Source organism: Gopherus evgoodei, chromosome 7 (assembly GCF_007399415.2).
Source record: "Gopherus evgoodei ecotype Sinaloan lineage chromosome 7, rGopEvg1_v1.p, whole genome shotgun sequence".
NCBI classification, from domain to species: domain Eukaryota; kingdom Metazoa; phylum Chordata; order Testudines; family Testudinidae; genus Gopherus; species Gopherus evgoodei.
The window spans coordinates 41589348-41712615 of record NC_044328.1 but is presented as its reverse complement, the minus strand read 5'-3'; the positions used below and the strand labels follow the sequence as shown (position 1 = coordinate 41712615).

The 123268-nt window shown below is 42.9% G+C and overlaps 3 protein-coding genes across 5 annotated transcripts; 2 read left to right on the top strand and 1 right to left on the bottom strand.

Moving 5' to 3' along the window:
* Positions 1-1943: 1943 nt before the first annotated feature.
* Positions 1944-56543, bottom strand: ASCC1 (activating signal cointegrator 1 complex subunit 1). The gene is given in 11 exon segments (XM_030570835.1): positions 1944-3931; positions 27646-27725; positions 29186-29310; positions 33286-33341; positions 33343-33406; positions 38065-38201; positions 47106-47284; positions 50337-50434; positions 51629-51728; positions 52927-53062; positions 56476-56543. Coding segments are annotated over 10 exon segments (1065 nt in total). The 5' UTR covers positions 53036-53062; positions 56476-56543; the 3' UTR covers positions 1944-3814.
* Positions 56521-70900, top strand: ANAPC16 (anaphase promoting complex subunit 16). Of its 2 annotated transcripts, XM_030570836.1 has the most exons (5): positions 56521-56607; positions 57419-57497; positions 59704-59858; positions 68646-68720; positions 70075-70900. In XM_030570836.1, the coding sequence occupies exons 3-5, from the start codon at positions 59717-59719 to the stop codon at positions 70188-70190; spliced, it is 333 nt and encodes a 110-aa protein (XP_030426696.1). In that variant the 5' UTR covers positions 56521-56607; positions 57419-57497; positions 59704-59716; the 3' UTR covers positions 70191-70900. The 2 variants fall into 2 exon arrangements, with proteins under 2 accessions (XP_030426696.1, XP_030426697.1); XM_030570837.1 differs by lacking the exon at positions 57419-57497 and having other exon boundaries at positions 56523-56607.
* Positions 70901-95073: 24173 nt separating this feature from the next.
* DDIT4 (DNA damage inducible transcript 4) lies at positions 95074-97590 on the top strand. Of its 2 annotated transcripts, none has more exons than XM_030570526.1 (3): positions 95074-95283; positions 95536-95733; positions 96216-97590. In XM_030570526.1, the coding sequence occupies exons 2-3, from the start codon at positions 95553-95555 to the stop codon at positions 96704-96706; spliced, it is 672 nt and encodes a 223-aa protein (XP_030426386.1). In that variant the 5' UTR covers positions 95074-95283; positions 95536-95552; the 3' UTR covers positions 96707-97590. The 2 variants fall into 2 exon arrangements, with proteins under 2 accessions (XP_030426386.1, XP_030426384.1); XM_030570524.1 differs by having other exon boundaries at positions 95075-95283; positions 95489-95733.
* The last annotated feature ends 25678 nt before the right edge of the window (positions 97591-123268 follow it).

The following is a 123268-nucleotide window of genomic DNA, read 5'->3' as shown; positions in this document are numbered from 1 at the left end:
TTCAGTCCTAGAAATTAACAATACTAAAGACAATCTGCAGAAGAGGAAACAGACTAACATTCTTTTAACTCTCCATTGAATGTAAACCGGAACAGAACTAAAGGACCTATACAGACACATCCATTAATGCCCCTTCTACAGTTGTGCTCACTCACTTGATACAGTATTTGTGCACAAAGGACTATATCCTGCCACCCTTGCTCATGGGAAGTACAGTCAAACCTCACAATAATGCGCCCCGCCATAACGCGAAATCGCATATAACGTGATCATAAGTTGGCTCCCCTTTGAGGCTTAATACCAGTGGTCCCCAATGCCATGGGGCCCGCTGGGACATTGATGTGCCCCTAGTCCCCAGCAGGGGAGAGAAGCCGTGGCCCCGCACCTGCCAGGGTCAGAGAACGCAGAGGCTGCAGGCACCGGTGCTCACTGTCCCCAGCAGGCACGGGGCCGCGGCTTCTCTCCCCTGCTGGGCACTAAGCGGTGCACATCAATGCACCGCATTGGGGACCACTCACTTAAACTGACTGGCCTGAAACTCTGCTATACTGCGACCCCGCATTTATCACGATGGAATTTTTTGGACCCCAAACATTGCATTATAGTGGGGTTTCACTGTAGTATCTTACTATGCGCTAGTCACACTGATTTCAGTGGGATTTACTCATGGAGCAAGAATTAAACTCAGCATTAGTCAGGGTGGCAGGATCTGGCCCAACGAATCAAAACCCAGCTATATTAATTACTGCGGGGGGAATTCTGCACCACTGTGCCTGTGCAGAATTCATGGCCCCCACAGATTTTTTTGCTTCCCCACAGAAAAATAACTTGGACAGAGAAGCAAAGGGAAGCTGCAGGAGCAGTCATGCACCACTCCTTAGCAGCACAGGTACATCATTTCAGGTACCTGGAGGAGTGATAAATCACTGCAGGGCTGGTGACATCCCAGCCAATGGCTCCTACCCTGAGCTGGGATCAGCTGCTAGTCCTGGCTGGGCTAGAGACAGAAGAGAACGGGATTTTCTCTTCCCCTGCAAGGAGTGGTTGGGGCTGTGTCAAACCCATCCTCCCAAACCTCCCCCAGCTGCAGGAAGCTCAGCATCCTCCCCTACTTCCTGCCCGCATCACTCCTCAACAGTGGGGGGAGGGGTCCCTGTATAGGGAGCTGCTCCCCCATCTGCCCAACCCCCATGCATCCCGACTTCTCAGACCCAGACACCACCACCAAGCTTCACCCCATACACACAGAACCCCCTAGCCCTCCCAAACCCCACCCCACTGAACCTCAACTCCTGCATCTGGAGCCCCCTGCACCCAGACCACCCCCACTGAGATCCCTGCACTCACCCTGATGAGTCCCACACCCTTGAACCATCCTGAACCCCCACATCCAAACCCCCACCCCCAACAAGCTGCACCCCCACCCCAGCAAGCCCCCCCTTCCATGAGCACCCTGTGCATTCAGATCTCCCCACACCAATCCCCTACACTGAGCTGCCTGCACCCAGTTTGTCCCACACAGAATCCTCTCACCCCACACCTGGATCCCCCCCACAATGAGCCCCTCCACATTTGGATCCTGCCTGGCTGAGCCTGTCTGCCCCACACCTGGTGCGCCTGGCACAAAAGTAAGGGGCCTAGTATTTCTGGGGCAGACCCAGGCCTTGTGCTGTGTCAGTCGGGTGCAGCCTCACCATTGAATCCATGTCCCATGGGTGGGGAGTCTGCAGGGTTATCTCTCACCTTCGTGCAGCCAGGGACCTGTGCTCCCCACTGCCATACTGGAGCCTCTGCATTTATTTGACAAATAAAACTTGCAGAATTTTTAAATATTGTGCGCAGAATTTAATTTTTTGGCACAGAATGCCCCCAGGAGTAATTAATGATGACCTCAATGAGAAAAAACAGCAAGAAAAAAATCAATATTAAACAAAAGGCAAAACTAGTTGGAAAGGAAATTTTATAGCTAAGCTTCTAAGACAGAACTGCTTACAAAGAGGAATAAAAATAGTACTCAGTGTCCTTTAGAGCTTGAATATTTAGTCTGAAGTATATTGCTAAGTGCATAAACAGCTTCTTGGTTACAGATATTAAAAATAAAACATGCTGAGAAGCTTTTATATGTATATCTTTCTATCGCAAAAAGAAAATCTAGTCTGTACTTTTGGTTGGAAGACTAACAGCCTGATCCTGAGAGATGCTTCTTGCTGAAAGCTGAAACCACCAGGAGTTGAGAGCTTTCAGCATCTCACAGGATTAGGTCCCAAGTGTGAGTACACATGCTTTACTAGCTAAGCAGCATTAAGGGTGGTTTTAGAAGAGGCTGCAGGAGCAGTCATGCACCACTCCTTAGCAGCACAGGTACATCATTTCAGGTACCTGGAGGAGTGATAAATCACTGCAGGGCTGGTGACATCCCAGAGGATAAGTATGCAGTGGCATTGGGCAGCATGGGAAGAGAGCTGGAGAAAAAATATTAAAATAGAGTACAGAATAGCTTCAGACTAACGGGTGAATATTAAAACTTATTTTCTGAGCAAAATAAATGTTTTCAATACAAAAACGAAGAAACCAGGATCATCCATTTTTAAACTTTCCTAGTGAAAGAAAGAAGAAAAAAAAAGACTATGTTGCCACTATTATTGAATTTGGAAAGATGATCCCCAGATAACATGAAACAACAGATCAGCATTGTTTAAGCAAACTGTCTTAAGATGCTGTCTCAAAGTGTCACCAACTGTAATAATTTTGCTCCTTTATCAGAAAACCATTTACAATAAATAGATTTTTGACAGCCTCAGGAATGACTGCTTAAAACAGTTCTCATTGCACTTATTGCAAATGATTTATTAATACAAGTGCAAAAAGTTTACAAAAATAATTTGATAGCTTTATTAATGCAACAGGAGTTAAACACTTTTTTTTGGAAAGGAATTAGTGATGTTAAAATAACCAAATAAATTAATGTTACAGAAACACTGTCAAACTGTTTGGGCCCCATGTAATGACTTGCCTTAACATTGTTATATTACAGTCTGGGGATCTCTTCTGGATTTTCAACATTTATTTTGAGAGTTACAGTTGCTCATTTAAAAACAAAATTCTCAAGACCTGATGCAACACACAGAAAGCTGGTGCGCACACTCTGCTGTCTACAACAAGCAGTTTAGTGACAAATGTAAACAGGCACATGCAACATTCCTGTTCATATAAGTCATGATCCAAAGTCCACTGATTTCAATGGGAGTCTTTCCACTGACTTCATTGGGCTTTGAAATAGCGAAGTAAACAAAATGAAGATGTCTTCTGCTCCATTACAAAGAAGGCTGAGGAGGGAGGCTGGGAGAGACAAATATTTGACAGAGGGAAAGAAACTGTAGAGAAATAAATGTTATTTTTGTAAACTTGTACGATGGCATCAAACGACTGATAAAAACGAGAAAAACTGCATATAAAAGGTTAGCTGACGATGACCCTTTATCCTAAAGATGCCAGCTAGCTTCCAAGTGGAAGAAACCTGTAAACTAGAAGTGTTAAGGGAAATGAAAAAGCAGTGCCAGGTGGAGGTAGGAGACCAGAGCTTTTTGAAAAGACAGGGAGATGAGATATTTGTAGGAAAGACTGCAGGAGACTTCCACCAAGAAAGTGCAACGTCGCAGATTGTGCATGGTTCTTTGAAGAAATAACATGGCATCACAGTCTTTGTAGAATCCGTAGAAGAGATCTCTCTTCATGTTTGAGGCTCCAAAGTTAATGTTACCCCTTTACAATTCTGGGTGCACAGCAGATCTGTTGGAGTACCTGAGTTGTTATTTCAGGAGAAAGTGAGCTGTCCAGATGTAGCGTAGTAACCAGAACTGTCTGTGGAGAATCTCTGAGAAAGATGGACTGAATTCAGCTGTAGTTCTCCAAAGTAGAAGTTCTCAAAGATCTGAAAAAGAGAGGAGTTAGAACCCATGAGGAATGTCCAAACAAAACAAATGTAAGTATGTTTGCAGACCTGCCTGTAAAAATCAACCTTGGAAAGTCTCTTCTGATATTCAGTTCTACTTCTGTATTCGTTTTCCATTTAGAATGATTCTTCAGAAGAGTGTTTTGTTTTTAACAGAAAATGAGATTAGCCTTTGTTGAGGATGCCAGATGAAGTTTAGGAACTGAGTTCCTGTAGTACATACAGCACAGTTGCAATGCCAGCTTTCACCACCCAATCTCATCCATTTGTCTCAGCCATGAACTAGACGCGTAGTGGTATTTTTTTATATATTTAACACCATTATAAATGCTGGAAGCAAAGCGGGGTTTGGGATGGAGGCTGACAGCTTGCAAACCACCCCCCCTCCATGTAATAACCTCACAACCCCCTGAGGGTTCCCAACCACGAGTTTGAGAATCCCTGAACTAGAGGGACCACACCACTAGATATGAGAAATTAATTCAATCCCCAGGCCTATTCCAGTCCTCAGTGGAGATCACCAACAAAGGGGCCAGTCTGGGCTAAATATAATTGGTTTTGCAATGTCCATAAGAGACTGGATTGAGAACAGATCATTCACAAGTCAAACGCTGGCAATGTTTGTGGCCAGTCTGGTCCAAATTCAGATTTGTACACAAGGTGAAAGGCTCTTTATCCTAACATTAAACCCCAAACCACTGAGTCCCTCTTTATTCAAAGACTTTCAAGAGCAAAACACAGTTCATCAGGGAGCCACTCTAGTAGTTAATGCCATTTATGAGCCACACACAAAAGTGACATCAGAATTCATTATAGAAAAGTTCAATACTGCTTGGAAATGCATCATGTTGAAGTATAAAGTGCTTTTCCCATTCCATTAAGATGCAGGAAATTACTCTACCTTAAAATACCAGTGATGCCTTAGGAAAGCTTTCCAATAAAAATACTATTTTCAAACTCAGTTTAATGTTCCAATGCTGAGGGTCATCAAGGGCCTGAATGGTATGGTCTCCCTACCCCGGGGAACTTAGAAACCCTCATTCAGTCTGTCCCCTCCTGAATTTTATATCTGTCCCTGTAAACACTGGCGCAAGACAGTCACACACAAAGCTCTTCCTGCCATTATGGAACAATGCAAACATTAATGGCTAGGAAACACTCAGTTCATTAAAGCCTGCCCTTCTAGGGCCAATGATGCATTGATTTTTCCATATATCATCTTAAACCAAAGATCTAGCGCATGTACACAAGGATGCACTTTCTCCTTTCCAAAATGCATGCAGGTCTCCCCAGCACTGATTTATACAATTTGCTTCTATTGCTGGCTTTGACAAATTGGTTCGACACTACGAATACCCCTTTCTGTAAAAAAACAAACCCCACCCCTGTACTGGATATGCTCATGGAATAATTCTTGATTTTATTTTAAAGTGAATTCAGCTCTGGTGAAAGCTGCTTAATAGCTTTGGAGATGGAAATTCCCTATTTATCCACAGGAGAACTAATGAAAGCTCCCTCGCCCCCCAATGCTGCACCAGCAGGGTACTTCAGCTGTGGCCTGGATGCACCAACTCCAGCAGCAGGAGGGTAGTTGAGTCATCCTGGCTAATACAAACCTCTGCACCTCTGTATGAAACTACCAGTTTGTCTGGACACTTGTTCACTGGGAACTGGGCTAAGAAAAGCAATTTATTCATAAAAAGAACAGGAGTACTTGTGGCACCTTAGAGACTAACAAATTTATTTCAGCATAAGCTTTCGTGGGCTACAGCTCACTTCTTTGGATAGTCACCAAACTATTACATAGTAACTTTTTGCTTACTCTCGCTACCAGCATAGGATAGATTCAAAACAGTGACCAACACGACAAAGGCTGTGTCCCCCAACACCAATCAGCCAGTTCATGGTGATCTTCATAAGATGTGCCCATGACCTATTTTTTTAATCAGTATCTACTAAAACATTTTATCTCCATTTATTAATTCTGTTCTCTTCTTTTAGAATCTAGTACACATCTAACTGTCAACTCACTTCTAACAGGGCTTTAGAGGTGGAATTAGCAAATTCATCATTCATAATCCTATTAAGTTAGAGAAACTGGCTGTAAGTCACCAAAAGCTATTACCAGAATGCACTTGGCATTGACAGAAGCCAGCTGCCCTGCTAATGGGGATCTCTCAGATTTATTTCATGGCAGGAGGCTCTCCCACAGTAGTGGTCACTGCATTCTTGTAAACATGAGTAAGGAAGACGACAGATTTTGCTTCCAAGGCAGAAATTCAAGTCTGTATAAGGAGATGGACTTTACGATTGTCACCCACTTCTTCATATCTAGGTACTCTTTTTTTCTAATGAGTTCTGCCCTCCCCTCACTGCCCAATCCATTTGCATGGAAGAGAGCTGCTTTTCTAAGCAGTACGTTAGTCAAGTTCTTCCATTATCTAGAAGGTTCACTCCTGTAATGCTTCTAGCCCCCCGAAACTGGAATGAGAAGTCACTCCCAGTGATGAGCTGCCAAAATCTTAACAACCAGTTCCCTATAAAAAGTTCTGATTTAAGGAATGTTCCACAGTATATATTTTTGGTACCTTTCTCCATAAGATATGGCAATGCATTGAGTCATTGAAAGTCATACTTAACAATAAAAAAACCATTCTTACATGTTTATTACAATAACCCCTCGCCTCCCCCCCCCCCCCAGTGAAGTAGCTGCTGATGTTTTTCTTACACCTGACATAGTGTTGCTGCGCTCCTGCCGCTCGGCCTACCGGCTCTGAGCGGGAGGAGCTCAGCTCCGGAGACATCTTTGTGGAGCCAGAAGCCCCTGCAGGGCCCAAGGCAAATTGTCCCCCCCACCCCCCGGAGCTCGCAGGCCCCCCCACTTACCTTGCCGGCAGCCGCTCAAAGCAGCAGGACTCGGGATCTGAGCTGCCTCCCCAGCTAGAACTCCTGGGAGCTCAGGTAGGGGACAGGACAGTCCCGCAGGCTGAGTTGTTTGCCCACCTGCCCGCCCCTTAACAGCAGGTTCTACACTAGCATCTAATTTTAACAACCAGCTCTTGCAACCCGGTAGAAACCAGCACCAGCTCACCACTAGTCACTCCTAAACCCCAATTTCCCAAGTGCTAAGCACTCTTCCTGTCTAGATCCTGGGCAAGCTCAATTTCAGCTCCTTCACCTATGTATCCACCTCAGTGGAGGAATCTGCTGTGGTCTATTACTTGAGTTCAGGAGAAACGCTTTTCCTGTTCAGAATTTTTGTCATCTCCTCTTGTGCTGTGCGGAGTTTTGAGGATTGGATGGATACAGCTCAGCTAGCAGGAATTTAATTGAAATGCAGCTACAGCTCTAATGGAGCACACACCATTTAAAATGAGATATTTTAATAAGGTATCTAAACAGTAGGAGACATGAAAGATGAGAAATGACTAAGAAAGCCCAAACTCCATTCTATACAATTATAAAGATTAAGCATGTTCCCAGAAGCTTCTGAAGTTCATATTAGAGCACAGAGGACCACAGTGTCATTAGTGAAAGTAAAATTATTTCTTCTCTCTCTCTTTTTTTTTTATTTTTATTTTTTTGCTGTGATTGCTCTGAAGATCAGTTTTTGTTACATCTCCAGACCAGGCTTAGTGTCAATGGCCTGAAATCTACAAACCATAAAAAAACTTTAAAACTCAACTCTGTCAAGACGTTCATATAGTTTATTCCCAGCCCACTCCCCACTGGTCCTTATAACCCTCTCCCTTGGAAAAAGAGAACACAAATCTGCTTCCTCAACAAAAATGATCACCCCATCAATGCTTACACAATAGAGATTGCTGTAAAATTCTTGTGAATCTGGACATATTGGCATTTTAAGTTATTTTAAAGAGAAAACGGAAGAATTTATTTTTGTAGGGAAAATAATATACTCAGAATTCCATGAACTTTGCAAATAAATAATAGTTACATGTTGGCGTGGTCCAGTCCCAACAGCAACTCACTGAAATCAAATCCATATACAAGAATTTATAATAGCAATCCTTTCAAAATAATTACTTCTGCAATCTTTCAATATAACAGCTTGGTTTTGTTTATAAGTAATGGACGTCTCAAAATAATAAGTGGCAGCATTAATTAAAAAAAATCTCCTTAGTAGTGTCAGTCATTTTGTCAATAAGATCAGAGGCTTTCCATTCATATGATGCAAGAAGTGAAGTGCCTTTTTTTTTTTTTTAAAGAAGAGACAGAGGTGTGTGATGTGTGTGTGTTTTCCCTAGGGATAAAACTGCTGAAATGCCTGAGTTTTAGGCCATGTCTGCGCTAGAGACCTTTCAGCAACATAGCTGCACCACCGTACGATATCCTGCGTAGCTGTTTTATGCTGGCAGGAGAGAGCTCTCCCATTGACATAATTAAACCACTCCCAACGAGTGGTGGTAGATCTGTCAGAAGGAAAGTGTCTCCCACCAACATAGTGCAGTCCACACCAGCACTTCCGTCGGTGAAACTTATGTTGCTCAAGGGAGTGGTTTTTTTCACACAAGTTATACTGACAAAAGTGCTAGGGTAGACAGTGTTCGTAATAAAGCTGTACATTCTCAAAGTAAACATGCCGCAAGGACAACCATAGCCATTTTTCCCGCCTTTATTTCAAGACTTCTACACTTTTACTGACACTTCCTCACTCCCTCAGGGTCCCAATAACAAAAGCAATCAGAGTCCACAAATACTGATCCTGGGTAGGACTGCCACCTATCTAGGTTTTCCCAGCATCATCCCTTTTTTGAAGTAGCTGTTCTGGGAAATCTGAAGGGCCATTGCCAGCTGTCCAGTTTTACGGGCTCAGGATCATCCCTGATGTCCTGTACCACAGGGGTGGCAATGCTATGGATAAAAACAAGAGTGTAACTGGAAGGCCCTGAATATTTTATATCTTTGTTCAACCAGCAAATCTCAATTCCTCAAATACAATTAGGAAAGGGGCCTTTCAGCTCCTAGAGTGGAATCATCCTTCCATTTTTATGTTTTTGAGACTTTGGATTTCCTGGTTGAACAAAGTTATAAAACATTCAGGGACCTCAGCTACCAGAAACAGTTTCTAGGATCACTCTCCCCCTATGAGAGCGTGAGAGTGTCTTGGTAAGAACCAAGGCAGAAGTGGAAAAGAAAATTCCCTTTGGCTTCCTCACCCTGGAGGAAACTTGCTCATAGAGAGCTGCAGCACAGCCAATGAAATGCTTTGTGTAACATACTTCAGTGGGACAGAAAAATGATATGTAGAGGACATTACGTTCTAAGTTGGTAATGTGCTAACTCTAAAAACTGACCAAGCCTCATTTTCTTCCCACTTGCTCAGTTCTCATTCACACACCTTGCTAAAAGACTGGGGGGAAATAGTCACAGATCAATACTTGGTATCTAGCAGAAGAGATCAACATGGTTACCAAAAGCTGAGCCATTTGACAGGACTGGGATATGAGGCTGTAGCTGGGGCCGTCACCCCGCTTCTGTCTGAAGGGGATAAAGCAGCCCTGGAGAGGGTTGCAGCAGAGAAAGCTAGGCTGATTGGGAAAACAGCCACAGCTGTGGTCAGTTTAATTAGGGCCCAGCTGGCCCTTATAAGAGGACTGTGGGCCAGAAGCTGAGGAGACTCTCTCTCTCCAGCTTCTGAGAGAGAAGGACCTGGCTGCCTAGGAGCTGAGAAGGGTACCTGAGGTAGAGCAGTGCTGGGGAAGGGCAGAGGGAGCTGGGGAGCTCCAGTCTAGTAAAACACCAGGCTGCAAACTTACCAAGGGGCTGCAGAGGGGCAGCCCAGAAATAGGTAGTGGCAGCTGGTCCAACCCCCCGCCAGTGATGAGTGGTTTATAGATTAAAGTCAGCCCCAGTAAGCAGGGACTAGATGGTGACTGGCAGTAGCCACTGAAGCAAGGTGGGGATAGAGGGTTGGGGGTTCCCCTGGGTGGGGAGACCCAAACTGTGGGTTACTGCTGGGGGCAGAACCGGGGTCCGGGAGGGACACAGGAACCAGCAGCAGGCGAGCCACCGGCCTGCAGAGGGTGCTCTGGGCTTAAAGAGCTAATTCCAAGGACAACCTGCAGGAGGCGCCCCACCACAGAGGTTCAGCAAAAGAACATTAATTCTATAAATCCTACACACGCAGAAAGATTGACTGTCTTGCTTCCTTAAGAACAAACAAGAGCTTTTTTTTATTACTGCACATGAAGGTGAATTTGATGGGTGCAGAAGTAAGTTCACATAGTCAACACCATACTTGCCTTTGCTTTTCTTGGAATTACACTACTAAAAGTATGTTGAGTGAATCTACTCATTAGCCCAAGTGCCTTCCTGTCATAACATATTCCCAGATTTGGACCTTAGCGTCCAAAATATGGGTGTTAGCATGAAAACCTCCAAGCTTAGTTACCAGCTTGGACCTGGTAAAGCTGCCACCACCCAAAAAATTAGAGTGTTTTGGGGCACTCTGGTCCCCCCAAAAACCTTCCCTGGGGACCCCAAGACCCAAATTCCTTGAGTCTCACAACAAAGGGGAATAAACCACTTCCCTTCCCCCTCCTCCTTCCAGGTGTTCCCTCCCTGGGTTCCTGGAGAGATACACAGAAGCAAGCTCCGTGAATCTAAACAGAGGGATTCCACCCTCCCTATTTCCAGTCCTGGAAATAGGTACCGAGAGAGAGAGCCAAGCTCCCCCCCCCCCCCCCCCCTCCTTCACCCAGAGGGAATGCAAAGTCAGGCTAGTAAATCTAACACACACAGATTTCCCCCTGACTTCTTCCTCCCACCAATTCCCTGGTGAGCTACAGACTCAATTCCCTGGAGTTCCCCACTAAAGAAAAACTCCAACAGGTCTTAAAAAGAAAGCTTTATATAAAAAGAAAGAAAAAAATACATAAAAATGGTCTCTCTGTATTAAGGTGACAAATACAGGGTCAATTGCTTAAAAGAAATATGAATAAACAGCCTTATTTAAAAAGAATACAATTCAAAACACTCCAGCACTACACACATGTAAATACAAAAAAGCCAAACCTATCTTTGTACTTACAACTTGGAAACAGAAGATTAGAAAAGCAGGAGACAGAAATCCTCTCATAGCCGAGAGAGAATACAGGCAGAACACTAGAACAAAGAACTCACACACAAACTTCCCTCCACCCGGATTTGAAAAAGTCTTGTTTCCTGATTGGTCCTCTGGTCAGGTGTTTCAGGTTACCCCTTTCCAGGTAAAAGAACATTAACCCTTAGCTATCTGTTTATGACACTTCCCCCTAAAAATATTGACTTGGAGCTGGAGAATATGTTGTACACTTTTTAAAGTGGGTCCCGAGTGTCCTTAAGCAAACAAATGCAGGCAGAGATAGGTGGTGTCACCCAAAATGCCACTAATAAGCACAGTATGAATGCCTAAACAGATGTCCGAGCCTTCCAAAAGAGATCCTCTGAAAGGAATATACTAAACAGAGGAAGCTTCCAAGGGAAGTGAGATGACACACTCATCCCTTTACTTTTAATCCTGCAGTCTGGGAGATCTATTGTGCCAATCCAAATCTGTGGGGTGTGCATAAATGCAGGGTGTTGCAAATTCTTTATGTTGTGACTCCTTCCTGCTAAAGCAGGCACACAGTGACAGTGAATAGGGAATAAACAACCTCCACCTCGCCTTACACAAACTACTTAATGATGGGGAGGGGCGCACAGTAATGGCACCTTTGGGAGAATGCAGGAGCTATTACTTAGTTGTTTCTCATGGGAGCAACTAGCCAAAAAGGGGACAGAGAATACACAGTCATGTCTACCCTTCCTCCCACATCAGCCAGCAGAATTCCTCCTGCACCTTCTGAAAACGGGCAGTGTCTTAAAGACACACACTAGTAGGCACTTATCAAGGGCCCAGTGCCCCTCAGCAGATTTATATAAAAAATCCACTTCTAAATTTCTCCCCATAGCACACCGTGTGGACAGTCATTTATTTTGAGCCAAAGAGATCTAGAATAAAAGTGACTGTCATTTTTATAGTCCTGGTCCCTCTCATGTTAGACCAGTGATCAAAATCACTTTATGCCCAAGATCACTTTTTGAATCTAAGGGCAACCCAGGATATACCCCTCCCCTTCCCCAAGGCCCCGCCCTTTCCCCAAAGTCCCACCCCACTCACTCCATCCCCCGGTCTCTCTGTTGCTTGCTCTTCCCCACCCTCACTCACTTTCACTGGGCTGGGGCAGGGTGTTGGAGTTCTGGAAGTGGTGCAGGCTCTGGGATGGGGGCAAGGCATTCGCTGTGTGGGAGGAGGCTCTGAGCCTGGGGCAGGGGGTTGGGGTGGAGGATGCAGACTCTAGGAGGGAGTTTGGGTGCAGGAAGGGGCTTTGGGCTGGGTCAGTGTTTGGGAAGATAGGAGGGGGTATGGGGTGCTGGCTCTGGAAGGGGGGGCAGAGTGTGGGGATGCAGGAGAGGATACAGGGTGCTGGCTCTGGGAGAGGGCTCAGGGTGCAGGAGGAGGTATGGGGTTCAGGCTCCAGGAGGGGACTCGGATGGGGGTTGGGGTGCAGCCTCCCACTGGGCAGCACTTACCTCCAGTGGCTACCAGTCAGTGGTGGGTACAGCAAGGCTAAGGCAGGGTCCCTGCCTACTCTGGCCCCATACCACTCCCAGAAGGGGCCAACGCGCCCCTGCAGCCTTTGAGGGCGTGCAGGGGGCACATGGCTCCGCACACTGCCCCTCTCTGCAAGCACCACCCCTGCAGCTCTCACAGCCAATGGAAGCTGAGGGGGCAGTGCTTGCAGGCAAGCAGCCGCACGCAGAGGGAGACTCCTGTCCCCCTTCCCCCAGGGCTGCACTGGCCGCTTCCAGGAGCAGTGTGGGGCCGGGGCAGGCAGGGACTCTGCCTTAGCGGCAGCCACATTACACTGCCACCGGAGATCACAATCAACTGGGAGATTCTCCAGGAGATCGACTGGTTGGTGATCACTGTGTTAGACACTCCTGTTGGAAGTTTAAAAATAAACTATGCACAGATTACACTGCAGGGTGCCCTAGGTGTGCTGCCAGTCATTTTATAACAAAAAAGATGGAACACTGAAGAATTTGTTTTGGTAACCACACACACAATTAAACATTGCAAATGTAAGCAAAAATGTGATCACAAACTTCAGTCCAAACCTCAACAGTTTCCTTTTTAAAGAGTCTGTAAACTGAAGCAGGCCATCAAAAATAGGTGCATTTTTTCTGCGTTTTTAAAAACACACTTACTTATTGCAAAAATACATTAAACAAGTAACATTTCAAGATGAACTATAACGGTGCCCACATTACTTTTCAGCATCTTTTATCTTACGCATTTGTAAAGCACTCATCACCATACTACTTATGTCCTGTGGTTTCCTGTAGACAACCTTCCCAGAATAAGTTGGTACCTCTGTTTTCAAGCCTTGGAACAGCAGTGGTAAATCACAGAGCTAAACCACAAAGACAGCAGCAAAGCACTTCAGCTCCATTTATTCAGAGGAGGAATGCCAGCACAAACTGGTGCTTTTAAATCATCTACATTGGTGCAACAAATATGAGAAATAGTAATGGATTTGTCTGAAGAGGCAATGGGCAGCAGAAGGACAAAAGGCAAGAGGAGGGAAGGAAGCAATGGTATTTAAAACTTCCTTCACATACTCTTTTAAGATTGCACTTTCAGCTGCTTGGCCTGGATTTTGCTGCTGTTGTTAGGATTAATGATAAATCTCCTCACGTGCCATGGCCAAAATCAGTGTGTCCAAGCAGTTCTCTTGAGAGTCTCAATACTTAAAATGCCAAAAGGAACAACTCACTGCAATTAAAAACTACCATCAAAGAGCTGCATTATCATTGGATGAATGCGCACGCACACACACACACACCCCATAGTCTGCAGGGAGATCAGTCTGCTGCAAACTGCAGCCACATAAATACTGCCTTAGGGTAGGGCTATTGTAGATTAACCGCACAAAACTGTCCCTGGTGAATCAGCACTGTAGCGTAGCTGAGGCATATTAGGTGACTAGCCTGTGACCGATTAACCTAAAAAATCAGCTTCCTTTTTCATGGTTATGATAGGCCCAAGTATTTCAACCTGAAACAAGTATCAAAAATATGAATTCTCTTTTGGGAAGCAGAGGAGTAAGGGGCAGTGGCTAGTACACCTCTGCTTCGATATAACGCTGTCCTCAAGAGCCAAAAATATCTTACCGCGTTATAGGTGACATTGTGTTATATTGAACTTGCTTTGATCCATCAGAGTGCGCAGTCCCACCCCCACAGAGCACTGCTTTACCACGTTATATCCAAATTCGGGTTATATCGGGTAGCGTTATATTGAGGTAGACGTGTATATAAAAAAAACTAATCAAATGCCTATCGTGGTAAATGGTAGGATAATAGAGCAATCTCTTTTCTCTCCAGTATGAAGGTGCTGCACATTTGCTAAAATTGCTTAGTGGAATCTACACGTATGCAGTGTGCTAGGATGACTTTGCTCTATCCCTGCTGGTGTGCATCTCTTACAAAAATGAAATTCTGAAATGCACCATGCGGTTAGCAAACTAGCACTTTGCACACACAAGGCACAGTGCTGGGAATCCGTGGACAGAAATGTCAAGCAATGGAGACGTGCAGAGACTGCTTATGCTAGGATATCAAATTCAGGCTCAAAAGGGGGGTTTACAGATAGAAAGGGTCAGCTGTTTTACGTACTGTGATAGCAGCCACCCACTTCCCCAACCACATCCACTACTTAGCTGGTCCTGATCAGAAGCTGCATTCAAGTATATGAAAGAATCATTGAAAACCAAAGTAGAATTAAAAAGACAAGTTCCAAGGCACCAGCAGGTGTGATGCTGGAAAGCAGCACGACAGACATTCACCTGCATGTTTCAGAGTAGCAGCCATATTAGTCTGTATCCGCAAAAAGAACAGGAGTACTTGTGGCACCTTAGAGACTAACAAATTTATTTGAGCATAAGCTTTCGTGGGCTACAGCCCACTTCTTTGGATGCATGTTAATCTGCTCGCCTGATTATGAACACACAACAAGCCAAGCAGAATCCTGTGCAGGGCCGGTGCAAGGATATTTTGCGCCCTAGGCGAAACTTCCATCTTGCGTTCCCCCCCCCACACCAAATCACATATATTATACACAATACACGGTCACAGAGTAACATGTTATAATTTAGAATTTATGTTTCCGCGCTTTAAGTTTAGCAAATTTAGAAACAAGTTCCTCCAAGTCAATGCTGTGAGCAATGTCATGTTCTAGTGACAAGGTAGATAGCCCAACAAGTCTTTGTAGCAACACTGATGTTCGCATGTATGTTTTTATCAACTTGAGCTTCGCTCACCACTGGCCACAGAAACTGGGAGAGTCAAGAGGATGCGAAGAACAATAACTGTGTTAGGGACACTATCTGTCAGCTGGGGGTCAGGGCTGTGGAGAGGATGGGGTCAGCGGGTTTCCAGCTCAGAGAGACTGGGCTCGGAGCTGGGGGTCAGGGCTGTGGGGAGGATGAGGTCAGGGGGTTTCCAGCTCAGAGGGGCTGGGCTCGGAGCCAGGGCTGTAGGGGGGGATGGGGTCAGGGGGGTTCCTGGGGGCACTGGGGCAGCTCAGCTCTGCAGGCTGCTGTTCTCTCCAGCAATCCAGGCACAAGGGGAGCAGCAGCAGGGACTAGCCAAGGACCAAGAGGGCAGGAGCACAGGCACCTGAGGCCAAGCTGTGGGGAAGCACTTGCTTACCTTGCCCAACGCATGAGCATGGGGTCCTCTTTCTTCCTCCACTCCACCAGACCACTGCTGAGGCTCTTTTCTTCTCCATGCCCCTCGCTGGGGCTGACGTGGAGGCTGAGCCAGGGGGCAGCCCCCGCTTTCCTCCAGAAGCCCTGGTGTCGCACTGCCCTCGCAGGGCTCCTGCCACGTGCCCTAAGCAGAGCTGCACAGCTCTGCCCAGCCGCTGGCGCCCCCACCGGCAGTGAGAAAAATGGCATAGGCTGGAGCCCCTGCTCTGGGAGGGAGAGGGATTCTGAGCCTCTGCCTGCAGCCCAGGGATTCCCCTGGGTCAGCGCACCGCGGGCAGCCCAAACCTCTGGGCTGCCGCGGCAGCGCCTTGACCCGGGGGGGCCCTGGGCTGCCGGCTGCCGTAGCGGTGCACTGACCCACAGGGGCCCCTGGGCTGCCGGCTACCACGGCGGCGCCCTGACCCAGGGGGGGGGCCCTCGGCTGCTGGCTGCGCTGACCCACAGGGGCCCCTGGGCTGCCGGCTGCCGCGGCGGCGCCCTGACCCGGGGGGGGGGGCCTGGGCTACCAGCTGCCACGGTGGCACGCTGACCCAGGGGACTCCCTGGGCTGCCGGCGGCCACTGCAGCTCAGACTCCCTCTCTGTCCCAGCAGCAGCGCCTGCTCAACCATTTAAAAAAAATTGGGGGGCGCCGCTTTTTGGCACCCCCATATCTTGGCGCCCTAGGCAACCGCCTAGTCTGCCTAAATGGTTGCACCAGCCCTGATCCTGTGTGGAAGTTCACCATCCTCAAGAGCATGCGGGGGTTGTGTGTGCATGTTTGGAGTGGGGTTGGGGGGCAGGGCAGGGCAAGATGTTTACCAATCCCAGATTTCACAAAGCTTCTGGCTGGTCAGTGCAGAAGGTTCGGTCCCATATTAATTTTCAGAGAAGCTGTGAGAACAGAAATTCTGTTTAGAACTATATACCCACCAGACCTTCCCCTCTCTAGGGACACCTCAAGCAGTGCCAGGTTAGAGAGGTACAGGAGCCCAGTGATAGGGGTAGCCTTTAAAACTAGAAAAATCTAAACTTAGATGAAATTAAAACTCTCCTATCTCTGAAAAGTAGCAGGAGGTTAGGGACGCATTTCCCTTTAAATAACACCAATACATTAGCCAGCTCACTAAATTGCAGAGAAGATCCAGTGGCATTTCTTAAAACGAATACAACCCCTCTAAAATCTGAACAGCATAAAGCAATCTATTCATTAATTTTTAATCCACCCACAGCTTTTTCAAAGTCCACTCCAGGGCAGAGGTCTACACAAAAGGATGAATGGTTTCCTAGACGAAAAAGGATGCTCTGCAAGTTAATCCAAGTCAAGAGATCAGAAGGCACTTTCTGGGGGTCTTTGGGCAAATCAAAATCTCTCCATACTTCAGACTATCAGTCTGCCAAATGAAGATTATGCTTCTTATCTGTCTGACAGGAGTACTGTAAAATGTAATTTATGTGTGTATAGTATTTTCATAGCTTATGATGGAATATACTATAGAAGAGCAAAGTATAATTATGATTTATCACTCTGAAAAATTTGACTAAACCAGAAGCCTGATACCAATATAGACTAGAGAGGACAGGGCAAATAGCTAAGTATGTCTCCCCACCAACCAAAGGATAAAACTCAGCAAAGGTAGTGAGGATACAATCTTTCCCTTGAGACAACTGATATAGGTACTAAGGAAGAGTGGAAGAACTAGTAGAGCGAAGTGACTGATGGCAAAAATCACTCAGGACAAAAATGATTTATAAAAATGGAGGTGAATTTTAGAGTTCATGAATGTGCGCAACAGACAGCTCTAAATACAGTACAGCTTTGCGAAGCACCTAGCTTGCACTTTGCCATCTGTCCCCACACAGCTCTGCAAGTGAACCTCAAGTGTTTCATGTAAACACCCTGCTATTCCAGTTCTGGGCCCTCACTGAGCTGCCTAATGCACCTCAATCCTAATTTACATCACTCACCTTTTCCACTTGGAACACCCAAACAGATCTGCAACTTCTTCTTAGCTCTGTTTTGCGCCCCTGCTGTTCCTAGCAAGCCTGTCTAGAGAAGAATTTGTCAGTAGTAGTAAATTTGGGGCAAATGCCCTTACAGACTATGCGGAGAGAAAGCCAAACTCATTTCATTTGTGACCAAACCTAAACTTCAACTTAATCCTCTAGAACAGGTGTAGCCAAACTGTGGCTTGTGAGCCACATGTGGCTCTTTTACAGTTAAGCGCAGCTCGCTGAGACCACCACCTACCCCCCACACACACACTCTCCACCTACCAGACTGTGGGGGAAGGGGGGACTTGGGGCTTCTGCCCTGCAGGGGGTGGTGGGACTAGGGGATTCTTCCCTGGGGGGGGGGGGGAGAGATATCATCTAAGGGCTTTAGCCCCATATCCCAGTAACACTGCTTCACGGGGGCAGGTTGTGCATGTCTTGAGGCTCTTGAATTTCTGAAGATTATTGAATGTAGCTCAGAGCATCAGTAAATTTGGCCACTCCTGCTCTAGAAAAATTCTCTATTAGCACATGGAAGAAAATATACAAACTTGCAATCAAACATACAACCTGGCAACATGTCAAATTCTGGGAAGTTTGTTCAATTAACAGCTTTCTATTTTCACATTCAAAATGTTTTCTGAAGCATTTCAGTGCCAAAAATGATTTTACTCTAGTTATTATTCACTCCAGGCTCTGTTACCCCAATGATAATCTGACAGAGGTTTAATGATGTTTGGAAGCTTTCCAGCAATAACGTAGGACTGCAGAAAGAGCAGGCAGACAGGTGCTGATCCAGAGAGGCAACTCTTATAATGCACACCACCTTCTGTCAAAACTAGAAAGCTGCTCCCTTTTAATGGCTTTTAAAGGCATGCTAGCCAGATGATGAACAAAACGTTTAATTACTGCACAGGTGTTCTATGATTAAGAGTGCTTCAGAGGAGTTCCACAGCAAGCACAGAAAAAAAATTACTGGGAGTGGAAGAGAGGGAAGGCATTTTACCTTCACAAGCACATCTCACACCAGGGCTTCAAAATCAGAAAGACAAAGAACAAACATGTCAGATAGAGATTTGGATCATTTGTTTTGTTCTGCAAGCACACATCTGGCTCTGACCCACTCCCTCTTCCCCAGTGACATGCAATGTAATCCTTATGCTCTTGATAAGGTGATGAACAACCCTTAAATGTTATTTAAATTCTAGATTTCTGAAGGGGCCATAGAAGATATGCATGTACATATTTTACCACAGATACAATGAAGCAATACGGACTTCAGTGTGGTAGAGAGTCTAGAGTCATAAAAATTCAAATGATCCATTTACTATTTTCTCAATTTTTATAGAATGCAAAATACAAATACCAGAATTTATCACAAATTCATTAATTTCTCTCTCAATTCTATTAAGTGGTTTTGCAACAAAGCAAATAAACATGAAATTATTACAACTGAGCTTTTAAAAAAGTCTCAGTGTAAACCACAGCACAAAACTACTTATATATTTTCTTAAATAAAACAAAATTAAAATCAACCTCTTATTAAATCAGCTATACTTTGGCTTTTAAAGCACTATACATGTAATCAGTTTTTACTGGAAAGTTATAATTACTTATTAAGAATGGAGGGGGTAGAATTTGTGGACTGCATGTCTTTTTAAAAAAGTTTTCTTTTACTGAATCAAAGTAAAGCGCATACAAAAGCAAAGAAATAAGTATTTGCTATAAAAATAAGAAAGCACTATATAACATTGGGTGTTTTGCACAAATTTCATGCAATAATTCCAAAATATATAAACATACCATCAGTATAGCTAATATAGTAGCCAACATTTTAAACACAGGTGCAAAGCCAACATTTGAATGAATGAATGAATGTTCAAAAACATTCAGCACCAACAGCATCCAGCAAAGTCTATGGGGAGCTGCAGCATGCTCCACACTTTTGAAAAATAAACCATTTATTTAGGTGTCTAAATACAGCTTTAAGATTGAGATTTTTTCAAAGCTATGCAGGGCATCTGCCACATAACTTACATTTAAATTAATGCCACCTCTCTTCCTGCCCCAGCTTCAGGAGGATGTGGTTGTAGTACTCCAGGACTTCAGTGATCCCCACCTTGCATGCTGGACTTTTAGGGCTGTTACAGGGGTTCATATAGCTTAAAGCAGTTGGCATAGAACCATCTCCAGAATTGGGGGCCTGCAAACAACTCTTTTGCTGCTTCTACCACAGCGATTACTAGAACAGCTGAAGACTGAGTCTGGTTCACAGAGAGGCCAAAGATTACTGACAGCGATTTAGGACCTTCTTCTTGCCATTGCCATCTTTTGTTATTTGTTTGTTTTTGTTTTTTTAAAGGAAGAAGAAAAAACTACTTCAGGCTCTATTTATCTCCCAGTTATGTTTTAGTATCTGGTAGATGTGAAAAATTCACAGGCTGGTTGGAAATATAACAGATGGTTCCTTCTCCTCAACTGTTGTTCTATGAAATCACAGTTCATTGTGAAATTGTGGGATCACTGCATCAACAACGAGCGTGTGATACATAAACTAAGGGCAATGGGAAGGTAGTCAGTCAGACATACTCCATCATGACAATAAATTAATCTGAGAGGTGCTTGCTGTTGTTTCTTAAGGCAAGACTCTTTGGGGCCAGCTGAGGGGCTCTCTCAGTGGAGGCCTTTCTCATTGAAATTCACTCTCCTTCACAAGCACAAATCTTGCAATGTTCAGGGCACAATGCAAGACATTTGTTTTAGGTTCCGATTCTCTCTCTTCTCCATCAGTTTATAAAACAAATGCACTTCAACTATATAAATAAGGCCTAGCTGCTATGGTGAAAAGCACTTTGCAAACCAACAAATAAATACAAGTGTGTCTCAGAATTAACTGAATTATTAGTTGTATTTGAAAACACCAGCACATTTACAAGTTGCTAACTTTCTAAAGTCTACCATAAATAAAACTGGTGAATACAGGGTTGAACATGTCTTTGAAAAAGTTTCACAACTCCTGAATTAACTTATTAATTTCCAAAGCATGGCCCACCTCTTACCTCTTACTTGCAGCCCACCTCTCCTCCTAATCAAGAACAACCGTGCAACATCCTTGTGGCCCCATGCAGTACATACTACAGCAAATGCTTATATGCAGCTAGGCTGACCCATTTCCAGCGGCTTCCATCATTGTTTATGCTAATTTTTGCAATGAAGAGGTTGGATGTCCGTAGAAGCAACTGGAAACAAGGAGCAGCTGCCACCAGCATACAATCAGCCAACTCTACTCAGACCATGAGTGGTCCATAGAGTACAGCTTAGGAACCACTGAGTTAATTCATACAGACTCAGGAAATTATAATACAAATAGACCCAGATGCCTTTTGGATAAACCACGTCCCTTTCCTAATTAACTTGTTCTTTCTCATGTACTTTAACACTATGTCTCTGTATTCTATTAAGGAACCATTGTAATTCAACTCTTGACAGTTACTGGTGAAAACCATCTTCGGAACACCAAAGTAGTGAAGCTGGTGATTGCTGTCTATGGCAGAATAGTGATTTCAGGGAAACTAAGAGATGGGATGTCCACTGGGGTAACAAGGAGGAGATGGGCAAGGAGAAGAAGAAACAGGAAGGAGAGCTACTGAATTCCTAGAGCTTGATTTTCAGAATTGTGGAGCACTCTCAACTCCAACTAAAGTCAACAGAAGTAGAGGGTGCTCAGCAACTCTGAAAGTCAGGTACCCGGTCTACTGACACATGGTCATCAAGTCACATAGCAAAGCTAAAGACCAGTCAGGCTAGCTAGTACAACCTTCATCCATTATATTTTCCCCTCACGTGACTTGTCTCAGCTTTTCTGAATACTTCCAGTGACCTCCTCTTTAGTCTACTTTAATGACTGACAACTCTAGCAAATGACATTTTTTCTCAATGCCTAGTATGAATTCTCATTTTCCACTTCAGATCAGTGCTCCTTGTTTTGCCATACTCAGATGACGTGTATAAGCCTTTTTCATCATGGATGTTATTTCAATGAAAGTATTTATACAGTGACCTACATTTAACTCTTTTCCCAGATTGCTGATCAACTTTTATACTGTCTCATATTAAAAACTGTCCTCCAAGCATAGTGTCATTCTAATTGCCCTTTTTAAATCCAGTATAGCATTTCAGTATCCTTTAAATAATGCAAGGATTAGAACTGAATGCAATATTCTGTACTCTGCAAAGTGGCATTACCATCTTGGAAATTTTGCTTCTGAGTCTCTTTAATCAAAGAAAAACAGATCAGGGAGGGGGAGAGGGATAGCTCAGTGGTTTGAGCATTGGCCTGCTAAACCCAGGGTTTGAGTTCAATCCTTGAGGGGGCCACTTAGGAATCTGGGGCAAAAATTGGTTCTGCTAGTGAAGGCAGGGGGCTGGACTCAATGACCTTTCAAGATCTCTTCCAGTTCTAGGAGATTTGTATATCTCCTATTATTATAAATATACTTGAGAAAGCACTAGCTCCACTCCTCCCCTCCCACACCCCAATATAATAATGCTGCATTATAGGTTTCTGTTCACTTTCTCTCTTACCCTGTCTTTTTCTGATTCAAAACTTTCTAAATAGTTCTCTCTCATTTTATACTGGTTACCATTTATCCCCAAATGTATTACTTTGGATTTATTTATAGTGTATCACCTAGCTGACTGCAACGAAAAATCTCTAATCTTTTCTGACTGTTCCGCAGTTTTGATGACTCCTTATGTATATTTCCTATCCTTTTGATTTTGTATTGTCTGTAAATTTAACTTGAAACACAGTCTGTTTCCTCAAGATCATTAATAAAACAACTAAACAGTATAAGTCCGAACACTGATTGCTGTGGAACACCATGAAAAACATTTCCTATCTGGAGGTGGTACTATTATTATTCTATTCACAGGCAGGCAGGCAGGCAGCTGTTAAATCCATGTTATTGTATTTTTACCTAGACAGTTATTTTTCCTATCTCATAATACATTTTTTTAATGTGGTACTATATTCAATGTCTTAATGAAATCCAAATACTGCATATTATGTCCACTGCACATTCTTGGCCACCAACATAAAATTATAGCAGAGAATACTATCACATTCACTTGGCAAGATCTGTTTTTCATTAGTTCTTGTTTATCAATCAAATATATTTTTTTCCCCTCAAATGTAGGCAGATGCAGTCCCTTAACATACTATTTCATCATCTGTATTAAAGCAGAACCTACAGCCTCAACTGAGATCAGGGCTTCACCACATTTGATACTATTCATACAATAAGAGGAAGTCCTTGCTCAGAAGACCTTACAATTAGAGCTGTCGATTAATCACATTTAACTCACACGATTAACTCAAAAAAACCCCTAACTGTGATTAAAAAAATTAATCGTGATTAATCACACTGTAAACAGTAGAATACCAATTGAAATGTATTCAATATTTTGGATGTTTTTCTACATTTTCAAATATTTTGATTTCTATTACAACACAGAATACAAAGTGTACAGTGCTCACTATATTATTTTTATTACAAATATTTGCACTGTAAAAATGATAAAAAGTACTATTTTTCAATTCACCTTATATGAGTACTGTAGTGCAATCTCTACGGTGAAAGTGTAACTTACAAATGTAGATTTTTTTTTTGGTTACATAACTGCACTCAAAAAACAAAACAATATAAATTAAAACTTTAGAGCCTACAAGTCCATTCAGTCCTACTTCTTGTTCAGACAATCATTAAGAAAAACAAGTTTGTTTACATTTATGGGAGATACTGCTGCCTGCTTCTTATTTGCAATGTCACCTGAAAGTGAGAACAGGGGTTTGCATGGCACTTTTGTAGCCGGCGTTGCAAGGTATTTATTTACACGTTACATATGCTAAACATTTGTATGCCCCTTTATGCTTTGGCCACCATTCCAGAGGACATGCTTCCATGCTGATGATGCTCGTTAAAAAAATGTGTCAATTAAAATTTGTGACTGAACTCGTTGAAGGAGAATAGTACGTCTCCTTCTCTGTTTTACCCACATTCTGCCATATATTTCATGTTATGGCAGCCTTGGATGATGACCCAGCACGTTTGTTTTAAGAACACTTTCACAGCAGATTTGAAAAACGCAAAGAAGGTACCAGTGTGAGATTTCTAGAAATACCTACAGCTCTCAACCCAAGATTTAAGAATCTGAAGTGACTTCCAAAATTTGAGAGAGTCAAGGTGTGGAACATGCTTTCAGAAGTCTTTAAAGAGCACAAGGCTAACCTTCTCTATAGTAACTTCAGATATGTTGCCCATGACAGAGATTAGCCATTAAATGAATTGGTTAGTAGTTTCCATTATCTTTTTATTTTCTTTTACTCTGTTTAGAGATTAATTTTTCTGATAAGATTCAGTTGATTTTTCACAGCTGCATCCCATCAACTGTCCCCTTTGATTTTTTGCCTATGTACCTATTAATACGCAACAGAAATATAATTTGTGTGTCAAGGTTAATCTATTTATTTACCCAAAGTTAGTTACCATCTTCTTTAAAGATAACTTCAATTACTCCTTTATTACCACTACCCCAACCAACAAAACAAAAAAACACTCAATTTACATCCAACAAGAATCTAGATGCTTTTCCATCCTATCTTGGACCTTTTTTTATTTCAGATGTACTAGCAAATTATACCCATTATATATTTATAAAATAATAACTGGAGATATACCTATCTCTTAGAACTAGAAGGGACTTGAAAGGTCATTGAGTCCAGACTCCTGCCTCCACTAGCAGGACCAAGTACTGATTTTTGCCCCAGATCCCTAAGTGGCCCCGTCAAGGATTGAACTCACAACCCTGGGTTTAGCAGGCCAATGCTCAAACCACTGAGCTATCCCGTCCAGACAAATGTTTATCAAACTGGGCTCTTGGCATCAATTAGAGTGGGGTCCTTTTTCATTAAAATGCTTTTCAAAATGTAAGTAACTATTTTCCAAATGCACTCATTCTAAGAGATCTATTCTCTGTTTAGGGTAGGATGGTACTGACTCTGATAATCCTTATTAATGCTAATAAGAATGATATGTTTAACTCTCCAAAAACTGGTGGGAAAACAATGTTTAAATTATTAATATTGTGACATGCCCAGAGTACAATCTAGACTGATGAACACCTTTAACATGGTGTGCCCTTTACGCTGCTTTGCTGCTGTAGTCACCACTCCTGGACTGCTCTCACACAGCGTCCCGCATGTACGTCACTCCCAGCTATATTGTACGAGTGCTGCAGCCAGACACTCTTGAATTACACTGCAGTGTGACACCAGCACCTTCCCAGTCCTTAACAGGTGATAGCCCATTTGACCTTGTTTACACATGGCTGAGGCGTCAGCTTGCCCTCTGTCTCAGAGAAACTGGTTTGAATACTCCCCAGGCTTGAAACAAGTCTTAGTAACACCCTACAGCGGAATCTTATAACTTTACATACGCTACTACACATTTTATCAGGACACTACCGACCAGCACATCCTGAGTTTTCAAAAGACACCTTGCAAGGCATACTTTGTACAAAGATTATTACAATAGTGCACCAGGGCTGAATACAGGACTGTCAAATATTTCCTCAGGAAATAAGATTAAATACACTGTCTAGAGGTAAGCAAGTTCTTTGCAAGCACACACATCCACCTTGACTTGCATTACCCCTGCCTTTCATGTCCTGAGTCTCCATATGACTGTGACAATGAACCACAATCTAGACCTGCAGTGTCCCTTAATACTCCAGTCTTTGCCTTCTACCGAACAAAGTCTGTTATTTATGATGAACAGTGCTGTGGTATTGTTTGCACAATGAGAACTAGGATGGGTAGAATAAAACTAAGTTTTCCAATGTGATGATTTAGCTCATTTCTATAGTATTATTTCCCCACTCTGCTTACCAACTTCCTTTATGAAAACAATGCTATCAAACCAAATAATTTCAGAGAATGCTTGAGGATCAAGTTTGGGGAGTATGGAAAAGAGAAAGTTTGTATAGCACACTGCACTTGGACAACAGAATAGCCCTGGAATACCAGCATGAGTAGTGGCAGTATATTAATTATCAGCCTGTCAATCAGATCCTATTTCAGAAGTTAATGAAGCCGCTTTGCAAAAGGGTAACCTCCTGAGGAGAAGCGTGTAAATAATGTATATGAAATGAGGGAAGTGGGGATGTGGGAAGAGAATCAGCACATCCCTGCAAGGTCGAGTTGGAATGCATCACTAGATCGATGGCTCGTTCTGGCAGGACTCTACTATTGACAAGCCTGCAGCCCACTATGAGTCATATAATGAATTAGTGCCAACAGATGTTGCTACAGGCACGTGGCTGACAAATGGGAAATACTGAGTGACCAGGTTCAGGAATGTGATGGGGATAGAGGAGAATGACAACATTTCTTACAACAAACTTGCTTTGAAGTAGTTATCAACAATCTTTTCATGCTCCAACAGCCAGTAGCTCTTCTTGCTAAAACAGTACAAATCAGTTGGGAGTTTTAAAAAGACACTGTCTCATATTTCAGAGTGCAGCAGGATGAGAAATAGACATTTGTGATAGACCGGATATGTTTCCCTGCTTTTACATACCATACATCACTGGAGCAGACAGTCCCTAAGACACAGTAGTGCAGCAATCTATAAATTGTGGGGCCAGCAGAGGGAGCATCTTTTATTCCTTAAAAAGCATTCAGGTTTTTTGGATAAAATGTAAAGAAAAACAGGATAGTTGGATTCTCTCTCTCATTAAAATCTGAGGACAAGTTTAATCTTCATGTAATGAAGGACTGGGAGTGTGGTTTAAACTAGGCATAATGTGGCCTGGTACCTTGGAAGCTTCCCCGTTGGACATGCCAGTACACCTCACTTCTGACATGCAGTAGCCTCTGTTTGTAGAGCCAGCTTTAGTATTTTGGGAGCCCATCACAATCTTAGATCACATCAAGAGCAATGCAATGGTTGTGTTCTTATTGCCTCAATGTCACTTCAATACACAGCAATGCTGAGTCATGATGCAATGTTCACAACAACATTTTGGGATGGATAGTAGCTTTACTCCATTTACTGTCCCTTTATCCTCTGCCATCTGGGATGCAGATACATGAGAGCGCAACTCCCCTCCTGGTCTTTAAGCCACCATTCATTAAACTACCCATTTAACACCAACATCTATGAAATTATACATTGATCCTGCAAAATAAAAACTCTGCTATGATTTCCCAGTAGCTCTTCCTTCTCACATACCTGCAAGTCCCTTGATGTGTCTTGATTCCTACCTAAAACCTAATGCCACAGCATCCTTCCACTCTTGGGGGTTTCATTGGCTAAAACCTGCATTGTCTGGTATGCCAGTCCTGGACTCTGTCGGATTACTGTCAATGCTCTCAATCCTGACTTGAGACCTTCCCCCCCGCTATTCCAATCCTGGATGTTTTTATTTTTTTAAGCAAAAATTCATGATAAAAATGTATGCTGTGACAACTGGTTTAATTGATGGGAGTATTAACTAGTGACTACAAGAGCAACAAAGTAAATTTTTATTCTGACCTATGGAAAAATATGGGTGCAAGTCTCCAACGGTAAGCACTGTTACCATAAACCACAACATATATGCCTGTTAAGTATCTTTTCCACATGCATCCTTCTTTGTTCTAAAATCTCACTGGCCTTAAGAAGGCATGTATAACTACCACAATACTTCCAATTATTAGTTATCTAGATCTGTTTATTTTTAAACTGATTTTCCCCTGGAGATCAGTACACAACACACATACATTTTTTAAGTGAAGTTTCACCTTATTTTGTACATACAGTACCACAACCCAGCTAAGTCACAATGTCCAGTTAGCACTGACCTTCAGTATATTTCGGCCATCAAACGTCTCCCGTTCCTTGAAAGATGATTTGCCTGTAGTTGCATTATTTTGCTGTTCAACTGTGAAAAAGTCATGAGAAAGCACTTCAGATGGGATGATACTTTGCACTCTCTCCCCCCCCAAGTCTATGTATCCAGTTAATAAAATATTTTGTACGCAAGTCTCACTTCATTTTTATGAGCGCAAAATTTGCAATTTAATTTAAAAAGGAAACACCCTAAATCACAAATATTGTTGTGAGGATTTTGTAAGGCTGACAGCACAATGTAATAGAATCAGTCAGGGAAAGCAGATTCCAATTTCTCTGGCCTGTCAGAAATTTAGCAATGACAAGCTCATGCATCTCCTGGGATACCACAAAGTACCTTACTGAGTATATGATTGTAATGCAAAGCACATTCTTGACAGCATCTAGAAAATCTGGACTGGCCTCTGAGAAATGTCCCTGCACTTTTTTTTTAATTTTATTTATTATATATATACACACACATACACACACACACAGAGATATAAAAATAAAAACACACAAACAAAATAAACACATTAAACAAACATTAACGTTGCAGTCATGTCCAGAAATGTTAGGAACTGCAACCTTGTGTGTATGCACAAAACACAGTCTTTAAGTATGTGATCACATGCTATTTTTTCCATAAGACACCTCTTCCTCATTCAGTGAAGGATAGTTATTCAATATTTCTTTTTATCAACATTTAATGTATGGTCCAAGACCTCACTTAACACAGACCATCCAAACCCTGCTGCATTGAATACAAAAAGTTATTCATTTCCTCATAGACATTTATATGGTGCTTCTATCACAGTATCTGAGTGCTTCACAAACATCAATGAATTTATCATCAGAACACCTTTCTGAGAACAGGTGGTATTACTATCCTCATTTTACAGCTGGTGAACTCAGGCACTGGAAGATTAAGGCCAAAACAGTCAAAAAAATTCCACTAATTTTCAATGCCCAATTGATACCCCTATGGTCTGATTTACTACATAGCATCTTCCATATGCAAGCCATCTTAGAGTGCTTTATAAAGTAATGAGTTAGATAAGAAATAAGTTACAGCCTGCCAGTGCAAATACTATTTTGGCAGAAATAGCAGACATTAGGCACTCAGCAACAGCTCATATTCAGCCTTGGACAGCAGAACCTCATTTAACAAGAAAGGGAATATTGATGAAAACAATGGAACTATTTTCAAAAGTCATATGGAATCTTTAACTTCTCCCCCAGAGATGATTATATAGGGCCATGGTTTAGCTTCTCATCAAAGGTCAAATAATAATGCAGCACACCTGCTACTACTGCACTTGAATGCAATGGCAGTGTATATGAGTGTACTAGTGTAGGACTTGAACCTACTATCTTTTGGCCCAGAGCCAATGAATGCTATGAGGTGCACTGCAGCAATACCTAGACATACAATACCAGGGAACACAGCACTTCCTGTTCAGTGGTACTACTGTAGTTCAGATTTTCCAGAAGGGTTCTAAAGATACTCACCATTTGTGTCTTTCCTGAAGAGAGTATTCATGATAGTAGCATGGAGTTTCACCCTATCCCACTCCTTCATCATCAGCCCAGAGGTCACAAACTGCTCCATGAGTCTATCAGCTATTAGCTGTAATCTAAGAAAGTGGGAGGGTGAGGGAGGGGAGAAATAGGACTTTACAAAGCCAAGAGAAAAATACTTGTTTTGCCCACTTTTACTCTCTTGTCCAAAAGAGGGTAGTGTATGTGTAAAATTAAGTCTCAATATGTGAAGAGGAAATATGGACTGAAACTCTATTGGAAAGATAACAGACTAATCAAAATCCTGCCTGGCAAGACCACCTCCTTCTTTTTGTTTTTACTCAATTGCTTTTGTATTTAGAGGCAGGAGAGTTTGTTGTTTCTTTTTTGGTAATGTCTGAGGGGACTGGGAAAAAGGAAAGCTCATGCAAATAAGAAAACAAATAAAAAAGTTCTGGCTGTTTGCAAAGGCTCCTGGATAATAAATTCTGTTACAAATCTTTCATTGGAAGACGATACTGGCACATAAGGACATTTATACGATCTGATGTGGTAGATTATATTGGAATTTGAAGGATGTATTTTTCCAAATAGCTGCAGGTTTTTCATACTGTTCTCCCTTCACAATGTAAGTAATGCCTCACCACATACAGGCAATGAGCATTCAGTACAACCCAAAGTTCCTATCCATTAAACAAGTTATAAGCATATTAAATGGTCACCATCCATGTCCATGAATACAGTTCACTCGATAGTTCCCCATTTCACAACTAGATGCCACAACTGGGGGTCTCAATTCCAATCAGGAAGACAGACATAGAGCAGTATTAGGACCAACTCCAAATATCACTTGAGCCCTCAGAATTTAACCATACAGCCTACTTACTGGCTTTGTGCTGCCTCTTATATGCTTTCACTGGCCATACGATACTTTCAACACACTCAAACTGATTGTCATGGTTTTTAGTCACTTACTTTCTGGCTTTACATCAGTGATTTTTACAATTAGCAATGACAAAGATTAAATGAATATCATTACATACAATACTAAAACAAATTAACAAGGAATAGCTTGAGTAAAACTGGTGCTTTATTATGTTATAAAGTTAATCAAGGAAATATAACAAATTAGAATGAATTATAATGGGAGTATTTGCCATGTAGGAAGCATCAGAGCATGATCTTTCTTAGGCTGAGCCAGTATATATGCAGTATCTAATACCACCTATGGTTACGCAAGCTAAGACAGGGAAATCAAATCTGCTTTATAGCATAAGCTGATCAAGAACATGCAGAGATCAGGCAGGAACTCCACCCTTGACATTGCCATGTACAGCATAGTACAGTTAGCTAGGTGCCTTCTGTGGAATGGGAGGAAATAGGAAGGTAAACTTTCCTCTATGTTCACTTACTGGCTATTGTGAGAAGCAAGATACCAAACTTGGACCAAGGATCTGATTTGGCATAGCAAACCATGTGGATACCCTTATCCTCGTTAAATCCCTCTTCCAGCACTAGCCTTGTAACTGAGAAGCAATACTCTGTACTGCCACATATTTCTCAGGGCAGAAAGTACCACCACTTGAATCAGCATTATCAGCTCTTAGTGGAGAAGAGGCACTTGGCATTATTCAACAGAAGTCTCTCTAATCAGAGCAAAATTGAGGGATTTGGATAGTTCCATTTACTACTACTTAGAGATCACCAAGTGGCCAAAAAACCCATCCTTTGACATTTCCAGATGAAAAAGGAAGTGTGGGTAATTTCAGGGATCTCCATGAAAATAAATGTCTTCCCTTCCTTTTCTATCTGCAGAACAGACTTCAAATCTGAAGGGGGAGCGTTGTGTGTAAAAGCCAAGTGCCACTGTATCAGGCCAGCTCGTTCCTTTCCCTCAGGGCTAGCTGTCTGGCTTCCTCCATAACAGCTAATTTCTGCTGATAAGTCAGGCTTCCTATGTCCTCTCCTCCCAGTGCTGTACTGCACATTGTGGCAGCTGCAAGAGGTGCTGCCATGACTGCAATATCCACTTTCACTGCAGCCTTAGTGTCTGTCCCCTTCTCCCGAAAACTAATACAACCCTGCATTCTCTGGGCTTCCCATATTTTGGTCAAATTTCCCAGCAACCAACTGTTGCTTTATTTCCTCCCTCAGCTCAATCACATTAGGGGTTCCTGTGACTATCACAGCCCCACTTCATTCCCTCACCTCAAGCACCCAGCGCTGACATACTTCTGTGAACATACAAACTGTTCCCACCCGCCCACCCTTTGTCTCCTGCTCTTTCACTCTCCCTCAGGTGTGGTTCCTACAGCCCCTAAACAGTGAACCACCCTGTTACAGCCTCCCTGTAACTCTCAATTCCCAGCTCTGAGCTTTCCTCTCACCCTACACTCAGGGCCAGATAACCAGACTTCCCAGAGACCCACTCCACCATGCCCTGCTTCACGGCTGCACTCACTGGCCCTGCTGGGAGGTGACTGTGTCTGCTAGGCTGAGCCAGTAGCACAGCCAGGGCAGGTCCCAGGGCCAGGAATTGCTCTGTCCCTTCAGGAGTGGTGCATTCAGCCAGGCCAATGCCTGCCCCAGCTGGGCTCCTCCCAGATGCACTTGCCTGGTGGGGCCCAGCCAAGCCCCTCATACTGAGACTGGCCAGGCATCTGCACCAGTCCCAGGTGGCTCAGCTCTGGAGAGACAGGCAGGGCCCCACAGGCCTGGAGCCAGAGGTGCACAAGGGTCCTGCCAGGGGGCAGAGAGGAGCAGGGGTGTGGGGCTGGGGGTGTAGAGGAGTCCTTGGCCAGCCGGCAGGCAGGCTTGCTGAGAGGAACAAGTGGTGGGCAGGTGGAGGAGCGAGGTCTCGGGGCACAGTGCAAGTGGAGTAGGCAGTGGCCCCTTCTGAGCATAGGCCCGGCTCCACGGAGCCACTGGCACCATTGTAAACGTGGCACTGCCTATACTCCATACCAGCTCCTTCCTCAATCCAGCTTTCTTAGACATTTTAGCAGGCCCTCTTCATCTCCTCGGGGAAGGGAGTTTACAAGAACAGATCCTCTTCTCTGGCCCAAGATCCTTCTCAGCACCAACTTCCTTCCTCCTCTCCCTAACTGCTAATTGTGCTTCCTTTCCAGCTCCCTTCTTTGGCTCTCCATTGTACTGCAGTGAGGAGGAAAGCCGCTTACAAAAGGAAGGATGACAAAAGGTGATGCCTCAAGGAAATGGAAAGCTAAAGCAACTTGTCTCCCTACCCCTCTCACGAGCACGGAAAGCACAGGAACTCATGCATCTCCTACCCCCTTTCAACAGGGCTCTAAGGAAAAGGATGGTGCAACAATGCACTTTTCAAAAATAAGGAGAAAGGTTGTCCTCAACATTACCTTACCTGCCATTACATCAGGTATTTTCTACGAATGTGATCAGCAAACGATGGTTAAAAAATATTAAAATTCAAACTGACCTTGTTCGGATTCAGCATTTAACACTTATAAGTATAAGGACAGTTCATACTCCGCTAAGAGTTAAAGTTTCAGTTTGCCTGCAGACACAGAGAAACAACCAATCTGGTTCCAGGTCACACTTGGCATGTTTTCTTCACAACCATAAGAACTGAAAACATACTTGTGGTTTTAGGAATATTTTAATTTGCAGAGTCTGTCAGTGTGATCAGATCAATACACTTCATTGGGACTTGCCTGCAGTGGGAGAGCTGGGTATTGGGAACGAGTCATCTTGCGCACTGTACTATCCCATGAGCATCATCTCCTCCCTGCTTATCATCGTTTCCCTATCCAGCACAGGGGAGCATGAGCTCAGCCTTGCTTGACTCCATTATTCAACTATTAACACTGCTAAAAACAAATGACATCTGTCTGGCAACACTACAACAATCAATCTAAGACCAAACACATCACAGCTTAACGCCACTAGGCTAGAAGCAGTACCATTATCTTTGGAATTGCTAGTGTGATGCTCTCCAGCACTGCCCATCAGCTCAGAGACAATAAATTTGATTTCATTACATTATTTCTGCCTCTCCAGGTACTGTCTGACATACCCCTGTGGAATGAAAGAGACAGAGAGCACAGGAAACTCACTTGTCTGATCCATCCTTCATGTGAACTTTTGCATAAAGAACGTCGATCATGGCAGGGTTCATCATTCATGTATTCTAACCCTGCCACCTCCACAGTCGGGATTGGCCTCCAACAGTTTTTGCTAAAAACAAAAAGTTCAAGATATTTAAAAACAAACAAACAAAAAAAAACTTACCCATTTTGAATACAAAAAGTAGGTGAAATGCATGTTTTACTGTTTAAGCTACATTTACCCTCATTCAAGTTTACTAGCAGCTCCCACAACTACTACAGAAGTCAAGCAGCAATGCTTGTAAAAATGTTAGCCAGAGTCAAATCACTATACCATTACAGGTCAAATCACTAATACAGTTTCCTCTTTGTTAGCTAAGAGGAACACAGCAGTTCCAAGAACATAACATCCAACTTCCATTCCGGAACCTAGCCAGTGCTGGTGAGCAAGCCAGTTGCTTTCACAGCTGTGCCTGCTGTATCCAGAATGAAAGCCTTGCCCCTGACTCTGCAGGCCCCATGCATGGACTTTCCTCTCTCATGACGACAATTCAGCATGGCTCAGTTGCTAAGTGCTCACTTCTGCGACAGAAAGTAATGGACTAAAGCATCAATAGGTCTTTGATATATATCCCATTATATTCGGTCCAGTATAAAATGGTAGGTTGCTTCGTTACAAGCCTGCTGTCATTTCAAGGATGCCATTGAACTGTGGTCTCTTCCAAATTTATCTTGAAGTATTTTGGAGAAAGTAGGTGCTAACAGGGCCCTGACCAACATTCTCTCTTATATCAAGCCAGGTTCTAGAGTGTCCCTGGCTATGTGTAGATTATTGCTGAGTGCAGAATGGTGGCTCCATTTGCTTTCATGCTAACAGATATACTCAGAGGAAAAGTTTACATAGCATTGAGAACCCTCAGAAGATGTTAAAATGCCATTGGAGAGCTGAAATGGAGACCTATATTGTACACTGGATATCTGATGTTATAATTAAAAGAGATCAACAAACAGACTAACTCATACTCTATCATCAACGCACAAACAAACAGAACTCTAAGTTGGGGAAGTTTCGCATATGTACTGATGCTATTATATAATACCCATAAGATTCATAAAAATGCCTGTTAAGAATAATCATCATCAATTCCCTCAAAATATTAAGGTCCCCTTTGAAATCGTGTGTCAGAAACAGCTATAAATATTTTCTGAATTAAAAAAAGAAAGGACCTTGCTTGAAATAAACCTATAAAATTCTTCCCTTCAGTGAGTGAATTTGGGACTTTTTGGGGATTGAAAGTGTATTAGATATTTAAACAAAAATGCTATCCTTTTATTTACATTGCCCATGTGTTGAGTGTTCATATAGTGGAGACAACCTAAAATAGAGAAAACATATAAAGGGAGTGACCCTCTTCACTATTATATAAGGATTATATATATTCAAGTTTACTAAAAAATTCTTTTATCCAAATAAGGAAATTCCCCCTTCAGAGAACATTATGTTTTTAGCCACTTCAAACCACCTGGCTTTACATTTTACCCCAAAACAGCTATTCATCATATTCTAATTATTTGAGTTTTCTTAAAGGGTTCTATATAAATGACTAACTTCTCAGCTCTTTTCACATAAGCCCTTGCTATAGTTAAAAAATCCTGAACCCTAAAGGGAACTTAAGCCATGTGCAGACCTTGTGGCTGGTCCTCTCTACAGGGTGACCGTCATACAGAACTTTAAGAAACAATTGTGCTTATCTTTAAAGGTATGTGTTTAGAGAGAGTTTTTGTATTTTAAAACAATATTTACTGTGTGAAAAGCAGCAACTGATATCTTACCATGTCAAGAACTACTACAACAGTGGTCTCCAACCTTTTTATCCCAAGATCACTTTGTAAATTTAAGGGCAACCCAGGATCTATCTTGCCTCTTCCCCGAGACCCTGCCCCTACCCCAAAGACCAGCCCACTGCATCCCCCACTCCCTCTATCACTTGTTCTCCTCCACCCTCACTTACTTTCACCAGGCTGGGGTTTGGGAGTGGGTGTGAGGTCTGGCTGGGGCCAAGGGGTTCGCCATGTTGGATGAGGCTCTGGGCTGAGCCTGGGGCAGGGGGCTGGGGTGCAGGAGCGGGTGAGGGGTGCAACCTCTGGGAGGGGGCTCAGAGCTAGGGCCTGGGGTGTGGCCTCCCGAGGGAGGAACTTACAGGCTAAGGCAGGCTCCCTGCCTGCCACGCCCCACGCTGCTCCCAAAAGGGGACAACGCTCCTCTGTGGCCCCTGGGAAGGAGGGCAGGGGGCATGTGGCTCTATTCACTGCCCCTCTATTCAGGCACTTCCCCCAAAGCTCCAATTGGTCACAGTTCCCCATTCCTGACCAATGGGAGATGTGGCAGTGTTGCTTGCAGGCAGGAGCAGCGCGGGGCTCCTAGCCCCCCCTCCCCCCAGGATCATGGGGGCCATGGCAGGCAGGGAGCCTGCCTCAGCAGCAGCCCTGCTATACCAGCAGAGATCGCAAATCGACTAGAAGACTCCCCAGGATCGACCAGTCAACCACTGTACTACAAAAACATTTCAATCTGCACTTTATTTATTCATCACATGCTCTAAACCATGCACTAAGTAATTTTTCAACATTTATGACCTATACAAATAAAAACCAAAAAAAAAAAAAGGAACTGGCTTTTTACAAATTTTACAATAAAAATAATTAAACTTACTTGTTTCACAGAGGCTGTTCTTTTCCCTGTGAAGAGCATAACTGTGAAGGATTTTCATTGGGAAAAGCACTTGACATTGAGTGTAGTTTTTAAGTACTTTCAACATGCATTTAAAAATAATGAAAGTAAATACCATTTTGTTTGAAACCGTCTTTAGTTACTTCACAGGCAGACAGTCTATAATTTGTTCTCCCCAAGCACTTATGTTCCTATGAAGTGTATCCCCTTTCCTTATGGGTACATATGTGCATGCCTCTCATCCCCCTTCACAAACCAGAGAAGTGGTGGGAGAGGTGGAGTATGATTTCTCTGTTGGTAAGCTCCATTCTCTACACTGGAAAGTCTCCTAGAATATAAAGGGAGTGTCTCAAGCAGGGAGAAGTAATATAAAAAAGCTAATAAGATGCATGTATGACTTTGTACTAATCTTGTTAGCTTATCTTCAGTGCACCTGCTAGCGAAACCCCCTTTGTGATGATCTTCTGAACTAGAATAAAGAGAGAGTGAAACACTCCGGTAAGTAAGCCTCTCTCTTCCAGCACACCACACCCCATTCCAAAAGTTAGGGAAAGAGGAGCAGGAGTGTATGCACACACAGGTAATAGGAAAACACGTCTTAGGAGTACTCATTCTAAGAAGATGTGCAAGAGTGTTGTTTATCTTCATGTAGTGTACAAATCCATAATCTGCATATAGATGTAAATAAATGGAAGTGAATTAAAAACAAAACTATCAACATATATTTAATTTTGGGGGTATGGGAAGTAACTTAAGGAATTAAATTACTCAAATGACAGTGTTTTTTCCCATGACAATCTATGAGAAAGATTCTATCAGAGTTTATTTGTTTACAAGGAAGATGGTAGCCTTCACAATATAAAGGCAGACCCCTCCTGATAAGAGGGATGCTGAAATTTTCATGGGTGTTTAATCATATTTAACTTTTATTCTGCATAATGCTGTAAAAGTCTGAAGTCTTCATTTTAAAGCAGTAATGAGAATTTTAGCCATGTGTGATTCCCATGGATGGTTCATGGCAGCTGCATGTACAATTCCTCATGCACAGCTGTCAGAAATCAAGGAATAGTCTTGTATACTAAAAAATTTTTGCAAAATTTTGGTAGAAAGAAAAAACTCTCTCAGGCGGTCTAATATTTCTGGGTTGTAGTCAAATTATCTCAGTACAACACCCCTTAGACCAAGTTTTCAGCTAGTTCTAAACCTCAAATATTATGGTTTTAACATGGAAATTATGACAACCTTAGTGCCATAGCAGCAATGAGCTAATATTTCAGACTGATTACTTATACAGTTCATCCTGTCTTTAAGGTTTTCTGCACAGGGCTACTTGCCTCAGGAAAAGCAGCAAAGAATCCTGCGGCACCTTATAGACTAACAGATGTTTTGGAGCATGAGCTTTCGTGGGTGAATACCCACTTCCTCAGATGCATGTAGCATATACATGCCTGCCCCTGGAAATTTCCACTACATGCATCTGAGGAAGTGGGTATTCACCCACGAAAGCTCATGCTCCAAAACGTCTGTTAGTCTATAAGGTGCCGCAGGATTCTTTGCTGCTTTTACAGATCCAGACTAACACGGCTACCCCTCTGATACTTGCCTCAGGAAATGCATTCCATGGGTATATTAGCATCTGTTCTTAGGCAGAAGGGAGGTAACATGCCTGAGACTGTTGCAGACAAAAAGCATTAATACATTGAATTCCTCCTGCTCTTGTGGCCGGCAGAGGAAAAAATAATCTGTGTCCAGAGTAAAACAATGAGGACTACTGGGTATAAAGAAATAACTGCTGAAGGTTTCTGGCACACAGAGAAAGTCCTCAGTTATAGAGGCAAAATACAACTATGTCCTTGTCTTTCTTCTGGGTGGTTTTGTTTGAAATGTTTCAGCATTTTACAAATTTTCAAACAATGATTCAAAACTGCTGAATTACAACAAATAGGTGAACCAATCTCTCCTGCATTAGTTACCCATGTTCTAAAATTAGTTTGGTTCTTCAAAAATCTGCACTCAGTGACCATGCCCCTCCCCCATCATGCCTTTATTTCACTTACTCAATAAAGTCCTCTTTACTTCTCTGCAGGAGTTCGCATGCCTTCCGGGTCTCCTGCTCACTCAGGAGCACTAGTGTCCCAATAGTAAGATGGAGCTTTGCTGGGTTCTGGAACAGACTGCTATTGACTCCATGATCCTATTGAAAAGGTAACAAAAACAGATTTAGTGGGTAACTATATGACACAGTTTATTTCAAAATTATTTCTACTTAAGTCACAATTTCTAGCACCAAAACTTAAAAAGCCCATCCTATTAGCCCCAAGAGAACACGAAACGATACTTACCACACCGCTGGAAAGGCACATGTATTTCCCTGGCTCAAAATAAAGTTCATTATCTGAGACGAAGCCTTTAAAATTTCTACACAAGATTCAGAGCTATATTTCAAAACTCCTCTTTGACCTGTTTAAATGGTATCCTGTCTCACGTTGTCAGGGTGTTACGGCCTGGGATGTGCGCAGCTGTGCCTATTGGTCAGAGCAAGAGTCAGGAACCAGGAGCTGGAGCCCAGGGTCAGAGGCTAGCTGTCAGAGCCAGAGCCCAGGGTCTGAGTCAGGTTACCTGGAGTGAGGCGAGGCAAGGCAGGAGCAGGGCTGTGTCCAAGGTAGGAGTAGGACTGGAACAGGGTGGGAGCAAGGTTGGGAATAAGCAAGCACAGGAGCTATCGCAGCCATGGGCGAATGCTGTGAGAAGCCCATACCCTACTGCTGCTGATGATCTTAGGAGTAGATCTGCAAATCTCACAGCCAATCAGGCAGCTCAGCCAATCAGGTGGCTCAATTTGGGCCCAGCTTTTCTGATTAGGCTGCCTGGGGTTAAAATCAGTAGGTAAGCAGGCTAGTAGCAGGTCCTTACTCCTGACACAGGATTAAAACCTCACATTTCACCCAGCATTTTTCATACTTAACGGCAACATCCACAGTTTTTTTTATATTTGTACTTATAGACCAGTCCAGCGACCTGTGAGACCACAAGATCCCATGCAGGAGCTTGCTCTCAGTCACAAGTTGGCAAAGCCTGGCAGCACTTTAGAGGCAGCACTCTCAGGTCCTGGGGGAGGAAAGAGCACTTTGCGTGGCGTTAATTAATTCACTGCTGAATTAATGCCAAAATCCTGACACAGTGGTGTCAAAACCATCTGCATATTTCAACCCAATGCAGTAGCTTTTCAACAAAAGAAAATTACCTTGAGAAGCAACCTCAAAAGCACAGGTAAGGATGGATTTCCTGTTTGAGAGTACACTTGGTTTCAATTCTCTAGCTTTTCTATATTCTGCATGGCCCCAAAATGAAACTGAAAAACACTCTGTGCTCCCTCTGCTTTAAGACATATTTAGGATGCAGTGCAAGAGATTTGTTTCTTTGGTTTTTAACTCAGGTCTGTAGCCGGAGGATATTTAGCCCATCAGTGGATGGAGAAGGAGATAGAATCTGGAGGTAGGATGGATTTATTCCATTTGTTGGCAACAATTCATTTTAATTTCTGTAATGCATACAGATGACAATGAACAGAATACAAATTAACACAATAAATAAGTAACTTGCAAGAGAGAAGAACTACCCTAATCTCATGAAGCAGATGGTGAAGGGTGAAAAGATAATGCATATTGTGCTGTCTAACCTATTATCGGCCTGAGGAGCTGTCCCTTCTGCAGTTTTCAAACACCAGTTGAAGGTATCTGAATAAGGATTGGTGAGTGCAGAGCCAGTGGCTGCACATCACCTGGGTATGCTACGTCTTCTGTACTGGGAAGAAGGAGGACCCCAATGAACAGCCCGAGATCCACAGTATCTTCCCTGTGTAGTCCCAAGGATCTCAGGCCTACCCCAGAAATCCTTGTCTCACCCTTCCTGTGTTGCAGAACCACAGATGCTAAATCTTCCAAGAAAAGATGCTGTATCTGAGCTGAGTCTTCTCGAAAAACAAAAGTTTCAAAATCTGCCTCCAAATGTCATAGGACTGAGTGGCCAGAAGCTGTATACTTAGATGCAGATAGATTTTAACCCTCTTGTTCATATCCCCAGCTTATGATTGATCATTAGCAGCCACTACCATACCACTGTACTTCATTGATTTTTCTTTTAAAACTGCACTCAGTAACGGCATCAATCATATCTGAGTACCAGTTGGCCAGCAGAGACAATTAACAGGAAACCAGCACACATTCAGTACAAGGGTTAAGGAAAGTCAAATGGACATCAAGGGAGAAAGTGTCCACAAGATATGGGCCAAATCAACATTCACCACTATGGTGCCCTATGGACATCATCCAAATATCCACGAAAACTTCATAGCTCAAATGCCCACTATGTATATATAGAAGGGAGTGTGGTGTAGCGTTCAGAACAAGGGATAGGGATCCAGAAGCCCTGAGTTCTATTTCCAACACTCACGATTAATCAAACTGGACAACTCATTTAATTTGACTGACTGTTTCTCCACCTGCAAAATGAATATAGCAGTTCCCTATGTTACAGGCATGGGCTAAAGTGAGAGGCAAGCAGAAGGAAGTGCAGCTCCCTCTCTTCCTCTTAGCCTGGTTTTGGATAAATTCAGTACAACAGAGCTTTCCTCTTCTTGCCCAGGTTAAGTATGTTTCATAAAGTGCAGACTCACTAGGCATGGGAATCTGAAATCAGAAGAGCTAGTGCATGGCTGAGGTTCCTGAGCAGCAGGTGGAGAAGCTACATCAGCATCTGATAGTGCAAGAAAAGGTGTCCTAGCTAAGAATAAATCTCCTATTTGCCTTCTCTCCTCTGAAGGAGCATCTGTCCCAAGCGTCCCACATCCCACTGGGAAGAGAGAATAGGGGACAAATCTTTTTTGCCTTCTCTGCCCTACAAAGGGAGCAAGAAAAGGGAGAAAACCACCACTGCTGCTTCTCCTCCCTAAAAGAGGAAGAAGGGAAGGAAGAAATAACAGTTTCCTGCCAGCTACCTCTCCCTTCCATGGGAAGGCACATTATGCATAAAATCTATTTTGCAAGGGTTATCTTCTAAAACACAGGAATTTTCTTAAGTGTCACATTTTGTTTGTTTTACATCAATATGGAGACTTCATTCTGGTAGAAATGCAGACACCAGCAGCTCCACACATTGCAGACACAAGAGCATTATTTTTGTTTAGGTGATTACGATACTGCCTGGGAATATGAACCTCTTTTACATACATTTCTTCTTATCCTCTCTCTTCCCTTTGCTGCATCAATTACCACAATGGATGCAGCAAAGGGAAGAGATAGGATAAGAAGAAATGTATCTAAAAGAGGTTCATATCTAATGTATCTAAAACCACTTCACTCAACATAAATATCTCTGATGACAAGGGAAAATAATAGATGAATACTCCCTCCTATTGTGATCGACTTTGACCACTGCTCACATGGATGCAATGAGGCATAATAAAATTTGTGAAACGATTCAAGATCCTTGCACATAAGGTGCTAAGTAAGTGCAAAGTGGTAGCTGTTAACCAATTAAAAAAAAAACCTTCCATCTATGCCTACTGTTCCTTAAAATGCACTGGCATTCAAACAAAAATAAAGGAAATCACTGCTTCTCTAAAAAAATCCACTGCTCACGAACTTGGAATCCTAAAAAACATACTGAAGTTTCTATTTAAAATATTCCCTTTAAGAAACACTACATAACATCACTAAGATTTTGGCATATTCCTGCCTTCTAAACACTGCCCTCTACTGGACGGCAAGTCACTGTCAGACGTGCCAAAGTGTTCTACCTCTTGTTAGCAGCTTCAGTGTACAGGGAACATAATAAGCGCTAAGGAAGGGAAGGAGAACAGATTACAGGATTGTGATTTTCCCCAACCTGTGGAGGAAAGAACCACTTTTGTTTGAAAGAAGTAGTAAGCCAAGTAATATATGAAGGTTTTATGAAATGAAACAAAACACACTGAATACTAACTAACTTTATACACATTTATTCCCCGAAGAGTCACATATGTTGTCCATACTGAAAAGCTATTGCAATTCTATACAGGGAACAAAATAATTGTGTTCCCAATCTAGGCCTACCACTTTTTTTGCATCTATATTTAAACACACACACACACACACACACACACACACACACACACACACACACACACACACACACACACACACACACACACACACACACACACACACACACACAACTCAGTTGATGCAGAGCTGGCCTAAAAGGAAAGCAGATCTTTCATAAAAATTGATAAAATTCTGAATTCAATTTTCCTACCTTCCATGACTGTGATACAACAAAAATATTACAATCTCATTCACAAATATATATTTAGGGTAGAAGGGAAATGACTAACCATTTCTACTTCCAGAGAGTGAGGGGGACAATTAACTACCCCATGGTAACTTTTAGGATCCAACTTCTTCCCCATTAAATATTTGACTCCTTCCTCACTGCTGAGGCCTTCTATCCTGGATATCATAATTTTGATAGAATGCCAGACAAAATTTTATTTGAAGCACTCGCTTTCTCTTCCCAGAGCCCAAGCACTGTGTGTCTGCAGTACTCCCAACCCATTAGATCAGGGACTGAGAGACCAAGTTCCAGAACAAAATCCTTTTTGGCAAGGTGCATGAATAAACTATTTGATACTGAGCTTCCTCCTTCCCAGTTTTATCTTTTCTGCTACCCAAGGATCTAATATTTACATGAGAGTTTAAGAGCATTTTTATTTCTTACCCCCAATTATATGCCTTTCCAATACTGATGTATGCACCTACAAGGAATGAGCAGGGTAATTCACAATTCCTCAGAACAACCTAAGGAATCACAGATACACTAGAAACTGGAGTGGAGGTTGAAAAGCTCTCTCTCTCACACCCACACACCCACCCTTTGGATACCTTCCTTTCATCTCATGTAATTATCTACATTTGATATTTATAGACTGCCAAACACCATAGTAATTGTATTTTCCCTCCCACATTACAGCTGCAGCCTGCTATACATATAAAGGCAGCACTTGTATGGTTCTTTCAATCTTTGCACGTTTTTCTTGGCAATGTTGCTCCATAACCAGCCATTGAAGGATGGTGGAGACTGCCATGCATGGATACTTTTCCACCCCCAGAATCAGCTATAAACATTTCAGTCCTTCCCTCCCCTTGATGGTCCATGATGCAAGCCTTTCAAGATCACCCAGAAACCTGTCTCCCAAATGGTACCATCCCCCTAGTCAGAGACAGATGGCATACATTTAAATATTGGCCCTAGTATTCTATTTTTGCCACTTCATTGTCTGGCTGCCTAACCAACGTAAGTGGCTCTGATAATGCTTAAGATTTTTGGCATTTTAATGCAACTGTGAACTTATAAAATCTTGTGAAGCCAAAAAACTAATACAAAGTATATACTGACATGCAAGACTACATCATTACAAAATATAGATGAATGGTTGTCATGGTAACAATTTTAGAGAAGAAAGAATCCTGCACAAATGCTCAACAATCAGAAGAAATGCTAACTTACACACCTGGACTTTTCCTTATTTACTACCACTAGAAAGCTTCTTTTGAGTACTGGAGTCATTAACTGACTCTGCACTATTTTGAATCTGCAGCACAAACAAAGATACAGTTTCTATACCTAAAATCTATTCAAGTTTCTCTAAGCATCCTGAGAAATCCCCTATTACTGTATTGTGGACAGCTCCATAAGCTCTCTTCTGGCACTGTGAAGCATAGTTTTGAATTACTGGTTTTCATTACTGATGTGCTTTCTAGCAGACCCTGCTGTGCGATACAGTGCCATTACTGGCTGTGGAATGATTGAAAGACATATGGAGTTGCAATATATTCTGTGTATCTATGAACACTCATGAAAAACTCAAAGGAAGGTGGCTGAAAAGTGAAAGCACCACAATCCCCAAATCTTACATACATAAAACATAAATCTTTGCCGGTGACTAAATTCAATATAGAAAAGTTAATAATAATAAAAATTGAGGATCTGAATCCTGATAAAGAGTGGCAAAAAATATTTTTAGACCTGAAGCCAAAATGTCAAGTAAGCTATTTACAAGAATCTGAAGGGGCAATGCTGAGAGAAAAATCAGTATTTCTATTCACTGATGGAACAGGAGCAACATTAGCAGAGAAAGAAATGGAGGAGGAGGAAAGAGAGAGAACTTATTTTAAGGATTTTATAATCTAAAACAAAACATACAGAGGTATTGAAAAGTGATACTGCAAAACAACTTCTACTTTAAAGAGTATAGTTTATCATCAAATTTTTGGCATACTTAAAATTATCAAGAAAGATGTGTACAATATACATTAAATTAATCCAAATACATTCACTAAGGAAGCAAAGTAAAACACCAATCCCCATCATTTTAGGAAAGCCCTAAAAATGCCTAACATTTCTACCTGTTGATTATGCAGTTAATGAACATATCTCACTGATAAGTTTTATACATTCGCAGCTACATCATCCATACTACTGATGAGGGCTTTTATTTCTGGGTGCCTGGTCTGAAAGCAACCTGAGTCTGTAGTGACCAAAAGCCATAACTAATTGACAGACGATGAAATAAGTTGTGTATTTGTATTACCATGGTATTTAAAAGCGCTAATCCTGGACCAGGACCGCCATTGCGCTAGGTACCATGCAAACAGATGGTGCCTGCCTCAAAGGGCATACAGTCTTAGCATAGGGCAAGAGACAACAGATCGGGGAATATAAGCAAACAATAAGGCAACATGAGAGAAAGCATAAAGATGCTTGTTTGAAAATTTAACTAGTGGGAAATGAAAGCTAGTGTCATGGGCCACTCAAGAGGTGAGAACTAAAATTTCATTAGCAAATGAGCAATGATAGGTAGGTTTGGGGTAGGCTGTGAAGGGCCTTGAAAGCAAAGACAAGTGGCTTACGTGTTTGATGTAATAGAGAACAGGGAGCCAAGGCGAAGAAAATGATCTTTGCAGCAGCATTCTGAATGGATACAAGAGGGGCAAAATTGCATTTGTCAATGACAGAGAAAAGGACTGAGACACGAGATGATGCGTAGATGAAAAGTAGGCATTTTAGAGATGTTACACAGAAATAAATGGCATGATTCAGACATATCCTGGATGTGAGGACAGAGGTGTGAGTTGAAAATGATATCCAGGTCACACAGGCCTGAGTGACAGGAAAGAAGGTGGTGTTGTCAACTGTGATCAATAAAGGAAGGGGCGGAGGGAGATTAAGAGTTTTGTTTTAGCTATATTAAACTTGAGCTAATGGCTAAACATCCACAAAAAGATGTCAGAAAGACAGGCAGAGATTTTATATTGGACAGAAAGAGACAAGTCTGGAGAAGAGAGATAGATATGTGAGCCATCAGGATAGACATAGTAACTGAACTTTTGTTTGTGAATGCGATAACCCAGAGATAAAGTGTAAAGGAAAAAGAAACAATAATCCTCCAAAGGACACACTGAAGAAGCAAATAGCAATGAAGAAATCCCCTATTACCAAGCAAGGACAGAGTCACAGAAGCCAAGGAGGATGAGATTTCAAGAAGAAGAAGAAGAAGGTTGACTTTGTAAAAGGTAGCTGACAGGTCAAGGAGGAGGAGAATGGAGTACTGCTTCTGAGCTTTGGCTATGAAGAGGTCAAGACTTTGATGAAAACAGTTCCAATGATATGCAAGAGGTGGAAGGCAGCCTGGAGAGGATTTTGAAGGAACTGGAGAAGAGGAACTCCAGACAGCTAACAGTGATCTTGGTATATATGGTGCTTACGGCACAAAACTGGCAAGAAGAGCTCTGCTTAGAAAGTGCCCATGACATGAAGGACCATCTCTTTCCATAACAGCTTGTTCCACTGGAAAAACGGAACTGTAAACCAACAGAGGAAGCCAGGCCAAGATTATGGTACTCACTGCTAGATAAAATGAGCACTAATCTTGCTGCACTGAGATGAATGCAAAACCTACCTCTCTGTCTAGACTTCCTTCAATGGCACTCTTACACCAACACTCCTGATCTTCTATATGCGGTTTTAAAAAACTACGCCTGCCTCTTGCTCACAGCGAAAGAGTTATCGTTCTTATTCTTTGGAAGTGCTTGGGTACTATGATGAGCACCAGTATCAGACCCTAGATAAATGAAATGACTATCATATGCACACAATCTAGCACTCTCATTGTCAGCCTCAGCAAAGAAGCCAATGAATGAATGGGCATGAACACTCAATTAGCCCCTCCTTCCTAAAAGGTAAATCTCCCATCTTAGTGTTGGAATACATCAGCGGATGGCAGCGTAACACTGCTCTCTCTTCTGAACCTGTTCTGAGAAGACTCCATGGTTATCAAGTTGCAATGGAATTTAGTGCTGGTGAAAGCTAATCTTTTTTTTTTTTTTTAAAGGAAGATTATACAGCATTCACTGAATTCTGTTCTCAGTTCTGTGCCTAATTATTTCCTGCTGCTATCAGTTTAAGATTTGAAAACAAGCAAGAGGTAATATCAGCACAGTCTTGGTGGACTAAAGAAAATGTTGTGAAGTGATAATGTTTGCACTGTGTCAAATGCTACCGAGTCATTTCTGGCTAAGTTAAGGTAACGATTCCCACATTTGTTCAATGTCGGGGCCAAAGGGACAGTGAAAAGGCAGCAGCAAACTTATTAAACTCCCTTGTCACATGCTGGATATTTATAGTAGAAACCATGTAAAATGCAGCCAAGGGTTATGTACATTAATGGTTTTCAAATTTTAAAAACCAAAACTTCTGAATCGCAGTTTCCTTCACATCTCTGGAAAATATTTTACTATCAATTTATTACAAAAATAATTCCATGTTCCAAAAGCCTCCATTAGAGTGCTCTCAGCATCTTCAATATAACTAGTTTTCATTGTCTACTTTTTAAGGCCTCATAATTTATTATTGTATCTATGCATTCCACAAACACAAGTGACATTTTCTCCCCTATCAGCATATATTTTAATTTGCCTTTAACGTCAATAAAATAAAGCAGCATCTTGGGGAAGAGCATCCATTTTTATGTCAGTTACTTCCAAGTATCATGGTTCCCTACCTTGGAGCATTTCTCCAATACTTCCTCCTTGAACTGTAGAAATTTTTCCTGAATCGCAGGCTGGTTGAGAGCAAAGGACAGGAAGTGTGTGAATGGCTGCTTCTTGCGGAAACTCTCAACAAGAACATCAATCCGGGTTCGGGCTGAAATGACACCACTACGCTGTTGTCCAGTAATCACTAAAAGCAAACAAAGTAACACCAATTTTAGCTATATGAAATCCACACAAGATTAGTCACATTTTGCTATGATGTCCACAAGAGCTAAGAACTAATTTAAAAGATACTGATTTTCCACTGTACTTATTAATGCATTTAACAATCCATATTCTTCTAGTATATTGACAAGTTAAGTAAGAATATAAATTAAATTCTAGAAGACTCAGGACAGAAGACAATCAAACAGAACTTCAATACTTATTTAAATTCACTATAGTCAATATTATTATTAAGCATTTGTATTGCAGTAGCACCTAGAGACCTCAAGTAGTTTGGGCACATTGTGCCAGACACTGTAAAAAAGTCACTACCCCAAACTAAGTGCAAGCTAAAAAATAAACTTAGATCCCTATTGGATAGTTATTTATCTATAGTACTATTAGCCTTGTTTATCTGCATCACTATTTCCCTTTCTTACTTGATATATAGCAGTATTAACGACTGAGAAATGTATGGTTTCAGAGTAGCAGCCATGTTAGTCTGTATCCGCAAAAAGAACGGGAGTACTTTTGTGGCATGTTAGTCTCTAAGCTGCCACAAGTACTCCTGTTCTTTTTGAGAAATGTATGGGGCTGCAATATTCTTTTTTAATTACCTGGCAGCACTGTATCTTCATAGCCTCATTCCAGGTCTTAAAGGAGGAAAGGTAGAAAAATAAGATATTCTAAACCCCTTCAACATAGCCAGAGAAGTCTTGCTAGACTATTAATTTTCCTTCAATGCCTTACATTTTTGCTTCTCTTTAAAATTAGGATGACTTCATTCAAAAGGTTGCTTCTCCTCCTCAGCAGCCTAAAGAAAAGTAGTCCCTAAAGTGTTTATAGAGCTGTGATGCCAAACAAAGTGACAAGATTCTCTCAGTTCAATTGCTCTTGAAATGTCTGCATAACTGTCTCAAGTTTTCAGGTAGGCAACCCCTTATTTGAAGTTAAACATTTGCATAACCCCTTTACATTTATTACAAAAGAAAGAGTAAAAGATGTATCTATAACAACAATGGTAATAATACACCATTGTCTGTGCTTTGAGAGGCTAACAGAGAATATGTGACCTTGAAAGAAAAGGCTTGTGGAGACTGGGGATTGCTTTAAATTAATTTTTCAAGGCCTCACAATCCTCCTAATTGCCTTTCATGACCCTCAGAAGGTCACAATCCACTGATTCTGAACGGTATTGACAGGCAGGAAATTTTAAAGACTACAGATAGTGATCAATGGCTCCATGTCTAGTTGGCAGCCGGTATCAAGCGGAGTGCCCCAAGGGTCGGTCCAGGGGCCGGTTTTGTTCAATATCTTCATTAATGATCTATAGGATGGTGTGGACTGCATCCTCAGCAAGTTTGCAGATGAAATTAAACTGGGAGGAGTGGTAGATACGCTGGAAGGTAGGATAGAATACAGAGGGACCTAGACAAATTAGAGGATTGGACCAAAAGAAATCTGATGAGGTTCAACAAGGACATGTGCAGGACTCCTGCACTTAGGACGGAAGAATCCCATGCACTGCTACAGACCAGGGACTGAATGACTAGGCAACAGTTCTGCAGAAAAGGACGTAGGGGTTACAGTGGACGAGAAGCTGAATACGAGTCAACAGTGTGCCCTTGTTGCCAGGAAGGCTAACGGCATTTGGGACTGTATAAGTAGAGGCATTGCCAGCAGATCGAGGGATGTGATCGTTCCCCTCTATTTGACATTGGTGAGGCCTCATCTGGAGTACTGTGTCCAGTTTTGGGCCCCACACTACAGGAAGGATGTGGAAAAATTGGAAACAGTTCAGCGGAGGGCACCAAAAGTTATTAGGGGGCTGAAGCACATGACTTATGAGGAGAGGCTGAAGGAACTGGGGTTGTTTAATCTGCAGAAGAGAAGAATGAGGGGGGATTTGATAGCTGCTTTCAACTACCTGAAAGGCGGTTCCAAAAACAATGGATTTAGACTGTTCTCAGTGGTATCAGATGACAGAACAAGGAGTAATGGTCTCAAGTTGCAGTGGTGGACATTTAGGTTGGATAGCAGGAAATACTTTTTCACTAGGAGGATGGTGAAGCACTGGAAAGGGTTACCTAGGGAGGTGGTGGAATCTCCTTCCTTAGAGGTTTTTAAGGTCAAGCTTGACAAAACCCTGTCTGGGATGATTTAGTTGGGGATTGGTCCTGCTTTGAGCAGGGAGTTGGACTAGATGACCTCCTGAGGTCCCTTCCAACCCTGATATTCTATGATTCTATGAAAGACTTTTTTTTTTTTGGACATTTATGTATATAATTACTGGGACATGTGACACTAATATTATCATAATGCCCATAACATGCTGCAGTGTGTGTCTGCTTCAGACATTCCATTCCTTTTGTAAAAGCCACAAAGTACAGTATATTATGGGCATTATGATGCTCTTTTGTTATTATAAAACTAAGTGTAACAGGTGCATACAATACAAACCCACTCATTTTCATTGTGAAGTTCTAGTAACAAGAACAAAAGATGCAAGTATTATTAGAATACCTCTTTTTTTAAAAAAAGACAGCATTATAATGACCTATGGTGCATTTAAAGAAAGTTTATTCCACATGTACATACATAGCAAGGCATCTTCTCTCAACGTGTATGTATAACTCCCCATTAGTACTGCTGCTGTTAATAGAAAAATTATTCAAGAACTTATGCCCTAAATCCTGCAGAAACTTACACATACGCTTAACTTTAGACTACTGCTAGGTTTGACTTCAGTGGAACAACCTGGAGGCTTAAAGTAATGAATATGTTTGTGTTAGGAGGATTAGGGTCTTAAATAATACTTTTCATCTACAGATATTAAAGCACTTTACAAAGTTAAAACAGAAAATAGGGTAAAAAAAGAAAAGTTAAGTGACTTGCACAAGGTCACAGAGTCAGTGATGTGTCAGAGCTGAGACTAGAAGACCAGTCTCCTGATTCTCAGTCCTGTGCACAAAATACACACCAAAGGTGGAGCGGACAAGAGAGCATTCATTCATCTTGTGCACATTAAAGCTCACCAATTTGTCCTTCCATTCCAGGCTTGGGAATGCTGATAGAAGTTCGAGTCTCTGTTTCCAGTCTCTTCCTGGTTTCTCCTTTTTTTCCAATGATATACCTACAGACATACAAATGCTATACTGTCATGCACAAAATGTCACTATTTTATTTTTCTAGGCAGGGTTTGGTTGCTTTATTCTTTTCTTCCTTGGGGGGTAAAAGGGGGAGGATTCCCCCAAGGGAGTCCTCTGAAACTACCATATCATTCAGTACCAAAGAGAACATGTAGCAGAGACCTAGAAAATGTGTAGCAAAGGAACACAATTCAGCACAGTCATTTTAACCATCCATCCATACTGAAATAAATTGTGTATATAATTGTAATATAATCATTCTTAAAAAACTGGCAAATATCACTAGACAAAGCTGTCATATCAGCTAGATACTTCCAAGTGTATTTCTGTACTTCTAGCAGGGGTACAGTTCCCAAGTTGAGGAGGCATATCTGCACTAACTCTGAGCAAGCTAGCGGACTAAAAATGGAGTGCAGCCACAGCAGTGTGAACCCCTCCTACTGTTCACGCTATTGTGCCTACACTCCATTTTGAGGTTGCTAGCTCTAATGGAGCTAGTATGGGGACATCTCCTCCAGCTGGGAATCACACCTCCAGTTCAAAGTACAGACATACCCTAAGTGAACATTAAATTACACCTCTACCCTGATATAACGTTGTCTTCGGGAGCCAAAAAAATCTTACTGTGTTATAGGTGAAACCACGTTATATCGAACTTGCTTTGATCTGCCAGAGTTTGCAGCCTCCGCCTCCCCCTTCCCCCCCCGGAGCACTGCTTTACCACGTTACATCCAAATTCATGTTATACCGGGTCGCGTTATATCAGGGTAGAGGTGTATTTCACTTCAAATATTCAATTAGCAAAACACTGCAATCTTGAGTGTGCCTTCTCACAAAGTGTTCACAGCTTCCCCTGCCTTGGCTGCTTACCTCAGTCTTTCCCCACATTCTTCCATCTTCCTGGCTTGCTTTCATGTCTGAAGAGCAGATGCCCAAAAAACTGCTATCAGCAAGAAAGCACAAGATGCAGTTGCCACCATGGTGAGAGCTAAGTGCCAAATGTGAAACAGATACATTGGAGGGGGATTCACACCCCTTTCCCCAACACAAATACAGAGCTCTCCACAAAATGGAAATTATTTGAGAAGTCTGGATTCTTAGAGGCAGCTGTAGATTCTAACCTCCCTGACAGATTCTTCTGTAAAAGAGGATTTAAATAAAACAACATGTAGGCTCACTTGTATAGCAGGCTGGGAACCTCCACTGTACACTGGAAACCTCTCTCAGTCTCTTCCACCATGAAGGCATCACAAGGCTCATCTGTAGGATCCCCAGGGCCTATAAAGTAGAAAATCAAACTGTTCTATAAAGGCTGATAGTGTTCTATGTGATGCAACATTCTCACTGGCTTTCTTCTCCCAAGGTTAAATAAAAGAACAAAGTGGCTCCTTCTGTCACAGACACAGCTTTTATTTCACCTTACTACTTGCTCAGAAAAACGTGACACTACTTTTAAATCTTCCATTCTTGGAGGGTTAAAAAAGTAGCAGTTTCAGCCCGCTACAGAACAGTTTTTCTCTTGGTTGCAATTGCATAATAGCCCAGTGGTCCAACAGGGTTTTTTTAAAGAATTGTTCTGCCTGTTGAGCAGTAGCCCACTGGCCTTTTGCCCTTTTCAGAGAACTAAGTATCAGAGGATCTAAAGACCCACCTCTCACCCATGGACCACTTAGTCATATTTGTTTTTCAACCAAACCTGGTAAGCTCAGTGTGAGCAGGGGTGGGTTCGGGTGGCAAGAAGCATATTAGAGTTTGCCCAGTTCTTTCAATCTTTTCTAGTTGAAACAAATGGTGGATGTTTACCAGATATTCTTGGGCTTTTCTATATTTACAAGGACCCACACAAACATTACTTAATATGGTACACATACAGATGAGTACACCAAGATAGAAAAGGAACAGTTAGCCATCTAAAGAGGTGATATCTTTCAAAATCCACATTAGATGGCCACAAGAAGACACCCATTTAAGGGCCGATATCGAAGGGTCCTGAGCACTTCCAAGGAGGTGCTAAATGACCTCAACTCTTATTAACTCTAAAATTAAACTCATTGTGGAAAATATCAAGAAGAATGCAAGGAGAGGGAAAAAATATTCGCTACAAAGTCTTAACATTTTTACTGATCATCTTAAATAAAAGATTTTTTTTAAACACATAACATTGTTTTGCTGAATTTTTCAATCAACAAATTAACTGATAGCCAGCAACCCACATCAAATTCACAATCACCTAAGCCAACATTTTGTAACCAGAATGTATTCTGCTCCTCCGCCAGGACTGCTAGAGAACCATGCAAAGTATTCCTTCACTCATGTCCCCAGTCCTGCAATAAGGGCAGACCCCTGTGCCCACCACGAGCTCATCATAGGCTCAGACCCTGAGTTTGCCAACTCACTGTAAGTCTTGAATGCTGATTCCTCACTTTGCAATATATTATATTAATACTAGTTTGGGCCCCCGCATGTTAGGTTTTACCTGCACAGAAATCATCCTCTTCTTCATTTGGATAGGTCTGCTGTCGAATATTATTTTTCCTATAAATGCGCCCTCCAATCCTTATAAGGGTTGGACGCAGAACTTCCATTGTGCTCTTCCTGCCAATGATGGCACCCTACCGAAATAAAAATAATTCTGCTGACATCTCCCTAGAAATTGTAAATTCCCAGGTTTCCTATATGTACTTTCTAAGAGTTTATCATGGAGGCATTAGTAGAGACTCTGTAGTTAAGGCTGAGTTTCACACTTAAAACAAGAGATTCATCCTTTTTGTTACATATGAATAATACAGCAACAATGTTTCTTCCCCAATATTATAGCACTTATATTTCTTAAAGTTTGCTTAAATTTCTCAGTTTCTAATTAAGACTACTTGTAAAATCTCAGAAAATAGTCTTTCAGTAAGAAATTAAAGTTTAAGAGATTTAGCTCCCAGCACTAGCCTTTTTTTTTTTTTGGTCCCTAATGATCAACCACAAACTCTTTGAAATTCCCATGTTATAATTAAAAACTCACAGAAATGTTGTGCCTATACTACACATTTTACATTTTTTAGGATTAGCGGTCAATTTTCCGACATTATTTTTCATAACTGAAATTTTCTCCTTCAGCAGAGGCTGAAAAATACCATGGTCTACTACAGAGAATTCCGCACAGAACTGCCTTTTTTCCAAAGCACTGCCATTTCCCATTGTTCTCAAAAGGACCAAAGTCACAGAAATTTCTCTCCTGCTGTTATCAATGGGCCTGTCTCTGCCTCCTCACAGCACAGGAAGCCTCCATCTTCCCTGATGGCCGCTGTGGCTTCAGGATGATTGAGAGCAATAGGAGATGACGGCCATTTTAAAAGAGGACAATTCTTCCTGACAGATAAACTTCTGGTTATGAAAAACAACAACAAAAATGACCTCTGATCCTAAATATCTTTTCAAAAGCAACCCATTGCACCAGATCTACTCAACAGATAGACCAGGAAATAGAGGGAAACTAAGTTCTATGAGTGTGTGAGCAAGAAGAAGTAGTTTTGCAGGGAATGAGGAAGAAAGTGCTGTGTACATTTTCAGCTGTTTTGCACTACGCTGGCAAAACAAAGCAGCTGCAAACTCAGATTAACTACGCAAAATACTTTAGCTGTTCTGTGCTGCTCCAGAGTGAGATAAAGCCGCCACTGTGTACCTATATCTGGTAAACGTTCAAAATTTAAAAAATATATATTTGTGTGAAACTGCGTATGTACAAATCATTAGAAATATTACATGGTAACATATGCTGAGTATCTTGTTTAGAGTCCCTATAGGAAATTTTTAATAAAAAAAAAAAAAAGGAAATTCCCTGACAAAAAGCTATGTTAAAACAGAGTTAAGACTGAAATGCAAATCAAAAATTTAGGGTAAGCTATATTTTAGGTATATTGTAATTATCCAAAAGTCAATCATCATACACCTGAGATAGGAAATTGAGTTAAACTTAAAAATAAACCTAAATATATTAAGGTATCTAAACAAACAGTTGAGGCACCCAAACTTTAACTTCAGCCTGTCACTGTCTTCAAACTCCCAAATAATTAGAACTTATTGAAAACTTGTGTACAGTATAGGCCAGAGATGGGCAAACTACAGCCCACAGGGCCCAAAGTTCCTGGCCCTGGAGGCTAGCCCCAGGCCCAGCCCCAGCCCCTCCCCTGCTGTTCCCTCTCCCCTACAGCTCGCTCGCTCTGCCACCAGCCTAATGCTCTGGGTGGAAGGGCTGTGAGCTCCCAAGGAAGTGCAGCTGCAGAGCCCAGCCTGACCCAGTCTCTGTGCTGTGTGGTGATGGCGGAGGCAGCGTGGCCTGGCTCCAGCTGGGCAGCGCAGCTGTAGCACTACCAGCCACCAGTGCTCCAGGCAGCGTGGTAAGGGAGCACAGAGCAGGGGGGGTTGGATAGAGGGCAGAGGAGTTTGGGTGTGCTGGTCAGAGGGCAGGGGTGTGGATAGGGGGCAGGGCGGTTGTGTGGGAACAATGGGTTGAATGGGGGAAGGAGTCCTGCGGCGGGGGGCGGGGGGCAGGTGCAGTCAGGAAGTGGGGAGGTTGGATGAGGCACCAGGGGGCAGTCAGGAGACAGGGAGAAGGGGCGGTTGGATGGGGCAAGGATCCTGAGAGGGGGTGTCAGGAATGAGAAGAGGGGTTGAATGGGGGTGACAGGGGTCCAGGGGCAGTCAGGGAACAGGGGGGTTGGATGGGGCAGGAGTCCCATGGGGTGGCAGACAGATGGAGGCTGGGCCACAAACCCCTCTCCTAACCAGCACTCCATACAATTTACAAAACCAGATGCAGCCCTCAGGCCAAAAAGTTTGCCCACCTCGGTATAGGCAAAGATTGAATTTTAAGGATTAATGTTCATTTCCTCCTCCCATTAATCTTCATAACTGAGAGTTTCTCCTTTATCAGAAACCTTAACTCTGCATGACACTATGAAGGAAAAAAGCCTGCCTGTTTAAAAAAAAAAAAAATCTGTTTAATCTAATCTAGGTCCACAAATATTGTTGCCAGTCTCACAACCTATAACGCTTTACTTAAAGCTCCAGGTTCTAGAGGTAATTATGTAATAATCTCAGTTTTTATCTAAATAAAAAAAAGTAAGTTCCTTCCTAGTTCTTGTGGTTGTAGTGTAAAAGCTTGAAAATTCTAAGCAAGGGCACCCTATACACCCAAAAAAAAGAACAAAGCTTTTCTACTTTGATGGGTGTGTTTGTTTTTTTTCAGTCTCATGATTTTAAAGCCAATTTTGTTATTTCTGAGTTGTGATTTTTGAATAGTCGAGGTTGACAAAATTGCATTAGCACAGGAATCTGTGCTCACAAAACCTGATGCAGGACTGAGGCCCAGATTATATGCTACAAAGAAGCATTGGCAGCACAATGGGGTGGCGAGGACATAGCGGAGAAGAAACAGCGGGTTGTGGGCACAGTAACAAGGTTACAGAATGAGGCCCGGCTCCCGCGAGATGCTGCGTGTGGATGACCGATGCCACGCCACAGGAGTGCATGGCTGGGTACTCCCAGGACGTTTTGTTGCCTGGGAGCCACTGGCCTAAATCCTACAATGACACACACAGAGCCTTAGTCCCGCACACATGACAAACGCAGGGAACCGCAGCCTTCTCCCGCACGCAGCTACGCGGGGTCCTAGCAGGAGCTTGGGGTCTGTTGGTTTTGCAAAGAAACGGGGAAGCGAAGCGCCCCTCCCACGTGTTGCCGTGGGGCTCCGGGCCTGCCTGCTGGCGGCACTGCAGCCGCTGCACGCAGCACTCACCTACGTCGGCAGGGGCTGAGAGTGGGGCAGGGCCTAGGGTGCCGGCCCCGCAAGCCCCGGGACAGGTGCAGAGAGCGTGCCTGGGGGAGCGCACGGGCGACTCAACGCACTTAACGGAGAGCAGCACCCCACCCCACCCACCCACCCACCCCCAGGCGCAGCGGGGCGCCTCCTCTTACCGCCCCCCACCCTCGCTCAAACGCAAAGCCCCCTCAGCTACCACAGGCCCGCCCGCACCTTCGGTGACCCCGCGACAAAGCCCGCACCGTTACAGGGGGCGGGGCCGTGCGTGCTCGCGCCCGACCAGAACGTAGCGCGCGCGCGACACACTCAGGCCGCCTTCGGCACGCCAAGCCGTCTGGGCACCAGGTGAGGCTGCGGGGTGAGGGCGGCCGGAGCGAGGGGGCGACCTGGGCCCGGTCTTAGCCACCTCACTCACCGGGGCGCCGTCGGGTAGGGAGGGGTAGGTGGCAGTTTTAGAGGGAGAGCGCTACCCCACCCCACAGTAGCTAGCTGCTGCTCAGCGCATGCGTTATGTTCTTGTAGCTGACCGTCCGCATGCGCAGTGGCAGTTTAGAAACTGCTGCTGCCGATATTCTTCCGGCATGGGCGGGGTCCGCTCGCTTGGGATCCCCTCCCTCCCCCCCCGCACGCGCCCGCTCTAAGAGCAGGGGCGTTGGGGGCCCAGGGTGAGGCCCCACCTCCCCCCTTGTTCCGCCGCGCACGGGGCTGGCTCCGTGGCAACCGGCCCGTTCCACGGCCGCCGCGGCGAGAGCTACGCTAGGCCCAGCCCCAGTACCGGGACCCTCCACCGCGCCCAAGGCACACCCCCCTCCCCCAGTCCCTTGGGGCTCTCAGTCCCGCCCCGCCCCGCCCCGGCGGTGCTGGTTGGTTGAGGGGGATGCCCCGACCCAGCAGTGGTCGCGCGGGGGCAGATGACCTACAGAAACGCTTGCGGGTGAAGGATGTACAGACCCCTGGGCCGAAAGAAAATGAGAACCATCCACTCAGCCATGATGTGGAGGGAAAAGAGACACCAAGCACTGCCTGGGGGCTGCCAAATGTCCACCTTGACCAAGGGCTCTGGCAATCCCTACACACGTTGCCTTCATCTCCTAGGTGGTTTCCTGTTGACCTTCCCTCTTCCACTAACTCACTGATATCATAATCTTCCCACTAGAAATCTGTTAATGTGGAGTGAGGGATGCCTCTGCCCTAGGGATGCCTGACTCATTCTAGGAAGAGGAACTGTGAACGACGTAGAGTTAGGGGCAGTGCCACCCTGAATCCTCTGTCAGGCTCCCACTGATGTCAAGAGGAGTTTTATGCAAATATTTAAATATAGCACAATATAGGTGTAACATTTTAGACAGTAATGTTACCTGTATTTTCTCTCACCTTGAAGGAGGGTATTTGCCTTGAAATTAGCACCACAGTTGCTGCTTCTGTTTCTTTACCCCTGTCATCTCTTCTCTGTTTTTCTCCCATATTTATTTTCTTCCTCCTGTTTTGTGTGTCTCCCTCTTATCTGCTCTTTGCTCTCTTTCTTTTTTGTACTTTTCCACATTCTCCTTCTCCCATTTTTATGCACCTTTGTTTTTCTCCTTCATCAAAGTTTAAATATAGAGCCTGCTACTATAAATTAGGAGTGGCTAGGTTTGTAGGATCCTAGTTAGTTTCCCTTTCCAGGTGCAGATAGACTCAGAAGGAAACTGACTTACCCTCATCAACTTCTTTCTCCTCAAGCTCAGAAGCTTTGTGACATATGATTAGGACCCAGATCCTCAAAGTATTTACTCTTCTAACTTCCTAAATGCCCTAAATACCTTTGAGGACCTGGACTTAGATCCATGCAACCATGAACAGTTTCTCTTTGCAGCCAGCTTTGTGTTCAAAATATGGAACTGCTGATGAATCAGCATCTATTCCCAAAAAGCTGAGCTGAAATGTAATTTTAAATTGGTATGCAGAGTGGATAAATAATTGCTCCCACTTTGAGCTTGACATCCAGCTTTCCTGGGTTTCAAGAGGGAAGTCCTGAATTGGTAATGAATAAGGAAGTGAGTGAAGGGATGAGGATGGTATAGGTCCTATAAGGCTAATGGGCCAGACAAGCAAAGGAGTCAGTAGCCTTAGGGGAAGAGAGAGAACACAGTTATAACCCAGCAGTGTTCATCTTGGGTTCTGTCTCTGTGCTTCTATAGTTCCCATAGTGTAGACATCACCAAAGGAAAATGTAAAGGATGGATGAGAAATTATAGTGGGTAATAAAAACAAAAAACACTTCCATGTCTAAATGGAAAGGGATAAAGGTCAAATGCCCTATCAAAATATATTTAAGCCATTCTGTTATGCTGAAAGAATAAGGAAGGTGAGTGTTAAAGGCAGGGTGGGAGGTGTACATGTGAGGAGTTAAAGTGATCAGATGGCAGACTGCTAAATGGCCAGAAGGATTCCCAACCATTATTATTGTCAAATGCAATTTAAAAACAAAAAGATAAAACACAAAAAGCACATTTAGGAGCACAAGACCCTTTTAAAGACCATAGCATTTCTTCACACAGAGTGATGTGAGGAGGGTGCAGACTTGTGGCTCTCTAGAATGTTTTGTGGGTTTTTTGCACAACTGAGGAGTGAGACTTTCTCTTCATGTTTGTGGGTGGTGGAAAAAAGTATCTGCAGAAGGTGAATGAAGTATAATGTTCTGTACTGAATTAGTTATGCATACTCTGTTGCGACTGATGTTTCCATTTTGCCAAGGCATTTTAGCATTATTTTTTTATTTTTGTGTGCCACCAAGTGGTAAAATTGTGAACTGCATTTTGTACTAAAATATATGTAAGAAATCTGGTATCAGGGGGGTAGCCGTGTTAGTCTGGATCTGTAAACAGCAACGAGTCCTGTGGCACCTTAAAGATTAACAGATGTATTGGAGCATAAGCTTTCGTGGGTGAATACATGCGTCCCACAAAGTGGGTATTCACCCACGAAAGCTTATGCTCCAATACATGTTAGTCTTTAAGGTGCCACAGGACTCGTAAGAAATATGCTGTAGTTTGAAGATAGCCACAATACAGCTCTCAAATATCTGTTCTTCCTAGGGTGCAGAGCTCCAATTAGAAAATAAAACTTACTTTTTTCAGTGAAAAAGATAGCTAATAAAGGCCAGTAGTTCTCAGCCATGCAGTTATTTGTTTTATAATGCCATGGTCTAGAACCTTAGCCACTGAACTTTCTCCCTGTGGACCTTACTTGTGATCTATAATGCCCTGCAATCAGACAACCAATGATGCCAAGTATTGTGGTGGACTTGAGATGTGGAAGACTAAGATAGGAATCACCAAACAAATTTTCATTGATGAATGTGAGTCGGTTTGTACCCAGGTCTCTGAAGGCAAAAGGATGTGCTGAGTTATCGAAAATTAGTTAGAGAAGGAAAAGTAACATTTCCTCTGTTGCCTTTAGGTTAAAGGGACAAATGGCAGCCTCCTCTTCATCCTCTTCAGCTGGTGGAGTCAGTGGAAGCTCTGTAACTGGATCTGGGTTCAGTGTCTCAGAACTTGCCCCACCACGGAAAGCCCTCTTTACATACCCCAAAGGAGCTGGAGAAATGTTAGAAGGTGATTGCTGTTTCACATTTTGCTGTCAATAAACTATTGTTGATACAGTTTACAGAATATATAAAAAGTTAGGACCCTTAATGTCATTTTAGGCATAAAGCAGACAAGGATTTAACTGTAAAAGGAAGGAGATCTGGGTAGGCGGTTACGAGGTCTGTCTCTGCTTTCAATATATCCCTGCCACCATGTTCTTTCCTTCATTCCTAAAATTATGATAAATTATCTACCCCTATTTATCTCAAACTTTAAAATGGCATAGGATTGTTCTTCCTTCATATGTTCAAAAAAATTATCTAAACAGTCTGATTTTTTGACCCATAAAACAAAAATCTCAGACTTCACAGAAAGCATGGCAGCAGTTGGGACAGGAAAGACTGCATCTGACAAAGTGAGAGCATGACTGTGTCAGCTTCGTATTGCTAGCTACTTCTTTGGTGTCATAACTGAAAATTACTATAGAGATGACTGATTGGGTTATATTATTCTTTGGCAAATCCTCTTCTATTTAGGTTCATAGAGTCAGATTCATGGCTGTGCCAGCGCAGAAACAGAAGGCAAGGCAGCTTGTGGCTCCAATACTCAGGGACCAAGATGGCCTATTTTGGCTGCAGCATAGACTAGAGTAGCTCTGAGGGCTAACTTGTACCCCTACTCCAGTGGGCCATGCAGTTGTGAAGGTTGCTTTCACCATCCTGTGCCTTCCCAGGCCCTGTGCCCATGCAGGGGAAAGAGGACTTGTAGAGGTGGCACAAAGCTGGCAGAGCCATGCACAGAGGTGGCATACAGGCCATCTGTGATAGTGGGGCAAATGCATGCCATATGGCCATTTTGCATCAGCTTACCTTATGCAACGGGGCTGTAGTACAAAGATGGGTCTGGCCTATGGGACTCTTTTCAGATTGCTGAATAATGGACAAATTCATCCCTGCTATTACTGAAGTCAGTGGAGTTACGGCAGGGATGAACTTGGCCTTACATGTTTCATTTGAGTATCTGAAATGCAACTGCGTTTGTCTAAAATCTAATAATAATTTAGATCTAATTATCTAATCTCCAGTTAGATATGAGTGTGTGCTCTTATGATATATGCTTCCATTTTCCTAGTGTTGGGCATTTGACTGATTCAAAAATAATTGGTCAGTTAACCGGTCAGATATTTTAAGGCACTAATTTATTAGAGCGATAACAAAAAAGAGTAAGATTTTATGCTCTCCTATAGGCCTAGCCTTAGATAAATACATATGCCTAATTACAAAAGAGTTACTTACTTGAGTTATTTTAACTCAGAAAAATGCAAAACACAATTAAAGTTAAAAAAAAAAGAATAATTACTATTACCTTTTTAGCAATATTATGTTAACATTTAAATGTGAATATTATTCAAGACTGAATAGTTACAAAAGAAAAGAAAAATGAAATTAAGCAGAAATAAACACATAGCAATTATAAAAGAAAAAAAGTCATTTGTAAATGCACCTATGCTAAGTAGGCCACAGGTCAATGTTTCAAGCAGCTTAATGGCTAAGACTCTGTTCTTTGTGTTGGGTGAGGCAGTTCAATGACTATGAATCTTCCTTTCCCTCCCCACTCCCTTATGAGTTAATTTCTCTGTTTGTCTAGTCAGTTTAGATTGTAAGCTCTTTGGGGCAGGGACTGTGTCTTTTAACCTGTTTAATGTCCTTTGTAAACTGCAATGTAAATTAATGGCCTGGTATACAAATAAATATATACATACAATGTTTATTTTCAAGATTCAAGCCAACCAGGATGCTCAACTTTCAATTAGTTCACCTTCCTCAACAGTGATGAAGATATTTAAGAGACTTGCTAACAGATGGCACCATGATGCAATCCAAAAGATAGGCCACCTCCTATATCAGAGTATTCTTGCTGAATATTTTACAATATTTGACAATGGTAAATAATTTGTGATGTGCTCAGATGAAAGGAGGTTAATGTTCATTGTTTTAATACATAAAACTATTCAATTGTCCAGCCCTCCACTTGCCCTGTTGTTTTTTCTATTTGCCTTCTGCCTTTTTCCCCTTACTTTTTAGCTGTAGGATGGAGGAGTGCAAGGTCAGGCAAAAGGGTCCTTCTGTTGATGATGGGAAACACAACATGCCTGTGATTGAAACTCATAGTTTTTAGTTCTGTAACGCTGGAGTTTTTGTATAGTACAGTGTGTTATGTTCATTAGAATACATGGGTCTCCTGCTGCTCCCATTTAAGTCAATGCCCTATATTTGAACAACAGCACTAATATTGTCAGTTATGGCGCTGATGTGATCTGCTCTTTCAGTGTAGTTTGAAGGAACAGTGGCTTGGGTGATCTAAGCATCAGCATCACCTAAACTCTGTGGAACTACCAGTTAAAATCCAAACAGGGTCAACTCTGGCTTTTGTTTCTCTGCTGTAAATAAACAGATTCCTCGCAGTTTACTTGAGGGAGAGGCGGGTCTTTGAGATCTGTCTGCTCTTATTGCACACCATGTAAGAATAGGGCCATGACTGTGTAAGCCCCGATGTTTGCATCAATTTCATGGCCATTATTTCCCCTCCCTTTCCTGTTGTGCAGTGAGCTGTGTGTCAGTTACAGTCCTCTTACCTTGGAAGTGATTGTGTTTCAGTGGCGTTGTATGTATAATTGTGAATGAAAGACACTAGATAAATTTAAATTATCACCTAATACTACTTAGGTTAGTTGATGTGTTGAGTACTGATAGCGCTGTAGTAATTACTACATATCACTAATTAAGATTTTTAGACATTAGTCTGTATGCCAGACTTGAAATAATTCTGACTAAAGACTTATTCACAGAACTTAATGAGCCCTCAAAATAAATTTAAAATTATGAAGTACTTCAACTTACTGACTTGATGAGTGACTCTGCTTCAGAAGGTCTAGCTAGCAGAATAGAATTTTTGGTATGTAGGCTTAAAGGGCCTAGGTAAGCTGGTAATATCAGTGTTTCATTTTAAAGATATGGTGGGATGCATATGTATTAAAACATAATGAACATTAATATCCTTTTATTTGAGCACATCACTAATACAGTGGAGGGCATTTTAATTGCAAAGGAGGCTTGGAAGATGAGCCGGTATGACAATGGTATTCTGATAATGGTGAACAGTAGATCAGCCTCTGATTCATCCCTTTAAATAGAACTGGATCCTGGGATGGGATTTTCCAGGACTGGTGGCAAGATTCTCATACTTAAAATGCCCCAACCTTTGAAATTTTCTCCCCTTGTTTAGTTTAGGAGCCTTTTAGGATGTGAGGCAAGATACATTTATTTGATATAGCTTTCGGTCGATCTGTTCCTGATAACATGGTGACTAATCTATTTTGAGTGGCAGCAGCAGTTTAATGCTATCCTCATTATAGGATGCTTCATTTAATTTAGGCTTTTAATTTCTTAGATAACATCCCACATGTTCTTTCTTCAAATGGATACAGTTGTTAATGTGCTGGCTGCATATTGTGGTGGCCTTTTTTCAAAGAAAGCAGTTAAAATATTCATAAATGTTACCCAATTGTACATCTTTTTCAGGTAGTTTTAGAATTTTTTAAAATAACGTACCCTTGGATTCTTTAAGGGATTTTGGACTTACTGGTAGTACTATCAAGAGCAGATTTAAATAATGTTTTTTGTCATATGTTATTGACAATGTATTGCAGAATCCCTTATTTCTAAGATGCTTTAAGATACATGAGTAATTTTAACCTGCATGGGGTTATGATTATTCTTGTGGAAATTACAAGGTATGGAGGGAAGTTAATATATTTGATTATTTAAACTCTGAGTAAGCCAGGGATTGCCAGAAGATTACCTAACTTCTACTTAGCTTGCTTCCAGTTTAATATTTGCTAAAATCAATTGAAAAAGGAATGATGTAATGTTCATGGTTTTGTAGCATTTCTGTAAGTACAGCCTAGTTGCTTAAGTGATAGGCTCTGTACAAATGATTAAAAATGTAATGCAGAATAATCACATTCTGCCATATCAGATAAATCAGGTGAAGTCTAAGGATTGCATATACATTAGCCTATGTTTGGTTTCTGTTCAGTTTATTGAAAATTCACTTTCCTTGGGCCCTGTTGTTCAGCCTCTATTCAGGCAAAATTCCCATAGTGACAGTTGGCAAGGCTTAAAAACTCCACTCATCTTCTGTTGAGCAGAGTGAAAGATACTGTCAGGGCTGGCCTTTGGGTGGTTCGGTCTTGGGAGGGATGTGGGTCTGGTTCAGTTTGGTCTGGGGAGGGATGTGGGTCTGATCTGATTTGGAGGGTTGGCCTGGTCTTTTGGGGACACAGCTGATCCTGATACTAGATCCTCATATAGTCTCCCTCCCTCCCCCCCCCAACACACACAACAGTGCTTTCTCCCTGCAACCAGGTCACTTTCCTCACCTGGGCTGCGCTGTGAGGTATCAGGAGCTGGTGCTCTCATGCCCTGTCCTTACGCAGCCCAGCTGGGGAAAAAGGCCTGGATGCAGGGAGCCCTAATGTTGCTTTTAACTCCCTCCCTCACAGCCCCCTTGGGGTGTGCGGGGGAGAGGAGCAGCAATGCCAGCTGCTTCATGCATCCAGGTCAGTTTCCTCACATGGATGCAGGAAGGGGATGCAGGGATTAGGGGTACAGGAGGGGGAAGCAGGACTTTGGGGTGAAGGGAGGGAAGAGAGCCTGGGGAGCCCATGGGAGCTGTGGGCCAGGGGCACCAAAATGCAAATTTGCCCAGGGTGCCATTTTCACTAAGGCTGGCCCTGGATACTGTACTACCACTAACTCTGCAATTTAAAAGATAGTGTATTCATCTTTTTATTAATACACTTAGCACATTTCCTATAATTTTGTTAGACTTCCTTTCCTGGTTTCACTCCACTGTACCTATCATGGATCCTTGTGTTGTCTTCAGTGTCCATTTCTTCATTTCTTTATCTCCTTTCACCATATTGTGTTTTCTCTCTCTTCCCCTATATTGTTGGTCTTCTCTCCAAGCTCTCTCATTATGCTTATTCAATCAATCTTTCCAGCCTGCTCCACTCATGTCCACTCACTTCTATCCAATCACACACACAGCTAGAAAAGTTTTTATCAGATACCTAGTAAACAGGATTAAACCACTAGCCAAAGACTGATATGAAAGATGAGGGACCCTACTGTCTAGGAGCAAGGCTCAGGTAAGAAGCCAACTTCTCTCCACTACTGCTGCTCAGATAGTGGAGGATCCTGGGACTTCTGCAATGGTGCTGCCCCTGCACTTTGGTTAAATCTTTAGTATCATCCAGTAGCTTGTAGGTGTCTAATAAACTGGCCCTTTCCTTTCCCCCCTCCACCTCTGGTTGCTGGAAGGGAGGAGCTTTTTATTTCTGTTCCACCCGAGTGACCTGGATACTATGGAGGCGGATGGACCTTTACCAGCCTATTCTTCCCCAGCCTCCTGGCTGCAGCAGTGGGGAGCTACACTACTCTATGCCAGTGTTCTCAATGACTGGTCCATGGACTAGCGCCGGTCCCTGAGATCTACCTGACATAGTTTAGGAAGACAGTAAGCCAGTCCCTAGTATCAACAAGTTTGAGAAACACTGCTCAATGCCACCTCGAGGTTGGTTTTTAGTTCTTACTGTGTTGATCTATCGCCTGTCTCTGCCGTTGCCCAGTTTCTCAGGCAACAGCAGAGTGAAAATGAACTGCCAATCTGTTTTACTGCCATCCACTGGGTTCTGAATAGCTGCACTGAGGCCGAAAAGACTTAGTTTTCATTGTGCTGCAGCTTGACAAAGCTTCATGCGGTGGCAGAGGCACTTGAGTCATCTGCAGATAAGACATCTGGCTTTCTGCTGTCCTGGGGCAAGTGGACTTTTCAGGCCATGGGAAAAGGAGTTTTGCATGAAACGAGAAGGGGAAAAATAGGATTTCTGACTATTAAGTGACATGCAAAATTGAAGACTGTTATTGAGCTTTATTAGAGATTTTGCTAGAAATCTGCATATGGCAGCTTCTGACTCTTCTCCTTGTGGGAGGAACTGAAAGGAATAAAATGAAGGTCACACCCAGAATTATGTATTTGATAGGTATGATGCCTTTGAAAGTATCTCCTGTCATGTTCACACAACTAAATAACAGTTAAAATTAACTGTAGACTGTGTCTGATGATGTAAACAATCCCTCATCAATATTTAAGAACCAGGGTAACATGCTTTTTCCTAATGTCTTTATTATTAGCTCCCATTGTCAGAAGGGACTCTTCTAGAATTATTACATACTTATTAGGTTGAGGACTAAGTTCAACCTGGCTTTTCCATCTGGTAATGTATAGGTCACTTCCTGTTTGGAGCATCTCCATCCTTTTTAAGAGGAATCAGATTCAACATTAGTTTATTGTAAAGAGTTTGCTAAATGTGCTATGGAAAGTTCCAGCCTGTTCATGTCCTCGAGAATCTGGACTTAAGAAAACTCAGTACAGACAATTCTGTGATCATACAGGTATTATAGATTGCAATAAGGTTTCTGCTATTTGTGGTGTCACATTCTGGGATTTTTTCAGTGACCATGAAGTACCAAGTAGGCTTGAGGGGAAGGAGGAATAATTGCAAAAGGTCAGTGAAAGCTGACTGCCTCCCACAGCCTGGCTAGTAGGGATATTTCAGCATGGAAATCTGTACTTAACTTGTCCGATTTAGTTAGCAGCTCATTTTTAAAACTGGTACTGAAGTACTACGTTACATGCAATAAGACATAAGATAGTGAAGGACATTAATAAATTGATATATTTTAATGCTTGGCCATCTTAGTTGATACACAAGAACACAGTCTGGTAGAAGAAAGATGTCTTTTCTTTGGAGGATCCTTTGACTTTAAAGTTCATTTAGCAAAGAATAGGTATAAATGTCTTAACTATTATTTATCCTAATAGCCACACATATTAGCGCTCAATCTGTATAAGAGCTTCTCTCCTTTGTGCTGATGGAGAGCTGGAGTGATCCACAGAATTGTAACTCTTTGCCCTTAGCTTTTTAGAATGACATTTTGCACACACAAAATGAAATTATTTTAAATGGCTTGCATATAGAATAAAAAATGCTGGAAGTATCACTTAATCAGGAAATTGTAATCCACTATAAGGTTATCTATTGTTCCATATATTCAGTAATCTGTCTGTGGCATCAGATATACTCTTTTCTACCTCAGAACTTCAAGATAATTAGATTTTATCATCCTTAAGGAAGTGGCTATGTATTATAGCCCTTTCAGGTGCTGAACAAAACATTTTAAAATGGTGGAAATGGGAAGCCCTATCTACAGGTGCAGAATCAGTTAATGTAAGAATAAACCATGATGCTGATAGAGCAAGGCTTATATACAAATAAGGCAATAACTATTGTTTTCCCTGAGAAGACCTTTTATATTAGGTAATAATGCGCAGTCAAGGGTTGAGATATGGTGGTACTAAAGAGTTTAAGACACTTATGAGTTGTGTATGCTAAACTCTAGTTGACAGCAGTGTGGCTCTGAACTTTGCAGGATCAGGCCCAGTTTTTTTCCTCCCAATGTAGGTATCCCTTTTCTGATTTATTGAATCTATATTTGCATTTAGCAAATATAATATGGTCTATATGTAATGGATAGGCTGATGGACCATAGCTTGCTTTAAGGTTTGTATTTTTTTTTTTTTTTTTAAGTACAGATTGTGTCAAGTACTACATCTCTCTAGAGCCTGGTCTCCTTTCATTGTGCTTTCTATATGACAAAAGTGCACATGACTGGCTGAGATGTGGCACACTGTAGTGCTAGTATGAATTATCAGCTAAAAAGAAAGACAGCGGCCTCTTCCTTTTTCATTCAGGCAGGGATTGTGGATTGAGATGCCTTCCACAAACCATTTGTGCTAAACATTTGTTTTTATATTGCCCTGCACTGTCCTCAGCCAAGGAGTAATTCACAATTATGAACACAAGTCAGTCACCCTACAACTTCCCAAAAAGCCATTCACAGCTGAGTTTCTACAGTGTCTTCAATTATCATTCTCCTACCATTTTTCAGGACACTGTCTGGCATAGACACAGTGCTTGCTCTTATAATTGCATTGGAGAACACGTAAATCTTAATTGAAATCGCAGCACTTCTGTTACACTTACAATAAACCAATGTAGTTTTAAGGGTGAAATGTTATGTCATTTTGTATTTGGACAGGCAAATTGTCATTTGTCATACAAAGGCTACTCAACTAATTTTTAGCTATATTTTCAGAAATATAGGGAAAACTTGAGCTTTATGGAGCACCTTTCAAACTATCTCAAAAGACTTCCTAAAGAGTTAGATCTTAAGAGCCATGACTGTGTGGACAAATACAATAATTTTTATTAACTCAGCAATAGTTCTCAGGCTGTAGATTATTCAAGTTTCTTTTATTAAGGAAAAGATTGTTGGCACAGAGACCAAGATTTTTTTAAATCAAAGTGCCATAGCATCTTTCATATCCATCTTGACAGCAACCATCAGAAACAGGCAAAAGGGGTACCATGATACCAAACAGTGCAGCAGCACACCCACTCTGTGCTCCATTTCCGTGTCAGCACTGGGTATAAGTCAAAGCCCTTGTGTGGGACTTCAGCCCACGGCTTCCTGGCCCAGAGACCAAAGTGCTGCATGTTACCAGAATAGGACAAAGCGTCTAAAGTAGGTGAGCAAAGGAAAAGCACATTCTGAATATAAAAATTATTGAAAGCTTCTCAGTCATAGAACTTAGGAAAGATTAAATCACTCTCTCTTCCATTTACAGATGGCTCCGAAAGATTCCTTTGTGAATCCGTTTTCAGCTATCAGGTTGCCTCTACATTAAAGCAAGTGAAACATGGTAAGCACTCAAGTATTGTATGTTTTGTGAGCGTGTGTATAAGTTTACTGAGAAAGCTGCAGGAAGATATAGCAAAGGTCAGCAACATATTGTGTCATGAACCACAAAAAGCAGAATGGTTATTTAAATTAACTTCCTGAATTAGCACTAAGTGAGGCTATTGTTAGGTCCTTTTTCAAACATGGTGCAAATATTGAATTCAATTCACACAGTGTGGGGGTGGGAGCAGGGACTTTCTAACCTCATTTTCCATTGCTCTGTGCTGTACTGTATATACACAAGTGGTGAGGTCTGAACAGTAGGCAGAGAGTGGGAACCTTACAAATTCTAATCTTGGTTGTAATACAGACTCACTTTCTAGCCGTAAGCATGTCTACCCTGCAGTTAAATGCCTGTGTCAGCTGAGTCAGGTTTGCAGGGCTTGGGCTGAGGGGCTGTAAAATTGTGGGGTAAATATTCAGGCTTGGGCTGGAGCCCAAGCTCCAGGACCCTCTGAGGGGGGAGGTCCCAGGCTCCAGCTGAACCATTTACACTGCAACACCACTCCTCTGATTTCTCACCCCTGCCAAAAGTTGTGTGTGTGTTCCTTATTCCCCATCCCCATGTCAGGGACTTTGTGTGTACCTCCATACTCCCCATTATTATTGGTGTGGGAGATAAGTCATTCACAATGTCAACATGTTAAAGTCTATTGGGAGCATGATCAGAGATGAGATGGAATGGGATACTGTTATGCTGGAGGCCATTAATGGGTTCCATCTAGTAAGTGTTTGATCTATAGAAGAGGTACTAGAATCTGTGGCTGTGCTAATCAGATGGCAGGGTCTCCAGGTGTCCTCATTTCTCCCCCAGATTAGTAGGGTTCTGGCCATTGACGCCTAGAACATTCAAATGTTATGTTATATACATACAAAGAAATACCACCGAGTTGCATTTAAGGCCTCCAGTTATTTATGCTAAAGAAAATAGCCTCACATTGTTTTCAGCTTCTTACACTAACAAGTCTGTGTTTCCCTCTTGTGGTCTCTGATCCACATTAGTGCCTCAGTGTGTTCAGGGAGCTGCAGACAGATACATCTCCTGTCTCACACTGGACATATTTTTTTTAGTCCTGGAAGAAGGTTAATGAAGTCTGTTTTCTTGTAGGATCTGATAAAGTCTTTGCTTCTATAGGGAAAATAATTAAAAAAAAAAATTTGATAAATGTTCAGACTAGTCTGACACAGTGGAGCAAAACTGTTTTCCAATGCCTGGATTATTAGGGAAGGACATCCCTGCTGCAAAGGATAATACAGCTAATTAAAAGATTTAAGTGAAATGTTATTGCAGACGTTTATCTTTGCACTTCTTGTAGATCAACAGGTTGCTCGGATGGAAAAACTAGCTGGTTTAGTGGAAGAACTGGAAGCAGATGAGTGGAGGTACAAGCCAATAGAACAGTTGCTGGGGTTCACTCCATCCTCAGGCTGAAAGCTTTGGGATCACTGGTGTTGAAAGACAACACAAATATACAACACTTGGGAATGATTTTTAAATATGCTGCCATTTATCAGTGTGTTCCCAGGTGCATCATGTTTTTTTAAATCCACACCAGGTGGCTCTGTAATTGCAACTTACTGGATACTACCACAAAACTGTAAATCCTTTTAGTCTTCTGCAGGATAGACATTTGGTAATAATTCAGCAGGGCCTGGTTTCTGTAACTTATGAAATACAGTAAGTTTTAAAGGCTTGGCAAATAACCTGTTTGTTTAAAGGGGAAGGGAAGGTTATTATAAAAAACCCGATCATTTATACTCACAATGGAATGTACGTGCCTGAACTGGCCAGGTAATATCAATCATTCAGGACCTGGATACCTTTGCTGTTTTGAGTCCAAATCCTGGAGGGAAAAAGCACAAGGCACTGAATGGAAAGAAGATTCTTTTTGAAGATGAATGTGATAACAAACTGTGCAGGGTTAACTGAAGAGAAAAATGTTAACCAATTTCTATAGTTAGATATCCTTGTTTTTGCTGAGTCTTCTCTCTGCTAGCATGTTTCTTTTTTGACTGTAAACAGAATATGAGAAAGGAACTGCAGTTTAATGCAGAGGCAGTGACTCAGGACACTGAAATCTGCTCTCACTTTACCATAATGTACAAAACTGTTCAATGGCTAATAAATTTCAAGAGTTTGAAGTCTGTTTCTTTAACTTTTCTAAGGCTTGGGGACATGAGGAAACAAAATCAATTGTTTTGTGGACAAGATGGGATGTTATGGAGCAGAAGATGCAGCTCCATAGTTATAATGGCAATCCACCTTCAAACTTAAGCCCAATTAAAAAAAAAAATCACCCAAAAGAAACCAAGTCTTCCTTGCCTTACTCTTGCCATCCTTTTAAAATGTGCCAAAATATATCGAAAGTGCAAAGCGATATTACTAGGTTATAAAATTCCATCTCCTATTCAAGGAATCCATTTCTAATATACTGTAACAGTAATATACAATATTACTCGTTACACACTATAGTTACACAGTTTCTGCATACTCAGAAAATGTACATCATGTCATGTGCTGATACATTTCATTTCAAACAGATTATGAATAAAATATCTTAGTACTTACATATGATACATTTTTCTGGGGGAAATGTATTTGAATCTCACAACGCCCCTCAAAAGGAGGATAGTAATATCGGTCACAGTTCAAGGCAACTGCACCTGTATCCTCCTCTACGGGACAGGAAGGGCACCCACTCTCAAGCTTCCACCCTGGCCATCACCTCTTGAGGCCTGCTTGCTTGCTTTCTCTTCAGAGACTGATAGAGTAATTGTCAACAAGTTATAAGTTACCATACGGTAATTCCAATACAAGCCCATTTTATTTTTAAAATAAAAGCACTACAGAGTAAACATATTAAAACAATAAAAGAACCTACATGCATGCCAATAAGCTTACGAGAGATCCCTTCAACATGGGCTCCAGCAGGTGAGTCCTTCAAACCCCTCGCAAAGGGGTCACAAGTTCATAGCAACCTCACCACTGAACTAGCACCTAGCCTTATGAGCCATAGTAAGTTAAGTCCTTTCAACTCTTCCCTAAGGACTGGGGTCTTCTGTGGATGAGTGGTCCTGTCTGTTTGCTGGATCAGGAAGAAGGTCCTGAGCTTGTTTAAAACCAGGCTATTTATCCAAAAATCCTTTCTCTCTGTTTTGGCCCCTAGAGAACCCAGTTTAAACTAGTCTATGTGAGCCTCTCCAGGAAGGTGGCTTCAAAGGGCTGGTAACCAGAGGAATATTAACATACCCCAAGTTACATACAATCTCCCAATAACACAAACAACTGCATTTTAATACGATGGTTCCCAAAGGCATTGTATCTTAATTCAGTAATGATTATCTTAATTGCATAAGGTTTGTCCAGGATATTGCAGAGTAGTTTTATATCCTGTCACAGTATCATCTCCATTTTACAAATGGGGAACTGAGGCACAGAGAAATTAAGCCTAAGCTCTACATGGAAGCCTGTGGCAGATCACAGATCTGAACCCAGGTGTCCTAAGCTGACACACTAATCACTGGACCATTTTTCCTCAGCACATCACATCACCAGAACTTACAAAACTCTGACATAAGTGTATGGTAACCTGAGTCTATTGCTTTTGAAATATGTGTTACAGCAGGGGTAGGCAATCTATGGCACGCAAGCTGATTTTCGGTGGCACTCACACTGCCCAGGTCACTCTGCATTTTAATTTAATTTTAAATGAAGCTTCTTAAACATTTTAAAAACCTTTTTACTTTACATACAATAGTTTATCTGTTATAGACTTACAGAAAGAGACCTTCTAAAAACGTTAAAATGTATTACTGGCATGCAAAACCTTAAATTAGAGTGAATAAGTAAGTGAAGACTTGGCACACCACTTCTGAAAGGTTGCCGACCCCTGTATTACACTTTGATTCAGCACTATAAAAAATTATCCTGTTCACCTACCTACATTTCCATTACAGAACAAAAGCGAATGCACACTGGTTAAGTGACAGATGAAGTCTTAAATTATGCCATCAAATCTCCGGCTGCAACCTAACGCTGATTGGATTCAATCCCTAATCCTAAACCTGCAAGATCCCAGCACCAACTCCTTTGTCTATCTAATTACTACCTATCCAACATGTACATTACCTGTTTCAAAAGGTGTTTGTTATGCTTTGTGTTATATTTGCAATTTAATTTTAAGTTGGTAGCTGGCTCTTAAATGAGGGTATATATCTAATATTTGGTCTTAAAACATTCATTATTAAGCCTCACAACAAACCTATAAGGTAATTGTTATCCCTGTTTTACAGATAAGTAAGATGAGGCACAAAGGAGTTATGGCCAACATTTTCAGAAATAGTCACTCAGTGCTTCCTTTGTGGGTGGCAAACTGGAGACACCTTGTGCCTGATCATCAAATACGTTGAATGTCAGCAGCTCCTATTAGACTTCAGTAAGAGTTGGGGGGATTGCCTTTCTAAAAAGCCGGTCCAAGGCATTTCAAGTTGAGCACCCAAAATCTGTGGTTGCTTTTAAAAAATTTAGCCTAAGTGACTAGCCCAAAGTTGCACAGCAACTCAGCATAAGTTAGAAATAAACCTAGAAATTCTGAATCTCAGTTGCCTCTTATAACCATAAGACTTCACCCCCACTCTTTCTATAAGGCAGAGAAGATTTGTTTGTTTTTTAAGTCATATGCAATTGATATTCAAACCAATGCTGACAGTCTTGTTACTGCAACCAGCAAAACAAGAAGGAAACAAATCAAGCTCTGTATTGTACATGGGTTGTTTGTATATGTGTATAATACCAAAATAGACATGTCTTTCTGTGCTGTTGAGAGGAAGTGAAAAGTTCACGTACTTTATTACAAATGGAACAACATGTTTTTTCTTCCAATGAACACTTTATATAAAACAGCAAATACTGTAGGCTTCTTGAAAATAAAAATATGGAAATAGAAAATATTTTATCTACTCTAAATGCAGCTTATTCTTTATTGATTTAAACCCCCCCAAGTCACTTTGTTTGTGGGGTATGGTTCTACAGGGCACTTGCCTTTGTGGAATCAATGCAGGTAGATTTAGGGGTGGCAGCTGTGGATATAATTAACTATTCCTCATTAAGACTGATTTACCTCTATCTCATACAAAGTTGGAGTTCTCTCACATTTATCATTGAAAAAAATGACCATCATACATACTGAATCAGGAAACTGGTCAAGAAACTAATCCCCATATCACAGTGATCACTCTGCTATTTTACATCTTGTGTGAACTGCGGAACACAGCATTATGAAGGGGTGGGGAAAAGGCTATGAAGTGCAATAAAAAGTTTGCAGAGGGAGAAAAAAAAACTCAAATGTCCTTGTTCAGAGATGTTCTTAGGGTTTCCTGTGGGTGCTACAAGAACATTTTGTACTGACAAGCTAAATATTTCTGTACTTCTCTTTCACCTAGGTCCTAATGCCTAGCTACCAAAACTAAATGATTAACCCCAGATCCATAGCCACACATCGAAAGAAGAATGAAAAAATGCAGGGTCTGAGAAGTTTTTATTCAAGAAAATATTCTAACAAATATTTTCAGTCAAAGCTCAAACTAAGCTGATATGTGCCAGTGTGGAATGTCTGCACTTTTCTCTGTCTTGCTGCTTCACTCCATCTGCACATACACTGAAACTAATACGATTTCTGAAATGCTGGCAGTAGACCACTATGCTGATTTACAGCATACAATCACAGTATTTTCCTGGTGGTTGGCCCCCGTGAAGAGAAGAGACAGCTTATTTCAGACAGCCAACCATATTACTCCTTCAGCTAAAGTTGCAGGGGCTTATGCTTGTATTGCTGAGGGTACCAGGTTTAGGCTCTGCTGACAACCCTGCATGAACATACCCCATGATTTAATACTGCAGCATTCTAGAAATAGGAAATGTTATAAATGTTGCCTTGCCCTTAATACTTGGAGAAGGAAAGTCTGTCTGTATGATAAAAACAACCAGATCTGGGAGGGACCTGATTATAGTATGGTCATTCCCCCAACACAGTAAAAGTACAGTTCTGTTGTGTAAAGTAGATGGGCCCTAAGCATACCCATGAAGTGTTCTAATGCCTTAGCTAGTCCTCTACACTAATGAGCAGAACCATGCTAGTCCTCCAACATGACTGGATTTGTAGTGTAGATGAGGATTTAGAGCATTCAGTATGGAAGGAGTAAGAACAGGATGAGGAAGAGAAGCAACAGAACAGGAGGTGGGTGGAAAGGAGCTGAAATAGAGGATTGTGGTAGAGGGGGAAATACACAATAAGAAAGGGAAGAGTACAACTGAACCTATGGGGAGAGAGGAAAGCACAAAAATTAGAGCAGGAACAGTGCCAACACAGAAGGAAGGGGGAAGGCAAGACAGTACAGATAAGCCTGCTTCTCAGCGAGGCAGATACTTTCCAGATGGATTTAATCTCTAATAAAAGGGGAACAAACCCACCCAAATGAATCTGGGGACAAAAAGTCATAGATGAATAGACAAATAAGTGCTTTAATTCATGGGTGGCCTGCCCAGGAGATCTCCTGACAGAGTTATGCGCTTCCATCCAGCAAACCCATATTCTTGCTCCTAAAACAGGGAAGGTAGGGGGAGAACTCCAAAGACAGCACTGGGGTGAAAAAGAGGTTGTGCTATACACTGAGGCCATGTCCAGACTACCCACCGTATCGGCGGGTTAAAATCGATTGCTCAGGGATCGATATATCGCGTCTAATCTAGACGCGATATATCGATCCCCGAGCACGCTTATATCGATTCCGGAACTCCATCAACCCCAACGGAGTTCCGGAATCGACAGGGAGAGCCGCGAACATCGATCCCGCGCGGCGTGGACGGATGAGTAATCCGATCTTAGATATTCGACTTCAGCTACGTTATTCACGTAGCTGAAGTTGCGTATCTAAGACCGATTTCCCCCCTGTAGTGTGGACCAGCCCTGAGTGACTTCAGGCTATTCCTTTTAGCCTGATCAAAGAGTAGCATTAGTGGTCTCCAAAGGGAGACCCCTTTATTTGCTTGGAAGGATGGTTGCTACAATCCAGCGCCTTAGCAATGGGAATTGGTTTGAAAAAGGGCATGAGAAGATGTGTTCCTTAGGACTCTAAGCAAGAACAAGGAGGACATTCCAGGGAAGTAAGCAACTGGCCTTATTACTACCGTACTAATGAAGGGCATTATAATTACACTCTATCTCAGTCACTGAAACAGAATGAGGGAGGAGACAGAGAAAGGTGCTGGACTACAGGTTAGACAACTTTCAGTGAAATCCCTGTTAACTGATACGAGTCATGCCACTATCGACAGAGGGATCTATACAGATTGCACAATTCTGCAAATACTAACTTAAGCAATGTGCAAGGGGAATATAAAGCGAGAGATGTCCATATCTCTGATTATTTTTACATCAGACCAATTTTACAAGGCTCTTTTTTTGCAATAGCTTAAGACTTCCACTATTAACTGTGGCCAATTACCCCATGATGACAGAAAAGCTACATGAACCACAACCTGTCACCAGGGCAGAAGTGGAGAAAAGTCAATGCAGCAAGTATCACCTCTGTCCACACTTTCAACACATACTTTTAACCCCTTTCCTAAGTCACAAAGATCTTACTGCACTGAACATTTGTAACACGTAACTTGCCAATTGCTTACATTCCAGAAGACAGCGTGTTTTCACCTTCAAGATTTGACCTTTGTGGTCAAAAGTTTCCACCCTGAAATTTTTTTTCCCCATAATCACAAACGATTGCTATATTTCTCTTCGCTGTTTCAGCATCAACAGAGTAAAAGATTCAGGCACAGAAATGATGCATGTAGGAAAATAACTGAGTCTTGTTGCTTTATTTCACTCACTTTGCTGACACTAGTTTATACTCCAAACACAGGAGGGTCAAACAAACAAAAGAGACCAGCTCCAATAAGCATAGTAAAAGGCATATTCTTGCTCCTCTGATGGGAGCATGGAAGCCAGCGCTGCAGCCTCTGAACAAAGTTTGGGGTTGAGACAGCAGTGGCGGCAGCAGCTCTATAAACTCCCTCTCAGCTGCAGTCCCATCAAGGGCTGAACCTCCTGGCTGCTTAAAGGCCCAATTATGTTTCTATTTAAGTCAGTGGGAGTTTTCTCTGTTGACTTCAATGGGAGCAGAATCAAGCCCCTCACTTGTTCGTTACTTGCAGCGGCTCTGGAAGGCAGAGGATTCCTCTGTAAGGAAGAACTGCTGCACACACTGCCTGCTGGCTGGGATAACAGCAGAGTCTCATAGACTTTAAGGCTATAAAGGACCATCATGATCATCTAGTCTGACCGGCACATCTCAGGCCACAGAACCTCATCCACCTACACCAGTAAAAGATCCATAACCTCTGGCTGAGTTACTTAAGTCCTCAAATCTTTATTGAAAGACTTCAAGTTACAGAGAATCCACCATTTACACTAATTCAAATGAGCACATGACCTGTGCTCTATGCTGCAGAGGAAGGTGAATCTTCCGATCTGACCTATGGGGGAAATTCCTTCCTAACCCCAAATATGGCAATCAGTTAGATCAGCAGTTCCCAAACTGTGGGTTGCAACCTCAAAAGGGGTCGTGCCATCAGCAGATGGTTTGCAGCAACCCCTAATGCATAGAGGATGTCATTTTATTCCACACAGCATGGCCTCACATGTATGATGTGCACAAGGTCACGATGCATGGAAGACACCAAATGTCATCCTGCACACAGCATGACCTCACACACAATATACTTATGAGCTCACACTGTGTGAAGGATGATGCCATTTTGTAGAACACAATGGCATCCTCCATGAGGCATTACCTCAAATGTATGGTGTCTGCGAGGTCATACGGTGCAGACGATGCCATTTTGCTCTTCAAAATGGTGACCTCCATGTTGTCTGGGGTCCTGGCAGGAAACTCTCTATTAAAATGGGGTTGTGCGAGCAAAAAGTTTGGGAACCCCTGAGTTAAAACCTAAGTATGTCAGTGAGACTCACCGGCCAAACACCTGGGAAAGGATTCACTGTAGTAACTCACAGCCCTCCCCATCTAATGTCCCATGTCGGCTGCTGGAGGTATTTGCTACTAGCAGTCACAGATGGGCCACATGCCAATCTCATCATACCACCCTTCCATACATTTATCAAGCTCAAGCCTTGGAACTAGGTTTTTTGCCCCCCACTGCTCCCTTTGAAAGACTGTTCCAGAACTTCACTCATCTGATAGTTAGAAACCTTAATGCTCATCAGCTATAAACTGCTCTGGTGAGTCCCAAACTTCCCCACCACTCAAGCATTATGTGTGTTAGTCTCCAGGATCCTGCTTTACACAGGGCCAGATTAAGATCATTTAGATCTCTCTTGACCTCCCCCCCTCACCCTCCAAATAAGCAACTGAAATACTTCAGGATCAGGGGCAGATGGGACTAATAACCATCTGTGCATTTCTGAACACAGAGAAGCTACAAATAGAGAGGCTTGTGAAGTCTTGGTTCTCAGAACATGACCAGGTCATGCACAAGGGCTTTATGTGGTCAGCCAATCTGTGAATAATTATCCTCTTTTTGAATTAAACCACTACAAGAAGGATCAGGGAACCTTCCCCAGCCTATTTTTTAAAACATAAAATCCAGTTCAAATTGTGAGTTTGGAATTAATTCTTCAGCTGTCTGAGGAAGGACAGCACTACCAATAAAACAAACTAGCATTCAATGTATTTGCTGGAATTTTTTATACCTTGTCCATTAAAATACATTTGACCAAATCCTTAAAATACAGTTGACCAAATCCTTCTCTGTTACACCCAGGCAGCAATTAATTCTGGTTTACAGGCAGCTGTTTGGGTGTAACAATAATGGAAGAATCTGGCCCAAGAAGGTTTTTTAAAGGAAAGAAGCCTGAAATTCCACACACAGAGGTTGGGGCACACACCAAGCCCAAGTGCAAGAATTCGAGGAGCCCCATCATAAAAATGTACAGCTTAAAGGGACCTCAAGAGGTCAAATAGTCCAGTCCTCTGCGCTGAGGCAGGACCAAGTACACCTAGACCATCCCTGGCAGACATTTGTTTCATCTGTTCTTAAAAGTCTCTGAGGGGAATTCAACAAGCTCCCTTGGAAGTCTATTCCAGTGCTTAACTATCCTTATATTAGATTTTTCCCCCTAATATCTAATCTAAATCTCCCTTGCTGCATCTTAAGCCTATTACTTCTTATCCTGCCTTCAGTGGTCATGGAGAACAATTGATCATCATCTTCTTTATAACAGCCATTAACATATTTGAAGACTGTTATCAGGTCCTCTCCCCCCTCGGTCTTCTTTTGTCAAGACTAAACATGAACAGTATTTTTTTAAACCTTTCCTCATAGGTCATTTGTTGTTCTCTGGACTCTCTCCATTTTGTCCATATCTTTCTTAAAGTGTGGCATCCAGAACTTATGCAGTGCTCCAGCAGAGGCCTCACGAGTGCTTAGTAAAGTGGACAGTTACCTCCCGTGTTTTATATATAACATTCCTGTTACTACATCCCAGAATGATATTAGCCTTTTTTTGCAACTGCGTCACATTGTTGAGTCATTCAGTTTGTGATCCACTATAAACCCACATCTTTTTCAGCACTACTACTGTCTAGCCAGTCATTCCACATTTTGTAAATGGGGATTTGATTGTTTCCTTCCTGACTGAAGTATTGTGCTCTTGTTTTTATTTAATTTCATCTTTTTTATTTCAGACCAATTGTCCAGTTTGTCTAGATCATTTTAAATTCTGTCTTCCCAAATGCTTGCCATGCTTCTCCACTTGTGTCATCTGCAAATTTTGTAAGACAACTCTCCACCCCATTATCCAAGTCATTAGTGAAAATAGTGACTAGTATTGGACCCAGGACTGACCCCTGTGGGACCCCACTAGATACATCCCCCAGTTTGTCAGCAAACCATTAATAACTACTCTCTGAGTACGGTCCTTCAACTGGTGCTGCACCCACCTCATAGCAATTTCATCCAGACCGTCTTTTCCTACTTTATTTGTGAGAATGTGATGTGACTGTGTCAAAAGCCTACTAAAATCAAGACACATCATGTCTACTGTTCCCCCACCACCACCCAGTAGGCCAGTAACCCTGTCAAAAGAGGAAATTAGGTTCATTTGGCATTATTTGTTCTCGACAAATCCATGTTTCCTATTACTTACCCACCCTATTATCCTCTTGGTTCTCACACACTGATTGCTTAATACTGTAATCTGTTCCAGTATCTTGCCAGGTATCCAAGTTAGGCTGACTGGTCTATAATTTCCCAGGTCCTCCAGGTTTGTTCTCCTTTTTAAAGATAGGTACTATGTTTGCCCTTCTCTAGTCCTCTGGGACCTTACATGTCCTCCATGAATTCTCAAAGATAACTACTAAAGGTTTCAAGATTACTTCAGCACCCTAGGGGTCATTTCATTAGGCCCTCCTGACTTCACTATATCTAATATATCTAAATATTCTTTAACCTGTTCTTTCCCTATTTTGGTTTGCAATCCTTCCCCCTTGTTGTTAATTGTGCTAAGTATCTGGTCACCATTAATCTTTTTAGTGAAGACTGAAGCAAGATAGGTATTAAACACCTCAGCCTTCTCAATGTTGTAAGTCATTAAGCTCTTCTTTCCCACTAAGTAGAGGGCCTGAACTTTCCTTCACCTTTTTGCTCCTAATGTGTTACAGAACCTCTTATTTCCTTTTATGTCCCTTGGTAGGTACAACTCCTTTTGTGCCTCAGCCTTTTGTGCATTAGCCTTTGTCCCTACAAGCTTGTGCTATTATTTTGTACTCCTCCTTAGCAACTGGTCCAAGTTTCTACTTCTTTCCAGAATTACTTTCAGATTTTCAGGTCATTAAACAGCTCCTGATTGAGCAATTACCATGGGCGGAGGGCATAATTGGCCAGGGAAGTCCTCGCCTTCCCTGGTTCTGCTGTCGATCCGCCACCGGACACCTGGGCCGCGGTGGCCCCAGCCCTTCCCTGAGACCCCGACTGCCTCCTCCACTCCACACCCCCACATCCCGACTGCTTGCTGTGTCCCTCCTTCTCAGGCAATGGGGCCAGTGGCACAGGTGGGGGTGGCACCTTCAGGGCAGGAAGAGCTGGCACTAGGGGGCTGGCAGCCCAGCCCAACAGGAACTAGGGGACCAGGGGGAGCTGGCAGGTTGGCCCAACTCTGGTGAGGGACCATTGGGGCAGGGAGGCTGGCAACTTGGACCAGCCCAGTGCTGGGGGAAGCCGGCGTCTTGGCCCAACTCTGGCTGGGGAGAAAGCGGCTTGTCCTGGCACTCGGGGGGGGGGCATTGGTTCGGGGGGGGGTCCAGCAACAATAGTTTGGCCCGATGTGGCTGAGGCCAATGGGCTTGCCTCCCCAAAGCCAGAGTTCACCCATTGCCATTACAATTCTTTTATTCAAAAACTTTTATCACTGGTGTTGCTGTCCTCTGGACTCTCTTCACTTTGTCCATAGCTTACATCTGTTCTACTAGTCTTCCTATCTTTCCTTCATATCTATATAGTTTGGTGTTGTGCCTTTAATACTGTCTCCTTAAGAAACAGCCAGCCCTCCTGAACTCTTCTATTAGATTTTCTTCCCATGGGACCTTACCTAGCAGTTCTCTGAGTTTATTCTGCTGCTCTCATTCCTTCCTTTCCTCAGACTCATGACATCTATCATTTCATGGATACTTTTACCCAAATTGCCTTCCATCTTCAGATTTGCAACCAATACCTCTGTTGGTCAAAATCAAATCCATCAACAATTTCTCACTGCAGATCAACGGCTACACAGAGCTGCACAATCTACTGTGAGTGGTGCTGCATTTTGGTACCAGAAGTGGGTGAAGCTTAAGAGCATAAGAACGGCCATACTGGGTCAGACCAACAGTCCATCTAGTCCAGTAAGCTGTCTTTGGGCAGTGGCCAATGCTTCAGAGGAAATGAACAGAACAGGTAATCACTCTGTCGCCCTTTCCTAGCATCTGGCAAACAGAGGCTAGGGACACTTCAGAGCATGGTTTTGCCTCCCTGCCCATCCTGGCTAATAGCCATTGATAGACCTATCCTCCATCAACTTAGCTAGTTCTTTTTTGAACCCTGTTATAGTCTTGGCCTTCACAACATCCTCTGGCAAAGAGTTCCACAGGTTGACTGTGCATTGTGTGAAGAAATACTTCCTTTTGTGTGTTTTAAACCTCCTGCCTATTAATTTCATTTGATGACCCCTAGTTCTTGTGTTATGAGAGAAGGTAAATAACACTTCCTAATTTACTTTCTCCACACCAGTCATAATTTTATAGACCTCTATCATATCCCCTCTTAGCTGTCTCTTTTCCAAGCTGAAAAGTCCCAGTCTTATTAATCTCTCCTCATACAGAAGCTGTTCTGTACCCCTAATCATTATTATTGCCCTTTTCTGTACCTTTTCCAATTCCAATATATCTTTTTTGAGATGGGGTGACCAGATCTGTACACGGTATTCAAGATGTGGGTATATCATGGATTTTTATCAGAGGTTCTCAAACTGGGGGTCGCTACTCATCAGGGGGTCGTGAGGTTATTACATGGGAGGTCACGAGCCATCAGCCTCCACCCTCAAAACCCTGCTTCACCTCCAGCATTTATAACAATGTTAAATATAAAAAATGTATTTTAAATTGGGGAGGGGGCACACTCAGAGGTTTACTTTGTGAAAAGGGTCACCAATGCAAAAGTTTGAGAACCACTGATTTTTATGGAGGCAATACGATATATTTTGTCTGATTATCTATCCCTTTCTTAATGATTCACAACATTCTGTTAGCTTTTTTGGCTGCCTCTGCATATCGAGATTTTTTGACTGCTTCTGCACATTTTTTCAGAGATCTATCCACAATGACTCCAAGATCTCTTTCTTGAGTGGTAACAGCTAATTTAGACCCCATCATTTTATATATAGTAATAGCAAAGGCCTCAAAGTGGGGTCTGTTCTGCCAGGTGTCCTATAAACACACAGGAAAAAAAAGCTGCCCTGCTCTGCTGAATTTACAGCCTGAGGTTCCAATCCTGCAAATGTTTAAGCACGAGTAACTTTACGCATGTGAATAGTTCCACTGAGTTATGCTGTGCATGGAAGCAGGGGCGGCTCCAGGCCCTAGCACGCCAAGCGTGTGCTTGGGGCTGCATGCCGCGGGGGGCGCTCTGCCGGTCGCCGGGAAGGCGGCTCCGGTGGACCTCCCGCAGGCGTGCCTGCGGAGGGTCCGCTGGTCCTGCGGTCCGCTGGTCCTGCGGCTTTGGTGGACCTCCCGGAGGTCCACCAAGGCCGCAGGACCAGCGGACCGCGGGACCAAAGGACCCTCCGCAGGCACGCCTGCGGGAGGTCCACCGGAGAGGCCTGCCGCCCTCCCGGCAACTGGCAGAGCGCCCCCCACGGCATGCCGCCCTGCTTGGGACGGCAAAATGTCTAGAGCCACCCCTGCATGGAAATACCGTATTGGGTAGTGTGACTGCACAAGCCTCGACATGGCCAAGAATACACTATTTTACTGCACTCCAGACTGCTTCCCGACACCTCACTGAAGAGCATTAAAAGCCATGACAAAGCAATCTAGGGCCACTGACTCTCTCCCATGTACTGGCCTACCACCATGGAACAATAGTTTCTCTATACAGGGATCCACAAGAAGGGGCAAGAACAACCCGTGGGGCGGGAGCAGATAGCACCGTGAGGCTCTATTTAAATGTAAAGTCACTGTGGTTAAGAAATTTCTTTGCTAAGCCTATATTCCTTGCTTTTCTGCTACGTTATCCTTGAAGGGATCAAACTAGAAACTCAAATCACAGCCGAGGTCAGGGTGGGCAAATTTTTTGGCCCGAGGAACACATCAGGGTTGCACAACTGTATGGAGGGTGGGTAGGGAAGGCTGTGCCTCCCCAAACAGCCTGGCCTCTGCCCCGTATCTGTCCCCTCCCACTTCCTGCCCCCTGACTGCCTCCCTCAGAACTCCCAACCCATCCAACCCCCCCTGCTCCTTGTCCCTTGACCACCCCCTCCCAGGATCCCTGCCCTCTATCCAACCCCTCTGCTCCCTGTCCCCTGACTGCCCTCCTGACCCCTATCCACATCCCCAGCCCGTAACAGGACCCCAGGGACTCCCACTCCCAACCCTCCCTGTTCCCCATCCCCTGACTGCCCCCCCCCGCAGAACCTCCGCCACATCCAACTGCCCCCTCCTCCCTGACTGCCCCCCAGGATTCCCTGCTCCCTTACCCAGCCCCCCTGCTCCCCACCCCCTTACCAGTAGCAGGAGCTCGCAGCCGCAACACCCAGCCAGAACATGCTGCGCTCCCCATGCTGCCCAGCGGGAGCAGCAGGCCAGAGCACACCCCAAGCAGTGGCATGGCTGTGGGGGAAGGGGGATGGTAGGAGAGGGGCCAGGGACTAGCCCCGACCGGGACCTCAGGGGCTGGGCAGGACAGTCTTTTGGGCCAGATGTGGCCTGTGGGCCGTAGTTTGCCCATGTCTGGCCGAGGTGTAGCTCTAAGGGAGCATGTATAAACAACTGAGGAGCTTGGTAGGTCTCAAACACTGATTTCGAGGGTGATGGCACTCCACATCCCGAAGAAGTCATCAGACATGGGGTCTGAGGCTAGGAGTGTGCCCTACGGGCCTAGAAAAAACAACTAGATACTATTCCGACCCAGCTGAAATGGAAGCGGGGGGGACACGGGACACCAAGCAATGTGGACTGGTGACTGTACAGTGGGGTACTGAATCAATCTGGAACAATACTTGTCTGCTGCATGACATACTGTGCCATATGTGTCAGCCATGTCATTGACAAGAATAGCTATCCTATCTTTCACATTACTAACCAACACCCTTCTGTCCACTTCATTAGCTTTCTTTCCTTGTGAATCAGAGCAAATTCAACATTCAGTCTATTTGTGATTGAAGTAAGTAACTCTTTTTTCTCCACCTGCAAAACTTGTGGGTGGCGTTCTGGAGAATGTCTCCTTATTTTTTTCCACTCTGACTTCTGATTTGTCACATCTTTTCCAAAAGATGGCACATCCACCAGCATAGTGATCCCAGCTATGCTGCCCAAGACCAAACTTAGTGCAGGGTTGAAAATAAAATGCAGTCAGATACCAAAACTACATCTGCTTAGCCACAATAACCGGAAAAGCTTAGCACCCACAAAGAAAGAAACACAGCAAAGAAATGCTCTTACCTTTCTCTATCCAAATAACTTTGGGGATTTTGCTGGCTGGCTTTGAAGTATTCATGGGGACTGGCTGGGCAGGGTGTCTCCCTTCAGACTTACTGCTGGCAAACTGCCTCTGTGCCGTCCTGCCACTTGTTTTTATTTCCCTATGAATCCCCTTTATTTGGGGGTGGGGGGGGCGGTATTTTGAAATTTTTCCCTCAGTGCCAGTTCAAGGCTTGAAATCTGAAGCCACGTTAAAAATGTATATGGCAATGAGGTCCATAGAAGTACAAACACACCCAACAGTGACAGACCTGGGTGACTGCAACAGGGATAAGTCAAAGGAAGGACAGGAAGCTCAACACTCTCTTGGGCACTTCTGCACTTCCAATCTCCCCCCCCCACACTTTTAGTCCCTCTTTTTCTCTTATTATTTTTTAAATTACACTTGTCTCTTGCTTCAAACTCCCTTGTTCATCAATTTCAACCTCTGTACACCAACCCCTCTTCTTTATGTAGGTTGTACATTGCTCCACACAAGTCTTGACTCACTACAAGTCTTCAAAACACCTAGTATACCATCAGTGCACTATATAAATACAGTGATAACCATCTCTCCTTTCCCCTGCTGTCTGACTCCCCTTTATTCACTTCATTTTTCAACATATGTTTGCATGTTCCTGTGTCTGGCTCTCCCTTCCTTGCTGCTTCTCTTATATTACCCACCCACACCAATCTGTGCTAGCCCTCTCCAACAGTCTGTTTCCCCTGGACCATCCACATTTCTTATCATGTTCAGGGCTCTCCTCCCTCCAGCTCCTCCTCAACCCCACCTAACACTGGTAGTTGGGCTTGCTTTCTTCCTTTCCCCATCATGGCAGCTGGGCTCCTCTTTCCCCAGCCTCCCCTCCTCTGTGTACTGGCTTGGTGATACTCAACAGGATCCTACCATTCAAAGCTATTCACAGTTTGAGCAACACCTTTGGGCTCCTTTCCTAATCTGCTGCATGCACAGCCTAAGGCTGTTCCTTGGGGTTCTTGTGCTCCCGCCTGCAGGCACCATATGGCTGCAGGTAGGGGACAGGTCTTTGCATTCACTTGCAGAATACATCTTAGGGTGTTTCCCGTCTCTGAATTATGTGATATGCCCTGTTGGCCTTGCAGCCCTGCACGAGCTATGTACTCCCTAACGATTGAAGCTTCGGCTCTGTTTGTGCTCCTTTCCCCGCCACATACACTCCATAGGCAGGCTGTATCCTGGACCCCACCCTTCCATTCATGGGCAGCTTTGAAGTGACTACAGCAACTGACTGCGGAGAAAGAGGCCCTAGGAACGTGTTTTATGTATTTGTCTTAATGCAACTTAATACCTGGGAAACAATCGGCACCAGGTGACCAGCCAACTCTCCACAAACCCCAGCAAGTGCTGCCCGGCCTACGAAGGTTGGCATGGAAGTATTTACTAACTAGCTCTCCTCTAGCGCAAATCTGCAGAGCTCACGGTTCCCCCCTTTGTACCGAGTGAAACCGAAGCACAGCTGCTCCCTGGGCTCCTCCTACCTGGGCACTCCGAGGCCCTAGCTACCCCGGCACGGGCATGCTGCATTCCCAGCTCCCTCCAACTGCCCTAGCTACCCTAGCACCGGCATGCTGCATTCCCAGCTCCCCCCGATAGCCCTAGCTACCCCGGCACCGGCATGCCGCATTCCCAGCTCCCTCCAACTGCCCTAGCTACCCCGGCACCGGCATGGTGCATTCCCAGCTCCCTCCAAATGCCCTAGCTACCCCGGCACCGGCATGCTGCATTCCCAGCTCCCTCCAACTGCCCTAGCTACCCTAGCACCGGCATGCTGCATTCCCAGCTCCCTCCAAATGCCCTAGCTACCCCGGCACCGGCATGCCGCATTCCCAGCTCCCTCCAACTGCCCTAGCTACCCCGGCACCGGCATGTTGCATTCCCAGCTCCCCCGGATTGCCCTAGCCACCCGGCAGGGCATGCTGCATTCCCAGCTTCCCCCGACTGACTGCTCCCAGCACCACCCGATTCCAAAGTTACACCCGCGGCCTGGTGCCCCCCAGCTATTCTCTAACTCCTGCCGCCCTCCGGGGAGCGCCCTTGCCTGGCCCTATGGCCGCACGCACTTCATCGGAATGTGCTCGCCCTGTACCGCCCACTTCGACAGCAGCTGATCTCCCCGAGGCGCTTGTTACTGTCTTCGCCTCCTGTCAGCCTGATGAACCGCCGGCAACCCCCTGCCCCTGCTACTCAGCAGGCTTGCAAAATCGCTGAGCTCAGCATGTCTGCTATACGGGCCTGTGCGTATGGCCCGTCCCCTATGCAAATCCCTTCCTGCCTCCCAAGGAATACGTCTTGGATGGCACGTTTCTGCTCAAGAGTGCGCTTAACCCTTTGCAAGGACAGAGCGCCTGCCCTGTGCTGCGCGCAACGCTTCTCAGTGCGGGCACTTTTAAAGCCCAGTTCTGCCTCATAGTCCACTAGCTCGTATAACAACATAAAGTAAGCTAAAGAGACAAAAGGAAGCAAACAAGAATCCCATCCTCACTGTGGAAATGAGCACCAAACTGGGCCAGACACTAATCAGCTCAGTTCACCTTTGCCCGTAAAAGAAAATACCCATCAATAACCCATTTATTATTACTGGCTTTAAATGCAGCGTGAGGTATGAAAACCACTATCAACTACATAAATTAGGTGCAACGGTTAAATCCATATCAAATGGGTACATTTAAGCCCTTAAACTATCTGCTATAAGCTTTTCATACTGTACTACTTTAATTTCACTCTTCACCAGGCGTTCTTGAAAACAGCCCTTCATTTGCAAAGAATCTCCACGACCGTCACACACACACCCCTCCTCCTCTCCCCTTCCCTTTTTGGGTACAGATCGATGTAAACTCGAGAATCTAATCTTTGGGATGGGATAGGTTAGGGGAGGGACCTACAGAAACTAGACCCAGCAGGCAGCAGCCAGTCCAGAAAGTCTGTGCAAACAACTCAAGTGTATTTTGGGGTAGGTTAGGGCTCTTTTTAAACTGAGTATTTTTATTATTTTATCCAGTTCCACTATTGTTAAAAACAGCACGGGCATCACAAAAGATTCATGTTATTAATAGTGAAAAGCAAATCGCAAAATACAGCTTTGTGTTTATTTTTCTTTCACATAATTGGTTCTATATCTAGTGCTCCAAATTCGGATCGCTTACAGAAATAATCGCAAGAGTTTAACCAGTGCAATCTAAATTAGGAAAATAAAACAAGTGAAACAAAGTATATTGATGATACCCACAGAGAGGCTGCGGTTATGTAGTAACTTGTAAGTACTGTTATTTTATTTAAGAAATGGAAAAGTGCACTAGTTTAAAAATGTTTATGGTAACTTCATTTCTATATAAGTATTTGACACAGTCATGTCTTTCAATAAGTGGGTTCTATTTAAAATGTTCAATCCTACAGGTGAGGAATCCAAACTGTACAGGGCTAAATTCTGCTCTCAGTTACAATAATTGCATCTGCATCCTGAGAAGAGATTTTGGCTCCTAGATCTCACTTTCACTGCATCACACCCAACAGGAACTTTACTAAAGCAAATTAATATGCACAGTACTTTGAAGATGGAAAGGACTGTGTATATGTTAAGTATTATTGACATTAGATGTGGTCTTTTAAGGAGCTTTGCATCATCAAAGTCTTATTTAAATCAATGGGATTTGAGGGCTTTCAGCAAAACTAAAGGATTGAGGCCAATGTGAGCAAAAAAACTTCACAGCAAATTACATCCCTAAAGGCTTCTTCTCTATGCAAGGCATTATCATTAAAAAGAAAAATTTACACTCAATACAACTTCAGATTTTTTTAACCCAATGTTTCCCTGATATTTTTCTTAGAAGCTTCCTTTCCTTAATTGCTTCTAATTATTCTTGGTTATAATTAATAATTAAATCAATAGCTCATGTAAAGCTCTACTACTACTCTTCCCTCTTTGGAGTTTTGACTCTTTAGATAGAGTACTTGTAGACTATTAGCACATCTCCCTTTTGTCATTAGCTAACCATGAGTTTTTTAACAAATGGGGAAACAGATACAGAAATTTATCCAGTGTGCTGACAGTCACCCAGAAAGTCATTGGCACAGCCCCAGGAGTAACACTGAGGTCTCTTGACTCTCCATTCCCTGCCCTATCCAATGGGTTATTCAGGCTCTCAATTCACTATCTACATAATTTTGTAATACTTTTGGCTTCCATATATATGAGCTGATCTTCCAGAACTAGTAGATCTGTATTGTGTTTCAGATCCTGTCCACATTCCTGCCCCCCAAAATGTCTCACTGTTTCTATCCCTAGTTCATCTTCATAAGTAACTACCATGTCACTTAAATATGCTCTTAGCAGAATTAAATTGCATGCTGGCTAACACACCAACAGCTATCCTACATTGATATTCCAATCATTGCTTTCACCTGTGCAGATGAATCAGTGCTAGCAACGGTGGAAAATTTTAGGCAAAACTCTTCTAGCAATTACATCCTCATCTGGGTGCCCTCAATGTATTCCACTAACAACTAGCATCAAATTTCATTGCACATTGCATATATTATCATCAGCAGTAAGGAACTTGCACTGGCATCTGTAACACTGAACTGGTGCCAGACTGACTGCAGACAAAATGGCCTGTTCCTAGTAGATGGAATTGAGATCAGTGGCAGTGAACTAATTGTTCTTCAAATTGAGATCAAATGAGCTATGAAGTTCCCCAAATAATCTGCAGCAAGCAAAAATTGCTTCAGGAAATACTGGCAAAATAACAGTTTGAGCTTAATCCATATTCCTAAACCATCGATCTTGGAGGTCTTAGTCTAGTCTCTGCTGCATCCTGCACGTATACTCCACTCTGCTTATTGTGGCACTATTATCGGTCTCTGCTCAGGCAGGGCAGTACCCAAGATAGATTAAGAATTTGGTCAATGTCAATGACAAACCTGTAATCAGTATCACAGTAAAACAAACATATTAGAGATCTTCATTTTGCCATTTCTCCCAGATACGTAACACTTATCAGGTTCTACTCTTTAAAAGTTCACAGTAATAGTGATCTACACATATATAACATGCTTTTCAGGGACATCTCAAAAGGGTTTTATAAATATTAAATAATCTTCTCATGACCAGTTTAGAGATAAGGAAACATCACCACCCCCATTTTACAGATGAGTTAATTGAAGCAAAAAGAGATTAATTTGATCTCTTCAAGAATCACACGGTGAGGCCTTGTCCACACTTAAAAGGTTTTGGGGTACACCAGCAGAGCAATGCTGGCAACATCCACTGCCTCACCCCCCGTGGAGACATAGTTTCTACCAGCTAATGATTGCTTTTGCCAGTATAGCTTAAAGCACTTTCCTGAATTATGGACAGGTCCTCATAATCCCCTGCTCTGAACTCTAGACAACATTTCCTCTTGGTGCAGTAAAGTGGCAAACATTTAAAAAACTATTCCTTTTTTTTATATACAAAACTTAATTTGGATTTTGGACAATCGTCTTTTATGACCAAGTCATTTTTCCAAAATGCAGTACACTATAACCAACACAGTTAATACTCTCACCATCCACTACAACTATGACCCTGTGCCCCGAGCCCCATATTTGATATGTAATCCTGAGTAGTACAAAAGAAAGAGAGAATGAATCAGCAGTCAGGATCAGGGCCCTACTGCACTAGATGCTGGTACAAGCGAATATTTGTGTCAAAGATTTTTGGAAGTCACTGAAATAATGATTAGGCACAAGAGTTGGAGGCCCAGTATACTTTCCCCCCATGTTTGTGCAATGAGTGAACTGATTTTACTAAGTCTTAAAGTAATAATAAATAATAAATTCATCTCTGGACTGGGACAAAGCATGTAAAATTTTAGCCAAAATGGTGATTTTTTTAGAATTGTGGGAACAATTGGAAATACCAGGTGACTCATTTGGAATTCTCAATGTGGCAGCTACTAAACAAATGCTCTTATTATACATTGCACATTCATGTTTTGTGTTAACCCAAATGTTGCCAGGAAGCCTGATTAATTATACAATTATCAGTGAATTAACATGGCTTAAGTCTGAAAATGTGAGTGATAAATATATTCTGCTTGCAATCTCTGCACCTCCAGTGACCAATTTTGGACTAGTTTAGGTCAATTTCACAACAGGGAGCTGTTACATTCACAGGCAGCCACAGAACAGCATGTTAACATACTGTAAAATGGCTGGTACCTTGTTTTATGGTATCCAATAAAGATTCTGAAAAATGTCTACAGAAGAGGTATTCTTAAACATTTTTATATCATGGATTACATCTGAATTGAAAGATGGTTTCATGGACCCACTTCTCTCCCATTTGCTATCTGATGAACCACCTCCCATCCCATTCATAATCTTATCATGTCCCTGTAGCAAATGATAGCAATTGATTCCATTGAAAAATAATATTAGGAAAGTATTTAATGGAAGCAGGTGCTCGTAGTTAGTTGCTGCAGGAATATTATGTGATTACAAATGGGAGGAGAAATAAACCGGAGTGAATGAGAGGAAGGTGTCTGTATTTAATGCTGTGTTGGTTGTCTTGCAATTTTCACATGCTTTAATACACAGAAATGATAATGTATGAATTTATCAATAATAATATTCTTCCCCGCAATCCCAAGACTTGTTCTGCAATGCTGTTTCCATTCATCTGAGAACCAGAGTTCAGTCCATAATCCCTGCCCTCTTTCATAGTCAACATCTTCAGCAATGCTAAGTTGTTTTATAGCTATAGTCAAGGGGTGGGCAAACTTTTTGGGCTGAGAGCCACATCTGGGTATGGAAATTGTATGGTGGGTCATGAATGCTCACGAAATTGGGGGTTGAGGTGTGGGAGGGGGTGAGGACTCCGGCTGGGGTGGGGCTCTGGGGTGGGGCCAGAAATTAGTTCAGGGTGTGGGAAGGGGATCCAGGCTTGTGGTTGAGGTGCAGGGGGGTGAGGGTTGGATCTGGGGATGCAGGCTCTGGGCTGGGGCTGTGGGTTGGGGGTGCAGAAGATGCTCTGGGCAGGGATCAAGGGGTTTGTAGGGTGGGAGAGGGATCAGGGCTGGGTCAGGGGATTGGGGTGTGAGAATGCAGGATCTGGGCAGTGCCTGCCTCAAGCAGCTCCCATGTCCCTGCTCTGGCTCATACATGGAGGTGCGGCCAGGCAGCTCTGCCTTGTCCACAGGTGCCACCCCTGCAGTTCCCATTGGCCATAATTCCTGGTCAATGGGAGCTATGGGGATGGCGGTTGGAGTGGGGGCAGCATGCAGAGCCCCCTGGTTACCCCTACGCTTAGGAGCTGGAGGAGGGACATGCCGCTGCTTCCGGGAGCTATGGCACACACGAGGTGGGGCAAGACCGCAACCCCGCTCCCTGGCAGGAGCTGAAGGGACAGATTAAAATGTCTGAAGGGCCATAGCTAACTAGACAGAAAATAGCAAGGGCTATAACTCAAATTGTCATAACCAGGACTATCATTACTGTATAGATTACAGACAAATATAGACTGGACAGGCAGTTACCTAAGCCAGGAAAAAAGTGGTAAGGGCAGCAAAATGCATATGTATGTAAGTAAAATCAGTATGCATGAAAGGTGCTCTATCAAGAATCATCACAAGTACTCAAGACTGAAGTCCTCAGTTTATGCAAACCACTGATTTGTAATTCCCATTCAGTCCTTTGACTGTTGGGCCTGACAAGTATGCCCATGGTTATAGTGCATTTTGACCTCAAGGAACTGCACAGTGATCACCAACTCAATTAACTGAGGCTACCAGACAACTATCCAGGAGAAATGACTTTCAGCCTCTAGCAGCCTGCTATAGAATTGGTGAGCTATGTGGAGAGGCAGCAAGATATTTAATAACTGTCTATTGTGAATGAGGGCAAGTCAAGACTAACAGTTATCTCCAGTTAGTGTCTCATCTCATAGCAACAAGCTATGGACCTATGGAAAAAGGTATTCTGCTAACTGACTTGAAATGAAGGTTCCTGTGATGAGCACACTGCACAAACCCCTCTATGCTAGCAACACCGATTCTATACGCCACAATACAGACACTTCCTACAGCAATGGAAGAGTTTCTTCCTTCACTGTAGGTAATCCACCTCCTCAAGCAACAGTAGCTAGGTTAATGGAAGAAACCTAAGGCTTAGGTCAACATAGCTACAGCACTCATGGGAGCGTGCCACTCAAAAATGTTACATGTAGACAAGGCGTATAATGGGGAGACATTGTGTGTAACTGTTTCTGTTTACATAGGGAAATTATTTTACTGTTTTTCAATGTTGTTTTTCCTTGGTTTGTGGCTTTTTATTACTATTAATTAGGTGGTTTGTTTCTCAATTTAGGTGGAAATGTTTATTTGTTTCTCCATTTTCTTTCAGCTCCCCCACCTCCTTCTTATTTCAGAGAGTTTATTTTCTAGTTTTCAGAAATATTTTAAACAATCTGTGTATTGAATGTGCTAGCATGGACTCATCTTTGTGGAGTTGAGATGTAAGACAGCAGACAGGAGCGTGGCTCTTAGTCCAGAAAAGGTAGTTATCCAACTACATACACACTAGTACCTCAGTCCAAGATTTAAAGTTAATAACTAATGGTATAATCAAAGAGGTCACAGGTTGCACTACACTTAGGTTTTAATTTATGAAACTGAAGAAAACATTTTTTTTTTTTGCCAACTAGATTGCGTCAAGCTTTAAGCCTTCTTTTTAAACGTTATACGGTTGATTGTTCCTTTTGTAGGCTTGCTAGTTTCTCTCTGATGAAACGATCTGCTTTATTGCAGTCGCTGGGGATTTTTTCTCTCCAACTCGTTCCTCATGATGCAATTTTCGCAGTCATTTACACAAAGCAGCCCCAGTGTTCAAGACGGACGCTAGGACCCTGCGGATGGGCTGCAGCTAGCGTCGGCTTGTTTACCTAGAAGTTAGCTTTATACGTGCAGAATTCACCGTGTCTCCTGAATTCCCATAAGCAGAATTGCAACAAACAAATTAACTTATCGACTCGAATGATCAGTAGCATGATCAGGCGTTCAACCCCTTCCACCACTGCCCCCCCTCCCGAAAAAAATCGGTTGACGTAAAGGAGGTGCAATAAACTAGTTTCTCAATAGGCTTTAAGGACTAAAAGTTAGGAAAACCATGCACTAATGTCCTGACCTTGGTTGTGCACGAAATAATCCAAGGCTGGAATGTGTTAGCTCAATGTACAGTTGGAAAGACACACTTTATAGTGTGTTAGGATGGGAAAAAATCTTTAGGATTTATTAGGAAATAAACTCCTACTTCGCCTCTTTATAAGATTACAGCATCTAACGACTGATATTCGAAGCTTTCTTTCGTGTTACAAATGGGTAGCTCTGAACACAGATCCCTTTTCTCCTAAACTGCCTGAAGAGTGTCCATCTGAACACGTCTTCCTTTGGGAAAATTATCCAGCAAGACAAAGCGTGAAAGTGGGGAATGGGGCGCGTGGGGGAGGGGCGGGGACACAAGATTAATAAAAGTTGGCTAAAATAAGTTAACTTATTTTTCCTAGTACCACCCTCATCCTTTCAATCGCTGCTAGGAAAAGGCACCCACTTGTGCTGGGTCGGAGAGTGAAGCTAGGGCTCAAATCCCCCAGTACAATACAATGTTACTTTGTGTAACCCAGTCTACAGCAGCTAGTTTACAGGCACAAACGAGAGGCTTGTGCTTTCCTCAGTAAACGAGCCGTTCGGGTGCACAGGCTCGCTCCGTGCCATCCCCCTGAGACTCTGCAATACCCCCCACCCCGCCCCCCATCATGTTCCCCCGCATCCCCAAGGCCTCTCCGCCTGCAGCTCAGACTCCAGCCACAATGGGGGGCGGGGCCCAGGCTACTGTAACCGGGCAGGAGAACGCTGCGAACGTGCGCCCGCCTGCCATTGGCCGAGGCCGGCACACACTCCGGCTCGCGACTGGTGGCTGCAGCACTGGGGGCCGGGTCGGGGTTTCTGGCTGGGCAGGGAGGGGGCGGCCGCTCCGGAGCTGTCTATTTAAACGGCTCAACAGCCCGGGTGAGGGGACCGCATCGCCGAGACAGGGGAGCTGAGTGTGTACGTGGGGAATTGCACAGCACTACCCCAGCCCCTGCCAGCAGCCTCCAATCGGCCCCGGGAGCGGCACTTCGACTACCTCTTCCACCGCCTCCGGCTGCTCCCAGCCCGGAGCCCGCGGCCCGGTAAGTATCGCGCTGGGGTTGGCTTTCCTGTCGCTCCCGTTCGTTCTCTCCGCGGGTTGTTTCAATAGATGATCAATGGTGTAAACCCCTCGAGATCTGGGTCTCTGTTGCATTCGAGATCTTTCTGCATGACCGTGACCTAGCAGAGCTAGAGCCGTGCGTTACTGACCCCCCCCACCCTTTCTGTGCTGGCCTTGGATTGCAGGACCTGTATTTTGTGCTCATCTCCGCGTCCCCACTACCACTCCGCAGGGTGACCAGCAGCAGCGATGCCAGGCGTGTGGGACAACTTCTCTTCCGCGCTGCCTCCCATTCCAGAGCAGAGAGAGAACCAGCCCTCACCCATCTTCTCCCGGGGAAAGAGCTGGCAGCAGGAAGTGCCCGATCGCTGTGTCAGAGCGGAGAGCTCCGACTGTGAATCCCTGGACAGCAGCTTGAGCTGTGAAGAAGGTAAGCACTGTCGATTTTAGGACTGAAACGGCATGGTCTTTGGTGTTTTGAGTTAAACTATAATGAACAATTTCGGATGGTATACCCAAATTTAAGGCTACACACTTCCTAAAAAATGGGTTTTTTTCTAAATGGTGTCCAGTAAATATACCTTAAAACACAAAGTAGCAAAATGAATGTATACCAGAGCTGTAATTCATTAAAAGCTAAAATATTCAATGGGAGAGGTTTAAGCTTAATAAAAATATTGTCATAAAACTGTAGCAGCCCACCCTACTCCCCCTATCCCATAATATTGTTCTTTATCACCAAGGACTTGACTTTACTCTCACAGAAAAGCTGCTTCAGTTCATAAACTGATCAATTTGCTTTCCCTTAATGTTTGGTCGTTTGTAGCAACTTTTACTAGGGAGTTTGTGAAACAAAAGCAAGTTTAATAAACTTGCCAATACTGACCTGCCTTCTTTGATTTTCATTCACAGATGCAGAGTACCTGGATGAAGTTTCTTTGCCAGACTTTGACTTGTTAAATGACCCAGAAGATGAACTCCTATGTAATAATCTCATGAAACTAATCCAAGTCAGTCTGAACAAAGCCAACATCAATTCCAGGCGTTGCTCCAGACTTGTGATGCCAAGCCAACTCATCACTCAAGTCAGCAAAGAGCTGCTTCACCTGGCTTATAGTGAGCCTTGTGGCCTGAGAGGTGCCCTCATTGACCTGTGTGTTGAGCAAGGGAAGGGGTGTCACAGTGTGGGGCAGATTGCAGTGGATCCGAATCTTGTGCCTACTTTCCAGCTGACCCTTGTGCTAAGACTGGACTCCAGGCTCTGGCCTAAAATCCAGGGACTTCTTAGCTCTGGGACTTCTTTCACTCCTGGTTTCAGTCAGTCGCTGAAGCTGAGCACTGGATTCAGAGTCATTAAAAAGAAGCTTTACAGCTCTGAGCAGTTGCTAATAGAGGAGTGTTGAAGGTGCCTCAGAGGAATAACTGATCATTACTCTTAGAACTGGTGTAGAGTACCAGGAGAAACTGAAGTGACAACTTAAGTGCTTTGAAAAAGTGAACATAAGCTGGCTAAAATGGGGCAACTCTTTAGAGTCACTAAGGTTAGGTTAATTTGGAGCATGATTGTACAATTCCAGAAGGAAATAGTCCAAACAGAGAGCGAGGGCAAGGAGGAAGCTTGCTGAAAAATAAAACTGCACCCTGCTTCCCTCACTCTGAGTGGGCATGGATAGCAAGTGAGTGCTAGCTGTAACCTTTTGGTGATTGTAGGACAATTTTATTGTACTCACTACTTCAATTAGTCTTGTGACAATGCTGATGCCAGATGCAGCAGCAGGGCTGCTTTGGGAGTAGACAGTCTCCCTATTCCTGGCTGCTTTTTTTAACAACAAAATACATTGTAATCAATGTGGTGGGGGTTTTTTTGTGGGGGGAGGGTGGTGCATGTATGAGTGAATGGTGGTTAAACTTGTCTAATGGGACCAAGTATATGTATTTGGATCAAAGATGATGCTCCACTACTGACATTAGGGCAGCTATATATAGGCTCCAAGTGAATGTAGAAGCAGAAGTTGTTGGGCTGTAATCACTTCATATATTTGATGCTTGAAGAAAATGCTGCTGGGAGCTGCCTACAGCACTCCAATACTGCATGCCAGAGGGAGGTGTGATGTGATGCTAGGATGAGGGCAGGAACCCTCAAACAACCTATATGATATGCCATGTAGTGCTTCTGTTGATTACAGTTTACATTAATACACTTGATGTTCAAGTGCAAGCCTTTCTATGCAATTGTATTGTGTTTTGGGTGTTTTTTACTTTTCTAATAAAACCTTTCTAATTAACAGCTTGTCTCTTTAGTTTCTCCTGTTTAACATAATTTGAGCAATAGCACTTGAAAGGTAGTGGACACTTTCCTTCACTTTGTAGGTTTAGAGTATCTTGCATAAACCATGGTGAGGGTCAAGTCCTGCTTCACACACACCATAGTACCGTAATCCATTACTAGCAAGCGCTGATTTTCAGCAGTGCTACTGAGCATGAGTAAGGGTGGGAGACGCTGCTTCTTAACGTAGCTCAGACACCAAATGCCTGGCATTTTTGGGAGACCTTTTCTTTTCCTTCTGCCTGGCAGGCTTCTTTGAACTGTGTGGTCTCAGAACTATGTGCCTCAAATTCCACTTTACTATTTGAAATAGTAAAGTACAGTATTAACAAGGATGTACAATGTCATAACTTCTAATTGCAGGACATTTAAAATTGATAGAGGTAAATCACTCTAGTGAGCAAGCACAACAGCTAGTCCTAGAGCACCCAAATGAGCTCTTCCCATTGAAGATTGGTGTCTGCCACTTTAGGGAAGAGCATATCAGTATTAATGTTCATCAGGCAGTGGCATTAGAACGTGATGCCCTGATTTCCAGCTTATCACTAACAGAGGGATAAAAAGCTATTACAAAATTCTTTCTATCTGATGCAATATACCCACTCCCCTTCTCTTGGCAGTTCTTAGCCAGCCTAAGTATTTTCATTTTGAAAATATCCTTCACTCATAATGCTACAGTTTTAAGGATGACTTGGGTTTGTTTTTTTTTAAGTGTACCTGTTCGTATGGCACTTCAGACACCCCACAGATTAATTTGGGTCCTGGTATGTCTGAACTCATTGAAATTAATAGAACTATGCCAGGGATGAATTTGTCCCAAGATCACTTCTCCAAGGAGCTTAAACTCTATATTAAAAGATAACACCACCAATCCTGAGAGAGGAGGAGGGAACACATTTCTTGAAACAGAAGTGAGGTTAAAGAAAGCTAGTAGTTTGTTTAGTTTTATATATATGGTTATGTTTATATGAATTTTTTTTGTCCCTCTATGAGGATTACTTCAGCTCCTAAAGAGATTATGAAGGGCATCCCCAGTGTATTAGGGAGCACCACAGCTGACTAATGTCCTGTGTTTCTAACAAAATATTCTAGTTGAAGTCCATGGTGTTACCTAGTGAGGCAACTGAGCAATAGTACACAAGATTGGATTTGTTTTTTGTTAGCCAGCCCAAATTTCACATCATGCTAGTGTCTGTGTGCTGTAGCATGGGATAGAAGTTTCAATCTCTATTTCAGTTCTTAGCATTAGGAAGGCAGTGTTCTTTCCCCTTGGGGGAACACATTTCTCTCAAATGCACCTTCTGAGCAACACTAAAGACTCAAGGAGCTGTGTCCATCCTTCCTTAAAGACCATCATGACAGGAAGCCTTTGAAAGAGGGTGGTGCAATGAAAGATTCCTCAGGATCCTATTTCACCATTGAAATACAATAGTCGCAATACAGAAAAGGACATTAACTGTGCAAAATTCTACCCTGACTTACAGCCAGTAAGTGGCACTGGGTATAAAGCAGGATATAAAATGGCCTATAATATTTAATAGGTTATTTCCTTACTTTCAAGAATAGCTGTAGCAAATAGCAACCACATTTGGTCACCTGGTTGTCAGAAATTTTTTCTGCGCATATGTGGCTCAGATAGCATCAGTCTTGAGATAAGGATTTGGATTAGTTGCTTTGTACTTCATGTCTGGCTGGTTCTTGGAACAGGAGGTGAAGAGTTCAAATGAGCCAAAGCCAATGGCCTGTAAGTAGAAGAAAAAATGCCAGAATAGCCACCAAAAGAAAATCAGAGAAAAGACAATCATGGAAAGACAAGTTAGGTCATTCTAATCTTTACCCCATCCCCCAGTGCAGGATTGTTGCCTACAATACATTATCCAGTGCTTGTCCTTTAATCCAAAGGAATAAGACCAATTATATAAGCCTACAATTATAACTCAAAAGCTTGCACTAATGCATATATTATGTTGCTTGACAAGCTAAGAGTGAAGCAAGATAGACCAGGCATGGGATGAAGAGGATAGAACAGGTTTAAAAAAATCCATTTATGTTTTTTCAATGGAAATTGGCTTTTTCAATTAAAGAGGAGTTTCCACAAAAAAAAGTCTGGTTTTGACCCAAAAAATTGGGCTTTAATTAAAAAAAATTGAGGATTACTTCCTGGGTAAATTACTACTCAGTGTAAGTAAAAGGGCCAAATCAGACTCAAAAGCGATATCAGAATGTGGAACTTTAACATTACTTTTAAAGGTTTTCAAATAGTCATCCCGCCCTGACATTTTAATAGCATGGCCTCTCCCCTTTGATGAATTCTTAGGGATTCAAGGAGTCCCTCAAATGTCTAAGGAACATCTAGCATTTTTCCAGAAGCAAAATATCCGCACTCTGAGATTTTGAAGACACAAATTTCTGAATGGGTTCATAGCACACAAAGTACTAAACTGTGGAAAACAAATCAGGTGGCTCTTGGCTGCAGCAGCAAGAACAGAGTGTTAGGTTATTAAAAGCCAAGCAGGTCTTGGCAGGAACCCAGGAGTCCGAGCCATGCAATCTAAAATGGACATTTCTCACTATGGAGAAGAAAGAGGATACAGGCAGTCCAAGCCAAACATCTCATTTCTGTGTCACCAGCTGCTGACTCCTGGAACAGCCAATGGATTAGCAGCCAACTCATAAGGGCCCAGCCATTAGTTTATTATTCAGGATCTACTGCAGAATGCCATATCCAATGTTGCATGAAACCATGTCAGATTTCATGAAAAAGTTGGACATAAACAAGGTCATGATTACCCAAAGGTAGCTTTCCTGGTATAAGAACAGGGGTGTACTATATTGGCAAAGCACTCCTAGGGTACATCTACACTACAGGATTATTCCGATTTTACATAAACCAGTTTTGTAAAACATTGTATACAGTCGAGTGCACGTGGCCACACAAAGCACAATAATTCAGTGGTGTGCATTCATGTACTGAGGCTAGCGTCGATTTCTGGAGCATTGCCCTGTGGGTAGCTATGTCGTAGCTATCCCATATTTCCCGCAATCTCCCCCGCCCATTGGAATTCTGGGTTGAGATCCCAGTACATGATGGTGCAAAAACAGTGTCACGGGTGATTCTGGGTAAATGTCGTCACTCATTCCTTCCTCCATGAAAGCGACAGCAGACAATCATTTCACGGCCTTTTTCCCTGGATTGCCCTGGCAGATGCCATAGCAGGGCAACCATGGAGCCCTTTTTTGCCTTTTGTCACTGTCACCGTATGTGTACTGGATGCCTCTGACAGAGGCGGTACTGCAGCGCTACACAGCAGCATTCATTTGCCTTTGCAAGGTAGCAGAGACGGTTATCAGTCGTTCTATACCATCTGCTGCTGTCATGGGTGCTCCTGGCTGACCTTCGCTGAGGTCGGCTGGGGGCGCAAAGACAAAAATGGGAATGACTCCCTGGGTCATTCCCTCCTTTATGTTGTATTTAAAAATAGAGTCAGTCCTGCCTAGAATATGGGGCAAGTGTACTAGAGAACCAGTGTACCAGAGAGCACAGCCGCTCCGTGTCAGATCCTGCAGAAATGATGAGCTGCACGCCATTCTAGGGGGTGCCCCTGCAACAATCCCACTCATTGCTTCCTTCCTCCCCCAACCCTCCTGGGCTACCGTTGCAGGCTCCCCCCATTTGTGTGATGAAGTAATAAAGAATGCAGGAATAAGAAACACTGATTTTTTAGTGAGATAAAATGAGGAGGAGGCAGCCTCCAGCTGCTATGATAGTCCAGGCAGGACATTAAACGGTGCAAGGGAGAGGAGCCCAGCATCCCACTGCTATGATAGTCCAGGCAGGACAGAATCTTTTCTTTACACAGGAAAGGGGCGGTTGATGGAGCTCAGCCCCCAGTTGCTATGACGAGGATGATTACCAGCTGTTCTGTACCATCTGCAGGGAATAACCAGGAGTCATTCCTATTTTTATCCAGGCGCCCCCGGCCGACCTCACCTGAGGCCAGCCAGGAGCACTCATGGGATGATGACAAGGACAGCTACCAGTCCTTCTGCACTGTACGATCTGCTACCGGGGAGGGGAGGGGAGAGGATGCTGCTGTTCAGTGCCGCAGCACCCCGTCTACCAGCAGCATGCAGTAGACATAGAGTGACATTGAAAAAAGTTACGAAACAATTTTTTCCCCCCTTTCTTTTACGGGGGGGAGGGCGGTAAATTGATGAGATATACCTTAAACCACCCCAGACAATGTGTTTGACCCTACAGGCATTGGGAGCTCAGCCAAGAATGCAAATACTTTTCAGAGACTGCGGGGTAGCTGGAGTCCTCAGTCCCCCCTCCCTTCATGAGCGTCCATTTGATTCTTTGGCTTTCCGTTACTCTTGTCACACAGCACTGTGCTGTGGACTCTGTATCATAGCCTGGAGATTTTTTTCAAATGCTTTGGCATTTCGTTGTCTTCTGTAATGGAGCTCTGATAGAACAGATTTATCTCCCCATACAACAATCAGATCCAGTATCTCCCGTACGATCCATGCTGGAGCTCTTTTTGGATTTGGGACTGCATCGCCACCTGTGCTAATCAGAGCTCCACACTGGGAAAACAGGAAATACAATTCAAAAGTTCGCGGGGCTTTTCCTGTCTACCTGGCCAGTGCATCTGAGTTCAGATTGCTTTCCAGAGCGGTCACAGTGGTGCACTGTGGGATATCGCCTGGAGGCCAATACTGTCGATTTGTGGCCTCAGTAACCCTAATCTGACATGGCAATACTGATTTCAGCGCTACTCCTCTCATCGGGGAGGAGTACAGAAACCGGTTTCAAGAGCCTTTTATATTGATATAAAGGGCCTCATTGTGTGGACGGGTGCAGGGTTAAATTGGTTTAACGCTACTAAAAATCGGTTTAAACGCGTAGTGTAGACCAGGCCCTAGAGTGTTCATAGCTTTACTACCAAAGCTGCCTTCTGTGTGGACATAGTAAAACCACCCCTGAACAAAACAAGCTATTAAACAAAACACGATGGTAAAAATGCTGCTATACTGGCAAAGCTGTATCTACATCAGAGACTTCTGCTGGCACAGCTATGTTGGTCAGGGATCACACCTTTTCTCACCCTGACTGACCTAACTACGCTGGCAGAAATCGGTAGCATACAGCTGGCTTGAAAAGAGGATATGTTTTGCCAAACTGTGTTAAAAAGATTGGTCCCTATTGACTTTAGTGGGAGGTTTGCTAGAGTAAAGAGTAGAGGATTGGGCTCTGACTGAAAATAAGGTTGTACCACTGTACTAGAATAGTTAAAAGTGACACAACTCTCCTGGTGTGGTTGCTATTATATCCATATAAATGTGCTTATACTGATATAGCTCACTCGTATATGGGAAGGGGAATAAGTTCTACCAGTATAACTGCATCCACACTAGAGATTGTACCAGCATATCTATAGATGTTAAACAAATAAAATAGGGTTAAAAAATCATCCCCAACCAACATAGCTACACTAGTACAAAACTTGTGTGTAGATCAGGGGTCGGCAACTTTTCAGAAGTGGTGTGCCGAGTCTTCATTTATTCACTTAATTTAAGGTTTCACATGCCAGTAATACATTTTAACGTTTTTAGAAGGTCTCTTTCTATGTCTATAATAGAAAACTAAACTATTACTGTATGTAAAGTAAATAAGGCTTTTAAAATTAAATTAAAATGCAGAGCTGCAAGGCTGGTGGCCAGGACCTGGGCAGTGAGAGTGCCACTGAAAATCAGCTTGTGTGCTGCCTTCAGCACCCGTGCCATAGGTTGCCTCCCCTTGGTGTAGATCATGCCTGAAGAGAGAATACCCTGTAAATATGGGGAAAGGGGCACTAGGACATACAATACATTTTTATGGTCTTCTTGCAAAAAGGATTTTTAATTCTGTTTGGAGTATGGTGGCTCTCTCTCTATTTTCTTACATGCCCTTTCCAAAACATCCCAGGCTCCTCACGATTCCTGTAATGCTAGACCCAGGGTCTCTGATCCCTGTTGCTAAGACAGTACATGGCATATTTATTACATCCAATGTCCATGGCATATAGAAGAGATTCCCCTTTGCCAAAAAGCATACAGGTAAATGTAGCTAATAATGGCACAGGCATATTGAACAGCTATAGTTTCTGTGGACCCAAGTAGAATATTAATCAGTGCTCAGGAAACCCTTTTAAACAAAATACCCATGAACCTTTGCCAGTTGCCAAACACAGACATCTATTGTTCCGTGAACTGGAGCAGTTCATGGGGAGAATCAACATATTACATCAATCTGCTAAATAAACTTTCAGTTTACCAAATGGTAAATAGAACATTTACCTTAAAACCACAGAGTACCTTAGAGGGACACCAACATCTTGAAATCTTGTCATTCAATTTTTAAAAAGGGATTATAGTAGTTTCAAGTCCTAAACCTGCACAAGTTCTCCTGCTAATATTTGCAGTTTTATAATCACATTTTTAAATGTTTCCCTCTACTGTGAATGCCCCCTCGCGCACACAGAGGAAACTGACTATACACAAGAAAACTCACTGTATATAAAGTTCTGCCAAACACACAAAGTAAACAAACTGAAAAAAGATCACGCCCACCCACCAACAAACTTCTTTCAGAAATAATCACCTTGACAATAGCAGGTTCAACATTCTCAGACAGAAGTGTGATTTTTAAATTAGTCTTTTAAAAGAAGAAGTCATTTTGTCTCAGCTAATAGCACTCTTAGCCCTGGTGGGTTCAAGCTGGACTTGACCTTATATTTAAATTCTCATTTTTAGATATTTAACTCCTTGGAACAAGGGCTGTACCTTTAATCGTGTCCCATCCGTTGCAGAATATGCTGCTGGCATACAGAGCCAGATTTTCAAAAAGAGCTCTCAAGATCTGTATATCAAGCATTCAGCACTTACAACCCTTGTGAAAATTCTGGCCACAGTAAATAATAATGATAGTCATTCTGACACTGCAGAACTTGGGAAGGGATGCTACACTGGTAGGCTTGTACACTGGTTCCACCAACATTAGCAATGCTGGGACCCCAAGCTTGAATTGGTGACCATCTCCTACCTGAATTTTAAGCACTATGTCAAGGTTTAAGCACTGTGAGGTGCTTTCCTACAGATAAGCCACTGAGCTGAGATTCCCTTTGTAGCTGCTAAAAGGGGTGGAAAGAGGGGAGAGATAAGTGCTCCCACTTTCTCCTTTCAAGCAGCAGCTGTAGGGATATTGCATAACTTACACATCCCAGTCTGAACACTCCCCTCAGTTGTAGCAGCTGTGCAGGTGACAGATTTTCTTATCCAGTGCTGCAGACAAAGACAACAGCCTCTAGTGAAATGAGCGAGAGGGAGGGACCTTTGCTAGTGGGGTGGGTGGGGCAGAGGTGGCTAGTGCTGTGTCAATTCACTATGCCCAGGGGAAAGGGGACATGTTGACTTTTCCCCCCTTTAGATAGAGAGCTTGAAAGTGCTGCCTCACAACTTCTCTATAGTCGTCTCCCCCAAAAATGTAGCATCCAAGGCTATATGTGAGCTCATAGTTATTGCTGCATGTGTCTGCATAGCTCTTGCACTACCAATATCTAACGCACTAAAGCTGTTTGTGATACCTTCATGAAAAGAAGCTGCCTAAGACTAAATTCTAATCCTCTGTGTGAGGCTACTGTAGAGATTTAACAGTGTTCACTCTGTACTTTCATTGATTCATAGATTTTCATGGCTAAAAGAAACCGTTATGATCATCTAATCTAACCTGCATAAAACAAGCCATAGATCTCACCCAGTGATTCCTGCATCAAGCCCAGCTTGTGACTGAATGAGAATATTTCTTTTAGAAAGACGTCCAATCTTGATTTGACAGGAATTTATTATAAGTAAAGGATTACATACAGCAACTATTGCTAGATTCTTATCAGGCATAGAGAATGAAAGAACTATTCAATACTGTATATAGATACATACATAGCCTTCAGAGAAAACAACTCAGTTATGTCATGGCTGATGACAACATGAAAATGCATATGAACGCATATTATCATCTTGGGCCTTGATTCATGATTAGTAATCCACTGCATTATTGATGATTTAGGTAGGTGTGTTAAAATTGAACAACTTGGCTGATTTTGACAGTGTATCTGGAAAACAGATATGATTAAAATCAAGATTAACTAGATAACCTGTCTGTATGCCTATGATGGGACTGTGTATTGTGAGCTAAACAAGGCCCTGCCTGCACGCTGGTTGAAACTACATACCACAGGCCTGTGGTTTTACAGATTTTCTTTTCACTGTTTCACCCATAGCACAGCCAAGTCTATAGTGCAACTCAGACTCAGACTTTAAGGTAAGAAGGGACCATTATGATCATCTAGTCTGACCTCCTGCACAATGCAGGCCACAGAATCTCACCCATCCACTTCTATAACAAAGCCCTAACCTATGTCTGAGTTACTGAAGTCCTCAAATTGTGGTTTGAAGACCTCAAGCTGCAGAGAATCCTCCAGCAAGTGACCCGTGCCCCATGCTGCTGAGGAAGGCGAAAAACCTCCAGGACCTCTGCCAGTCTGCCCTGGAGGAAAATTCCTTCCTGACCCCAAATATGGCGATCAGTTAAACCCTGAGCATATGGGCAAGACTCACCAGCCAGCACCCAGGAAAGAATTATCTGTAGTAACTCAGATCCCATCCCATCCAACATCCCATCACAGACCACTGAGCATACTTATCTACTGATAATCAAAGATCAGTTGCCAAATTAATTGCCAAAATTATGTTATCATACCATCCCCTCCATAAACTTATCAAGCTTAGTCTTAAAGCCAGATATGTCTTTTGCCCCAACAATCAGTAAAAACTTCTATCTCTGTGCTATTCACTGCACTACAGCAGGGGCTGACACAAAGACGCCTGGATGCCGAGAACAGGTACAATATCACTACAAGTGTTCCCCCCCCCCTTTCCTTTTGAGGCTCCCTTTCAGAGCAGTGGGGACTGAAGTTGGAATGTTTTGCCTCAGTTTTGATTTTTCTGGCTAAAGACACTTAAAGTACACCTCTACCTCGATGTAACGCTGTCCTCAGGAGCCAAAAAATCTTACCCTGTTTATAGGTGAAACTGTGTCACATCAAACTTGCTTTGATCCACCCGAGTGTGCAGCCCCACCCCCCTGGGAGCACTGCTTTACTGCATTATATCCAAATTTGTGTTATATCGGGTCACATTATATCAGGGTAGAGGTGTATTTCCACTTTGTGTGTATTTGTGGAAGGGAAGATATTCTTGGTGGTAAAGAATAAAGGAGAAACAATGCAGAAAGTGGATGGCTCATTAGCAGAATAATCTTTAAATAGAGGGTTTCTGTAAAATGTTTTAAGATATGTTTGCTGAATGCAGTTCTCAAGCCAATTTCTTTCTTATGATCTTTTCCATTAGGTATGTTTACACAGCACTCTGGAGCAAGCTTCTCAGCTGGATGGACAGACTCAGGCTAGTGGAGCTCCTGCTAGCACTTTAAAAATTGTTGAACGGGCGAGAGCTTTGAAGTTGCAGCTCAGCCTCTGAAGCCTAATGAGGGAGTGCCCCAAAGAAATCATTCATCCTTATTCACTAAAAGGAGTCTTCAGCTTAAGTGTGTGCACTAAATATATGGTGCATGGCTGTGTTGAGGAGGGAATCCTTTTGGGGCTGTATCACCCTCCCCCCCCCCAACAACCCTTCAAGTTTTCAATTAATCTGCCTTCTCTTTTTATGGGAACAACATGCAGCTGCCCCAGGGGCAGCAGTGCTAAAGCAACCTCTTCCAGCTCTGTGACATAGGCAGGGAGATAAATGGCTAGCACCAGCTGCTAGTGAACCCGAGCCAAGAACTTAGAATACAAAATATGAAAGTCTGTATGTGTGCATATGCCCTAGGAAAAAAGCAGTTACTTATAGGAGCATTCTGTTCAGGCAGAGTGAGCAAGCCTCCCATGGTTGATAACTGTCCCCAGCACACAGGGCCCTTTATTGTAAACAAGCAAGTGAGATGCCTTTTGAGTGGAGTGTAGCCCATCATTCTCAAAGATGCTTCTCACTCTCAGACAGTTAAAGACTTTTTTTAATTAACTGATTTTTCCTTCTCTATGGGTTGTATTAGTTTGCCTCCTTTTTTAATTGTTTTGCACCCCACAGTGTATTCTGTTTAGTTGAATGAGCTGTAGAACAGGCACTCTCATTATTAACCCGTAGATCAAGCAAGTTCTTTGCTTGAGAGTCTCCATTACTCATTATTTGATATACCTATGTCATGTAGCTGGTTCCTCCTCCTCTTTCCAAACTAAACAAACAATCCTGGTATCTCAGGAATAGGTGTGGTCTGGTAAGGAACCATGAGCTCCTGAGTTGCAATTCTGGCTTGAACACAGACTCTGATTTTGGGCAGATCACTTAACTTCCCCTTTCCCAGTTTCACTGTCTGTAAAATGAGATAAACCTCCATAGCTCAAAAAGCTATTGTGCAAATATTAATGAATTAATCCTCTCAGCACTTTGAAGATGCAAAGTGCTATATGGAAGTTATTACTAACTACAGACTATGCAATTCTTTTCTCTTATGCCTCTAATAAGTTTATTGCCCTTCTCTGGAATCTAATTCTGTGTTTTTAGATATGCGATCAAAAACTAAAAGCAGGACTCAGAATGATGGTGTGTGTCAATATAATTTTCTATCCACTACCAAATACACTGGTATAAAGTTAATCACAGAGTGCCACAGGAAGGAGAACAGTGTACTTTATTCTATATTCAACTGCCTATGGACCTCACAGACAATTCTGGCATCTTGGGATCAGTAACATGCAATGGCAATCCAGCTATTATCTCTATGCAGGGCAGCCCTGAGGGAAGGTGGCATAGGAGCCACTACAACTGCCCTTCACCAATGGACAAATTTTCTGATCTGTCAGCATCTTCCTAGGCCAACTGAGTGAGTTTAAGGGTGCTTTGTGACATCAGAACACTATAAAGTAGCCTGAACTGACCAAAGGATCTTTCCCCTCCCCTCATAGTGCTTGGCTCTAAACAGAACATAAGAATGGCCATACTGGGTCAGAACAAAGGTCCATCTGGCCTAGTATCCTGACTTCTGATAGTGGCCAATGCCAGGTGTCCCAGAGGGAATGACCAGAACAGGAAATCATCAAATGATCCACTCCTTGTCACCCATTCCCAGCTTCTGAAACACAGAGGTTAGGGACACCATCCCTGCCCATTCTGGCTAATAGCCAGTGATGGACCTATCTTCCATTAATTTACCTAGTTCTTTTTTGAACCCTGTTATAGTCTTGGCTTTCACCACATCTTCTGGCAAGGAGTTCCACAGGTTGACTGTGCATTGAGTGAAGAAATTAAGAAAAAATTATCAGTTATTCATATACAAAGGGATGTAGTTTTATTGAAGAATGGATCCTCTAACATTGATCTCCTCCCCACCAAACCACTGGAAAGAGACATATTGGCAACTGATCTCTCTGACTATGATTCCCAAATAAGTGTCCAGAAAGCAATTATGAGATTTTGTATGTATTACAACTCTGTTGCAGATGCTGCTGTACATGAAGATTTAGAAGAAAGGAAAAAAGAAAAAAAGTATTGACTTGAACCACAGACTCCAGGACATTCAGAGATAAACCATCCCTATGTACTAAAGTATTGTACTGCACATGATCTATAGAAGCATGCTCTGTTCCAAGATCCTTGCAGCATGTAAAAGCTCAAGTCCAGTGACAGACTATGATTTCAGTTTAAACAAAAAACAAAACAAAAAAGAGAAATGAAGCCAAATTATTTCTTTAAAGTTAGGTGAAGGGCAAAAATAGCAAGTTTGATTACATCTGTGTAAAAAGTAATTAAAAAAGCCATATTTCCCAGTGTCAGCAAGACACATTTAAACAGTGAAGTTATAAATGCCTAAAAAAAGTTAGAAAAGTGTAAATATGGACAGACCTTCTAAATGTTATACTGCTGCTAGATGAAGCCATTAACCTCACTCAGCCACAGTGTGTGTGTATATATATAGCAACAAAAGTATGAATTCTGTACCACCTTAGCAACCACTGTGCTATACCAGTATATCTGATACTTAGGTATAAAGCAGCATGAATTCCCTTACTCACAGGCCCCTAAACATCCCTTCTGCAAGCTACTGTACTGCACAAAATAAAAAAACTCTTCAAGTGGCTACTAAAATATATTGATTTGTTGAGAATAGACATTAATGACTAGTTCTAGGAAAAACAACAATTTGTCAAAGAGCCAATTGGGATTTAGGAATTTTATTTTTAGGGAGGACCATAGGTGACTAACAAATACACATGGTTGGAAAAGAACAGAAAGGGCCATGTTTATGTTACAGGGAAATTCTCTCCCCTGAATAGCCCTAGAATCAATGAAGTATTTTCATTGCCTATAACAGCCTCTTCTCTAGCAAGTCCTTTACTCACTACTCCACCTCTGATTTTCTAAATGACAGCAGTGGTGAGTGTAAGTTCTGGATGACTGACCTCGGGATTCTTTGTTTTAACATCCATTTAAAATACTATAAAATGCTGAGAAAGATAGATGGAGTCTTAAAAGCTATGAATTTTATTTCTTTAGTTGTTCCAAGGAACATTATCCTGTGTCTTGTTATCTTGCCAACAGCATTTTGTCTTGTCAACAATCCTTTTCATAGTCAGATAAAAGGCCTTGTATCTGGATAGTGATAAGGATAAGCTTAGTTTCTCTGCTTTTCCATCATGTAAAATCTCTTCCCTTCTCCCCGGCGCATTCGCTTAGCCTAACAATCTTTGAAGTTTTGTAAAATTTCAAAGCCCTGTCTACATCAAGGGTTGAAACTGTGCTGGCATCTTTCTAGAGAACAATGTTTAAATGAAACTAGAGATGGAATTAAGCCATGATGCCCAGATCAGGATCTTGACCCAAACTTCCCCAGAGATCTAGAATTTTAGTTCTGCCCATTACATAGATTGGATAACTATAGGAAAATTCTTAACAAATGTTTGGATCAGGCCCACCTCTAGTTTTGATACAGCTCCTACTAAAAGAGTTCTCACAGAGATTCCCTGGCCAGTATAAGTGACGTCCAATCATTCTAGCTGTTTATAGTATGATTTACCATGCAAGATGATCTATAGCATGGTTTGTCTCTGGCAAACCATATTATCACTTTTCTAATTAAAACTCTAGGGAGTATGCCAGAGGTGCTAACCCAGTGTCCATAATCACCACACATAGGACCTAACTTGCCTCTGTGCCCATGAAGTATAAAACTTTAGTCACAAAGGCGTACTTTTTTATTTTGGAGACAAGGTGGGTGATGTAATCTTTTATTAGACCAGCTTCTACTAGTGAAAGAGAAACTTTCAAGCTACACAGAACTCTTCAGTTCTGGGAAACAAGAGTGCCTTTCCCAGATCCAAAGAAGCGATCTTTGTAAGGTCAAAAGCTTGTCTCTTTCACCAACAGAAAGATGTCTCTAATATCCTGGGACCAACATGCCTACAACACTGAAAACTACTGACTTTTAAAATATTTAGGCATTGCTGTGCTTACTGTGGCAATGCCTAATTGACATAGGAACTTAGGTTTCATTTTCAAAAAAAGTGACAGTCTAAGCAAAGCAGAGCAATGCATAAATACTTTTTAAAAAGTCTGGGCCAAAAGAACCAACCCATAGCCTGGCAAAAAATTCTGGAGGCCTATCCTTGTGCACTCTTAAGATTCTCATTGTCTGCCAGAATTATTGCAGGGGCATCCCTTCGGGGCCTAGTTTTGGGGGTTTTTTTTAAACCCCATTTGAACACCACAGCATTTTAAATTCATCTCTATGTGGGTCTCAAACTGGTTCAGCTGAAATGGCAATGAGGTTAAATTATGCAAGTACCAAGAGAACAGAGCAGGATGGAAGCATCAGAAACCTCGACCAAACAAGGTTCAAATGGTGAATTCTTTGCTGCATCCTTTTATTTCACCTTGTAAAAGAGTCTGAGGTTGTTTTGTACAAAACCATCTAATCTAAAATCCCATGTGAATGACAAGCCACATCAACTCTGGAGCACATAAGCAACCCAAGTTTTGAAGTTTTTCTTTTCAGAATCTGCTGAATCAGAGGCAGATAAGTAAAACTCTTCAGGTTTTGGCTTTTGTTTGGTTTCTGGAAGAGTCATATGGGTCAGAGGTTCAGGGCAGGGCCAGCTTGGTCATAGAAGCAAAACAAGATTGCTTCAGATAATAAAATATTAAGATCAGCAAAATATTTAGTGATTATAGTATGAGTGACCAGTAGGGACAGCAAAAACTCCAGAATCAGCACTAGTTCTGAGTTAAAAAGCTGGTTTGACCAGCACTGTACTTGCACAGTCACTTAGGAACCACGGTGTTCATCATCATGTTTCTTCCGTACTTATACTGATCAGCATGCCTCTGAGGAAACCTACTGTATTAGTGCTATTCAGAAGCTACTTAGAGAGTCCTAAAAGTTGCTTCCATTACAACTGCATAGGTGCCAAATCTTAGTTTGGCCAGGACAGTCCCAAGTTTTTACAAATGATCCTTGCTCTCTGATCTCCCAGACAAAGTGGGGAGAATGAGAAAGACAAGTGTTCCTTAATGGGATTGTTGTGCATGTGTAACCCGCACACCTCCTGGGTGTGGCGTTCTGTCCCATCTAGTGGCACCGAGACCACTCAGAGAGCAAGAGAGATTGAGTCGGCTCTACAGCCCTAGCTAACAGCCGGTTGGCTTTTAGCTCATGTGCTAAAGGCTCATGCACTAAGCTTCAGAAGCTGCCTAGGTTCGATCCTGTCCACATGACAATGCCACAGAAGGCAGCAATGGTGCAGTCTTGAGAGGCTGCTGGGGTCAGTCAGCAGCTCAGGTGAGATTTGCGAGTGGTTATTATTAATTTCTCAGGGATGGTGAAAGGAAAAGGAACCTTTGGGGCTTCGCCAGGAGATGGGAATGCATGGGGAGGGAGATACAGGGTAGGGGAAAAAACAGCTTCTTCAAATCCTGGAGAGAGATGAGAAGAAACCTGGAGCCCTCAACCCCAATGAAGAGCATGGGGAGATGCTCCTAACCCCACGGAGAGTGTGTGTGAGAGCTCCCTGAAGACATCAGAACAGGGAAGAGGTCTGGTGCTCCTCCTTGAGGATGCCATGGTGGGACAGGAATTAGAGGACACCAAGCCTCTCCAGAGAAGACAACTGCAGGCTAGAGCTGGGGCAGTCTGTCACAATGGAAAGTTGTTTGGGAAGAAATGGGGCCTCCATGAGTTGCAGCTTGAGCTGTGGCTGCATAACTAAAACCTTACTATATTTAGGAACCCAGAACCCTGGCTTCTCCTCAGCCTTGTCCAAAGAAAATGTTTGGAAACGAGGCATTGTGCAGCTGTGTTTTCACTGTAGCTCTTTCCTTCAGAATTCTCCCCTGAATATAGTTCTCATTGGAACCAATGCCTGGACCGGGGAGAGAGGGAATACAAAAAGTAATCAAACATGTGACACGGGCCAATTCTGCTCCCAATTAAGTCAATAGCAAAACCATCCCTGCTGTCCAATCCAGGTATCATGAACATAAACCAGGCCCAGCTGCAATTCAGCAAGTGTTGAAATGGTTCTCTATAGCACTTGAGTAATCTTGAGACAACTGGCAGGTTGGGGACCTGCTCATCTAGCCCTGATTATGGAGACAAACAAATAGATGTGTCCTGCTGTTTCTCTCCTCTGGGGGTCATAGCAGTGCACAGAGCCAACAAGCAAGCCACTGCTATGTTCCCAAACACACCCACATGTCCCCCTCCCCCAGACGGTGAGCTACAGAGAGCTGTTATGACACATGGGGAGCCCCTTCGTGCCAGCCCCCAAAACCACAGACTTGAACATTTAAACCTGCTTTTGGCCTTTCTGAAGGCACATACAGATCTGACCTTGCAGGATCCTTCTTTGGGATGTTTGGTTACAGAAGAAGGCATGTAATGGGAATTCAGTGTCAGTTCTGCCAGCCTGAAACATGCAGTAAGCATATTTAACAACAGCTTTTTACACAATTGTTGAGGCTTCAGAGAACACTCTCACACAAACAAACAATATTCCAGCTTCTACATCAGACTGACAATCTCTCCTTCCCTATTGCTAGGGCATTTGTCTAGAAGCAGATTCACCCCTTAGACTGCAGCATCCTGGCATCAGAGAGTCCTCTTAAAAAGATCACAGAGACACAGGCTGCACATATACCATCCTTGGCCACCCATTTCTGACCCTGAAAGTGAGCCTGGTCAGCCCAGGAGGGGGTGAGAGACAAGGCAGACTGGCTCCAAGGGACCCTCCACTGCTAGCACACTCACAGAAGCATATCTGCAATTCAAAGCTGCTTCCCTCTGTTGGAACCCTTGGGAGAAGTAGGCTGTGGTATCAATGCATCCCCTCCCCAGAGTTGGATTGACTCCTAGGGCAAAACTGTGCTCTTGGACATAACATTCCCCTGTGTCTACAGGAGTGACTAACCCAGGCTCACTGTTCTTTAGGTGCCCATCTGCTCCTGCAGCATGAGTATATTTGGTCATTGAGAATTCTGATATTATTTGTTTTATAATAGCACCCAGAGACTCCAACCTGGATCAGTGCCCCATTAGTACTAAAAAAACCCACACTTTCAGTCTGAAGTGGATGCTATGGAAGTGATTCCAATGGCACAGACAGGAATCTGGCATCATGGGAGGTGTGGCAGAGCCCCTGGGTCTTGCATGTCTAGGCACTCTATGCTAGCCTCAGTGGCTCACTGTGACCCTCCACATAGCTCCTCGCTCTCTCTCTAGGGCCAGGGTTACAATCTACTGAGTCCTTTTCATCTTAGGCCAGCAAGGAGATTGGTGAGAGAACTCCCACAGTCTCTGTTGTCCCTGGGGGCTTATTTCAGAACAGCTTAGCCTCCTGTCCTGACAGGGGCCTGACTTCCCCTCTCTAGAGATGTTCCTGTAGTGGTGGGCTGGGGGAACACTAGGTTCTGGCCCAGAGACCCTAATGGTAGCAGCTGTTGGCAGCCAACCTTTCACTGCCAAAGTTGCTACATTTACCCTGGGCCACTTCCCCACAGCTCTCCTGCTTCTCCCTTACCTTAGGGCTCCCTTAGGGATGGTTTGAGGGTATCTTCATTAACCAGCCCTTCAGCTATACTTCCTCTTCCCTGGCTCTCCTCTGCCTGACTGAAGTGAGCCCTTTTTATAGTATCAGTAGAGCCTTAATTAGAGTCAGGTGGTCACATTAGCTTAATGGTCTCACCTGACTCTTTGCAGGTTAATTAGAGTCAGGTGTTCTCATTAGCCTGGAGCAGCCCCTGCTCTGGTCAGTCAGGGAACAGAAAACTGTTAATCTAGTGGCCAGTATATCTGCCTTCTGCTATACCCAACTGGCCTAGGTCTATCACAGAGGATAAACACAAAGAGAAACTGAATGCTTTTGAAACAATCCTATTTATAACAAAATGTCCCTTTCCTATTAAAAACAGGGGAGAAAATTCAGGGAGTGTATGGAGACAGAATGCTGTTACTGCTTTTCTGGGAAAAGTCAGAGGCTCTTTAATTTAAAAGGTTTTATTTAGCTCTACGCTGGGATAACAAGAAGCCACAAACAGAGTTGTTCTTGTGCTGCAGTGAGCTTGAGATAATTATTTGGAGGCACATGATTGGCTTAGTGGAAGTAACAGGCCCTTAACAATGCTGACATGAAGATCAGGCTAAACAGAACACTGGAGAGAGAGGCCAGGATCTTCTCTTTAGAAAGGCTTGGCTGGGTTGAAGGATTCCACAAAGGGCTGAATGTGTTTACTGTTTTGCTCTAAAACATTAGACATGACCCTCCCTCTCGAGGGTGGTGGTGAAGGGGGTTCAAGACAAGAGAAGCAACAAGCCAGCAGTCAGAAACTGGTATATTCTAGAGACACTTAAGAATTTAGGAGCCAGACTTTTGGGTAAGTATCTTTCCATGATATTTGAGTAGGCTTTTTTTGTCTGGATTCCATTCCCAGTGGTTTTCAGTAGCCAAAGAATCACTATTAACAAGAGAATTATTGGAACATGATTGAAAAAAGCCTGCTACTCCATTAGTTCCCAGCTGAGATTGCCCATAAAGTCAGAAGCTTTCAGGGTCCTTGCTTTTGAGGAATTCAATGTTGACTGGAATTCAGTCCACTTCTATTCTGTTCCAACATGTGAACTAACTCTTCTGTCCCACTCCCACACAAATTCCTCCAAGGAACACTTCACCCTCACAGCATGCCCTTCTAGCTACCTTCTGATTTTTAAGGGGTAAGGATCATTACTTTACCACTAACTAAATCTCTCACTCTCTCTCTCTTACTGACTTTGTACTCTCTGCCCTGCTGAAACCAAAGACACAGCCTCTTCACATGTGCATATTTTCCTGACCCTCCCAGTAGACTTTGGCTCCACTTGAAAACATTTTCAGCACCAGTCAGCATTTTTGCTGGACAGTTATCTTTTAAAAACAAAAACAAAGCAAACCTGTGTCAGAAAGGGAACAGCTCAGGACTTTTGATCAACTTTGAAAAACAACATAAAATCTTAAAATTTCTCATCCCTGTCCCTTTGATGCTTAGAAGTGATCCAGAATAATTCTCTCACTCCTAGGTTGGTAGGGGCTAGAATACTACATGTGTAGGATGCATGCATGGAAAATAACAGGAAAAGAAACACTTTCTGTCTAGCAACCCACTGTAGCCAACACAAGGAGTGGTGCTGACAGCTTCGAAAGGAACAGTGTCCATCCCTCCTTTTCTGGATGGATACTTGCTATGAGACTAGGATACATTAAAGATGGAGGAGAAAGGGGCAAGTCCTCAGAGTTTGCAGGAACTTTGAGGGAGAAACATACTATCCCAAACATTGGGGTTCTTGATACTTTAAGAAGTTATATATTTAATTACTGCCATTTAAAAATAAACAGTTGATCATGTTATTGGAGAGTTACAAAACAGACAAACTGCTCCAGTGCCTTGCTGCAGGCTGCCTGAGCAGATCGGATGACAAGGGAAGGTCCCATCACTGTTGCAACAAGTTCTGGAGCGTACCAGCCAAATTTCATTCACTTATTCGCACTCACACACACACACACCATTTTAAAATATGATTTCTGCTAGCAGTTTTGCCCCTTGTGGGAACAGGGCAGCATTTCACTAACATAGTTTATGAAATCCATTCTCAGGCCTAAACTATAACTTAATCACATGACCTTATATTGACAATGACTTTCAAAACTATTTTAATTACATTATGTCCTGTCCATGATTCTGGCAAATCTGTTCCAGGAGGAACCCCTTAATCACCTGGTTATTAAAAACTGTTCCCTGGTCCTATCATCTATCTAAGCACCAATCACCACTCAGGGCAGCAACCATCTTGTTTTACGTTTGGAAGTCACCAGGCAATTTTTGGGTACTACTGCAATAATTAAAGGACACCATTAGTCTTTTTCTTTTTTTTGGTAGTGTAGAGAGGACAAGGATGTGGGGTGGAGAGAACTGGCAATATTACTAAGACCAGAAAATGACCAGTGATACAGACAGGCAGCTGAGGTAAGGAAGGGAATGAGTGAATGACAACGACTGCTTCCTAGATACTCAGGAGTAGAAGGGTCCTGGAAAAATACTGATCTGAGAGACCTTGGTTTGAACAGATTTATGGCATATGATTTTTTAAATGATTAGATGTAACTGGAAGAATATACAATCTCTAGTCAAGTGTTTCTGTTTAACCTTGTTTATTTGCACTGTTGTCCCATTTTATTATTTACACTTCTTGAAGTGTGGGCACCATCAAGAATCCCAACATGCTATCTGTGGTGTTTCCTATACACGGAATAGGAATACTTTAAATATCTTGGGATTTTTAATAACTCTGGATGGTAAATGTGCATTTATTTATTTCTATATGTGCTCATTGGAGACAGCTGTCGAATAAATACTGTTTTCCCTTCTGACACTAATGTTGCCCCTCTGTTGAGTGCTAGCAAGTGCCAGGGCCTTGCAGGTTGGCTCCTCAGGGAGAAGAGATCAGTGACATGGGTTTATTTTAAGTGCAATTTGCTTTATTTACACCAGTCCTGAAAGGAAATGGTCAAACAGCACACAGGGAAAGACTTCTAGGAATCTTAGCCCAACACCAATGTCTGCTTTCCAGAAAGCAATTTTTTTCTCAAGAATTGACTCTAACCAGAGTAAAAGGCAGAAAGCAAACTCCCCCTGTCCCCAAGCTGTCTCTGTGCAAAACTTTACATAACTCCAAATCAGTGTTTCTTTCCCAGAGTCAAAATTTGCTCACATGCTAAGAACTTGGGCCACTACGTTTAATAACACCCCGTGGTGACAGCTGTCATAACATTTCTAACATTGTAACTCAGAGTGACTGAGTGTGCTTACTGTGCTACCCCTAGAAAGCAGCACTACGAGAACTAGTTAAAGAAAATTTTCTACAAACTTGCTAAAGTCCACAGAAAGGAGCCCTGGTGTGGTGGGCCTCATAAGACCTGTTGGAACAGTTCTCTCTTCCGCGAGACCATACAATGCACACCTTCAGTTTCAAACATATTCACTAACTTGGTGTGCCTCAATTTCTCGGTGACCAAATTGAGACACTTCATGATTTTTATAGGTACAAGGGGATAAAGTTAAGGTTGCATGCAGAGTATAAATGAGTTGCAGTTATAGAAGTAAGGAACTGGCTGGATCCCTTAACTGATCATTTTCAGCCTGTGTAGTGATTTTTGTTTTTTCTTTGAATGTTCAGAAGTTTCAGGAAACAGAATTTTTTTGGAGGAGGGGGAAAGCGGGGGAGAAAGAAGTTAGGCACACAACCCTTTATTAATACAATATTTTTGTTTGAGTATATTATAGTGCCAGCTAACATTGCAACAAAAACAATGTAGCTAATCAAAAATATTTATTATCTCATTTAAGTGATCTGTATTGCATCATTTTATGAAAAACTCACACAATCACAAATGCTGCACTGCAAAAGTCAAGCAAGTTTTGGTGATTGGCACCATAAACACCAGCTTCATGTTAATTTTTATATGACTAACTAAAAGGCAACCTGATCAAATATTGAACTCCTAGCAGAGTCAAAACTTGAAGACCTTTTCCTTTCCAAAGTCCCTTTGAACTGGGACATCAGGACATAGCAAGTATGACCAACTGGTAAAGCTGAATTTCATTTCTGCTATGATGGTCCGTCTTGAAATGGTTAACAATGCTAGTACTTAAATGCTAATGGTAATAACTGGATCTCAGATTTAAGCTGAATGGAGGGAATTTCCACTGCTCTTGCTGCTGTTGTTTCAGTCTCTCTGGACATTCAGAAGGAGGAGAAGTCTTCAGTTACATTGTAAAGATTAGTTTAGTCACAATAAAGGCTAAATTTCTCTGGTTTTTTTTAAATGGAAGTTTAGATGCTGAAAAAATCAATACAATTTATGGAAAAAAAGTAGGAAGATTCTAATGCCTTGGAACTTTTGGGTTTGTTACACCCACAGATAACTACAGACTCTATTTCTAATTGCCAAACTGCTGGAATCAATATTTTACAAGAAAAAAAGAAACTTTTGGGCAGTTAGACCAAGATATAGACTCAGAATGACATGGACTTTGCAAAAAGACATAAAAGAGAAAAAATAGGTCCATCAAGTGATGCTACAGAACCGATAATATGGTTATGGGGGGGCCAAATAAGTACCTAAGACACAGAGGGGCTAAAACAAGATGAATTTATTTATTGAAGAGGCAAGATAGAGCTGTATTTGGCTTAGTACGTTTTAAGTCCAATTCCCTTACATAATTTTAGAAAGCTGAGATCTGTCAGAAAAAAGACATTACAATACACTGCATTGTACAGGCACAATTCCCAAGGAATTAATTAGGTGCACTGATAGCAACAAGCATGACTACTGTTTAATTGGGATAAAAGTAGCCTAATTCTGTTCAGTGGGGCACATTCTGTTAGTGTCCAGCAAATGAGAGATCATGTTTTGTGCTCCAGAATGAAGAAAACTATCAAAGATGAAAAGCAGCGAGTATCGTTTTCATTCTGTATTTGGATTTAGTATAAATATTAGGCCTTCCCCTCATCCAGGTGATTTCTTCTGTTAAAAGGCTGGTTTTGCTTTGAATAGTTATTATGTAAAAATAGATTAGCAATGTCTTACTCATCGGATCTTCTCCCTCTGTGTATTCAGTGTCATGTCTGCTGACTTTAGTGGCAAAAAAAATTCTACTGCTTTTATCCTTTTTATTATTATAGCATCAACCCAGCTTCAGGAGTCATTTTTGCCTCATGCATTGTCAACTGCACTTTTAACATGGCACTAGCTTTGCAAAAGTGCTCAGTACCCAATGTGATGTTTATGGTCAGATTTTTACAAAAGCAAAGCTCTTAACATGCTGAGCACTTCTGATAATCAAACCATTTATTTTGGTCCCTGAATGGGAGACAAGCTGTTCTGCATTGGCCCCAGATGGCAATTGCAAGGCCAATGTGGATGCACAAGTGCAACATTTAGAATAGAATCTTTATTACTGGTTATAATGTATCAGGCAGAAAGAACCCAGCTTTATTTTCATATTCCAGTTTGAGTGTGTAGGGCTGGCAGTTAAACCACGCTCCTGAGCCCCCCTCCCATCTTTTTAGTTGTTAACTGAGGCCATGTCTACATCTAAAATTTTGCAGCGCTGGTTGTTACAGCTGTATTAGTACAGCTGTATAGGGCCAGCGCTGCAGAGTGGCCACACTTACAGCAACCAACGCTGCAAGTGGTGTTAGATGTGGCCACACTGCAGCGCTGTTGGGCGGCTTCAAGGGGGGTTCCGGGACGAGAGAGCAAACCGGGAAAGGAAACCAGCTTCCCCGCGGTTTGCTCTCTCGGTCCCGGAGCCAGCCAGCAAACCGCAGGGAAGGAGACCTGCTTGCTCGGGGTTCCGGGACCGAGAGAGCAAACCGGGAACGCCGCGGTTTGCTCTCTCGGTCCCGGAGCCAGCCAGCAAACCGCAGGGAAGGAGACCTGCTTGCTCGGGGTTCCGGGACCGAGAGAGCAAACCGGGAACGCCGCGGTTTGCTCTCTCGGTCCCGGAGCCAGCCAGCAAACCGCAGGGAAGGAGACCTGCTTGCTCGGGGTTCCGGGACCGAGAGAGCAAACCGCGGCGAAGCTGGTTTCCTTTCCCGGTTTGCTCTCTCGGTCCCGGAACCCCGAGCAAGCAGGTCTCCTTCCCTGCGGTTTGCTGGGTGGCTCCGGGACCGAGAGAGCAAACCGGGAAAGGAAACCAGCTTGATTACCAGAGGCTTCCTCCTTCCACGGAGGTCAAGAAAAGCGCTGGTAACTGTCTACATTGGATTACCAGCGCTGGATCACCAGCGCTGGATCCTCTACACCCGAGACAAAACGGGAGTACGGCCAGCGCTGCAAACAGGGAGTTGCAGCGCTGGTGATGCCCTGCAGATGTGGACACTCTCAAAGTTGCAGCGCTGTAACTCCCTCACCAGCGCTGCAACTTTCTGATGTAGACAAGCCCTGAGTGTATTTTGCACTGAATCAGTGACACTCAAACACAGAACCCTATGATGCTATTTATCCCAGCCTCTTTTCTCTAGGCTGTCTACCTAGGTGTCCCAATTAAGCAAATTTTACTGTATCCCACAGTGAAGCATGTTGTGGCTTGTGTCTCAGTCTTTTGTTTTCCACAGACAGGTACTTGTTAGAACACAGCCAAATGAAAGCTTAAGAGTGTCTCCTCAGAGTAGACTGAAGTTTAAAATCATCATACATTTATTAACATGGCTAACAGTAACTACCACGCTTTGGTGAGTCCCAAGCTACAGGGGCGCTGCAGCATCTCCACTGTGATTTACTCCACTTCTAGTCATAGCAAGTGTATCTTAGTAAAGAGCAAAGCTAAAGTCAGCAAATGTATGTAATTAATGTGATGAAGAAAGGAGAGGCATTGGGGCTATTAATATGAATTACTTTCACATTACCCTGAGCAAAAAGGTTATTGATCCACATAAATAAGCTCATGTAATAATGTGCTAATGGCAAAAGGTCACCTTGAAAACTTTGCTAACCTGTCCCTCATTACCTTGAAACTTATTGAAAGTTTGGAACTGATGATTTGGTTTGAATTAGTCACTAGCCAGAATAAATAGCATCCAGATCTTAGAAAGATTATTAGGTAAGTGCTGACAGCATGTCTGTTACTAGTTAAGTCACAAATAATTATCTGGCCTAAGAAGATTACAGTGTAAGGGCAAAATTCTCCATTGTACTATGACTTTTTACAACAGGGCTGCTGGCATAAAGGAACCTTAAATCTGGTGGAACTGGCCCTTGGGAAATCCCTTCTCATAGATTGAGTCCCCCCATGGTGCAAAGCTGGCCTAATGGCTCTACAACTTGCCACTGCAAGGGGTTTGGCCAGAACACAGTTGTGCTCTGGTTATTCCTGAAATCAATGGAACGTTGCTGATTTAAACCAGTTGATGAACTGATCCACATAGGATCTTTGTTTTGGTTTAACATGTGAACAGAATAAGTTAGCATTTTCCAATGTATAAGCTGCATGAATTTTGTAAAATGAAATTGCTTTGGTATTGGATTACAGGTCTTCAACAAAACCTTTGAGATTGCCTGTGTTGCACCTTGTGAAACAGAAAACTTGTAGATGTAAAATTATTTTGTTCTGAACTACTATAACTTCAGTAATCAAGAGTGCAGAAGACACTGCACACTGAACTGACGCATCACAGAAGGAGATGCAGGAGCATTGTGGCACAGTGCTGGAAAGTTCTATTGCAACTATGCCACTAGTGCTTACAGCATAAACTAGTGCTGCACCGGCCCAGTGCACAACACGTGTCAAGCACTCTTGTGTCTGGCATGTTACATGTTAAAGACATGGCAGGGGCTTGGAATGCCAAAATCCTGTAGGCAGACATCTTAAGAGTTAAAAAGAGAAAGATAAGCTTAAAAACAAGGTAGACAATTGAAGAGATGGAGAATTAGAGGAGTGGTGAGCATTGCAGAAGTCTGGTTTAGATTTAGAAAAGCTTTCATCAGGTTTGGGTAAGCAATCTTTTAAGGCACATACACCAGCTGAGAATCTGGCCCCATGTTGGTACTGTACCTCTCCAACTGGGGATGAATGTAAGTAACAAAAGTTTGAAATGATCCAAGTTGCAATGGTGGAATTCACTAGTATATAAAAGCAAAGCTTTAGAGCAGGGGTTGGCAACCTTTCAGAAGTGGTGTGCCGAGTCTTCATTTATTTACTCCGAATTAAGGTTTTGCATGCCAGTAATACATTTTAATGTTTTTAGAAGGTCTCTTTCTATAAATCTGTAACATATAACTAAACTATTGTTGTATGTCAAGTAAATAAGGTTTTAAAAAATGTTTAAAAGTTTCATTTAAAATTAAATTAAAATGCAGAGCCCCCTAGACCAGTGGCCAGGACCCAGGCAGTGAGAGGGCCACTGAAAATCAGCTCGTATGCCGCCTTTGGCACACGTGCCATAGGTTGTGTACCC

Excerpts from the sequence above, each read along its gene's own strand:
- ANAPC16 (XM_030570836.1), top strand. The coding sequence starts at position 59,717 with ATGGCAGCCTCCTCTTCATCCTCTTCAGCTGGTGGAGTCAGTGGAAGC. Across the intron at positions 59,859-68,645 it reads AGCTGGAGAAATGTTAGAAG|ATGGCTCCGAAAGATTCCTT; the intron begins GTGATTGCTGTT and ends TTCCATTTACAG. Across the intron at positions 68,721-70,074 it reads ATTAAAGCAAGTGAAACATG|ATCAACAGGTTGCTCGGATG; the intron begins GTAAGCACTCAA and ends CACTTCTTGTAG.
- DDIT4 (XM_030570526.1), top strand. The coding sequence starts at position 95,553 with ATGCCAGGCGTGTGGGACAACTTCTCTTCCGCGCTGCCTCCCATTCCA. Across the intron at positions 95,734-96,215 it reads CAGCTTGAGCTGTGAAGAAG|ATGCAGAGTACCTGGATGAA; the intron begins GTAAGCACTGTC and ends TTTCATTCACAG.